General features: G+C 46.5%; 1 protein-coding gene and 1 long non-coding RNA gene across 4 annotated transcripts; one reads left to right on the forward strand and one right to left on the reverse strand.

The window, feature by feature from the left end:
* Nucleotides 1–12,866: 12,866 nt before the first annotated feature.
* On the reverse strand, nucleotides 12,867–33,179 carry LOC119948068. Its single transcript, XR_005456621.1, has 3 exons — nucleotides 33,055–33,179; nucleotides 14,337–14,528; nucleotides 12,867–13,401 (listed from the first exon to the last, which is right to left on the reverse strand). It is a non-coding gene; the product is annotated as an uncharacterized LOC119948068 (long non-coding RNA).
* Nucleotides 33,180–33,484: 305 nt separating this feature from the next.
* Nucleotides 33,485–93,114, forward strand: PTAR1 (protein prenyltransferase alpha subunit repeat containing 1). 3 transcript variants are annotated; one of them, XM_038769476.1, is made up of 7 exons: nucleotides 33,485–33,583; nucleotides 42,920–43,089; nucleotides 68,588–68,654; nucleotides 70,623–70,727; nucleotides 74,867–75,080; nucleotides 81,937–82,244; nucleotides 85,921–93,114. In XM_038769476.1, the coding sequence occupies exons 1-7, from the start codon at nucleotides 33,498–33,500 to the stop codon at nucleotides 86,261–86,263; spliced, it is 1,293 nt and encodes a 430-aa protein (XP_038625404.1). In that variant the 5' UTR covers nucleotides 33,485–33,497; the 3' UTR covers nucleotides 86,264–93,114. The 3 variants fall into 3 exon arrangements, with proteins under 3 accessions (XP_038625404.1, XP_038625405.1, XP_038625406.1); XM_038769477.1 differs by lacking the exon at nucleotides 33,485–33,583 and adding an exon at nucleotides 59,300–59,408 and having other exon boundaries at nucleotides 43,022–43,089; XM_038769478.1 differs by lacking the exons at nucleotides 33,485–33,583; nucleotides 42,920–43,089 and adding an exon at nucleotides 60,264–60,522.
* The last annotated feature ends 15,220 nt before the right edge of the window (nucleotides 93,115–108,334 follow it).

Genomic DNA, 108,334 nt, shown 5'->3' on the forward strand with positions numbered 1-108,334 from the left:
CCCCTTCTAGACTGTGAGCCCACTGTTGGGTAGGGACTGTCTCTATATGTTGCCGACTTGGACTTCCCAAGCGCTTAAGTCCAGTGCTCTGCCCACAGTAAGCGCTCAATAAATACGATTGATGATGATGATGACGATGACTGTCTCTATATGTTGCCAACTTGGACTTCCCAAGCGCTTAGTCCAGTGCTCTGCCCACAGTAAGCGCTCAATAAATACGATTGATGATGATGATGATGATGACTGTCTCTATACGTTCCAACTTGGACTTCCCAAGCGCTTAGTCCAGTGCTCTGCCCACAGTAAGCGCTCAATAAATACGATTGATTGATTGATTACCACGCTGATCCAAGCCCTTATCCTATCCCGCAACTGCATCTGCCTCCTCGCTGACCTCCCTGTCTCTCCCCACTCTAATCTATACATCACTCCGCTGCCTGGGTCGTTTTTCTAAAGAAAACATTCAGTCTACGACTCCTCAAGAACCTCCAACGGCTGCCCAGCCACCTCGACGTCGAATGGAAACTCCTTTAAGGCACTCAATCAGCTCGCCCCATCCTCCCTCACCTCACTAGTCTTCTACTACAGCCCAGCCCACACGATCTGCTCCAGAGGAGCCACTGTGCCCCGATCTCATCCGTCTCCCGGCGGACCGCTTTCCCACATCCTCCCCGTGGCCTGGAACTCCTCTCTCCCCACCCCTTCAAAGCATTGTTAAGGTCACATCTCCTCCTCCTCATCATCAATCGTATTTATTGAGCGCTTACTATGTGCAGAGCACTGTACTAAGCGCTTGGGAAGTCCAAATTGGCAACATATAGGGACAGTCCCTACCCAACAGTGGGCTCACAGTCTAAAAGGGGGAGACAGAGAACAAAACCAAACATACTAACAAAATAAAATAGAATAGATATGTACAAGTAAAATAAATGGAGTAATAAATATGTACAATCATCATCATCATCATCATCAATCGTATTTATCGAGTGCTTACTGTGTGCAGAGCAGTAAGCGCTCAATAAATACATATATACAGGTGCTGTGGGGAAGGGAAGGAGGTAAGATTAAGGGAAGGAGGTTAGATTAAGTTGGCAAAATATAGAGACAGTCCCTACCCAACAGTGGGCTCACAGTCTAGAAGGGGGAGATAGAGAACAAAACCAAACATACTAACAAAATAAAATAAATAGATATGTACAAGTAAAATAAATAAATAGAGTAATAAATATGTACAAACATATATACATATATACAGGTGCTGTGGGGAAGGGAAGGAGGTAAGATGGGGGGGATGGAGAGGGGGACGAGGGGGAGAGGAAGGAAGGGGCTCAGTCTGGGAAGGCCTCCTGGAGGAGGTGAGCTCTCAGCAGGGCCTCGAAGGTGGCGGAGAGCCTTGAAGCCCGGGATCCCGGCCCTCCGGTTTGTGGAAGATCTTATTAAAGTTTAACGTTCTTTAAAGTCCACAAACAGTGACCCAACTCCTTCAGTGAGGTCATTCCATCATCATCATCCTCATCAATCGTATTTATTGAGTGCTTACTATGTGCTGAGCACTGTACTAAGCGCTTGGGAAGTCCAAATTGGCAACGTATAGAGACAGTCCCCACCCAACAGTGGGCTCACAGTCTAAAAGGGGGAGACAGAGAACAAAACCAAACATACTAACAAAATAAAATAGAATAGATATGTACAAGTAAGATAAATAGAGTAATAAATATGTACAAACATATATACAGGTGCTGTGGGGAAGGGAAGGAGGTAAGATGGGGGGGATGGAGAGGGGGGCGAGGGGGAGAGGTCCCTCCTCTGAAAGAGGGCAGCTCTGCCTCAATATGATACATTCGACCACTGAGAAACTCCTAGTCAGAGAAGCTAATGTACTGGCAGAATTGTTCAAAGATGGTCTACTCTGTTTTCATGGGTGCAGCCCCGATTAAGCCCTTCTTCCCTGACTCTCTCTCCCTTCTGGGTGGTCTATGCATTTGGATCCCACCTTTGGACATTTGCTATCTTCCCCATACCCAACCCCACAACATTTGCTTAGTTTGATTAATATCTGTCTCCCCCTCTAGACTATAGGCTCGTTATGGGCAGGGAAGGCGATTCGCTATTTGCCCCATGCCCAACCCCACCACATTTATATACATATCTTTATTTATATCTATTTATTTATTTATTTTACTTGTACATATCTATTCTATTTATTTTATTTTGTTAGTATGTTTGGTTTGGTTCTCCGTCTCCCCCTTTTAGACTGTGAGCCCACTGTTGGGTAGGGACTGTCTCTATATGTTGCCAATTTGGACTTCCCAAGCGCTTAGTACAGTGCTCTGCACATAGTAAGCGCTCAATAAATACGATTGATGATGATGATGATGATGATGATTTATATACATATCTTTATTTATATCTATTTATTTATTTATTTTACTTGTACATATCTATTCTATTTATTTTATTTTGTTAGTATGTTTGGTTTGGTTCTCCGTCTCCCCCTTTTAGACTGTGAGCCCACTGTTGGGTAGGGACTGTCTCTATATGTTGCCAATTTGGACTTCCCAAGCGCTTAGTACAGTGCTCTGCACATAGTAAGCGCTCAATAAATACGATTGATGATGATGATGATGATGATTTATATACATATCTTTATTTATATCTATTTATTTATTTATTTTACTTGTACATATCTATTCTATTTTATTTTGTTAGTATGTTTGGTTTGGTTCTCTGTCTCCCCCTTTTAGACTGTGAGCCCACTGTTGGGTAGGGACTGTCTCTATATGTTGCCAATTTGTACTTCCCAAGCGCTTAGTACAGTGCTCTGCACATAGTAAGCGCTCAATAAATATGATTGATGATGATGATGATCTTGAAATTAAATATTATGAGCAACAGTTTTATTAATATCTGCCTCCCCTCTAGACTGTAAGCTCATTATGGGCAGGGAATGTGTCCACTAATTCTGTTAAGCACTTAGTGTAGTGCTCTGCACCAAGTAACTGCTTGGTGAATACAGTGATTAATTGCCTGAAGATGTTACATTTGGAAAAGAAAAAATACCGCTGGGCTTTCCACCAAGAGATGGTAGTCTTAATCCTCATGCAAGGAAAGTGTTTAGCTAATGATCACAAATTAAATACATTTTGAAAAAACGAAGAAAGGCAAAATGATTGACCACGTCCTTTAATGCTCATTGATTTTAAGATCCTTTCAGGTATGAAAACAAGTCACTTTTAAGCACCTTGGCATTGGATTCCGGGTAGGGGAGTGCAGAATAATTTAGAGGAGGTAGAGAGGGTAGATAAGTACCTATATTGATTTGCCAAGAGATAATCTTCCATGCCCCACCAGCAGCGTCCCAAGCGCTTAGTACAGTGCTCTGCGCACAGTAAGCACCTAATAAATATGATTGAATGAATGAATGAATAAAATGGAGATTAAGACTGTGAGCCCCCCATGGGACAACCTGATCGCCTTGTAACCTCCCCAGCGCTTAGAACAGTGCTTTGCACATAGTAAGCGCTTAATAAATGCTATCATTATTATTATTATTGCAACATACTCTCCTCCCTTACATAATCATTCATTCAATCGTATTTATTGAGCGCTTACAGTGTGCAGAGCACCGTACTGAGCGCTTGGGAAGTACAAGTTGGCAACATATCCCTTCAAAGCCCTACTGAGAGCTCACCTCCTACAGGAGGCCTTCCCAGACTGAGCCCCCTTTTCCCTCTCCTCCTCCCCCTCCCTACGGCACTTGTATATATTTGTACAGATTTATAACTCTATTTTATTTGTATGTATTTACTAGTCTATTTGTTAATGATGTGCATATAGCCTTAATTCTATTTGTTCTGACGATTTTGACACCTGTCTACATGTTTTGTTGTCTGTCTCCCCCTTCTAGACTGTGAGCCCGTTGTTGGGCAGGGACCGTCTTTATATGTTGCCGACTTCCCAAGCGCTCAGTACAGAGTTCTGCACACAGTAAGCGCGCAATACGACTGATTGAATGAATGACTCTCCCAACTGCTTAGTACAGGGCTCTGCGTATAGTAAGCGCTCAATAAATACCAGCCATCGATCGATCGATTGATTAGGAAGGGCAGGGCTGGCAAGGCTGTTCCAGGGGCCCCAAGGCAGTGCAGGCGTGGGGCCTCGGGCTAATGGGACTCCGCAGCAAAAATAAAAATGTGAACTGCACTTGTAGAGGGAGGTTAATCGGCTGCCACGGAGCGTGGCCTAGTGGAAAAGCACAGGCCCGGGAGTCAGATGACCTGGATTCTAATCCCAGTTCTGCTCATTGCTTGCTGTGTGACCTTGGACAAGTCACTTCACCTCCCTGGGCCTCAGTTTCCTTAACTGAAAATGGGGATACCAGTTCTCCCCGCTACTGAACCCTGTGCAGGGCCGGGACCGTGTCCGACCTAATTGACGTGTACCTTCCCCACCTCTTTTGAACGTTAAACACTTAACGAACACCGTTAAAAACAAACAAAACGGTAGCCAGGTACAGTTTCTGGAGGGAGGAATTTTCTCATTTCCCACAGCTTTGATTACCAGCAACCAACAGCCCAGCTTCACTCCTGCCGGGGAAAATGGGCTTCTGCTCCGTGTTTATCTGGCGGGTGACAGTGCGGCTGGCCGGATGAACAGGAGAGGGAAATGAAAGACGAAAGAGAATAAAATACGATTCCATCTCCGGGAAAATGGGTGATAATATCCCACGTTCACGGAGAAATTTGAAAGGATGGTCAACAGCAGTTGACGCCACTCAGATTTTCTCCAAGTGACAGCCAGGTGTAGCAAGCACGTGGCTTTGCGTGAAATGTTTGTAGTTTCTGCACAGCACTTCCAGTTACCTGCATGTGTCATACAGTTGATTTCTGGGCAGTTTCAGGCCTAACTTTTATTACTGCGACTTTTGACGGAGTGGGAAGACCTTGGGGCTGGGAGTCAGGAGAGCTAGGTTCTAATCCCAGCCCTGCCACTGGCCCGCTGTGTAACCTTGGGCCTCAGTGTCCTCAGCAGACCTGGTCTGCACGCGGTAAGCACTCAATACGTGCGACAATGAATGAATGGTCAGTTGTTATTCCAGGTCCTGTAACACCACCTGACGTTTCCCGAGGGTCCCCGGCGTCGTGGCAGCCTCGCGATGTCCAGAATCAATCAATCAATCAATCAATCAATCGTATTTATTGAGCGCTTACTATGTGCAGAGCACTGTACTAAGCGCTTGGGAAGTACAAATTGGCAACACATAGAGACAGTCCCTACCCAACAGTGGGCTCACAGTCTAAAAGCCTTGTAACCTTGTAACCTTGTAACCTCCCCAGCAGCGCTTAGAACAATGCCTTGCACATAGTAAGCGCTTAATAAAGGCTCTTATCATTATTATTATTATTAAAGCCAACCTATTCACTCTACTTCCATCTCACCACTGACCTCTCACCCACGTCCCGCCTCTGGCCCGGAACGCCCTCCCTCCTCAAATCCAACTCTCCCTCATCTGTAAACTCCGACTCAGTTCCCTTATCTGTCAAATGGGGATGAAGACTGCGAGCCCCCCGTGGGACAACCCGCTCACCTTGTCACCTCCCCAGCGCCTAGAACAGTGCCTTGCACATAGTAAGCGCTCAACAAACGCCAGTATCATCATCATCAACTCTCCCCACCTTCAAATCCTGATTAAAGGCACGTTTCCTCAAAGAGGCCTTCCCTGACTAAGCCCTCTTTTCATTTTCTTCCGCTCCCTTCTGCAAGTCACCCTGACTTGCTCCTTTTTAATCGCCTCCCCTCCCAACCCCGCGGCACTTGGGTGCAAATCCCTCATTTATTTATTTTTATGCAAGTCTGTCTCCCCTTCTAGACCATCCGTCCGCTCCTTCTGGGCAGGGAGTGTGTCCACTGTAATAATGATGATGGTATTTGTTAAGCGCTTACCATGTGCAAAGCACCGTTCTAGGCCTTCTAGGCACCGTTCTAGGCACTGTGGGAGACGGGCTGGCCGGCTCGGCATCCAGAAGCTCCACTTGCCCACCCTGGCAGGTGGGTGGGCTGTGTGTGGCAACCGCGGTTACCCCTTCCAGGAGGTTGCAGAGCTACGAAGCCGTGCCTGGGTGAGACAGCACACTGAGTCCCCGCCGCGGGCTTTTTGATATAATTCTTCGTCCTTATTGCATCTTACGCCTTCCTTTCCCACTGGTCCGTCGTCCGCATCCGTTTCCCCTTCGTCCCTCCTTCCCGGAAGGGACACTCCACCTTCCTTGGATGGGAGCCCCAAAGAAACCTAGCTTAGTGGATACAGCATGGGCCTGGGGACTTGGGCCATAATCCCGGCTCTGCCATACTCCTCCTGTGTGATCTTGGGGAAGTCAGTTAACTTCTCTGTTAACTGACGACGAGGAGGAGCAGCCCCCTCAGCCCCTTCCCCTAATAATCACCTGAATAATAGCATTTGTCAAGCCCTTACTCCCTGCTAAGCACTGGGGGAGGTACAAGCTAATCGGGTGGTCCCACGTGGGGCTCACAGCCTCCCCATTTTCCAGATGGGGGGGGACTGAGGCCCACCGACTCGCCCCGAGTCCCCCGTCTGACAAGGAGTGGTGGCGGGATTAGAACCCAGCACCCCTGACTCCCAAGCCCGGTTTCTTTCCACCGCTTCCCTATTGTCAGAGGGCGGGGGAGCCCCCTCCTGCGCCTTCCCAGCCCTTTTCCCTCGCTGATAATCACCCTAGTGATGGCATGTTGCCAACTTGTACTTCCCAAGCGCTTAGTACAGTGCTCTGCGCACAGTAAGTGCTCAATAAATACGATTGATTGATTCTCTGGGCCTCAGTTTCCTCATCGATCAAATGGGGATTAAATCTCTGTTCGCCCCCACGTGGGACGGGGACTGTGCCAACCCGATTAACTTGCACTTACTCCAGAATTTAGTACGACACTTGGCGGGTAATGAGCGCTTAACAAATGCCATTATTATTAGGAGTCGTGCTTAGCCTCAGGTAACAGTCTATTATTTCCCAGAATCCTCTGCTTGGTGCCTTCCTTTATATTGACTTTTTTTTAAAAAAATCTCTCAATGTTGGACTTAAACGGCAAAAATCCTCCACTAAGGGGTTAGAGCCCAAAAGTAGCCACGACGCATCGTTCATTAGTAGCTGGCTCCTTAGAATGAATGTAAAATGATGGTCTGTCTTCCTCTTTTCCTGCCTTGCTCCTGTCTGTAACCCTTCTCTGACTCATTTGAGTAGTTAAGCAAGTGGGAGTCAGAGGAGGTTAAACAGCTTAACTGCTGCTCTTCTAATTGAATGATGATGAAACTCCATCCAGGTGTGTGAATGCCGCTGAAAGATCATCTCTGCCAGGCTGCACCCATGAAAACAGAGTAGACCATCTTTGAACAATTCGGCCAGTACATTAGCTTCTCTGACTAGGAGTTTCTCAGTGGTCGAATGTGTCATATTGAGGCAGAGCTGCCCTCTTTCAGAGGAGGGACCTCTCCCCCTCATCCCCCTCTCCATCCCCCCCATCTTAGCTCCTTCCCTTCCCCACAGCACCTGTATATATGTTTGTACATATTTATTACTCTATCTTACTCGTACATATCTATTCTATTTTATTTTGTTAGTATGTTTGGTTTTGTTCTCTGTCTCCCCCTTTTAGACTGTGAGCCCACTGTTGGGTAGGGACTCTCTCTATACGTTGCCAATTTGGACTTCCCAAGCGCTTAGTACAGTGCTCTGCACATAGTAAGCGCTCAATAAATACGATTGATGATGATGATGATGATGATGGAATGACCTCACTGAAGGAGTTGGGTCACTGTTTGTGGACTTTAAAGAACGTTAAGCTTTAATAAGATCTTCCACAAACCGGAGGGCCGGGATCCCGGGCTTCAAGGCTCTCCGCCACCTTCAAGGCCCCGCTGAGAGCTCACCTCCTCCAGGAGGCCTTCCCAGACTGAGCCCCTTCCTTCCTCTCCCCCTCATCCCCCTCTCCATCCCCCCCATCTTACCTCCTTCCCTTCCCCACAGCACCTGTATATATGTATATGTTTGTACATATTTATTACTCTATTTTACTTGTGCATATCTATTCTATTTTTTTTATTTTGTTAGTATGTTTGGTTTTGTTCTCTGTCTCCCCCTTTTAGACTGTGAGCCCACTGTTGGGTAGGGACTGTCTCTATATGTTGCCAATTTGGACTTCCCAAGCGCTTAGTACAGTGCTCTGCACATAGTAAGCGCTCAATAAATACGATTGATGAGGATGATGATGCTGGTCAGACCTTATTTGCTCTCTTCACCCACTATCCCCCCTCTGACGGTCTGCGTTCCTCCCAAGCCAACCTTCCAGCTGGGTCTCGCTCACACTGTTCCCCTGACTTGGAACTTCCTCCCTCCCCGCGTCGGACAGAACGCACCTCTCCCAACTTTCAAAACCCTCCTCAAGTCCCATTTGGCCCTCCGTGCCTCCCCCGATTAATTTCCCGATGGGCCCCGGGAGTCAGAAGGTCGCCGGTTCTAATCCCGGCTCCACCGCTCGGCTGCTGTACGGCCTCAGGCGAGTCGCTTTGCTTCTCTGTGCCTCATCTGTAAAATGGGGATTAAGACTGTGAGCCCCATGAGGGGCAGGGGCTGTGTCCAATTTGCTTGTATGCACCCCAGCCCTTAGTACAGTGCTTGGCACATCGTAAGCGCTTAACAAATACCACAATTATTATTATTATGTCATCCCCTCACTCAACTCTAACACTTATGAGCTTATTTACACCCTCCTTAGGACTCACGTATAGGTGATACGTCCCCTCGATTGATTTATTCTGGCCACTCTACTTGTAAGTTGTTTTTACGCTTACCTTCCCGATTAGAGCGTAAACTCCCTGTGGGCAAGGAGCGTGTAACTTCATTATTCGGCACGTTCCAAGCGGCTAGTCCAGTGCACCGCCCCAAATGGGTACTCAATAAACGTTCCTACTACTACTGGGCGTTCAAAAAGGGGTGCAGGGACTGAAGCTACACAGCTACAAGGGGTAGCTCAGATCATTAGTATAACTTCCTTCCCCAGCTCTATCGCTTTTGACCTCCTCCCCTGTACCCACAGCACTTCCATGCATATCCTTATACCCTCGTTCTACTAGCTGTACTTTATTTTATTGTCTGTCTCCCCACGTAGACTCCAAGTTCTCTGTGGGCAGGGATCTTTTCTATCAACTCCCCTGTATCGTACTTTCCCAAGTGCTTAGCACAGTGCTCCGCGCACAGGAAGCACTCACTGAAAGCCACTGATGGCTCGATTAATTCCTCAACCTCCTCCTCATCCTATTTCTTGAACTGTTTGCCGTGAGAGAACTGTTTATTCTGTACCTTGATCGGGGCTCAATACAGTGCTTGGCCCAGAGTAAGCGCTTAATAAATGCTATAATAGTCATTCCTCTTTTCGGAGGTACAAAGGAAAGATGCTTTTATTATTTTCTTCAAGACGTGAAAATCCGGCAATTTGGGGCTTGTAGGGGGGTGATGGGGATGGGGAGATGGTGTGACCGTGGAGGGTCAGAGAAGAAAAAGAATGAGGCGTGCTATTCAAATTCACGGCTCAACGTGTCCCTTTCATTGATCACAACAGTAGCAGTGTCAAACACTTACTAACAATAATAATAATAATGGTATTTGTTAAGCACTTACTATGTGCCAGGCACTGTTCTACGCACTGGGGTAGATACGAGGTAATCAGGTTGTCCCACGTGGGGCTCACGGTCTTAATCCCCATTTTACAGATGAGGTAACTGAGGCACTGGGGTAGATACAAGGTAATCAGGTTGTCCCACGTGGGGCTCGCAGTCTCAATCCCCATTTTACGGATGAGGTAACTGAGGCACAGAGAAGTTACGTGACTTGCCCAAAGTCACACAGCTGATACGTGGCGGAGCCGGGATTAGAACCCACGACCTCTGCCTCCCAAGCCCGGGCTCTTGCCACTAAGCCACGCTGCTTCTCTACAGTGCTCTGCACACGTTTAGCGCTCAATAAATACCACTGATTAATCGCTAAGGCCCAGCAGGCACTATAGAGAGAACCCAAGCTCAAAGGGGAGAATCGGGACAAAGAAGGAGCAGATCGAATTCTACGACTCTAATCAGGGTGTACACCTTTCTATTTTTGTATTTGGACAGAGCCGGAATGTAAAACTTACTTAAGTATAGCATTTTATTATATAAGCTAACCGCTAACTCACAATTATGAACAGTACTTCAGCGCTTAGAACGGTGCTTTGCACATAGTAAGCGCTTAGTAAGTGCCATTATTATTATTAATTATGGAAGACAAATAATTTATCATGAACATAACAGTGTATGTGTCAACCCCTTTATCAATAAATACGATTGATGATGATGATCAAAGGGAAATAGTACATAGATTGTTTCTTTAACACTGAAATAGGGGACCCTCCCCACCAAATCGGAAGTAACCAAGTATATATATGCACCTATCAATCGACCAATAATATTTATTGAGTGCCTCTTCTGGGCAGAGAAAATCTTCACTACAAACAAATCAGTGTAGTAGTAGCAATAATAGAAGCTTATTGAGCACCCCCGAGGTGGGGTTCACTCTACTAGACACTTGGAATACACAGAACAATGAAGTTACATGTTCCCTACCTACAAGGAACTTACAATCTACAGGGGGAGACAAATATAAAAATAATGTACAGCTACTGGAAAGAGGGTAGAAGGATATGTGCCTTCATATCATATCATTCATATCATATATTCATTCATTCAATCGTACTTATTCATTCATTCTTATTTATTGAGCGCTTACTGTGTGCAGAGCACTGTACTAAGCGCTTGGGAAGTACAAGTCGAAAATATATAGAGACGGTCCCTACCCAACAACGGGCTCACAGTCTAGAAGGAGGAGACAGACAACAAAACATGTAGACAGGTGTCAAAATCGTCAGAAGAAATAAAATTACAGCTAGTTCCAAGGCTCTAAACTAATATTCATTCAAGCGAATTTACTGAGCACTTACTGTGTGCAGAGCACTGTACTAAGCGCTTGCAAAGTACATAAGATGCATGATGTACAACATAAGAACGGGGAGAGGTGCAAAACGGTTATAACTTGTAAGTTATGATCAAAAGCAGCACTGACTAAAGTTTGCCAAACGATTCCCTTTTTGACTTTTCAGTTTCATATAAATGTTTTCCATCTTTGATTAAAGCACCAGCCCACTAGAACAACACAACACAGTCAGTGTAGGCCAGCAATTTATTGTTTCTCTGAAAAACGAACAAAATCAGATCGATCAGAGCGCTTACTGTATGTAGAGCACTGTACTAGGCGCTTGGGAAGTACAAGTTGGCAACATATAGAGACGGTCCCTACTCAGCAACGGACTCACAGTCTAGAAGGGGGAGACAGACAACAAAACAAAACATGTGGTCAGGTGTCATCAGAATAAATAAAGGTAAAGCTAGATGCACATCATTGCCAAAATGTGGGCAGGGAATGTGTCCGATGTTATATGGTACTCTCCCAAGCGCTTAGCACAGTGCTTTGCCCATGGTGAGCGCTCAATATGATTGAATAACTGCTGCGGGTACGGAGGAGGACATCAAAAGCGACAGAGTTGGGGAAGGATGTTATATTAATGATCTGAGCCGCTGCCACCCCAAGCCACCCTCTGTAGCCTGTAGTTAGGTAGCTTCGGTCCCTGCACCCCTTTCAGAGCTCCCCAGTAGTAGCAGCAACATTTACTGAGTACCCACTTGATGGGTGGATTTACCGAAAAATCATCATAATGATAACTGTGGTATTCGTTGAAGCGCTTACTAGGTGCCAGGCACCGTTCTACGTGCCGGGGTGGAGACGAGCAAATCGGGTTGGATGCAGTCCCTGTCCCACGTGGGGCTCAGTCTTCATCCCCGTTTTACAGATGAAGAAACTGAGGCCCAGAGAAGTGAGGTGACTTGCTCAAGGTCACCCAGCACCCATCTCCATCCCCCCCATCTTACCTCCTTCCCTTCCCCACAGCACATGTATATATGTATGTACATATTTATTACTCTATTTATTTTACTTGTACATATCTATTCTATTTATTTTATTAGTATGTTTGGTTTTGTTCTCTGTCTCCCCCTTTTAGACTGTGAGCCCACTGTTGGGTAGGGACTGTCTCTACATGTTGCCAATTTGTACTTCCCAAGCGCTTAGTACAGTGCTCTGCACATAGTAAGCGCTCAATAAATATGATTGATGATGATGATGATGAGTGGCGGAGCCGGGATTAGAAACCCGGGTCCTTAGGACGCCCAGGCACAAAGCCACGCTGCTTCTCACTGTAAGCGCTTCACAAATACCACTGTTATTTCTCTGATTATTATAGACTTACTTATTCTATCTCTTGACTCATTTATATTTACTTTTGTTTTCACCCTTCGCATCTTCGCTTCTCCTTTTGTTCCCATTGTATGTATGCACTCTTGATCTGCCTGTACCCACATTAGACAGCAAATTCCTCGAAGGCAGAGACCCGTAAATCAGTGGTGTTTATTGAACACTTCCTGTGTGCAGAGTGCTGTACTAAGCGCTTAGTCTTCCATATTTATTACTCTATTTATTTATTTATTTATTTATTTATTTTACTTGTACATTTCTATCCTACTTATTTTATTTTGTTGGTATGTTTGGTTCTGTTCTCTGTCTCCCCCTTTTAGACTGTGAGCCCACTGTTGGGTAGGGACTGTCTCTATGTGATGCCAATTTGTACTTCCCAAGCGCTTAGTACAGTGCTCTGCACATAGTAAGTGCTCAATAAATACGATTGAATGATTGATTGATTGATTGATTCCCCTTTTTTTGGTTGCTCCTAAGGGCCTAGTACAGTGTTCTGCACGCTATAGGTACTCAGTAAACGCTGATATTGATGGTGGGGGAAAGTTTAATTTTAAAATCCAATTTCTACAATAGAAAGTCTGGGAACACTGAACTCCATCTGTGTTTAGAATAGGAAAAAGTCATTATTAATCTGGAGTATGGCACGTTTTCGCATATTCCCCTAAAATCACTTCAGTATCAAAAACAAGAGCCCTTTCTTTGTTGCCTTCCTTGGCCAGCAACCACACAACGATTATGGGGTATACTTTTAACAAAAGAGCGGTCACTCCCTTTAAGTAAAAACTGGTGGAAAAATCGAAGGAAAACTGGTTTTACTAGACAGACTTACATCAGTTGATTCCGTTGACCGTGCACGGTCTGTTGGTTTAAAGGCATATTATAATCGGTGGCAACCAAAAAGCATCTTGCCCTGCTCGGTGGGTAGATAGATGGAGTCAAATCTGAGTTACAAACAAAATGTACGTGTTGCTGGAACTGCTCCAGATCAAAAGTGGATCTTGATGGAAATAAAAACATACGTAAATACAAAATGTATGGACCAATGTAGACTAAAATGCAACTGCGTCGTTTTATTTAAAATTTTGGTAATGAAATGACTATAGATTAGTAAATGTAGGCAAAAATCTGGGTATGCACCGTGCAATTCAGTTAGCAACGATTGGGGTTGTTTCTGTCATTACAATTCTAAAAATTGGCTGAGCATCAGCTGAAGAACATGAAAAGACAATAAGAAAACCTGAACAGGACTTTTTTTTTTCCCCTGTGTACAAAACCCAATAAACTATCTGGCACAGCGTCTTCATTTTTTGAAAGGAAGGAGAGGAAGGTAAACATTTTGCCAAATCACCCCAAACCCGGCATCTACAGTTCTTCGTCACGCTACCTCCGGTGTGGAAAGTATGTGGCATTTTCCAGCAACTATCTGCAATTCCTCTGCCCATTTTGGTATGAGGTTTGCTTCTCTTTTCCAGCATTTCCGTTTCTCTTTTAACCATTTGGTACCTTCCCTCGCTGAAACCATTTCCAGTAGCCCGCTGGTGTTCATTCATTCATCCAATCGTATTTACTGAGCGCTTACTGTGTGCAGAGCACCGTACTAAGCGCTTGGGAAGTACAAGTTGGCAACATAGGGAGACGGTCCCGACCCAACAGTGGGCTCACAGTCTAGAAGGGGCAGACTGAGGTACACCTTACACTCTCTACAATACTAAGAAACCATGATAGTAAAATGTCTCTGTGATATTTCCCTCGGCGGTGGCTTTCGAAATCAAACTGTCCTAAATTTGCCCCCAATTCAAAAAGCCTGCAAGCGCAAGGGGAAAACGAGGAGATCCCAAATGAATGCAAGAAGGTAGACGCTTCACTCCTTGACTGAAAAAAGAAACGTGCTACGGTCCTGCTGGCACAATATCCTAAAGCTGAACATCTTACCGGAATCAAAGACCTGGCTTCTTGAGAGAACTCCCGTTTCTTCTCTAATTCGGCATAAATAAAATGCAATGAGGAAGCTGCGCTGAACGGCTATTTCAAGCTCCGGTTCTCGTTCCACCCAGCTTCCCTTTGCTCCGTGAAGTCTACCGGATGGACTGGTACTTGACGTTCAGGTAGGAAATGACACCGTCACTGAAAACGAATTACGACTAGATGAATACCGTGTGGAAAGGATTAGTCATTTTAATACCAGTTGAGCACAAAAATGTCCAACTAGCATTTTATCTGGAAAATAACCCGTTCTATAGAAAAAACCAGGAAAGCGGTTTTCCACCAAAGTTGATCCTAGAGTCGTAGTCGTGTCCGTGTAGTCCTGCATCCTAATTATGGTCCAAATGGTGACTTTCAGCTGTGTTCGCTCACGACTGAGCCGTGTGATTATGTTGCCAATTTGTACTTCCCAAGCGCTTAGTACAGTGCTCTGCACACAGTAAGCGCTCAATAAATACGATTGATGATGATGGTGTGATCGCCCAGCCAAGATTCACCATTCCGACAATGGGTTATCGCCCAGAATAGTTGACGCGCTGCCCACGTAGTCCGGCAGTCATTCAATTCATTCAATCGTATTTATCGAGCGCTTACTGTGTGCAGAGCACTGCGCGCTAAGCGCTTATCCATCAGTGGTATTTACCGAGCACTTACTGTGCACAGAGCACCGCACTAAGCGCTTGGGAGAGTACAACAGAGTGGGTAGACATGTTCCCTGCCCACGGGGAGCTTAGGGTCTACAGGGGGAGACGGACATTAATATAAAGAAATAAATGGATATGGCCGGAAGTGCTGGGGGGTGGGGTAAATATCAAGTACAGAAGCAGCGTGGCTCAGTGGAAAGAGCACAGGCTTTGGAGTCAGAGGTCATGGGTTCGAATCCTGACTTCACCACATGTCTGCTGTGTGATCTTGGGCAAGTCACTTAACTTCTCTGGGCCTCAGTTACCTCATCTGTAAAATGGGGACTAAGACTGTGAGCCCCACGTGGGACAACCTGATCACCCTGTATCCTCCCCAGAGCTTAGAACAGTGCTTTGCACACAGTAAGCGCTTAACAAATGCCAATTATTATTATTAAGTACTTAGAGGGGACGGAGCCAAGCGCATAAGCGATGCAGACGGGAGAGGGAGTAGGGAAAATGAGGACTTGGTCGGGGAAGGTGTGGATTTTAAGCAGGCTTTGAAGGTGGGGAGAGTGGTGATCCGTCCTATAAGAAGGGGCAGGGGGTGAGACGGAGAGACTGAGGTACAATAAGTTGGTGTTGGAGGAATGAAGCGCTAGACTGTAAGCTCGTTGTGGGCAGGGAACGTGTCTACCAACTCTGTTGTCCGGTACTCTCCAAAGCGCTTAGTCCAGTGCTCTGCGCACAGTTAGCACTCGGTAAATATGACTGACCGATCACTTGATCGACTGAAGAGTGCACGATGGCTCCTAGTAGGGAATCAGATAGAAGGGGGAAGAGCTGATGGAGGGCTTTGCAGCCGACGGTAAGGAGTTTCCGTTTGACGTGGAAGTGGTTCACCAGAGGTTCTTGACGAGTGGGGAGGCCTGGACTGGATACCTTTTTTTCAGAAAAATGACGCAGGCAGCAGAGAGAAGTACGGACTGGAGTGGGAAGAGGCAGAAGGCAGGGCGGTTAGTGGGGAGGCTGATGCAGTCATTTCAAAACCCAAAACGGGAACTTTGCTTTTCCCGCGAATGGAAATTTAGACAACAGCATCTGAATACCTGAAAATAACAGCTACGAACAGGCAAAAGTAGCAGCAGCGGCCCGTAGCATTTTGTTAGGGAATATTAATTCACGCACCGCAAGCCTGCATGGACAGAGCACTGCCGTGTCAAGGGAAATGGTTGTGTGCTTGTGTAAAGCATCAGAACGGGTGAGTATTTCTCGCAGAGTGAGCTCTCCCTAACATAGGGCTTTGCAAAAACGTAATGCCAAGGTTAGATGAGAATTGGGTGATTCACTGTTTCCTTTTATCATTTTAAAATACATCTCCTCCAGGAGGCCTTCCCAGACTGAGCCCCTTCCTTCCTCTCCCCCCATCCCCCTCTCCATCCCCCCATCTTACCTCCTTCCCTTCCCCACAGCACCTGTATATATGTATATATGTTTGTACATATTTATTACTCTATTTTACTTGTACATATCTATTCTATTTATTTTATTTTGTATGTTTGGTTTTGTTCCCTGTCTCCCCCTTTTAGACTGTGAGCCCACTGTTGGGTAGGGACTGTCTCTATATGTTGCCAATTTGTACTTCCCAAGCGCTTAGTACAGTGCTCTGCACATAGTAAGCGCTCAATACGATTGATGATGATGATGATCTCTATTCTTTTGGTCTTTTTTTTGAATCTTGGGACTGCATTAATACATTTTACGTTATTTCCCTTGGGAAACTTATATTCCATTTAGCCCTTTCTGGCTTAACCCTCTGTTTTCACGGAACCAATAGAGAGCGTTAACTGGGCTGTAGCAGCACTGAGGCATGCACCCAGAAGGCACTCAATAAATACTATTCAAAGAAATTTACAACACCCTACACTTCACAAGAAGGCCACGGTAAACCACTTCCGTATCTTGACCGAGAAAACTCTCTGGATCCACTAGCGGAACGACCGCGGATGGAGGTGGGCCGTTCTGGGAGAGATGTGTCCGAGCAGTCGCTACGGGTCGGAGGCGACTCGGCAGCAGACGATAAGACACTTCACAAAATGGAGCTCCCTCTTTTCTTCACCAAAGCTCTACTAGAAACCCACCTCCCGCATGAAGTCTTCCGAGGTTAACGCCCCTTTACCTGAAGCCCCCTCCAGCTGCCGCAACACCTCTTTATAGCGCTGTAAATTGTGGCATATAGTTTTGTTTCTACTTTAATGTCTGCCTGCCCCTCTAGACTGTAAGCTCCTTGTGGGCCGGGAACACGTCTACCGACTCGGTTATACTGCACTCTCCCAAGTGCTCAGTGCAGGGCTCGCTACACAGTGAGGGCTCAATAAATATGATGGATTGTTGTTTGTACTTAGAGATTTCGGGCACTGGCATTTTAATATAATAAATAATAATAACGGGATGGTCCCGTTTTTATCTTTTGACCCACCTCACTTATTAAATTGTAAATTCCCTGAAGGCAAGGCTTATGTTTTCTACGTTCTCTGAGGCATTCATTAAATATTGCTGCTCCTGACTCCGATAATGATGACAAACTCTGAGTCTTAACTGGACTATCAGCCCAGTATGGTAACTAAACAATCAGGCTCCTGCATTTTTTGTGAAATTCACTAAATGTTAACTTCTGTGGCAACGCAGATTATAAACACAGAATTGGTTCTGTGGACACTAGAATTGATCGATGAAATTCTGCCCTGGGTGCTTATTGCAGCCAATATTTTATCCTCCGTGAGCCTAGTGAGAGAAGATTTTCAATTTACCATCAAAATTGATAGGGACCTATTTATCTTCTCAAAAATCCCTATACGAGCACACACACAAGCACGTTGATTCCAATTCTACCCCCTGCCCCTATAGGGTGAAAATCCACGCCATTCATTCTCCCATTTTTGCAGATCCCCCCGACTCACGGTGTACCACACACAGCGTGGCTCAGTGGAAAGAGCCCGGGCTCTGGAGTCAGAGGTCACGGGTTCGAATCCCGACTCCACCACGTCTGCTGTGTGACCTTGGGCAAGTCACTTAACTTCTCTGCGCCTGAGTTCCCTCATCTGTAAAATGGGGATTAAGACTGTGAGCCCCACGTGGGACAACTTGATCACCTTGTATCCCCCCCAGCGCTTAGAACAGTGCTCTGCACATAGTAAGCGCTTAATAAATGCCATCATTATTATTATTATTATTGTTATGTCCGACACCGTGTACACGCGGCACAACTCTCTCTTCCCAAACGGCACCGCACTGCTTCCTGACAGATGCACAGTTTTGGAAGAACATTTCATATTTCTGCCATCACATTCTATCCAAAATGTGTAGTGAAAACAAGTGTTCTGGCAGAACTGGGTGTACTAAAGTACGGGGAGACTGAAAAAAGAGGGAAAAAAAGATGTACGCCCCTGCCCCTCGGGCCTAGCAAGTACAAGATTGTTATGCTATCAGTAAACCAATCAATAGCATTTATTGAGCGCTTACTGTCGGCAGAGCATGTGCTAAGCGCTTGGGAGAGTGCAACAGAGTCGGCCGACACGTTCCCTGTCCACGAAGAGGGGAAGACGGACATTAACAGACACAAGACAGACGTATAGCTGAATAAATTACAGATCTATACGTTAAGTGCAGCGGGGCTGAAGGTGGGATGAATATCTAGGCCTTAAAGGGTACAGATCCAAGCGCACGAGGGGAAATGAGGGCTCAGGCAGGGAAGGCCTCTTGGAGGAGCAGTGATTTTATTAATAAATATGATCTCTGATGATAATGTTTGTACATATTTATTACTCTATTTATTTATTTCTTTTACTTGTACATATCTATTCTATTTATTTCATTTTGTTAGTATGTTGGGTAGGGACTGTCTCTATATGTTGCCAACTTGTACTTCCCAAGCGCTTAGTACAGTGCTCTGCACACAGTAAGCGCTCAATAAATACGATTGACTGATTGATTGATTAAGGCTTTGAAGGTGGGGAGGGTGGTAGCCTGTCAGATGCGAAAGCGGGAGGGAGTTCCAGGCCAGAGAGAGCACGGGAGCAAGCGGTTGCGGGGGGAGACAGAGGAGCAAGCTCGCGTTGGAGAAGCGAGCTGTGCGGGCTGGGCTGTAGTGGGAAATCAGCTAGGTGAGGTGGAAGGGGGGAAGCCATCGAGCGCTTTAATGCGGACAGCAAGGCATTTCTGCTTGATTCTAGACTGTGAGCCCGCTGTTGGGTAGGGACCATCTCTATATGTTGCCAAATTGTACTTCCCAAGCGCTTAGTACAGTGCTCTGCACGCAGTAAGCGCTCAATAAATAACGATTGACTGATTGATTGATGAGGAGGTGGCTGAGCAACCGCTGGATGTTCCTGAGGGAAGGGGTGGGCTGAAGGTTATTTTAGAAAAAAAAATGATCTGGCAGTAGTGTGAAGCACGGCCTGGAGTGGAGAGGGACAGGAGGCGGGCGGGTCAGCGATAAGTCACTTAACTTCTCCGGGCCTCAGTTACCTCATCTGTAAAATGGGGATTAAGACTGTAAGCCCCCCGTGGGACAACCGGATCACCTTGTAACCTCCCCAGGGCTTAGAACAGTGCTTTGCACATGCCATTATTATTATTATTATTATTATAAGTTATTATTATTATTATTGTTGGGTAGGGACTGTCTCTATGTGTTGCCAATTTGTACTTCCCAAGCGCTTAGTACAGTGCTCTGCCCATAGTAAGCGCTCAATAAATACGATTGATTGATTGATTGATAAGTGCTTGGATCAGGATGGTAGATTTGGATGGAGAGGAAGGGGTGGGTGTTAGGTACAAACAGGGAGCCCGTTGTTGGGGAGGGACCGTCAATATATGTTGCCGACTTGTACTTCCCAAGCCTTGGTACGGTGCTCTGCACACAGTAAGCGCTCAATAAATATGATTGATTGAATGAACGAACGGATAATGCTGAGCACGTGGGCTGAATGAGGAAGATGAGTCGAGGACAATGCCGAGAATACAGACTTTAGGGACGGGGAGGACAGTGGTGTTCTCTACAGGGTGAGGGCAGGGTTTGGGTGCAAATATGAGTTCTGTTTTGATGTGTTAATTATGAGGTACAAGTGGGTGATCTGAGTAGAGAAGGGAAACAGCAGGGTCTAGTGGCAAGAGCGCGGGCTTGGGAGCCAGGGGCCGTGGGTTCTAATGCCGGCTCCGCCACTTGTCTGCTGTGTGACCTTGGGCAAGCCGCTTCACTTTTCGGGGCCTCAGTTACCTCATCTGTAAAATGGGGACTGAGATGGTGAGCCCCATGTGGGACAGGGACTGTGTCCAACCTGATCGCCTTGTACGCACCCCAGCACTTAGAACGGGGCTTGGCACATAGTAAGCGCTTAACAAGTACCATCATCATCATCATTATTATTATTATTATTATTATTATTATTATTATTATTATCAGAGATGTCCTGTAAAGCAAGAGGAAATGCGAGATTGCAGGGGAGAGAGATCAGGGCTGGTAAAAGGTAGATCTGATAATCATCCGCACTTAGATGCAAGTTGAAGCCGTGGGAGCAAATGCGTTTTCCAAGGGAGTGGGTATAGGGGGAGAAAGGAAGGGGACCCAGACTGAGCTTTGAGGACCTCCCGCTGTCACAGGGCGGGAAGCAGAGCTTAGAACGGTGCTTTGCACGTAGTAAGCGCTTAATAAATGCCATTATTATTATTATTATTATAAGCAGAGGAACCTGCGAAGGAGATTGAGAAGGAACGGCCGGACAGACAGGAGAAGCGGGATTGGACGGTGTCAGTAAAGCCTAGGTTAGATGATGTTTTTAGGAGTAGGGGGTGGTCCACAGGGTGGAAGGCAGCTGAGAGGTCGGGGACGATTAGGATGGAGTAGAGGCTGTCGGATTTGTCAAGAAGGAGGTCACTGGAGTGAAAGGGGTGGATACCAGATTGGAGGCGGTCAAGGAGAGAATCGGAGGAGAGGAAGTGGAAGCAGCGGGTGTAGACTACTCGCTCGAGGAGTTTGGACAGGAATGGCAGGAGGGAGATGGGAGTGATAACGGGATGCAGCTGTGGGGGTCAGGGAGGGTTCTTTTAGGATATGGCGGCCATAGGCATGTTCGAGTTGAAAGCAGTGGGGGTGGGATGACTGGAAAGTGGCGGTCAGAGAGGGAATAAGGAAGGGGGTAAGTGTTTTGAAAAAATTCCAAAGGGTGGGATCAGGAGTGCAGGTGGAGGGGGAGGCTCCGCCCTTTGGTTGGGAACCACTATAAAGGTGCGGAACCTTGTCTGGGGCACGTGCTTGGAAGCGCTTCCAGGCACAAATTCCCTTTCCACACATCCCCGTACAAAAGGTCAGTGGCATCCATCCCAGTTTGGGGGGGAGAAACCTGAACGACAAAGACAGTCGGTGGTCTGCACAAGCCTACAAGAGACATCAGTTTAGACTGTGAGCCCACCGTTGGGTAGGGACTGTCTCTGTATGTTGCCAACTTGTACTTCCCAAGCGCTTAGTACAGTGCTCTGCACACAGTAAGCGCTCAATAAATACGATTGATTGATTGAGCATGCTACTAAGCATTTCTCACTTTTAGAACTCAGGCGACAGCAGGGTTCGCGTGGGGAAAGTGCGCCTTTTAAACTGAGCTTTCCCACCCAAAACACCTATTTTTGACCATCCATTCACCGGGGGCAAAACAAATTTGACACCACATCGATAGTCGTGCCGAGAAGGATAATGGTTTAATACCTGCTTCCAGATTTGCCCCCTAACCCACGATCATCAGAATGGACACCTCTTGGCAAAGAGCGCTTTGGGCTTTTCCACTTTCCAGCTCCATTTCTGTCCGTGGCCACCCTTGGGTACCTCAGGACAGGATCACCACCACCCAGGTAGACAACTATGCCCAGATTCGCTTTTAAGTGAGGGTTAAGAAGCCCGTCACCCAAGTCCCCACCGCTACCGACCCTGTGCTCGAAGTAAACTGCAAGGCAAACTCCATTTACAAACAATAATAATAACAACGATGGCATTTTTAAGCACTTACTATGTGCCGAGCACTGTTCTAAGCGCTGGGGTAGATTCAAGGTCATCAGGTTGTCCCCCGTGGGGGGATAATCCCCATTTTCCAGGTGCAGAAACTGAGGCACAGAGAAGTTGTGACCCATGAGATGTAAAGGTACCATTTTGAATAATTCAAAGAGGTTCTGATTGCCCCATACATCTATCGACTTCCTTTGCATCCTTTCGATCGTAATTACTGAACGCTGTGGGCAAAGTACTGTACTAAGCGCTCGCAAGAGTACGACATTACAGTGCATTTTCAAGCAGCTCAATATATTTTAATTGTGGTGTTGGTTAAGTGCTATGACCCAAGCACCGTTCTAAGCATTGGAGTAGATACAAAATAATAATAATAATAATAATGATGGCATTTATTAAGCGCTTACTATGTGCAAAGCACTGTTCTAAGCGCTGGGGGGATACAAGGTGATCAGGTTGTCCCAGGTGGGGCTCACAGTCTTCATCCCCATTTTACAGATGAGGTAACTGAGGCCCCGAGAAGTCAAGTGACTTGCCCAAAGTCACACAGCTGACAAGTGGCGGAGCCGGGATTTGAACCCATGACCTCTGACTCCAAAGCCCGGGCTCTTTCCACTGAGCCACACTGCTTCTGTGATCCCACACGGGGCTCACAGCCTAAGCAGAAGGGAGAATGGGTGCTGAATCTCCATTTTACAAAGGAGGAAACTGAGGCACAGAGCAGTGAAGTGACTTGCCCGAGGTCACACCACAGACAAGTCGGCGGAGCTCAAATTAGATAGAACCCAGGTCCTCTGACTCTTAGGCCCCAACTCTTTCCACTAAGCCCCACTGCTCAGCGCTTATGTTCCGATCTTTAAATTACATATTATAAATTACTTATTGTCTTGCTCCCCGCAGGGAATGCACCTGCTAATTCTGTTTTATTGTACTCTCCCAAGTGCTTAGTACAGTGCTCTGCACATAGTAAGTGCTCAATAAATACCAGTGATTGATCGATTATTGACTATTGCCCACCAGCACACTACTGACCTCACAAAGCCTGGCGAGTGCACAGTTGCGTTGTGTAATTGCACTGCTTTTCACGCGGGTGCAAATAAGGTCTGAGAGGGTGCAAAGTGGTTTTGCTAGACGGGAAAGACGTCTTGCGGCTTCTTTGGGGAAATTGTATTCCTGCATTCCCTAAATTCACTAATACCCAAACACTGTAAACTAAGAAAACAGACTGGAAAATGTTTCAATATCTGTCCGTACCTTTTCAAAATATTTATTACCCTTTAGGGAAAAAAAAATTCCATTTAGCGTAAAAAAGCCCACATTTTTATTTCAGGATTGATCACATTTCGTTAGCACACTGCTCTCTCTGTACGCAGTAAGTACTCGATAAATACTACCGATTGATTGTGCTACGCTACCCTCCCTAGCATTGTTGAATGCTTATGGGTTGTGATGCTAGATTGAGAAATATGAATAATATTTGCTTTCATTTCAAATTTGTGCCCAGATCTGGGGAAACAGGATGGGAGCAGATGGCTCTGCTTGGGCCAAACGGGAAACGGGCACACGGAGGCTCCATCATCATCATCATCATCAATCTTATTTATTGAGCGCTTACTGTGTGCAGAGCACTGTGCTAAGCGCTTGGGAAGTACAAGTTGGCAACATATAGAGACGGTCCCTACCCAACAGTGGGCTCACAGTCTAAAAGGGGGAGACAGAGAACAAAACCAAACATACTAACAAAATAAAATAAATAGAATAGATATGTACAAGTAAAATAGAGTAATAAATATGTACAAGCATATACACAGGCCCTCAACTGACGGAAACCCAGATGGGAACCGCCGCGGCAAATCCTCCCTTCGCTGTTCTGAGAACAAGGCGAAGAACGTCTGCGCTAAGACCTGAGATTGAGCTTTCTTTTGGGCAAAAGGATGTTTGTTTCGCCCGTTAGTCCCACCTGGTACGCCAGGTTGTAAAAAGGTCAGAAATCAGACTGTGAATAGGGATGTGCAATTCCATCCATCTGTGGGAAAAGTTTCCCAACGTTCATTTGGTTGCCCGGAGAGGTGGCCTGAGAGCGGTTACCCATCTCTCCAGGCCAGCGTTTGCAATTAATGATCTGTGGTGACCACCTGTCAGATCAGTGCTGTTTCCACTGTGTAACCAGACTCCCAGCTACAAAAGATAATGAAATTCTTCCGCCAAGAATAACTTGGAAAACGCAGTGGTATTTTTTAATTAGCCAGTTCGGGGAGTAGTTATTTTCTGTTGCTTGTGAGCGCAAGCGTAAAACATGATTTTCGCCTCTTGGTAGCCAGTGACGTAGAAGACTCGGCCAAAGGTCCTGCTGCCGCGGATACTGGTGAGTTCCCAGGACCCTCTGGCTCAATTAATCTGGAGTTGTTGTGCCCCAATTTGCGGTTTTCACAAGAGTCACACCTATATTGCAAAATAATATCACGAAAAGCCTAAAAATTCTAAGTGTATTCACATTTTGTTTCTGAGATGGGTACATCAGATTCATGTTTTGTTTCCAAGTCGGGTACGTCAGATTCACATTCCGTTTCCTAGCAGGGTACGTCAGATACAAATTTACTCACAGGCCCAGCCAAAATTTTGCTACTTCTGCATGTGAAAAAACATTGAGTTTCTCGGGGGCACATCCGTTTCCCGATCTGTCCCCTTCTGTCTATCCTCGACTGAGCCCATTATCTTTCCAGACTCTCCTTCTCTGAGGGGGACCATGGCGTGGGTCTGTCGGGTCTTCTGGGTGACAGAGTTACTAATGAGGAGGAGGAAGGAAGCGAAGAGGATGACACGGGGAAGCGTTCAAATATTTTAAAAGTTCATTAAAACCAATCACGTCTACAGATGCAGAGGTGAAACTAGCATCAGAGCACTTCTCTGATCCTCTTCCTCCGCCCCAACGTCCGATCAATCAATCAATCGTATTTACTGAGCGCTTACTGTGGGCAGAGCACTGTACTAAGCGCTTGGGAGAGTACGACAGAGTCAGTAGACACATTCCCTGCCGGCAATGGGTTCGCGGTGTGAAACCAATCGCCGGAAAGACTCTTCGATCTTCGCATTCTGTTTCTGTAAAAGTACACTCCCTTAACTCCACTCTCTCCATCAACCTCAACTCCTTTGCCCCTCATCCCTTCGCTGCTCTCGCAGCTCCAATCCACCGCCGTGGACCACCGCCTCAACCTGCATCTTTCGCTCCAGTGCCCGGGCAGCTGAAGGCAATCAATCAATCAATCGTATTTATTGAGCGCTTACTGTGTGCAGAGCACTGGACTAAGCGCTTGGGAAGTACAAATTGGCAACATATAGAGACAGTCCCTACCCAACAGTGGGCTCACAGTCTAAAAGGCAGTTGGCAGGAATCCAGGCTACCAATTCACATTCTCGTGCTCTAACTCGGCTCTGGCTTCTGCTCCGCAACTCTTCCAGTCCTCCCTCATTGACTCACACACCCAGAGCCCCCACCAGATCTTCGAAAACGGCAACTCCTTTCCGAAGTCCCAAATCTCCCCGTCACCTTCCTCCCGAATCTTGGTTCCTCACCACCTACTGTGTCCGTTGGCTCCTCCTCCGCCTTTCATCCTGTTACCGTGGGCATCCCCCAAGCTTCTCGCTTTCCACTCCCTCTCCCAGGGAGCTCATCCGCTCAAACGGCTTCGGAGAGGGGCAGTGTCAGGCTTGTTAGTTGGTTTCTACCCGAGCGCTTGACACGTAGTACGCGGTTAACAGAAACCGCAATTATTACTACTGTCACTACCTCTTTAGCCCTGACCTCTCCTCTGACCTACAATCCCGCATCCCCTCTTGCCTCCAGGACACCTTGGGTGTCTTGCCGGCACCTCAAACTCAGCACGTCTAAAAAGGAACCCCTCCTCATGCCCCTAAAAACCACTTCTTCCCCTAACGTTTTAATCTCAAGTTGACAACACGCCATCGTCCTCATCCAGGAAGCCTGGAACCATGGTGTCACCCTCGACTCTTTGCTGTCACTCAACTCTCCCGTTTGGTCTACTGCCAGATCCTGCCAGTGCTTCCTGGATGACATCTCCTGGATCTACTTCTTCCTCTTCAATCAATCAATCAATGGCATTTAGTGAGTGCTTACTGTGTACAGAGCACTGCATTAAGTGCTTGGGAGAGTACACTACAACAGAATTGGTAGAAGTGATCCCTCCACTCGGACTGCTACCATCCTGGCATTAGCTCTGGTTTAAAAAAAAAAGAAAGAAAGAAAAAAACCATATCCCTCCTAAAATTCCATCTCCTCCAAGTGTTCTCCAATTGATTTCCCAGCACCCCGAGACACAGTCATCCCCTCAACCAACTCTAGCACTTAGGAACTTATTTAGTCCCTCCTTGGCCCTCATACACATAATGTGTACTCAGTTATTTATTTTGATCGCTCTAGTGGTAAATACTTGTATGCTTGTCAAGCACAGGTCAGAGGACCTGAGATCTAATCCTGGCTCTACCTGGCACTGCTGTGTAACCTTGGGCAAGCCACTTCACTTCTCTGGGCCGCAGTTACCTCATCCGTAAAAAGGAGGATTCGGACTGCGAGCCCCATGGGGGACACGGACCGTGTCCAACTTGATTAGCTTGGATCTACCCCAGCACATAGTACCACGCCTTGCACATAGTAAGCACTTAACAAATGCCTTAAAAAAAAAAGATCGATTCTGGGTGTAGTTCACGCAGGCGACACCCGAAGCATATGGGAGAGGAACTTCCTTCACTGCAAGGTCACTATCAGTAGTTTTCATTGAACAAGAACTTCCATTTCTATACGGCCACCCTAAAATACGGGCTGCCAATTTGCTGCCTGCATTCAGACTCCAGAAGACAGTAAGTATTTAAGGGGGTACGTTACGACTGGCATCATAGCGTCCTAATGCTTACCGAGCCATGAATCAGTTCGATCACTTGCCAGGGTTTTGTGACTTCTGAAGAATTCCCACAAAAACCGCAAGGAACATCTAAAGCCTCCAAAGAGAAATAAGCCCATAAATAATCAAAGAAGTACACTCCTTGAACTGTACTTTCAACTGGACCCTAATTTCCTTTTTGTCATTACAATATTTTTTTTCTAAAGCAATCGACAGATGAGTGCCGCCTTCCCATAATGGGCAAGTTCCAGTGCTACATCTACTCCTGCTGTATCCCAACACCTTACAACTTAGAGAATATATACCTCGTCTGCTACATGACCTTGGGCAAGTTGCTTGACTTCTCTGTGCCTCAGTTACCCCATCTGTACAATGGGGATTAAATCCTACTCCCTCCTACTTAGACCGTGAGCCCCGTGTGGGACAGGGACTTGTCCAACCCGATTCGTTTGGAACTCCGAACTGCTTAAGACAGTGCTTGGCACACAGTAAGTGCTTAACAGGTACTATATTAATAATCGTTATTATTACTATCATTGTAACCCTGTGATTGGAAAGGAAGCAAATGGAAGTTAGTACTAGCAAAAAGAGACCTTGGGCAAGTCGCTCAACTTCTCTGTGCCTCAGTTCCCTCATCTGTAAAATGGGAATTAAGACTGTGTCCAACCTGATGATCTTGTACCTATCCCAGCACTTAGTACAGTGCCTGGCATCTAGTAAGCGTGAAACAAATACCATTTTAAAAAGAGAGAGAGAACTGACGAAGATAGGAAAGACAAGAATCGGAGCCCCAGGCCGCTAAAAGTGTATAAGAAAACGGGAAGGGAAGCAGCGTGGCTTAGTGGCAAGAGCATGGGCTTGGGAGTCGGAGGTTGTGGGTTCCAATCCCGGTTCCGCCACTTGTAAGCTGTGTGACTTTGGGCTAGTCACTTCCCTTCTCTGGGCCTCAGATCCCTCATCTGGAAAATGAACCCCACGTGGGACAAGCTGATGACCCTGTATCGACCCCAGCGCTTAGAACGGTGCTTGGCACATAGTAAGCGCTTGACAAATACCATCGTCATCGTAAGAAAAACCGCGGAAAAAAATTCTAACTCAGGGGAAGTAAAACCGATGTTTTAAACCGTAGAAGGAATCCGATTCTGTACGTGCCGGGAGAGGCCGAACTTGGAAGTAGAACCCTGCAAAGAAGAACTGAAAACAAAAGAGCAAGCTTAAATGGAAGAGAAATAAATGCCTCTTCCTCCACCCCCTGCAGAGAAATTATGGAAAACGTTCTCGGAAGAATGGGTCTGATTTTGTACATGCCGGGAGAGGCCGAACTTGGACGTAGAACTCCACAGAGCGGAAGTGATAAACGAAAGAGTAAGCTTAAACGGAAGAGACGTAAATGCCTCTTTCTGCACCCCCGGCAGAGAAATTAAGGAAAAAGCTCTCGGTACGACAGGGAAAACACTTCACTAAGGCTCTTACGTGCTCGGGGACCCTTTTCCCCCTGAACCTGCCAAAGATCAAACTTTCCGTGCAGAAGGGGCCCAGGGGTGGAGGGAATTTATCGGAGCCCTGGTCCCCCTACGCCCGACCTTCGGTGGGGGGGGCGTGGGCGGAAACACTAGAGGAGTTTGACCTACAGGGAAGAAAATAAAGGAAAACGAGTGTTTTGTTTCTCAACCTGTCCTGCCTCTCCGCTGAGAACTTGTCGTTTCGCTGGGCTCATTCTCGTTTTAGGAAAGAGAACTAAAAAGAGAAAGGGTGGGGAGGCCAGCAGCAGGGAACGCACCTCCCAGCTCTGTTGTCTTGCCCTCTTCCGAGCGCTTAGTACAGTGCTCCTCACACAGTAAGTGCTCAATAAATACCGCCGATTGGGGAGGAGCCAGGGGAACATGAAGAGAAGGAGGAGAGGGAAGGGGAGGAAGGAGCAAGTCACTTTACTTCTCTGCGCCTCAGTTACCTCATCTGTAAAATGGGGATGAAGACTGTGAGCCCCACGTGGGACAACCTGATTACTTTGTATCTACCCCAGTGCTAAGAACAGTGCTTAGCACATGGCAAGTGCTTAGCAAATACCATTATTATTCTTCTGGACTGTGAGCCGGGTGAGGGCAGGGATTGTCTCTCCTTGTTGCTGAATTGTACTTTCCAAGCGCTTAGTACAGTGCTCTGCACACAGTGAGCACTCAATAAATACGATGGAATGAATGAATGAATGTCCCCCCCCGCCTTACCTCCTTCCCTTCCCCACAGCACCTGTATATATGTATATGTTTGTACGTATTTATTACTCTATTTATTTATTTTACTTGTACGTTTCTATTCTATTTATTTTGTTAATATGTTTTGTTTTGTTCTCCGTCTCCCCCTTCTAGACTGTGAGCCCACTGTTGGGTAGGGACCGTCTCTATACGTTGCCAACTTGCACTTCCCAAGCGCTTAGTACAGTGCTCTGCACACAGTAAGCGCTCAATACGATTGATTGATTGATTGACTGCGAGTGCAGAATAATAACGATCATGGTATTTGTTATGCGTTTACTATGCACCAAGCACTGTACTAAGCACTGGGGTGGATATAAGCAGATCGGGTTGGACACGGTCCCTGTCCCACGTGGGAGCTCACGGTCTCAATCCCCATTTACAGATGAGGGGACTGAGGCCCAGAGAATTGGTGACTTACCCAAGGTCACACGGCAGACAGGTGGCGGAGCCGGGATTAGAACTCATGACCTTCAGACTCCCAGGGCCCGGGCTCTATCTGCAGACCCCGAGGAGCGCACGCCCCCTCAGCCCTTATGTCCATAGCCCCAATTTATGTACATCGTCTGTCCCTCTAAACTTTAAGCTCCTTGTGGGCAGGGAAAGCGTCTACCGACCCTGTTCTATCGTGGGTTCTAATTCTGGCTCTGCCGCTTGTCTGCTGGGTGACCTTGGGCGAGTCACTTCGCTTCTCCTCCCCCCTCTGGCCTGTGAGCCCATTTTGGGCAGGGCCAGTCTCTACCTGTTGCCGATCTGTACGTTCCCAAGCGCTTAGCCCAGTGCTGTGCACACAGTAAGCGCCCAGTAAACACGATCGAATGAATGAATGTGCCTCAGTTCCGTCATCTGTAGTGCTTGGCACGTAGTAAGCGCTTAATAAAATGCCATCATCATTATTATTATTATTATTTGGGCTCACAGTCTAGAAGGGCAGTCAGTTGTGTGACCGTGGGCAAGTCACTTCACTTTTCTGGGCCTCAGTTCCCGCATCTGGAAAATGGGGATTGAGGCCGTGAGCCCCCCGTGGGATCGGCTTTTAATAATGATGATGGCATTTATTAAGCGCTTACTATGTGCCAAGCACTGTTAGGAGGCCTTCCCAGACTGAGCCCCTTCCTTCCTCTCCCCCTTGTCCCCCTCTCCATCCCCCCATCTTACCTCCTTCCCTTCCCCACAGCACCTGTATATATGTATATATGTTTGTACATATTTATTACTCTATTTATTTTACTTGTACATATCTATTCTATTTATTTTATTTTGTTAGTACGTTTGGTTTTGTTCTCTGTCTCCCCCTTTTAGACTGTGAGTCCGCTGTTGGGTAGGGACTGTCTCTATGTGTTGCCAACTTGTACTTCCCAAGCGCTTAGTACAGTGCTCTGCACACAGTAAGCGCTCAATAAATACGATTGATTGACTGATTCAAATCCCGGCTCCACCACTTGTCAATCAATCAATCAGTTGTATTTATTGAGCACTTACTGTGTGCAGAGCACTGTACTAAGCGCTTGGGAAGTCCAAGTTGGCAACATATAGAGACGGTCCCAACCCAACAGTGGGCTCACAGTCTAGAAGGGCAGTCAGTTGTGTGACTGTGGGCAAGTCACTTCACTTTTCTGGGCCTCAATTCCCTCATCTGGAAAATGGGGATTGAGACCGTGAGCCCCCCATGGGATCGCCTTGTAATAATAATGATGGCATTTATTACTCAATCAATCAATCGTATTTATTGAGCACTTACTGTGTGCAGAGCACTGTACTAAGCGCTTGGGAAGTACAGGTTGGCAACATATAGAGACAGTCTCTACCCAACAGTGGGCTCACGGTCTAAAAGGGGGAGACAGAGAACAAAACCAAACACACTAACAAAATAAAATAGAATAGATATGTACAAGTAAAATAGAGTAATAAATATGTACAAACATCATCATCATCATCAATCGTATTTATTGAGCGCTTACTGTGTGCAGAGCAGTAAGCGCTCAATAAATACATATATACAGGTGCTGTGGGGAAGGGAAGGAGGTAAGATTAAGCGCTTACTACGTGCCAAGCACTGTTCTAAGGGCTTAGAGCAGTGCTTGGCACGTAGTAAGCGCTTAATACATGCCATCATCATCATTATGGCTCAGTGGAAAGAGCACGGGCTTTGGAGTCAGAGGTCATGGGTTCGAATCCCGACTCCACCACATGTCTGCTGTGTGACCTTAGGCAAGTCACTTAACTTCTCTGAGCCTCAGTCACCTCATCTGTAAAATGGGGATTAAGACTGTGAACCCCACATGGGACAACCTGATCACTTTGCATCCCCCCACTCCAGCTCTTAGAACAGTGCTTTGCACACAGTAAGTGCTTAACAAATGCCAACATTATTATTATTATGGAGTCGGAGATCATGGGTTCAAATCCCGGCCCTGCCAACTGCCAGCTGTGTGACTGTGGGCAAGTCACTTCCCTTCTCGGTGCCTCAGTCACCTCACCTGTGAAATGGGGGTTAAAACCGCGAGTCCCCTGTGGGACAACCTGCTCACCTTGTAACCTCCCCCAGCGCTTAGAACAGTGCTTTACACATAGTAAGCGCTTAACAAATGCCAACATTATTATTATTATGGAGTCGGAGATCATGGGTTCAAATCCCAGCCCTGCCAACTGCCAGCTGTGTGACTGTGGGCAAGTCACTTCACTTCTCGGTGCCTCAGTCACCTCACCTGTGAAATGGGGGTTAAAACCGCGAGCCCCCTGTGGGACAACCTGCTCACCTTGTAACCTCCCCCAGCGCTCAGAACAGTGCTTGGCACATAGTAAGCGCTTAACAAATGCCAACATTATTATTATTATGGAGTCGGAGATCATGGGTTCAAATCCCGGCCCTGCCAACTGCCAGCTGTGTGACTGTGGGCAAGTCACTTCACTTCTCGGTGCCTCAGTCACCTCACCTGTGAAATGGGGGTTAAAACCGCGAGCCCCCTGTGGGACAACCTGCTCACCCTGTACCCTCCCCCAACGCTTAGAACAGTGCTTGGCACGTAGTAAGCGCTTAACAAATGCCAACATTATCATTATTATGGAGTCGGAGATCATGGGTTCAAATCCCGGCCCTGCCAACTGCCAGCTGTGTGACCGTGGGCAAGTCACTTCCCTTCTCGGTGCCTCAGTCACCTCACCTGTGAAATGGGGATTAAAACCGCGAGCCCCCTGTGGGACAACCTGCTCACCTTGTAACCTCCCCCAGCGCTCAGAACAGTGCTTGGCACATAGTAAGCGCTTAACAAATGCCAACATTATTATTATTATGGAGTCGGAGATCATGGGTTCAAATCCCGGCCCTGCCAACTGCCAGCTGTGTGACCGTGGGCAAGTCACTTCCCTTCTCGGTGCCTCAGTCACCTCACCTGTGAAATGGGGGTTAAAACCGTGCGCCCCCTGTGGGACAACCTGCTCACCTTGTAACCTCCCCCAGCGCTCAAAACAGTGCTTGGCACATAGTAAGCGCTTAACAAATGCCAACATTATTATTATTATGGAGTCGGAGATCATGGGTTCAAATCCCGGCCCTGCCAACTGCCAGCTGTGTGACCGTGGGCAAGTCACTTCCCTTCTCGGTGCCTCAGTCACCTCACCTGTGAAATGGGGGTTAAAACCGCGAGCCCCCTGGGGGCCAACTTGATCACCTTGTAACCTCCCCCAGCGCTTAGAACAGTGCTTGGCACATAGTAAGCGCTTAACAAATGCCATCATCATCCTCATCATCATCCTCACAAGGCTCTGCACCCAACCGGCGTTAATACCGAGCCTCACGCTGAGGTGCCGAGGTGGACATACCTTCACTCGGCTCATTCGAGACCCTCGAAAGGGGCCAACTTGGCCGTCCCAAGCGCTTAGCACAGTGCTCTGCACCCAGTAAGCGCTCAATAAATACGACTGATCGGACGGACAGAGCGCCTCAGCCTAGGGGGCGCGCGCGGGGAGGGGGGAGGGGTCGCTCTGAGGTAAAGAAGAGGCGGCGGGATGACCCGGAAGTACTTAGTCCAGTGGGGGGGGGGGGGAAGGGGCGCGCGCGCATACGACTGATTGATTGGACAAAGCGCCTCAGCCTGAGGGGGGCGCGCGCGCATGCGCGCGCGCGATGGCTCTGAAGTGAGGAAGGGCTGACCCGGAAGTACTTAGTCCAGTCGGGAGGCGCGGCGGAGAAGACCCTCAGGCGGGCGGGCGCGCGCGCGCGGGGGCGCGCACCCTCACTCCCTCTCGTCCCCGCCGCTAAAAAAATGGCAGACTGCTCGGAAGAGGTGGCCGTGCTGGTGCAGCGGGTGGTGAAGGACATCAACAACGCTTTTAAGAGGAATCCGCTCATGTGAGTGACGCGCGCGCGCGCGCGCACGCGCGGCGGCATTAGGGCGCGCGCCCCCGACCCCCCCCGCCCCCCGGAGAGGCCCCTCTCGTCACCCCCCCCCAACTTACCTCCTTCCCTTCCCCACAGCACCTGTATATATGCTTGGACATATTACTCTATTTATTGATTTATTTTACTTGTACATATCTGTTTATTTTATAAACAGATATAAACAGAGCTATTATGTTTATATTTATCATCAGATATAAACATATCTATTTATTTTATTTTGTGAGTCTGGTTTTGTTGCCTGTCTCCCCCTTTTAATAATAATAATAATAATAATAATGGTTGTCTGTCTCCCCCTTTTAATAATAATGATACTTCCCAAGCGCTTAGTACAGTGCTCTGCACATAGTAAGCGCTCAATAAATACGATTGATTGATTGATTGATTGATAATGATGATGGTGGTGGTGGTGGTGGTGGTTAAGCGCTTACTCTGGGCTGTTCCAAGCACTGGGGAGGTTACAAGGCGATCCAGTTGCCCCACGGCGGGGCTTACGGTTTTAATCCCTATTTTACAGATGAGGTGACTGAGGCCCAGAGAAGTGGCTTGCCCAAAGTCCCACAGCTGGCGGTTGGGCGGAGCCGGGATTTGAACCCACGACCCCTGACTCCCAAGCCCGGGCTCTTTCCGCTGAGCCGCGTTGGGGAGGGACTGTCTCTAGGTGTTGCCGACTTGGACTTCCCAAGCGCTTAGTACAGTGCTCTGCACACAGTAAGCGCTCAGTAAATACGATTGACTGATTCCCAAGCCCGTTGTACAGTGCTCTGCACACAGTAAGCGCTCAATAAATACGGCTGATTGAGTCCCAAGCACGTAGTACAGTGCTCTGCACACAGTAAGCACTCAATAAATAAGATTGACTGATTCCCAAGCGCGTAGTACAGTGCTCCGCACACCGTAAGCACTCAATAAATACGATTGAGTCCCAAGCGCATAGTACAGTGCTCTGCACACAGTAAGCGCTCAGTAAATACGATTGATTCCCAAGCATGTATTACAGTGCACTGCACACCGTAAGCGCTCAGTAAATACGATTGATTGATTCCCAAGCGCGTAGTACAGTGCTCGGCACACAGTAAGCGCTCAGTAAATACGATTGACTGATTCCCAAGCGCGTAGTACAGTGCTCTGCACACAGTAAGCGCTCAATAAATACGATTGACTGATTCCCAAGCGCATAGTACAGTGCACTGCACACCGTAAGCGCTCAATAAATACGATTGATTGAGTCCCAAGCGCATAGTACAGTGCTCTGCACACAGTAAGCGGTCAATAAATACGATTGACTGATTCCCAAGCGCGTAGTACAGTGCACTGCACACTGTAAGCGCTCAATAAATACGATTGATTGATTCCCAAGCGCGTAGTACAGTGCTCTGCACACAGTAAGTGCTCAATAAATACAATTGACTGATTCCCAAGCGCGTAGTACAGTGCTCTGCACACAGTAAGCGCTCAGTAAATACGATTGACTGATTCCCAAGCGCGTAGTACAGTGCTCTGCACACAGTAAGCGCTCAATAAATACGATTGATTGATTCCCAAGCGCGTAGTACAGTGCTCTGCACCCAGTAAGCGCTCAATAAATATGATTGATTGATTCCCAAGCGCCTAGTACAGTGCTCTGCACCCAGTAAGTGCTCAGTAAATACGATTGATTGAGATATGGAAAGTCACCCAGGGACGGACAGAGAAAAGCCCAGCCAGAGCGAGCAACTCAGAGCTAAAAATCAATCAATCTAATCGTATTTACTGTGTGCAGGGCAATCAATCAATCGTATTTATTGAGCGCTTACTGTGTGCAGAGCACTGTACTAAGCGCTTGGGAAGTACAAGTTAAAAGGCGCGAGGCCTTCTGAGAAAGGTGCCCAGGGACAAAGCGAGAGAGAAACCCAGAGATAAAGGCGGAGTGCAAGGAGGAAGAGGTCACTAGCGCTCAGTGGAAAGAGCAGCGGCTTGGGAGTCAGAGGTCATGGGTTCGAATCCTGGCTCCGCCCCTTGTCAGCTGTGTGACTTTGGGCAAGTCACTTCACTTCTCTGGGCCCCAGTTCCCTCATCTGGAAAATGGGGATTAAGACTGTGAGCCCCCGTGGGACAATCTTGGTCACCTTGTATTCCCCCCCCCCCCCCACCAGCGCTTAGAACAGTGCTTTGCACATAGTAAGCGCTTAATAAACGCCGTTCTTATTATTGTCAGGCCCCCGGAGAGCAAGAGCCAGCGGGCTCGAGGTCCTTGAAAGGTTTCTTGCCCCGCACACAAAGCCGAAGCTCCTTCCAGGCTCCCCGGAGATCCCCGTGAGCGAAATCCATGTTGAGAGAGCTTCGATCGAAACCGAGGACTTTGACCTCCCCGAGCTTTGTTCTATTTTCCTTTCATTCCTCCTCCCTGCGAATTTAAGATGGGGACTCTATATGGAGAGATCTAAATACAAAACAACCCCCCCCCCCACCACCACACACACGACATATATCCATCTTTTGTCCTCTACAAAGATCCCCATGCTACTCCATGACCATATTCATGTAATAATAATAATAATAATGATGGCATTTATTAAGCGCTTACTATGTGCAAAGCACTGTTCTAAGCGCTGGAGATCTGTAGGCGCCGACTCGCTCCAGAAGTTCTGGAGGTCCGCAATAGGCTATTTTAACCGTGGGGAAACGTCGTCTTGAGGGCCAGAGAAACTCTTAGATTTAAAAGGAGCGACGTCTTTTAGCAGAGGTCAGTTGAGGCTTCCACGGTTGCGTGTCATGCAGGGCCGGAGGGAAAAAAAAATATGTCGCGAGTAGCAAGAAACTGTAGTGGGTGGTAGGACTTGCCCCCAGAAAGAATTGCTGGGTTTTGAGTCGCAGAAAACACACTGAGCTGGGGCCTTTTAAAGTAGATAATGAGCCTCAGATAGCAAGTAGGCCTCTTTAATCACTTTTATCTCCAAGCCAGGCCCCTACTTAGGGTACGTAGGGCCTGCAGTATCCTTGGCACCTTTCTTCTGACTACAGTGTGCCCTTGAAGGAAACTGTGGGAATCCATTTTTCCTTTATTTACCCAGCCACAGAAAAGGCAGAACGGTACTACAGTACCGTATTCCTGAGTAGTAACCCGGAAAAAACTGCACCAACCCCACCTCTAGAGAAAGAAATAGTAACAAGTGTTACCCAAACGGAGTTAATCCTATTTCCGAAACAGCCGACAACAGTAGGCTTTTCTTACCCTTCAGGTTTACTTAGGAGATTCAGCCCACAAATCCTCATCTTAACTGTTGTACTTTGGCTCAGAGGGGGTGCTTACCCGAACTAGGGTAACCTCCAACTCCTCCCTAGAAAATGTCGTACATACACAGTCTATTTTGACCGTGAGTCCCATGTGGACTGAGACTGTGTATGATCTGATTATGCTGTGTCTAACCCGGTGCTTATTACAGTGTTTGACACGTAAGCACGTAGCTGGTACTCTTATTATTATCATCTGTCAGTCATTCTTCCAGTTTCTTGTTTCATATTTTTTTTTAAAAAAGCACATTCTCTCCCATTTCTGCCCCATCTTTCCCCCACCTGCTAAACCATCTTTTGATCCCTCAATTTGAAAACATGCAGAAAGATCCCTGGGATGTTACCATGGTGACTTATGGGTAGAACATTTTAGTGTCTTTTTGGAACATCTCCCTCTAAGTTCTCTTTTAAAGTTGGAAACTTCCGTGGAATTGGGCAGCCAGGCCCTTCATATACATGTCAGACCACCACTCTTCCCACCCTCAAGCCCTTATTAACAATAATTGTAAGAAGGAGAAGTTGGGGTATTTCTTAAGCACTTACTATGTACCAACCGTTGTACTAAACTCTGGGGTAGATACATGCTAAGGTCCCACATGGGCCTCGCAGTCTAAGTAAGAGGGAGAACCCCCATTTTGCAAATGAGGAAACTGAGGCATAGAGAAGTGAAGTGACTTGCCCTAGGCCACCCAGCAGGTACCTGGCGGAGCCGGGATTAGAACCCGGGTCCTGCAACTCCTAAGCCCGCGTTCTAGCCGCTGGCCATGCCGCTTCTCACCTTATTCAGATCCCATCTCCTCTGTGACCTTCCCCAACTGAGCTCTCAGTTCCCCTACTCCCTCTCCCTTCTGTGCCGCCTATGCCCTTGGAGCTGACCCCTCGAAGCACTCGCTATTCATCCCACCCTCGGCCCCATGGCGCTTTATGTCCGTATCTGTAATTTATTTATATAAATGTCTGCCTCCCCCTCTAGACCGTAAACTCCTTGTGGGCAGGGAACGTGGCTACCAACCATTGTTTTCTCCCAAGCACTTCGTACAGTGCTCTGCACACAGTAAGTGCTCAGTAGATGCCACTGATTGGAGAATTTTTTTTTTCAATTTATCAGCTGCATTATCACTTCCCTTGAAACTGTGGTAGAAAGTAAAGAAAACTTTTGGCTGGCTATGTTGTTGTTTCCTCCCCAGTTGCTCTGCAGTCCCTACGAGAGACAGAGTAACAAGATTTATCTCTGTCAAAAAAACCGAAGAAACCGAGGAGTCGGACACTTCGTCATTTACAAAAGTTAATGAACCAAGTCTATGGAGCTAGGGAAAAAAATCTACTTTTGAGACTCATTCATTGGACTGTTTTACTAAACAACAAATCCCCTTCCTGAAGCTTTTATCTGAGTATAAAAGTGGGTTTTGCCTTAAAAGCCATGATCTTCTGAGTAGCAGTGTGGCTCAGTGGAAGGAGCCCGGGCTTTGGAATCTGTCGTCATGGGTTCAGATCCCGGCTCCACCAACTGTCAGCCGTGTGCCTTTGGGCAAGTCACTTAACTTCACTGTACCTCAGTCACCTCATCTGTAAAATGGGGATTAAGACTGTGAGCCCCTCCGTGGGACAATCTGTAACCTCCCCAGCACTTAGAATAGTGCTTTGCACATAGTAAGCGCTTAATAAGTGCCCTTATTATTACAGTTATAATTGCCATGACCTCTTTTCTGTGTTTTTCTGTACTTATGACTGGCTAAAATTCACAAAACACAGAGACCAACTTAGATTTGATTTATAATAAGGTCACCCCTTTTTCACCAGTACCCGTGGTCTGGAAGCGGACCTGACTGTTGTATATACTTGGTGCATCTGTCCTGGGCATTTCTGGGCTTGCCGTCGCAGATATACGGGGATCGTTTCCTTATCTGCTGTTCTAAAGTTTTCTAACCAAACAGAAAGACCTTGCACTGGGCCCCAAATTCTAGCCACTGGGAGTTTAAATTGGGGAGGGAGGGAGTATACTTCCACCTCCCAGTTCTCCCTGGTGAGAGTCAGAAGATCAGCTCCCGTCGACCGACTGCAGCCATTACTACAGTGAATGGGCAGAAGTAGCTGGGGCGAGGTCTGTAGCTGGAAGGAAATGGACAATCTGTGCAAGCTACAGAGCATACAAGCAACGTGGCCTAATGGAAAGGGCAAATAATAATAATAATAATAATAATAATGGCATTATTAAGCGCTTACTATGTGCAAAGCTATGTGCATCACATCCACCTCAGTGCTTGCTACTCAGGAAGTGTGAAACGAGTGCCACAATCATTAGCTGTCACGTGCTCCGTGGGAGCTAGACTTTTAAGTTGGTCGGTAGCTTCATTGTGTCTTTAGGATTGTTTAAAGGCGACTTTCCGGCCAGAATCTCAGAGCTGGAAAGGTAAGTGTCCTTCCTGCCCCTTCGTAACCCTTCACGCTGGTGTTGGTGTTAAGCTGGGTGACCTGGCTAAATTCCAGGTGGTCAAATGGCATACTATGGAAGTAATGTGGTTTTTTCTTTGTGTGTGTGTGTGTGTGTTTGTGTGTGTGTGCGTGCGCACACCAACATCTTCATCTCACCTCCTAGGCTAAGATGCTTGGAAGAGCTGCACTTCAAGACCTGAGGGATTGGGCACAGGACAGGAAGACTTGAAGGTCTAATCTCTCTCTTGGCAGCCCGCTGGCTACGTGCTAATCAAGTGCTTATCACAGTAGCATAAGCGCTTACCTGGCACCCGTTACCCTAGAGCCAGTCGACCTGCCGTGATGCCGCGGGGTGCTGCCTGCCCTCTCATCCCTCAGTTCCTTCATCCGTTGAGCAGGGGTGGTGATGCTTGCCTCACAGCACCTGTGTAAGAATTCACTATTGTCTGCAGAATGCCTCCGGTTCCGCTGGTTAAAGAAGGGGACTCTGGCGGCGTTAACGTGGCGCTCGTTGAAGTAGCGACTGGCGTTTGCTGCAGGAAGGCTTCCGACTGGGAGCCTGAAGGGATTCTTCTCTTATGAAGTCGAGATACGAAAGGCATTTTGCCTTCTGTAGAGGTCGTTCTTTGAGAACCGTAGGGTTGAATCAATGAGAATCGATCTGCTGGTAAAGTGAGATTTGAAATGGAGTGAATGAGTAGTCATTTACAGCACTGCATCTCTGGACAGTTTTGGTCTAGTCTAGGTGTGGGTAAATGTATGTAGACACACATTCTGTCCTTCCTACTCAAAGAAGACCCCACTGATGGTGAAATTCACCTGTGGGTGTGTGTGGAACCCCAAGTCTTGACAACACCGTGTGTACCCAAAGGCCGTCTCACTGTGCTGCCACGCTTGCTGTTTGCAGCATTTGGCGCAGTCTTGGCCTCGGCCTCCTTGTCTCGTGATCCTTACGAAGCCCCTGCTCCTTTCTCGGTGGCTGGTCGGCCCGGGGCGGTCGACTCGGTGTTCATCTGGGATAGAACGTTGTCTGAGGTTTTGTTTTTCCGTATCCTTAAAGTTTAGAAATACGATCTACTCGGGTCTTGTCTCTCCTTAGGCCAGAGACTGAGCGGGACTATCCTAAATGAAACGTGAGCAAAATAGTGAAGAGACGGGAGCTAGGAGCTTGGACGAAAGCCCCCGGTTGTTGTTGGCTGTGACGTTATTTTTATTATTGCTGTTAAGGGCTTAGACTGTGCTAAGGGTTGGAAGAAATGCAAGGTAATCGATTAAAGCCGGGTTTCTGTCCCACGAGGGTCTCACGATCAAAGCGGGGGAATCCAGATCCACAGAACACTCAGAGTACGTTACCAACAGCGATAAGGACAAATTCAAGGCTAAACAATCCGAATGACCGACGACGTCTTTTTTTCCAGTGGCATAGTTGCGTGCGGCCATTATTAGATATGAGCCTGAACTGTCCTGGAATGACACTGAATTTTCTGTATACCGTAGCATACAAATGTCCTAAAGCTGTACGCCGGAAAATCCATGATGTCCTTGGGCAGATTGGATTTTAGGTAGCGACATGCTGAATTCCAGGTTACCCTCCGTTGTGGATAAAGACTGAAAATAAACAAGAATCACGAACACTTAGAAAGGAAAATCATCGTCTGTAGATAAGAATGGGCTTAACCCGCCCATTTCTGGAACAGTTTCCAGAACCAAAAAGGTAAAGTAATTATACTCTCAAGGACACCTTGAACTTTGGAGGCATTTCAGGTGTTTTTCCGAAATGCACATTTGTGTGTCATCGGCTCAAAATCATTTTGATAGCAGGACTTATCGATTGATCCTATGATCACAGAGAAGCAGCGTGGCCTAGTGGAAGGAGCAGGGGCCTGGGAGTGTGAGGACCTGGGTTCTAATCCCGGCTCTGTCACTTGTCTGCTGTGTGAGGTCAGGCAAGTCACTTCGCTTCTCTGGGCCTCAGTTACCTCATCTGTAAAACGGGGATTAAATCCTCCTCTGTCCTACTAAGACTGGCCCCGTGTGGAGCAGGAACTGTGTTTAATAACTTGTGTCTACCCCAGCGCTTATTACAGTGCGGTGCATAAGAAGCATTTTTAAAAATAGCATAATTTAACAGTGGTTCTCGCTGTCAAATTCCCATTTTGCCAATCAGGACTGGCCCGAGGGAAAATCGGGACCCCTGCCAACTCTGTTTTCGGTGCCCCCTTGATAGAGATAGCGAGAGGGCATACTGTGTGCACGTGTACTTCTGTGCAATTGTCACGGTGCTAGTTTGCTAGGGAATAAGGGTGCTTTGTTGAGGAAGAATCCACTTGAAAAATATCAAACCTTTGGTTTTTTTTTTTTGCCTGAAAGATGACAATACCAGCAGTAAAAAAAAGGAGTGTACGTTTTTGACTCCGTTTATGGTTTTTAGTGCAGGACCTAACTGCCCACCTTACATTATCACCTTTGTCGTTGCAATCCATGTATTTATTGTTTACTGTGCACGGGGAACTGCACTAAGCGTTTGGGAGTGTAAAATACAACAGAGGTGGTAGACACGGTCCCGGCCCACAAGGAGCTTACAGTCTAGAAGAGGAGACCAACATGACAATACATTTCAGGTAGGGGAAACGGCAGGGTAGAAAGAGATGTCAGAACTGGGGGGGTGAGTATCAATCGTTAAGGAGTACACATCCAAGTGCGTAATCTTGTCATTGGGAAGGGAAGGTGCCTCTCTCACATCCAATCTGACAGAATCCTTCCTGGAAGCAATACATGTTACCCAAGAGTTTGTGGTAGCTTTTACAGTTATCGAGTACGTTTTTCAGCATAACCATCATTGCACAAACCTGTATTTGGCAGTAGCTATTAATCTGCCGGGGCGCTTTGGAGCAAAATTGAATGTCGCAAAATACCGGTTCTGAAACCCGAAAGCTGTTGGTTTATTCATGTTCACGAAATACAAGTTTTTTTTGTCCTGGCAAAGTGCTGTACGGTCTTGTACAATTATCAGGCAGCGTCGTCTAGTTGAAACAGAACAGGTCTGGGAGTTAAGACCTGGATTCTAGTCCCAGTGCCTGCTCTGTGTCCCCGTAGTCCAGTAATTTAAATTCCCGGTGCCTTTAGTGTCCTCCGTTGCCATAAGAAAAATGAAAAAGTGCTCTAGCAATTCAAGGTGTTGTTATTGTTGTGGTATCCAAGGATTTATTGATATTTGTCCACTAATGAAGCAGTAAAGAGGTGTTTTACTCTTCTCACTTATTGAGTGAAGTCTTTTACCGTCTCAGTAAAATGTAGCCGCCTCCCTCCACCCTACTGCATTTGTACAAAGCACTCTATCCCGGCCACGAGCAGCGAGTGTAATTCATCAAGGCATGTCTAAATGGCCTGTCCGTTTCCATTTTCCATTTTAACTAGTGGGCTTGGATGGAGAGAAATTACTAGGGGAAACTAATGTTAATTATGGTGGAGTTTTCTTTTAAGTGAGAAAAATGCAGATGCATGGAGTGTTCTATTGTGATTCGGGGACTGCAGATGGGTCCAAACTTACCATTACTTTTCTTCTGTGTTTTGTGTCTTAAGAGATGAAATAGGTCTAATACCCTGTCCAGAAGCTAGGTACAACCGGAGTCCGATAATCCTGGTTGAAAATAAACTTGGTGTGGAGAGCTGGTGTGTCAAGTTTCTTTTGCCATACGTCCACAACAAACTCCTCCTGTATAAACAAAGGAAACAGTGGCTGAACAAAGATGGTAAGTTCCTTGTCTGAACTGGACACTCTTTGTTTAATCCCAGTGAACTGGAATCACTCCTGGGCAGGGTGGATTTGCTTTAACTTTCAGGAAGACTTAATTCCACAAAAAGTGCGTTCTTACCACAACGATCAAAGGGATGAACTGTGCAAATGCATCCCTGGAAAAACAAGTCCATACTAAACATCATGGTCATGCTTAATGGGGCTTTTTACTTCGATTCTGAGCCCCATGTGGGACAGGGACTGTGCCCAACCTGATTATCTTGTATCTACCCTAGTACTTAGTACAACGCTTGGCACATAAGCATGTAAACAAATGCTGTAGTTATTATTATTATTATTATTATTATTGTTAATAATAACCAGATCCCATTGGGTGGAGTTGGTTATCTTTATTTCTTCCAGCCCAAAGTGGAGCCCTCGGGAACAGTGTAAAATTGAGTCTGTAGAACACGTCTACAAGAGCTGTTGGGATTTGCTTTATCAAAAAATTTCTGCCAAGTTGCATGAATACACTGTTTTCAGTATGTAATTAGAAATTATGATCCTCGTCCCGTTATAGCTTTGACCTTTAACGTTTTATCGAGTCTTATTTTAAGACACCGTAAACAAAGATCTTTTCAAAGCATTACTGAATAAAAATGTTGACTTATTTTTTAACGCAACTTCTTATCCGTTGCGACCGAGCTTCCAGATGACATCCCATGGCTGCCCAGCGAGGTAGCAAGCAAGCTGGTGATGATCTCAGTAGGTGTATTATTGGCTGAATGCCTCCTACAATTACTGTCCCTCTAAGGGATTGGGAAGCAATCTTCTCTTCGTGGGGGGGGCATGACATCCTGATTTCCTTCCACTCCTTTCAACCCCACCTTCCTCGCCTTTGTTTCGCTGTTTCTGATTATCTAGGCTGCTGGGGAAAACAATTTGCCCTGGAGGTTTAGCATAGACTGTCTTGGGTTTTTCCTTTACCAGTTTTTCTTCTCCACGGATTTCTAAACAGGGTTCAGGGTCCCCCCTCCCCGTGCCCCTTAAAGCATTGTGAAAATGTTTACCAGGAAAATAGAGGATCTAGTACCATGCAGTTTTAATGATGATCTGGTCTGGGATGGGGCACCTGCCCAACAAAGCCATAACTGATATGCTGAAGAACGGAAATCTTTGACCGAACAAATAAAAGGCCTCCTTTCTCAGTCCAGGAAGGTCATTTTCCCTCTGCTGAAAGAAGCTAGAAGTCGATTAAAATATAGCAGCCTATCCCGCAACTGTTGCGGACCGCCAGCTTTTTCCCTTGGGACTCCCATTCCCAATCACCCATTTCTGGAAAGTTTTCTCCTGCTCCCTTCAAGAATTCAATTTAGCCAGGTCTCTTCCTCCCGCTCCTCCTCAGATTCGTCGCGGGCAGGGAACTTGTCTGCCAACTCCGTTCTATTGTACTCTCCCAAATGCTTAGTCCAGTGCTCCGCACACGGTAAGCGCTCAATAAATACCAGTGACTGATATTTCGTGAGCGTCTCTCTGTGTGGAGCCGTGTGCCAGGGACTTGGGAGCACTTGATAAACCAACCAAAGATCCAGTCCCTGCCCTTGAGACGATTACGGTCTAATGAGAGAGACAGGCAGATGTACCGACTGTGTCCATATGCAATGAGAGCAGCCGGAAAAACATAGGTAAAGGTAGCAGTACAGGTATTTATTGAGTGCAGTTCACTCTGTTTAAGCAAGATGCCAAAAATGAATAAACCAGTGCGTCCATGAGTGTTAAGGATAGCAGTCAGGACTGGTGAAATGGGGATGAGTTGGGAGGGCCTCCTGGAGGAGGTGGCCCTTTAGAAGCAGCATGGCGTACCGGATGGAGCACGGGGCTGGGAGCCAGAAGGTCGTGGGTTCTAATCCCAGCTCTGCCCCTTGTCTGCTGTGTGACTTTGGGCAAATCATTTCACTTCTCTGTGCCTCAGTTACCTCATCTGTAAAATGAGGGGTATGACTGTGAGCCCCATGCGGGGCAGGAACTGTGTCCTACTCAATTTGCTTGTATCCACCCAAGTGCTTAGTACAGTGCATGGCACCTAGTAAGTGCTTAACAAATGCCACAAGTATCATTATTACTATTATTATTAGAAGGATTTTGAATGTGGAAAGAGATATGGTTGGGCAGATTTGAGGGGGAAGGGAGTTACCAGGCACGAGGAAGGGCATGTGCAGTAAGCAGAAGATCATCAATCCTATTTATTGAGTGCTTACTGTGTGCAGAGCACTGTACTAAGAAGATGGGAGAGCAAGGATGTCAGCTTGAGGGGAGTGCAAGCTGGAGAAGCGGCATGGCCTAGTGGAAAGAGCATGGGTCTGGGACTCAGAGGCTTTGGATTCTAATCCTCGCTCTGCCACTTGTCTGCTGGGTGAACTTGGGCAAGTCACTTCTCTGTGCCTCAGTTTTCTCATCTGTAAAATGGGGGTTAAGACTGTGAGCCCCGTGTGGGACAGGGATTGTGTCCAACCTGATTATCTTGTATCTAACCAGTGCTTAGTAAACACTTATCAATACTATTAAAAAAAAAAATAGAAGAAGAGTGGATAGGTAAGAGGGAGAAGGTGGTCAAGAGCTTATTTTAAGTAAAGAGAAAAGGATAGCCAGTGAAGGAGCCTGACCTTTTTTTTTTTTTGGAAATTGAACCAGGAAGCTTTAAGAACTGCTTCACTCCCCTCCTCTGAGTGTAGGAGAGGCTAAAGAGGGGAGAGGTTAGAAAGGCCGGGAGATAATAAGTCCTTGGACCAGGGTGGTGGCCATAAGGATGGAGAGGCCTGTGACAGAAGACAGTCCTTCATGCCCAGCTTGGCTCTCGTGCCCCTTGGGGCTAACAATAGCCAGGAGTACATTGGACCATATGTGTACTGGAACATATGTGTCTCTAAAATGGTCACTTGTGAATTGCCACCTAGCTCCGTGTTGAGCTTACACAGGCTGCACAGAGATGGTCGTGTTTCAGTTGTAGGGCTGTAGAAGCCCTCGACGGTGTGACTCTGGAAAAACTAACATGAGCAGCAAAGCTAGATGAGCGCAGACAACAGGCAGCTGCGGTGCCCATCTGGCATCGCCGTATGTGAGGGAACACGTGAATGTGTGAGCGAGGCGGTACTGTGCCGGTGAGGTGGTCTGTGTGGTGGTGAGCCAGAGGTCCCAAGGAAACTGTTCAAAAGGGTGATTCAGAGGAGAACGTTTATGAAAGGCCCAGAAGAAAGGGGCAAGGGGGGGCGAAAAGGGGAAGGGAGACTAATTTTAGAGCCAACCTACCTCACTATCCTACGGGAGCTCTGCAAGGATGGCAGGAAGGCAGAGGGAAACCGACTGGGAAAGAGGAGGGGGAGAGAACAGGGTTTAATCTAGGCCAGATGAGGTACAGGTATTTCTGCTAATGAAACAGTGTAAATGAAAACCCAATAGAATAGCCTGGCACAGTTCTGGATGGCAGGAAGGCAGAGGGAAACCGATTGGGAAAGAGGAGGGGGAGAGAACAGGGTTTAATCTAGGCCAGATGAGGCACAGGTATTTCTGCTAATGAAACAGTGTAAATGAAAACCCAATAGAACAGCCTGGCATAGTTCTGGATTTCACAGCTTCAGATCTTTCAGTGGAAAACATTCTTACAGGATGATTCCAGTGACCACCTGACGTTTTCAGGGCTGCTACTGACGCCAGTGAGGTAGAGAAAAAGTTGGAGGAATGAAAACCACCATCCTGGGGTTGACTGGCTAATAAATTCAGGGTCTCTGACTGGGGTGGGTTTTGGCTAACGTGAGGAAGCACCGAAGTGGTTGGCCGGAGAGATGCGAAAAGTAGCGGGCTTCGGTATAATTCTCTAGCAGTGACTGGGAGGGAAAGCTCGATACGTGTCATTTTTGTTGTGTCTAAGCTGTACTAACCCCGTCTAGGTATTCGATTCACCTGCCTTATCAGCAGTATTAAGTGCTTACTCTGGGCAGAGCCCCATATTGGATGCTTGTGCTAATCCCCTCAAAGTAAACTCTTAAACTGCAGATGTCAGTGCTGAAGATTACCCCTGAATGTAACCATCGGGGGACAGTCGAAATTTCCATTTACGTGACGTTTCTGGTTACAGCTTTTATGATGCCACCTGCCCGACGGGCACGCCAAGCTTCCGTACTTGATTTTGCTTTGGGAGAGCCTGTTTTACGGATAAATCTGCCCCTGTAAAAACCCAATATTAATTGCCCTCTTTCACTTTGTGGGGCTGTTCTGGACCCAAGATAGGGGAATAGAATGAGGGGATCATTTTATTGGCTTTCAGACCCATACGGCAGTGAAGGCGACTTGCTTTGCTGCTGAATTTTCTGGAAGCGTTTTTGAAACGAAACAATTAACGGACAGGTTCGTTGTGGGCAGGGGACGTGTCTACCAACTCTGTTGTTCTCTCCCAAGTGCTTGGTACAGTGCTCTGCACATAGTAAGGGCTCACTGATTGATGGCGGGAGCTGGGATTAGAACTCATGACCTCTGACTCCAAAGCCCATTCTCTTTCCATTAATCCAGGCCCAGCTCTGCCGCCGACGGGCTGTGTGACCTCTAATGCCAACTTTCTCACTGTAACTCCATCTTGTCTGTCTCTCTGCCGACCTCTCGCCCACGTCCTGCCTCTGGCCCGCCCTCCTCATATCCTCCAAGCATTTACTCTCCCCAGCTTCAAAGCCTTGTTGAAGGCACCTCCTCCAAGAAGCCTTCCCTGACTAAACCCTCCTTTCCTCTTATCCCCCTCCCTTCTGCATTACCTTGACTTGTTCCCTTTATTCATCCCCACCTCCCACAGCTCCACAGCACTTATGTTCATATCTGTAATTTATTTATATGAATGTCTGTCTCTCCCTCTAGACTGTAAGCTCGTTGAGGGTGTCCGTTTATTGTTATATTGCAGTCTCCCAAGCGTTTAGTATAACGCTCTGCACACAGTAAGCGCTCAATAAATACAGTTGACTGGCTGTTTTGTTGTCTGTCTCCCCATTCTGGAGTGTGAGCCCGTTTTGGGGTAGGGACCGTCTTTTTACGTTGCCAACTTGTACTTCCCAAGCGCTTAGTACAGTGCTCTGCACACAGTAAGCGCTCAGTAAATACGATTGAATGAATGAATGAATGATGGATGGCTGTGTTTCCCCGGGTGATGAGCAGGCACTGGATGCACAACTTTTCAAGGTTTTGCTGCGCAAAGGACCTCAAGTCCTTTTTGTGTTTGTTTTCTCTGCCTTAATTTCAAAATTCTTCATTTCAGTTGTGGTGTTGATCCCTGGGGGGAAAAAATTACTTTTCTGGGTGTTGTTCAAAATCCTTTCCCAGTCACAACTGTCAAGCTTGAAAACCGTTACGATATGATTTATACCTTCAGGTGTCCAGTGGTATTTATCGAGTGCTTCCTGTGCAGGGCACTGTACTAAGTGCTCGGGAGAGTTCAATAAAATAGACTTGGTAGGCATGTTTTCTGCCCTCAAGGAGCCTACAGTTCTGCGTGGCGTGTCTGCTGTCCACTTTTCAAAGAAAGCCGACGGAATCCCTCCCACTCTTGAATTGAGACTGTGAGCCCCGTGTGGGACAGGGGCTGGGTCCAATTCGATTTGCTTGTATCCACCCCAGCGCTTAGTACAGTGCCTGGCCCACAGTAAGCGTTTAACAAATACCACAGTTATTACTTTTTCCTGGCATCCTGAATGGCTCCTTTCCTTCCCAAACTTGAGCTCTTACCCCAGGGAGCATTATTTTTAGGTTTTCCTTTCATTTCCCCCGGGAGCAGTATTTTGAAGTTTTCCTTTCATTTCCCCCACAGAACGTTATTTTGGAGTTTTCCTTTCATTTCTGCCAGGGTGACTGGCCCCATTCTGCAGCTTTACTAGCTGGACAGTACCTAGAGTGCTGCTTTTACCCTTCTGCTGCCCCCATTCATTCACTGTCATATTTATTGAGCGCTTACTGTGTGCAGAGCACTGTACTAAGCCGTACCCCACTCGAGCCGGATCATTTCTTAGTTTGCCTGCCGTGAGGGGCAATCTGCTAGAGCTTGGTGTTGTCCGAGAGAGAGCGGTTTGGTTTTGCCAGCGAGCAGGTGCTTCTTCATTCTCTGGAGGATACTGTTCTTGTTGCAGAAGATATTCTATGTTGGGCATATTCTCATTTCAGTGAACTCTTGATTATCTTTGTCCAGGGGGAAGGAGGGTAGCACCTAGAAGTGGTATGTCAAGATAATCCCCAAACCCTCATTGTGGCAAAATTAATTTATCTTAATCTTACCTCCTTCCCTTCCCCACAGCACCTGTATATATGTATATATGGTTGTACATATTTATTACTCTATTTATTTATTTATTTATTTATTTATTTTACTTGTACATTTCTATCCTATTTATTTTATTTTGTTGGTATGTTTGGTTCTGTTCTCTGTCTCCCCCTTTTAGACTGTGAGCCCACTGTTGGGTAGGGACTGTCTCTATGTGTTGCCAATTTGTACTTCCCAAGCGCTTAGTACAGTGCTCTGCACATAGTAAGCGCTCAATAAATACGATTGATTGATTGATTAATTTGAGGTCTTGCCATTTCTCTCTGCCCATATGGGACCTTTGGCAGCCAGCAGAAGAGAAACGGTGGTAGTAGGAACCCTAGGTAACTCGGAAACTAAATCTTCAGCCCTCGAATAAATAACTAAGCGTTGCCTCATCTGGGCTTCCTACTGTCCAGCGTCCGGCAGCGTTTGAAAAAACCCTGCCATCATCATCATCATCATCATCATCAATCGTATTTATTGAGCGCTTACTGTGTGCAGAGCACTGTACTAAGCGCTTGGGAAGTACAAGTTGGTAACATATAGAGACAGTCCCTACCCAGCAGTGGGCTCACAGTCTAAAAGGGGGAGACAGAGAACAAAACCAAACATACTAACAAAATAAAATAAATAGAACAGATATGTACAAGTAAAATAAATAAACAGAGTAATAAATATGTACAGACATATATACAGGACATGACAGTTAAACGTCCCTCCTTGCGGGGAGGAATTCTGAAGAGGCAGAAGTCACTTTCTAACTGAACGTAAATGAAATCTCTAGGGATCAAGCAAGAAGTAGCTTCTCTGCCTCCCATCCTCTAACTGTGGGGGTCCCTCAAGGTTCAGTTCTGGGTCCCTTTCTATTCCTCATCTGCACCCGCTCCCTCAGAGAACTCACTCGCTCCCATGGCTTCAACGTCCACCTCTATGCAGATGACTCCCAAGTCTCCATCTCCAGCCCTGATCTCGCTCCTTCTCTTCAGTCTTGGATTTCCTCCTGCCTTCAGGACCGCTCTACTTAGATGTCCCGCCAGCATCTCTAACTTACCGTGTCCAGAACAGAACTCCTCATCTTCCCGCCGATACCCCGTCCTCCCCCTGCCTCGCCCATCGCTGGAGACGGCATCACCATCCACCCTGTCTCACGAACCTGCAATCCTGGCGTTATCCTTGAATCATCCCTCTCGTTCAGTAGGTCCCCAAATCCTGCCGGTTCTACCTTCATGGCATCTCTAGAATCTGCCCTTTCCACTCATCGTCATCATCATCATCAACAATGGAATTCATTGAGCATTGACTGTGTGCAGAGCATTGTACTGAGCACTACGGAATGTACAATGCAACCAAGTTAGTAGCCTTGTTCCCTGCCCACAGTGAGCTTACGGCCTAGAGGGGGAAGACAGGCATTAATATAAACAAATCATTTATAGCAGAACTCCATTCAAACTGCCTCCGCGTTGATCCAGGCACTTTTCTTATCCCGCCTCGATTACTGCATCAGCCTCCTTGCTGACCTTCCCATCTCTCCCCACTCCAGTCCGTATTTCAATCTGTTGCCCCGATCATTTTCTTCTAAAACACCGTGCAGTCCCACGTATCCCTACTCCTCCAAAGCTGAAGTGGTCGTCCGTCCGTCCATCTCTGTGTTAAACTCCTTAAAGTGCTCTTTAAGGCATTGCCAGCTCTCTCCCTCTGACCTTGCTGATCTAGTAAAACTCAACCCGCCCACTCCACTCGTCTAACCTACCTACTACCACCTACCTACTACCACCTACCTACTCTCTGGGCCTCAGCCTGGTCTATCCTGCTGCCAGCCCCCTGCCAACATCTTCCCTGACGCCTGGAACTCCCTTCCCCTGCGACTCCGACAGGTCCCCACTCTCCCCACCTTCTAAACCCTTCTGGAAGCACATCTCCAACAGTCCTTCCCTGACTAAGCTCTCATTTCCGGTAATAATGATAATGTTAAATGCTTGCTAGGTACTTCGCACTGTTCTGAGCACGAAGGTAGATAAAAGTTCATCAGGCCGGACACAGTCCCTGTCCCACATGGGGCTCGTAGTCGAAGGAGCGGGGAGCCCAGGAATTGAATCCCCATTTGAAGGACGAGGAAACGGAGGCACAGAGAAGTTAAGTGACTTGGCCAAGGTCACACAGCAGACAAGTAGTGGAGTCCAGGATTAGAACCCAGGCCCTCTGACTCACGGGCTCCTGCTCTTTTCCACTAGGCCACACTGCTTCCCTTACACTCCTCCCGTTTGTGTCACCCGTGCACTTGGGTCCGTGCCCCCAAGAACCCGATATTCACCCCACCCTCAGCTCTTACGTTCATATCCCTCCCCCCCCCTTCATATATGAGAGACAATCTCCTCACCGGCAAAGCCTTATTCTTTACATCTTCTCCAAGAGGCCTTCCCCGACTAAGCCCTCGTCTTCTCTTCTCCCACTCCCTTCTGAATTGCCCTTGCACTTAGATTTCAAGCTTTATTCACCCCACCCTCAGCCCCACAGCACTTCTGTACTTATCTGTAATTTATTTCTATTAATGTCTGTCTCCCCCCCCCCAGACTGTAAGCTTCTTGTGGGCGTGGGAAATGTCTACCAACTTTGTTATATTGTACTCTCCCAAGTGCTTGGTATAGTGCTCTGCATATAGTGCTCAGTAAATATGCGCGATGGATGGATATCCTCATACTCTGCCATTTCCCCTATCTGGAATTTATTTTAATGTCTGTCTCCTGTTGCAGACTATAAGCTCCTTGAGGGCAGGGAACGTGTCTACGAGCTCTGTTGTGTTATACTTTCCCACTTGCTTAATACAGTAATTTGCACACAGTAAGCCCTCAATAAATACGATTGATTGATCATCATCATCAATCGTATTTATTGAGCGCTTACTGTGTGCAGAGCACTGTACTAAGCACTTGGGAAGTACAAATTGGCAACATACAGTGACAGTCCCTACCCAACAGTGGGCTCACAGTCTAAAAGGGGGAGACAGAGAACAAAACCAAACATACTAACAAAATAAAATAAAGAAATAGAATTGATAGATTGATGTCATTTTATTGTGTAGCAGAAGACCTGCCTTACAGTCAATATTGGGCTGGGTGGTTTTGTTTCATTTTAGTCGATGAATGCTATTTAATGAGTGCTTACTCTGGGCAGAGCACTGCACTAAGTGCTTGGGATAGTATAATGGGTATGTAGACGTGATCCCAGCCCACAAGGAGCTTATGGCCGGGGGGGCGGGTGGAGTGTGGGGGAGACCCTAAAATAAATTACAGATGGATATGTACATAAGTGCTGTGGGGATGGGGTGAAAATCAAAATGCTTAAGGGTTACAGACCCAAGTGCGTAGACATTGCAGAAGGAATCTCCATCTCCAATCCCTGTTCTTTCTTTCTCCCTCCCTCCCTCCAGGCTCGTATCTCCTCCTGCCTTCAGGACATCTCCATCTGGATGTCTGCCCACCATCTAAAACTCAACAAGTCCAAGACCGAGCACCTTTTCTTCCCTCCCAAACCCTGTCCTCTCCCTGACTTACCCGTCACTGTGGACGGCACTACCATCCTTCCAGTCTCACAAGCCCGCAGCCTTGGTGTCATCCTTGACTCCCCTCCGCTCTCTCATTCACCCCACACATCATCAATGACGTGTATATATTCTTCTATTTAATTTTGATGGTATTGACAACCTGTCTACTTGTTCTGCTTTGCTGTCCGTCTCCCCCTTCTAGACCATGAGCCCGTTGCTGGATAGGGACTGCCTCTATATGTTGCCGACTTGTACTTTCCAAGCGCTTAGTACAGTGCTCTGCACACAGTAAGCGCTCAATAAATACGACTGAATGAATGAATGAAGGGCAGATCAGAAAAGTGATGCCAAATTGAAGTTTTAGGAAGGCCTCTTGGAGGAGATATGATTTGAGGAAAGCTTTGAAGATCAGGGAGTAGTGGTCTGCCATACGTGCTGGGGGCGGTGGGGGAGAGTGGAGTTTCAGGCCAGAGGGAGGACACAAGCAAGGGGACATCATTGAGATGGAGGTACAGTGCTTTGCACATAGTAAGCGCTTAACAAATACCAACATTATTATTATTATTATTATTATTATTATTGTTATTATTATTATTACAGTGAGTAGGTTGGCTTTAGGGGAGTGAAATGTGCGGGCTGGGCTGTAGTAAGAGATCAGTGAGGTAAGATTTGGAGGGGAGAGTTGATTGAGTGCCTCTGAATTAGTCCAGAACCAATGGCACAGAGACAGAACGTTCACCAAGCGGACATGGTCACTCTTTCTTTCTGCCAGATTTCCATGGAAAAACTTGAGAAGATACGTTTTGGAGGGGAATCGAGTGGCCTAATCCATCATTGACTCTTTAAAAGAGATGATGCATCCCGAGTTTGTTTGTTTATTTATTTATTTATTTATTTATTTATTCATTCATTCATTTATTTAATATTTATTTATTTTACTTGTACATATCTATTCTATTTATTTTATTTTGTTAGTATGTTTCGTTTTGTTCTCTGTCTCCCCCTTTTAGACTGTGAGCCCACTGCTGGGTAGGGACTGTCTCTATATGTTGCCAACTTGGACTTCCCAAGCGCTTAGTACAGTGCTCTGCACACAGAAAGCGCTCAATAAATACGATTGATGATGATGATGATGAGTTGGTATAGTTGGCCGGTAGGTTATCGGGGTCTTGGTAGGCTCAGACGTCATTTCATTCATTCATTAGAGAAGCAGTGTAGCTCAGTGGAAAAGAGCCCGGGCTTTGGAGTCAGAGGTCGTGGGTTCAAATCCCGGCTCCGCCACTTGTCAGCTGTGTGACTTTGGGCAAGTCACTTCACTTCTCTGGGCCTCAGTGACCTCACCTGTAAAATGGGGATTAAGACTGTGAGCCCCCCGTGGGACAACCTGATCACCTTATAACCTCCCCAGCGCTTAGAACAGTGCTTTGCACATAGTAAGCGCTTAATAAATGCCATCATTATTATTATTCATTCGCTCATTCAGCTGTATTTATTGAGCGCTTAATATGCGCTAAGCACTTGGGAGAATACGCTCTAACAATAAACGGACACATTCGCTACCCACAGCGATTTTGTCTCTCTAGACTTGGACCGTAATCCAGAGAGGGACATATTAGGGTCCCATTTGTGGCTGCATTGGGGCGGGGGTGACCCTGATGACCACAATAATTAGCTGGTGGCAGGGAGGTGAAGAACTCGAGGAGAGTTTCGTCTCACAGCCAACTTACCTCTCCCAAGGTCTACTTGGAACCCCCCCAAATTCTGGTCCCCCATTGGGAAACTGATCTCAGGCTTGGAGGGGTGGGGGAGAGCAACTAGTTCAGTCTTCCTGCTTCACTTGAAATCTTCTTGAGGGGCAATGCTTCCATTTACGGGGCCGTGGTGATCGCTGCCTCGGGCCATATAGTGCATTTTCAAACCCAGTATAGGTGAGCAGGTGAAGAAGATAAAAGTGGGTGAAAGCTAGCTGTACATGCCCCTACTTACAGAGGGATAATTTAGTCAGGAAATTTTCGAGCTGGAAGAAACTGCAAGAGGTCATCTTTACCAGCTCCCCGCTTCCAGGCAGCCTGAACCGAAAATATCTTTGGCAGATGGTTGCCAGTCCTGTTCTTGAGATTCTTCAGCAGAAACTCCTGACCAGTGGTTTTAAGGCACTCAGTTCACTCTCTTTCCCAATACACTTCAGCTCGCATGTCTCGCCTCTCTCTCAATCAGTCATTTATTAAGCACTCACTGTGTGCAGAACATTGTGCTAAGCACTTGGGAGAGTACACCGTAACACAGTTGGCAGACATCCCCTGCTTACAGTGAGCTTACAGTCTAGATGGGGAGACAGATATTCATGTGAATAAGTAAATTATGGGTATGGACATGAGTGCTGTGCGGCTGAATAAAGGATGCAAATCCAAGTGGGAAAAGAGGAAATGAGCACTTAATCGGGAGAGGAAATGTGCTTTTAATAAGGCTTTGAAGATGTGGAGAGCGATATTCTCAAGCCAACCCACTCACTTGCAAATGTCTTCTCTCCCGCCTGCCTCCTCTCTCCCTCTTTACATCTGACAGACCACTGCGCTCCTCATCAAGGCCCTTCTGAAATCGTAACTCCTCTAGACCTCCCCACGTACCACCTCAGGTCTTCTGCGCCAGCGAAGTACTTATGCACTCATTCATTCAATCATATTTATTGAGCGCTTACTGAGTGCAGAGCACTGCACCAAGTGCTTGGGAAGTACAAGTCGCCAACATATAGAGATGGTCCCTAACCAACAACGGGCTCACAGTTTGGAAAGGGGGAGACAGACAGCAAAACAAAACAAGTAGACAGGTGTCAATACCATCAGAATAAATAGAATTATAGCTATATACACATCATTCATAGAGTAATAAATACGTACAAATATACACAAGTGCTGTGGGGAGGGGAAGGGAGTAGGGTAGAGGGAGGAAGGGGGCGATGAGGGGAGGAGGAGAGGAAAAAGGGGGGGCTCAGTCTGGGAAGGCCTCCTGGAGGAGGTGGGCTCTCAGTAGGGCTTTGAAGGGAGGAAGAGAGCTAGCTTGGCGGATGTGCGGAGGGAGGGCGTTCCAGGCCAGGGGGAGGATGTGGGCCAGGGGTCGGCGGCGGGACAGGCGAGAACGAGGCACAGTGAGGAGGTTAGCGGCAGAGGAGCGGAGGGTGCGGGCTGGGCTGGAGAAGGTGAGAAGCGAGGTGAGATAGGAAGGGGCGAGGCGATGGAGAGCTTTGAAGCCGAGAGTGAGGAGTTTTTGCTTGATTCGAAGGTCGATAGGCAACCATTAGAGATTTTTGAGGAGGGGAGTGACATGCCCCGAGCGTTTTTGTAGCAAGATAAGCCAGGCAGCAGAGTGAAATATAGACTGAAATGGGGAGAGACAGGAGGATGGGAGATCAGGAAGGAGGCTGATGCAGTAATCCAGTCAGGGTAGGACGAGAGATTGAACCAGCAAGGTAGCGGTTTGGATGGAGAGGAAAGGGCCGATCTTGGCGATGTTGCGGAGGTGAGACCGGCAGGTTTTGGTGACGGGCTGGATGTGTGGGGTGAATGAGGGAGCGGAGTCGGGGATGACACCAAGGTTGTGGGCTTGAGAGACGGGAAGGATGGTAGTGCCGTCCACAGTGAAGGGAAAGTCAGGGAGAGGACAGGGTTTGGGAGGGAAGATAAGCAGCTTAGTCTTGGACATGTTGAGTTTTAGATGGCGGGCAGACATCCAGATGATGTCCTGAAGGCAGATGTACAATTCACATCCAGGTATAGCGCTCTCGGACGTATCGATTTACTCTCCCTGTACTAAAGCGCTCAGCTACATCAGTCAATCAGTGGTATTTATTGAGCGCTATGTTCAGAGCACTGTATCAATCAATCAATCAATCGTATTTATTGAGCGCTTACTGTGTGCAGAGCACTGTACTAAGCGCTTGGGAAGTACAAATTGGCAACATATAGAGACGGTCCCTACCCAACAGTGGGCTCACAGTCTAGAAGCACTGTACTAAGTGCTTGAGTGAGTCCAATACAGTGGAATCAGCAGACATGTTCCCTGCCCATAACAAGTTTATGGTCTCTGTCCACATTTCCTTCCCTTCTAGGTGTAAGTTATTTTAGTGCCTGTCTCCTCCGCTAGATTTGTAGGCTCTTTGAAGGCAGGGATCAGGGGTTTCAACTGTATTGTACTGGACCCTCTCGAACTCTTAGTACAGATGCTCAGGAAGTACTAGTCTAGAATTTTAGGAGTCCAGCTCCGGATTTAACATTGCTTACTATCATATAATTCTCTTATGTGACACTGTCCCCAAAGCACGACTATATCTTTTTTCTTTTTTTGACATTCGCACACATTCTCTGGAGCTGAGTTACTTAATTTCTCTTCCCTTTTTCTCTTCCTAAATGTGCTACTACTGCTAGACCGGGAACGTCTTCGCCACCTCCTATGTGTCCTAGACCCTCTTCCCCTTTCTCTCAGCCTCTGCTGACCCTTTCTCCTCCGACCCCCACCCCACGGTGAGTGTGGGTGTGTGTCTCGCTGAATCTCTGTCCCGCCTCATCTTAATCCAGGATCAATTTAGGTTCAGTGTGTTAACGGTAGGTCAGCATGATTCAGGCCAGTGATTAACAGGCTTTGGGGATGCTAATGAGGCGTGGGGTGGGAAATGCAGCAAATCATTGAATAGTTTATAAATGACTGAACGGAAGCTAGATTTAACAGTAAATACAGTCAGGGCTCCAGTGGTACACAAATGTTCCTCTTCCAATAATTGCTCTTGAAAATCTGTTAGTGGATGACTTTTTTTTTCAGGGGCTAAATATCCAATTTGCGGATTATCCGGGCTTTGACTCGCTGCTGCCTGGCTTTCTGCCAATTTACCATTGATTAGCCTCCACACTAGACGTGGGGGAAAGGAAAAGACAAGGGGATGGAAACGCAAATCATTCAGTTCAGTCACTCAGATCATACCTGTAGTCACGTGGGTGAAATGTTTGATGGGAAGGAGGTCGAAGCTACTGGCTAAAATGAGGTTTGGGGATCTTGTCCCTCTTAACCCCAGACGTACATATCTATTCTATTTATTTTATTTTGTTAGTATGTTTGGTTTTGTTCTCTGTCTCCCCCTTTTAGACTGTGAGCCCACTGTTGGGTAGGGACTGTCTCTATATGTTGCCAATTTGTACTTCCCAAGCGCTTAGTACAGTGCTCTGCACATAGTAAGCGCTCAATAAATACGATTGATGGTGATGATTAACCCTGAAAGGTCATTTCAACAATTCAAGTATTTTCCTTCTCCATGACTGGTTAGCTTGCTTAAAAATTCGCAGTAATTCAGTACGGGATGCCACGGGACTCAGTCACTATGGGCTCTGCCCACAACTACAAAGGCGACTTGGGAGCGGTTTATGCAGAGCGATGTCCAGGCAGGGCTGCGTCAGGAGGAGAGGAGGAAGATCATCACTGGGATGGAGCAGCTGCTTCAACCTAAAGTGGCACCAGGCGCCAAATGTTGGACTGAGTTTCTCTGCATAAACTTGTAGGGTAAAGGTTCGTCATTCCCTCAGTGGCATTTGAATGTGCAATCGTACTAGGTGCTTGGGAGAGTACGACAAAGGGCACGGTCCCTGGCCTCATGGAGACTGTGGTCTGATGGGGTACAGGCACAAATCGTGCCCATACGAGGGAAGCAGGAGGAGAAGTACGTAGAGTAACGGCAAGCCACGCTGGACAATTAAATATGTGAATAGATGGTGTACGAAGCGTCTCCAAGGGACTGAGGTTTCAGAACAGCGAATGCGCGTGAAGGAATTGATTGTAGCGCTAGTGGTTGCGCAGCGGCACCCGCACTCTCTCATCCCCGCCTGTCGGGTTCCCACTGGGGCACGGAAGGTGACGAGCGAGTAGGCCGGTCGAACGCATTTTGACGCGCACGCAGAGGTTTACGTGCTGGAGCCGAACGCCGATGCCGTGTTCCACTGCTCCAACCCGGCGGTTGGTTGCCTTGGGAACCACTGCAGCCTTTGCCTTTCCCATTAACCACCGGCTGGGCCTGCCCACTTAGCAGAATGCTCTCGTAGGCCTGGATGGCAGGGCCCCAGCAGGCAGGCCTTCTCTCCCTCGAGCCAGGTCTGGAATCCAGTTCTCCTAATTTCCAGAGCTGGGCTCCTTCCACTTGACTAATAGAAGGCAGCGTGGCTTATAAGTGGAGTAGAGGCATGCCCCAGGTTCCAGGCACCCCCACAGTCCACACTACCCGGGGATGCTGGCCGTTACGGCCCGCTACCTATCTCGCCCCAGGTTACAGCCGCCCTGCCATCCATATAGCCGTTATTGTTTGATATTTTACCCCAGGTTACAACCACCCCACGATCCATACAACCCGGGGATACAGCCGTTATTGTTCGATGTCTTACCCTACACAAAAGCCCGACCGTCCTGACGTTCCGGCTGAGCGTGATGGGTAAGTAAATCCCTCCCCGCCTCCTCCCCATCCGGGGGGGGGGGGGAAATTGCACAATCTGCAGTGACCGGATCTTGGAGGAAGTTCTGTCCACAGCTGGTGTCCCGTTCTAGGGGCAGGGAAGAGGACCCTAAGCAGATTTCCAAGGAAGCCTCGGGGGAGGCAACTTGGTTTGGAAAAGGAGCGTGCAGAAGTCAATGAGTTAAACTGCATCTCATCAAGGGGAACCGTTGTCCGACGGCAACCTCCTCAAACTTGACCGATCCAGCGCGTCGACGCGAGACGGTCAAACGCGCGAAGAACTGTCGTGGTCTCCACCCACGGCGAAGATTTTGTGCTTAAGAAGCCTCGCGTGAATTCTCAAGAAAACGGATGAATTTATAAAAATCAGCGAAGACCCTGATGCAGAACGGAGTTGAGAGGTTCAGAAGAACTTAACCTACAAGAAGGTACTTGGTGAAGAAAAAAGAAGGTGGCTGATGTTTACCCCAACTTGGACAAGTTCTTCACCAAAGTTGAAAACCACTACAACAGTCAACAGAACGTGCTCTCCTACGTCTTCAGCGTCCTGCAAAGATTCATTACCATATTACAGCTCCTCATTTAATGTTGTGATGTCATGCTAAGTAGTGATTAGTAATTATGGTATTTGTTAAATGCTTACTGGGCGCCAAAAACTGTACTGCGCACTGGAGTGGATACAAGAGAATCGGGTTGGACACAGCCCCTGCCCCATATGGGGCTCACACTCTAAGCAAGATGGAGTGGGATTTAATCCCCATTTTACAGATGAGGAAACCGAGGCCCAGAGAAGTTAAGTGACTTGCCCGAGGTCACCCAGCAGGCTCCCAGGCCCATGCTCTTTCCACTAGGCCCCGCTGCTTCTGAAAGACTGATCTGAAGATTAAACGGTGGTGCAGTGGTGTTCGATGTAGGGTGCACAGAAGAATTCCATATTTTTCCCAGAAGTTCTGGAACAGATCTCAAATCCGGCCTCGTTGGATCATGGGCTCTGCCTGCACGTAAATGCGTACATATTTGTCAAGTGCCAAGGATGGTTGTTAGGCTGACATGACCCGGCTAGTGGAAATTAGTTGGGAAATGTCCCCTCAAGGTAAGTTTTTCTAGAAGGCTCTGAAGCTCCGGAAGGCTCTGTACCAGAGGGCCTAGATGCCCGCTCCTCTCCTGTTTCCTCAGCCTCTTGAACCACCCCACTGATCCCGGCCTCAGACACACCGCACAACCCGCTCCCTTAGCCTCTTCTACTGCCCCTGCCTGCACGAATATTAGAATATTGGCAGTTGTGCACGCCCCCTCTGTCCTCAAGGATCCATTCTGCTCCCTTCATCCCTGTTATCCTTTCTCGCCAACCACCACCAGCATCGTGCTCCTTGAATTCGCTCCTAACTCACTTCCACCCCTTGCCCCACTCCCTTCTCCAGTCTCCCCGGACCCCCTCGTGGGCAGACTCCCCTTTCTCCTCGACCCATTCCCGTTCCATTCAACTCCTCCTCCTTGCCCTCTGCGTGCTTTGGCTCACACCAGATGATACTGTATTCCCTGCCTCTCTCTCCCATGGGATCACGTCCCTCCTGCCATTCCCCCGGCTCCCGGGAAGAGAGGGAGGGGTTGACCTACTTCTAGGGCCCCAATGCTGCCTTTCCCCCACCTCCCTCCCTCCCTCGCCTTCTCCTTTGAAGCTCCTGCCCTTTCCCCTACCACCCGTTGTGACCCTGCCCCTGCTTTTCCGAGTGACTGTCGCCTCTCCCTCAAAATCTACTTCTCCACTGATCCTTGGGGACTTCAACTTTCTTGTGGATTATCCCGATGACATCCCAGCCGTCTGCTTCCTGGTCCTTTTCAGTTCTGCCGACCTCCTGCTCCGCCGCACCTTACCCATTCGCCAGCTTGGAGACGACCTGGATCTGGGCACCAGTCGTCCCATTTCTACCTCTCCACTCTGAAATCAGGGCCGGAAGTAAGCCAGAATGGCCTGGAAGTCTTGCTCCAATATAAGGGGCGAGTCTCAGAACGGCCTTTGCCCTTCTAAAAAGTTGTCGAGCGGTGATGGTCCTTTTGGCACCCTGCGACTGGCCCAGTTTAGCCGGCACGATCCCTCAACTGCCGCCTCTCTGACCCTCGGCCTGAGCTCGGCTTCCAGGGTGAGGGAGGTGACTGGGGGGGTCCACTTGCACCCTCTCCCCCCATGCCACCACTGGGGTGGACGGGTGATGTTCCCGGGAGAAGGGAAACATCTGGTCTGAGCAGGAGGGGTCTGACGCGAACTGCAGACCCATCTTGCCCGCTGGGCTGTGGATAGAGCTGCTGTGGAGGTGGGGAAGGGGAGAAGGATAATGGTTTCCTTGTTGGGGGTGTCTGCCCCCCGTCTGTTGGGTAGAAGTCCAGAAGGGGGGGGCTGGGGCATCCAGTCAATGCTCCAGCCCACGACGTCATCACGTCACACAGTGTGACATCGCAGTTGTTCCAGAACTTTTTGGAACACATAACCTCCTAACAATTTGTTTTTATGGTGTTCGTTAAGGTCGTACTATATGCCAGGCAGTGTTCTAAGCACTGGGGTAAAGGCGAGCTAATCAGGGTGGACACGCTCCATGTCCCACAGGGGCTCACAGTCTTTACAGATGAGGTAACTGAGGGGCAGAGACGTCAAGGGACTTGCCCCGAGTCACACGGCAGACGCGTGGCAGAGCCGGGATTAGAACCCAGCTCCTTCCGACTCCCAGGCCCGTCCTCTATCTATCAGTTGTATTTAGCGAGAGCTTACTCGGTGCCGAGCACTGTACTAAGCACTTAGAGAGAGTACAGTACAAGAGAATTAGCAGACATGTTCTCTCCTGATCTTTAGATCCCCCTACTTCTATCTCAAGGCATCAAGCCCCACCTGGGCTCCCAACCACCTCTCCCCTCTCGATGCACAAATCCACACTGCTCTGTCCACCAAATTCAAGTCCCTCACCTACCTCATCCTTTCACTGATCACGACTCTCTCCTTCTCCAGCCCAGCCCGCACCCTCCGCTCCTCCGCCGCTAATCTCCTCACCGTACCTCGTTCTCGCCTGTCCCGCCATCGACCCCCGGCCCACGTCATCCCCCGGGCCTGGAATGCCCTCCCTTTGCCCAACTGCCAAGCTAGCTCTCTCCCTCCCTTCAAGACCCTGCTGAGAGCTCACCTCCTCCAGGAGGCCTTCCCAGACTGAGCCCCTTCCTTCCTCTCCCCCTTGTCCCCCTCTCCATCCCCCCCATCTTACCTCCTTCCCTTCCCCACAGCACCTGTATATGTGCATATATGTTTGTACATATTTATTACTCTATTTATTCTACCTGTACATATCTATTCTATTTATTTTATTTTGTTAGTATGTTTGGTTTTATTCTCTGTCTCCCCCTTTTAGACTGTGAGCCCACTGTTGGGTAGGGACTGTCTCTATATGTTGCCAATTTGTACTTCCCAAGCGCTTAGTACAGTGCTCTGCACATAGTAAGCGCTCAATAAATACGATTGATGATGATGATGATGACTCCCACCCCCCCACCCCCAGTACACTTCCTCCACTCCTGCGCTCGCTCACCCTGCCCAGCACAGTTAGTGGAGATCCAGGCCACTTCTAATTCACCCCTTGCTTGCTATAATTCTGGGTTTTGCTTCTGCTCAGCAACTATCTTCCTCCCTCAGGACTGCCATACCCATTGCCCCATCCGTTATTCCAGGCCCTCAACTCCCTTCTGATGCCCCTAGTCCCCCTCCTCCCCATTCTCTCGCCCTCAGTAACTGGGCCAGCTACACATTAACAATTTTGAAAACATCAGGGGCAAGTTTCCCCTGATCTTCCCAACTTCCTCCGGCGTCCACTCCTCCTTTCCAGCCGTCTCTCCAGAGATGGTCGGCCTCCTTTCAAAATCTCCCCCGCCCTGCTTCCTGGGCCTCTGATCCCTTTCCCACTCTTCTTCCCTCTCTGACTGCCCCGCTTCAAGCCCTCACTTTCTGATGCCTCCTTTGCCTTCAACCGGGCTCGTTTCCCCCACTGCACCCTCCAGCTATTGTCCCATTTACCTGCTCCCATTCCTGTCCGAACACCTCAAATGAGTTGTACGGTGGGTTTACAGACTCCTTGCTTTCCAGAGTCACCAGTGACCTCCTTACCAGACGTAATGGGCTCTATTCTAGTCTCTATCCTCTATTCCAAAATGCCAATTCTCTGAGCCCGTTGTTGGGCAGGGACCGGCTCTACATGTTGTCAACTTGTACTTCCCAAGAGCGTAGTACAGTGCTCTGCACACAGTAAGCGCTCAACAAATACAAATGAATGAATGAATCTTGCCAACTACCCCAATGCTTAGCACGGTGCGTGGCATGCAGTAAGCGCTGAATAAATGCGAACATCATTATTAATCCTAACCCTTCTTTGACGCTGTGGGCCGCTCCCTTCTGAAAATGCTAGCTAATCTTGGTTTTGCCAAAACCGTCCTCTCCTGGTTCTCCTCCTTCCTGTCTGGTGGACTCCTTCCCGGTTTCCTCCCCTTGCCTTTCTTCTGCCTCACCCCCTAACCGTGGATGTCCTCCAAGCCTCTGGTCTGGCTCCCCTTTTTTCCCTTTTCACTACCATGAGACTTCAGGGAAGAGGATGGAGTAACAGGCTGAGCCTCCAGCCTTGATCCATTTAACACTGGAATGGAGAGGCCTACTGCCTGGGAAGGGGGCGGTGGGGAGAAAGAGAGCCTACCCCATGTCATCTGGGGCTCCCATATGTGAAGAGGGAGAACATTTCAGGCCAGAGGCCCGTTGTGGGCGAGAGGTCGGCGGCGAGATAGAGATACAGTGAGTAGGCTGGCATTAGAGGAGCAAAGTGTGTGGGCTGGGTTGGAAGTAGGAGAGTAGTGCGGAGAAGTAGGAGGGGCAAGGTGATTGATTGCTCCGTAATATTTCCCCCATCTGTCCCTTCCTCACCATCGAAAAGGCCACCACCCTGTGTCACATTGCGGCTGGCCTTCAGTCTTCTCTCTGCCTCCAGCCTGTTCCCTCTCTAGCCTAAACTTCACTCTGTTGCTCAAGGTATCTTTCCCCAAATATCATTCTGCACACATCACTCCTCAAAAATCTTCCCTAATTGCCCATTCCATGTCACAGCACACAGAAACACCTGACCATTGGCTTTAACACATTCCATCAGTTTTCTCCCTTCCCCACTCTCGTGTGCCGCTACACCCCAACTCTCATTCTCCATTCCTCCCAAACTCACCTCACTGTGCCTCATTCTCGAATATCCCACCTCCAACCCTTGGCTAACACTTCCTGCTGTCCGGAAACCCCCTTCCTCTTCCAATCTGCCAGATCTTAACTCTCCCCGCCTTCAAAGTACTTCAGACATCTCACATTCTCCAAAAAGCATTGCCCAGTGATTTTCCTTCTATTCAGGTTACGTCCCCGCAACTAGCACCTCAGCACTTTTGCGCTCACAGCCTCCCACTTTCGGACACATCAATTTATGGACTTTGTCATTTAAGCGGTTCTTCTTCCCTGTAAATTACGGTGTGCTTGTCAATCTCCATTTGATTGTAAGATCCTTTTAGGCAGGGATCATGTCTCTGATATCAACTGGACTCTTGCTACCTCTTAGTATGGTGCTCCACACATAGTAGGTGCTCTATAAATATAATTTGATTGACTGGATGTGGTCTGGTAAGTGTGAAAGAAAGAGGAGTTCCAGGTGGGGAGTGTAGGGATGTGGATGCAAAAAAAAAAAAAAGGCTAGTAGTCGGTTCTGTTTACTGCTGGTTGTGAATGTGGGCGAAAATGCAGCGAAGAGGATGATAGAGTCGACAGACAGGCCTATCCACATAATGCACACAAAGGTTTTTCCCTGGTTTGGGGAATTAACAGCGACTGGTGGTGTTTTCACTTTTGTCTCTCCTCTTGAATTTTTGCTCATAGCGAGATGCTCCTTTCTTGATTGCAGTAGTCCAAGCTGGTCTTTCTATGAGGGTTCTACCAGCTTTCAGCTGTGCTGCCACGTTGCTTGAGGCTGCATTTTACTGTCTCCTTAAATCAGTAGTATTTGTTGAGTGTTTACTGTGTGCAGTTTACTAAACGCTTGGGAGAGCACAGTACAACGGAGTTGGGAGACACATTCCCTGCCCACCAGGAGCTTACACTCTAGAGGGGGGAGGAAGACCTTAAAATGAATTACGGATGTGGGTGGGGCTGAGGGTGGGGTGAATATCGAGTGTTTAAAGGGTACCGATCCAAGCGCATAGGTGAAGCAGAGGGGAGAGCGAGTTGGGGAAATGAGGGCTCAGTCAGGGAAGGTGTCATGGAGGAGATGGGATTTTAGAAGGGGCGTGGAGGTGGGGAGAGTGGTGGTCTGTCATATGAAGGGGGAGGGAGTTCCAGGCCGGAGGACGAGGGGCCGGCAGTGAGACAGGCGAGCTCGAGGTCCAGCGAGTAGCTTGACGTTGGAGGAGGGAAGCGTGCAAGCTGGGTTGTAGTCGGAAATCCGCGAGGTGAGATGGGGGTGAGTTGACTGAGTGCTTTAAAGCCGACGGTAAAGAGTTTCTGTTTGATGCGGACGTGGATGGGCAATCAGTGGCGGCTCTTGAGGAGTGGGGAAACGTGGGCCGAATGGTTTTGTTAGAAAAATGATCCGGGCGGCAGAGTGAAGTAAAGACTGGAGTGGGGAGAGACAGGGAGGTCAACGAGGAGGCTGATGCCGTAGCCAAAGTGGACTACAAGTGCTTGGAGCAGTGGGAGACATTTCTGCTGCCACCCTTGCTTTCGGTTGTCTAACTTTTAGTTCACCCTTACCGCAGTTTGGGGGCTTTCTACCATTATTTATTCTCCTCACCCGCCCCACTGTGTGGAGGAGGATTTGGCTTCAGTGTGAGTAGACTGACTTCCCCGCCTCCGGACCGCAAATTTCTTGTGGGCAGGGATCGTGTCCACCAACTCTGTTGTGTAGTGTGCTCGCCCACGAGTTTAGTGCACAGTAAGTGCTCAGTGAGTACCATTGATTGGTTGGGATCCTATCTTGCTACTTGATGTTGAGAACGGCCTATGAATGGCGCTGATGGAACTGCTCAAGGAGCTGGATTGTGGCCTTTTTCGTGGGGTCCTGGTCTTGCAGCAGTATAGCTGCGAAGATCTTCCATTTCTTCTGAAGCCTAATGCCATATTTCAAATGCACGAGGTGGAGAGGAATAGGATTTAATATGAGTAATCTTGGCCACCGGGTTAACTGGCTTGAAATGATAAAGCAGCTTCTCGGTCAGGGCTACTGCTCGCTACATGGGTGCCATCTGGCAGTGATTTCTGCGCGGCGGCCGCAGGGCTTCCTTCCATCTATCAGATTTCATCATAGTTTGTGGAATGAGGGCTGGAGATGCAAGTGCCTCATCGGGAATTGCCTGGCAGCTGATAATGGACATTTTCTAAAAGAAAAACAAGGAGCCGGTGTCTCCTTCCTCTAAAGATGTGACAAGGAAAATGATGATAGGAATCTGGTGCTGCTTCAGATCAACACCTCTCTCAATCAGGCTGCACTTCCATTTTCAAAACGCATTCATGTGATGTGTAAATACATATTTCAGCAGTTGCCATTTGTCATGATTGCTTATTTTCTGTCGTGCATGAAAAAAAGGGGATGAGATGTTCACTTCCACACAGAACTTCCGAATTCAGGAGCTATATGTATCATACTCCTCTTTCTCAGACAGGTGATGTGAGTCTTGTAGGGAAGACTATTCTATAATTTCCCTCCATTGCTGTCTGGAAGTTCCTAAATTTGAACTTGTTTGGGGACTTTAAGGGAGAAATGTAAGTATTTTAGAACTTTAGAAATTAAATTGAGAGATAAATACCCGCCAGTTCTTATTGTGAAGTTAGCCTGTTTGTGAAATTGACATCACTGCTGACTTTCATGACCTTTGCCTCTTTCTTTTGGTCCTCCAAAGAGTTTCAATCCTCAGTCCTCTGCAGTATGCTACAAGTATGATTTGGGAAAGGGGTGTTGGTAAATGTATATGGTAACTCCCTAGTTCCCTCTAAGGAGGGGGAACGAAGGGGCTCATGGCATCAAACGCACAGGGTAGTTTACATACATGACGGAGAACTAGGTGGTCACTCAACCACCCGAGTCATGTGGCAACTGTTAACTGAAAAGCTAGGGATAATGATTCAGGGGAAGTTTGAAAGCACACTCACCTCATCGTGATTAAACTGACCCTTCCAAGATGACACGTGCGGCATAATCACTGTACCCAGTGGGGAGCTACACAGAAAATGACTTTTCTTTTCATCTCTGTCAATGCTAATGAGCAAAGGAAGACTGCAGAGGTAGGGAGTGAGAAGGGATATATTAAAATTATTCCTGATTTCATCACCCACCTACACCATAATCTAGTTTATTCAGTCATTAAAATCTGTCTCGTGTGTTTGGGGAAAGGGGTGGGGGAGAGAAAAGGGAGCCAGGTATTTATTGTTGTTTCTATTTATTACTTATTACTGAATTAGTTCTAGAATCTCCAACTCTAGTGGGCCAGCATATGAACCATGCATTTAGATGACTGTCCTATGTGTAATTAGTTTTGCTCTTCTTTTAGCCACAGTAGCATTTATTTGTTACCTGAAAGCAAGTGACGATGTGTCGATGGAAAGATACCTATGTTGTAAATGAATAACTGTAAAAATGTTTAATCTTCAATTTTCACCTCACGGTTTACAATCAAGTGATCATCTGTCGTAGTTGGGCACTTTGGGGTTAAACTTGTTGGGGTTTGGGTTGAGTATCAATTACAGGAGAATTATATAAAAACCAATATTATGTCTCGACCAAAGCCACAGTTCAGTACTACTGAAATTACAGACTTAAAATACTGGATTTGCTATTGTAGTAATAGGGAGAAGGATCAATTTTCACTACCTCATCAAGGCAGCAGATAGCGATTTTATTCTTTTTTTAAAGACCTACTTGTGGAGGAAGAGAGAATATTCTCGATACCCTTTTAAACTAGCATCCTGAAGACTGGCACTTCGCTGTTAACTCAGGTAAGTGAACTGTTGTGTGAATGTCGTGTTAAGAAGAGGGATTTGGGGAGAGAACTGGGAAATGAAACAGTGTTAAGGTGTGGTCCTGTCCATCTTGAACGTAACTTTTTTTATCTTTTAGAATTGATAGATGTAACATGTACGCTGCTGCTTCTAAACCCAGACTTTACCACTGCGTGGAATGTAAGGTATGTCACACTTAGCAGACGATGACATAAAGTCCTTGGCCGGATTTCTGAAGTCAGCAAGCCATAAGCTTTTTGTTTTTGCATGTAATTTGATAAGCCAGCAGTAGCTCTTCCGATAAAATGTGCCTTTTCCCGTCTGTCCATAGCAGTTCCTTCTTTAGATATTGCCACATGTTGCTTGTTACTAATTAGCTTAGCAGTATTTGCCTATGCATTTGCAAATTTTGCTTTTTCTACACCTTTCCCGGTTAATTCATCGGTTGCTGAAATAAAACAAATTTGTCTGTAGGGATGAGTGGCACGTAGAGCATTTCACAATTTATATCTTGCTTCAGCTTTATAAAACTGTAACCTCCTTTATGACAACTAACTCCTAGGACTCAGGTGGTGTGTGGGAGGCGGGGGGGATCAATCTTAAAAGCCAGAATGGGGGAGAAAGTTTAAAGGGGGTTGGGTGGGGGAAGGAAGTTACCTGATTGTCAGGAGGAGTCACCTGGGACGTAATGAAGTAGAAGTCAGCTACCTTATTGAAGAACCTCTCTGTTTTTTGTTTTGTTGGGGGTTTTTTATAGTCTTTGTCAAGCACTTACTATGTGTCAGGCACTGTACTAAGCGCTGGGGTACATATAATCAGGTTGGACACAATCTAGGTCACACATGGGGCTCACAGTTTTAACCCCCCCCCCCCTTTACAAGTGAAATAACTGAGGCACAAGGAAGTAACACAGCAAATGACACAGGTCTTCCAACTCCCGAGCTCTTTCCGTTAGGACATGCTGCTTCTCACAGTGATTCTAAATACATCAGCGTGGCTACATTATTCATTTAGAATTGACTGATTGCCCACACGATTCTGGGTTATTTTGGCAAAAAATATGCTCGGGAGCCAACCCCTCCACTTAAGATGCTGTTTCTGTGAGAAGATCGATTCTGACATAGCGACACACTTTTCGGGAACCACTGCTGTTGTACAGTAGTATGTTTGGGAAGCAGGTGGATTAGTGGAAAGAATATGGATCTCGGAGCCAGAGGACCTGGGTTCTAATTCCAGCTTGGCCACTGGCTTGCTGTGTGACTCTGGGCAAGTCCCTTAACTTCTTTGTGCCTCGGTTTCCTCATCTTTAAAATGGGGATCACATGCCTCTTTTCCCTCCTACTTAGACTGCGAGCCTCAGGGGGGACAGGAACTGTGTTTGACCTGATGAATTTGTCTATGCCCCAGTGCACGGTGCTTAACAAATCCTATTACTGCTGCCATCATCATCATTATTTTCAAGGACAGTTATTTTCTGTAACTGAAAGTATCCAACAGGGTTCTACGCCCCGGTATCTTCGGAGGCAAAGTCTCTGTGATTGTGTCGGTTGCCAGAGTTTAGAGATGGATTGCTTAGTTTTTTTCCCCACCTCAAATTCAGAATTGTTAACAATCCTTTGCCTTTACTGACACAACTATCTTTTTAAGGGTGCTACGGTACTTGTTTAAATTCCTCCCGTATTAATGAGATGAGTATTTGTGCTGGCATCTGCTTTATCTTTGCCCTTTCCCCTGCTCCTCCTATTTATAAATGATTTATGACTACTTGCCTCCCCTCTTTAGAGTGTAAATTCCCTGAGGTTGGGGACTAGTTCTGTTTCTAGTCTATTCTTAAGTGCTTAGTATAGAACTCCACATACAGCAGTCCCTCGATAAATACCGCTGAATTGGCCGCTGATGTGGTCTTTTGATTAGGTAGCTAAAGCAGATGAGCATGGCTTCTAAAAGTAGATCTAAATTCTAGAGCTTTCGTTTTGAATCTAGGAATCCATTTTTCGTAGAACACAAAAATGTGCTGTTGAGCATTGCAGCATTTGGGGAGTGGTTTACTGCTAAATCTTGTTTAATTCGCTTTCATATGAGCTTGCTTCCCAGAGTGTTGATTGTTTTAGGGAAAAGACCAAAATAACGGTTCTTTTGTTTCTCTTCTCCAGGAAAGAGTTGATTCTGTCTGGTACTTTAAACCCAATTAAAGACTTGTACCTGGGGAAGTTGGCATTAACTAAGTTTCCTAAGAGCCCAGAAACATGGATTCACAGGTTGGTCCAATTTAAGATCAAAATATGCTTAGGGAATGGGTGGGAAGGGAAATATTTAGACAACCATTGTACAGCTTTACGGCTTGGCTTAATAAAAGGTATTTGTTTTTTTTCTGGTAAGGATGATTTGAATAACAGGTATATGAGCCTTCTTCTTTGAGCATTTACTAAAAGTGTGAAGGAATCAGCCTGGGTTCCTTGTGGAAGTTGAAAAGGAAGAATTTTGGTTTTGCTTTTTGCAAATATATGATTTTGGGTTTCTGGATACTGCATCTTGCAAGGACTCTGCCGGTAAACAAAAGGAACACAAGAGAAAATAAAAGCTTTCAACAGTGACTCTTTGGGTCCCTTCTGACCTTTTTTTTTTTTTTAACTGAATTTTTACCAGCTAAAGTCTCCTTAGCTGAACAGTAAAGTAATATCAAAGGAACGGTTCTTTACCAGAGCTCACAGTCAAATTATCAAAGGGCATTTTACTTACTAGTGGTTATTATAGGTTACATTTTAAAGAAACTAAATTCTGTAAATAAGATGCATATTTAACTGGAGAACATAATTTCTGCCAGCCATTAAAACCAGTGTTGTTTAGTGATGTGTAGTTTTATGTTTTCTCCGGCTCGTCCATGTAATCGTGTGGAATTAAAAGTGTATAAAAATGAAGTAAATTGTATTAAATGAGCATGCAAATCTAGCACTTAGTATAGTCGGCAATGATTTGGGGGCTATAAGGCCATTTTAAATAAATTTTAGTAGGCTGTTGACTGCACAAATAAAACTGATATGGTATTTCCTAAATCTAGACCGTTGTGCCATTTCCACATAAGCGTACAGCATTTCTCGTAATAATAATTGTGCTACTTAAGAGCTGATCATGTGGCAAGTACGGTAGTAAACACTGGAGTAGATTCAAGGCATTTAGGTTGGACACAGTCTCTGTCCCACATGGGGCTCACAGGTAGTGAATCCCCATTGAACAGATGAGGAAACTGAGGCACTTAGCTATGAAGTGACGGTCCCAGAGCAGGCAAGTGGCAGAGCTGATATTCAAACCCAGTTCCTCTGAAATTCCAGTCTGTACCCTTTCAAGCAGGCCACGCTGTTTCTCGTGCGAATAGACATGATATTGATTGTCCTCATTTGCAGTGATGGTATTAGGAAGATTTTAAATTTTGCTGGGCATAGTGATGTGCGATTGACTGAAAGAACAAATTGGTGGGCTGAATGTTGATCTTGGGCCCTCTTCTGCTGCCCCCCGACCCTTCTCTCTCCACTCTCTCCCCCGAGGCTACAAATGCAATCAATCAATCAATCAATCGCATTTATTGAGCGCTTACTGTGTGCAGAGCACTGTACTAAGCGCTTGGGAAGTACAAGTTGGCAATAGTAGTAGTAACATTTACTGAGTGCCCACTTGGTGTGATCTACTGTACTGGGTGCTTAAGGTCTATAGAAGAAACAAAGTGGCACGTCCCCTGCTCACAAGGAGCTCCCATTCTCATGGGGGAGACAGACAAAAATCTTTACAACTAGTGGTCACAATCAATTGAGTGGAAATATATATTCGCATGAGGGTGGAAAGAAGTTCATTCAAGTGCTCTACTTCAAAATCATGATAATACCCAGCTTCTTAAACCTCAGAAAACACAACTCTTTCCTTTCTGACCCCGACATGACAAGGAAATTCTAAGCACTTGCTTTACGCATTGTTGATTTCCAGTTTCCATTTAAGCAGCTTTCTCTTCATTCTTTTCCTCACCACTGACTAGTTCATCCTCACTAGTTCATTCAGTCGTATTTACTGAGCGCTTACTGCGTGCAGAGCACTGTACTGAGAGCTTGGAAAGTACAATTCGGCAACAAATAGAGACCATCCCTGCCCAACAACGGGCTCACAGTCTAGAAACGGATAAGAACGCCGTAACGGAAAAGGAAACTTTTGTTTTTCACGTAGTACCAACAGTAGTTGCTGTATTGCAAGAAAAAGGATTACTTTCTAGTTCTTCGCTGTATCAAAAAAAAGGTCAATATGACTATCACCAGAAGGACCTGGTGGTATAGAGAAGCAGCGTGGCTCAGTGGAAAGAGCCCGGGCTTTGGAGTCAGGGGTCATGGGTTCGAATCCCGGCTCTGCCAATTGTCAGCTGTGTGACTTTGGGCAAGTCACTTAACTTCTCTGGGCCTCAGTTCCCTCATCATCTGTAAAATGGGGATTAAGACTGTGAGCCCCCCGTGGGACAACCTGATCTCCTTGTAATCTCCCCAGCGCTTAGTACAGTGCTTTGCACATAGTAAGCGCTTAATAAATCCCATTATTATTATTATTATTATACTACACAGTCAAAAGCTGCTCGAAAACCAACTTGGGCTATCTAAGGGTTTTATTTTTTTTAAGCTTCGGTGACTTAAGTTTTTAAAAAAATTTTACGCAGCAAAAGAGGTACGAACTAAGAGATGTGGTAGGATTTCAAGAGAAAAATGGAGCCTAGCTAGTATCGCCAAACACTGGGGTCCCAAGAATAGGCTTCTTTTCAATAATCTCTCTCTTCACCTAGAGCTGATCACTGATTTGTTTCTGCAGTGAGAGGCCACTGATGATCTAGCCGATTGCATTCATTCATTCAATCGTATTTATTGAGCGCTTACTGTGTGCAGAGCACTGTACTAAGCGCTTGGGAAGTACAAGTTGGCAACATATGGAGACGGTCCCTACCCAACAGTGGGCTCACAGTCTAGAAGACTGCGGCCTGCAAACAGGCAAAAGTGTTAGGACCGTGGCTCTGGGAACCATTTGGAGCCCGTCCTTCCCCCAGCCCCGCTTCCCCCACCAAGTGACATAACTTACAGTGGGAAAAGTTGAGGGTGCAGGACAGCACAAAAGGTTGAAGATGGGAGATGCCCGGGATGTTGAAGGAGTGAAGGCAAGAGAAAAGTACGTGGGAGTTCAGGTTGGGGGGGAGTGAGTCATGGAGCTAGGGAGGGAGGTGAGTTCTTGGGGACCAATTTCAGGTGAGCGGCAGGGGTCCATGAGGAAACTGTTGGAGGAGAGCCCCCGCAGGGAAACAGCGTGGTCCAGTGGAAAGAGCCCACACCTGGGAGGCAGAGGTCCTGGGTTCTAATTCCGGCTCGGCCGCTTGTCTGCTGAGCGGCGACCTTGGGCAAGTCAATTCACCGCGCTGGCCCTCAGTTACCTCATCTGCAAAATGAGGATTAAGACTGTGAGCCCCATGCGGGACATGGACTGCGTCCAGTCTGATGAGCGGGTATCCACCCCAGGGCTTAGTACAGTGCTTGGCACAAAGCAAGCGCTTCACAAATACTGTGAAGACTGTGAGCCCAATGTTGGGTAGGGACTGTCTCTGTATGTTGCCAATTTGTACTTCCCAAGCGCTCTGCACATAGTAAGCGCTCAATAAATACGGCTGATTGATGAAATACCATAAATGATAATAATAATGATCACGAAAGCCAACAAAGTACTGGGTGACGGCAGGGCCCCCAGGATACTCTCTGTAATACAGTAATGAACCTTGGATTAATGATTTCCTGCTCGATCACTGCCACTGACCTACTTCTCTCTCTAAACTCACTGCGGCTTGTGGATTTCAGACAGAAGGGGGCAAGATCCTGAGTCCAGACTACATCAGCTGCGCCATTTTATCACATAACCTTAAATGTAGGACTTGTGCCCTGTGCAGTCTGGCTTTATGGTGTACTAACATTTCAAAATTCTAAAAATTAACATTTTGAATGTATGAAGTGTGTGAAAATGATTTCAGTGAAAGCAAACCTGGAGATTTCTAATTTTGCTAAGTTGAAGCCTCTGTATCGAATCAATCAACCTTTGTGAGAAATAGATACTGATTTGCTTATGTAATAGTCTGTGGTTGACTTTCTGTTTCCGATCAGCTTAAAATTCCTCTTCCCAGCCTAGTCTAGGTTTCTCCAACCCCTTGCTATATTCAATTCACTTTTGCCATGCTCTTAATATTTCGTATCAGTAGGCAAATTAACTGTTTTGTACCGTTTGCAAGTGTCAAAATGGAAGCCAAATCAGCAACCAAAATGATTTTTCCTTCCTCCCCTCCCCTCTCTCTCTCTCTCTCTTTTACCAACTTAAATCTGCTTTGCCATTCAACTAGGCGATGGGTGCTGCAACAACTATTTCAGGAAAACTCCTTGTCCACATTGGTGACAAAGGGACATGTGGAGACAGTTCCCGTGGAAAGGATGCAACGGGTCGTGCAGGAAGAGATGGAGGTCTGCGGCGAAGCTGCCGGGCGATATCCAAGTAACTATAACGCCTGGTCCCACCGTATCTGGGTTTTGCAACACTTGGGAAAACTGCATATCAAGGTAATGTATGGGCAGAATATCGGGGCTTTGACATTTTTATAATCCCTGCTGGACTTGAGAGCGCCTTAAGGGATTTTCGGTGTCTCGGCAAATGCCGAGAGGGCTTATGCAGTTGAGGCTTTGGGGGGATGGGACAGGTATTGTTCTTTTTACCCCATCTTGGACGCGTTCCTCACCGGGATAGCTTCTATCTGTTAGCAGTTTGCGGTAATGGCTGAGTTGGTAGAGGAGAAAGGACGTTGGGATGGGTGAAAAGGTGCGTTCTTGCCATTAAGGGTCACAGCTCACGCAACTACCCAGCTGCACAAACGGTAACAATCATCCCTTCTCCTATGGGCTGATCTCTGGATCTGCCCTGGGTGGAGCTTTCAACCTCACCTGTGCTTCCAAAGGTATTTACTGAGCGCTTACTGTGTGCAGTGCACTGTACTGAGCGTTTGGGCGAGTACAGTACAGTAGAGTTTAGTAGGCACGATCCCTGACAACAAAGAACACAGCCCAGTGGGGTCGACAGACATGAAAATAAGTTATCGATAGGAGAGAAGTGGAGAGAAGTGAGCAGGCTGGGTTGGAGCAGGAGATCAGTGAGGTGAGGTAATAATAATAATAATGATGGCATTAATTAAGCACTTACTATGTGCAAAGCACTGTTCTAAGCGCCGGGGAGGTTACAAGGTGATCAGGTTGTCCCACGGGGGGCTCACAGTCTTAATCCCTATTTTACAGATGAGGTAACTGAGGCACAGAGAAGTTGACTTGCCCAAAGTCACACAGCTGACAGTTGGCAGAGGCGGGATTTGAACCCATGACCTCTGACTCCAAAGCCCGTGCTCTTTCCACTGAGCCGCGGAGGGGGTGAGCGGACTGGGTGCCTTAAAGCCATTGTTGAGGGAAAGCAGGCTTTCCCTTGACATCATCCTCTAGACTGTAAGCTCCTTGTGGGCCAGGGCCACATCTACCAACTCTGCTGTATTGTACTCTCCCAAACGCTTAGTACAGAGCTCCACACACAGTAAGCATTCAATAAATTTGATTGATTGATCATAGCTAATTCAGAAATAGATGCCTCGTTACCCTTTTCATAAGACCCAAGAATCCCCTTTTCAGGAGCTTCCTGGGCATCATGATTCACTCCCCTAATGGGAAAAAAAAAATCAAAATAAACTGGTTATAGATTTCCGTTTGAGATGAATGAGATTCCCTGAACAATTCGTATGCCGTAACTTGGAGGTCTTTATTTGGCTGAGCTCCGAAATTAAGGTACGGCAAACCTCAAAGTCAAGTTGTTGAGGCCTGACATAACTTGAAGTGAAAGGGGGATGATTTAAACTTTTTTTTTTTACTCTTTTTTAATCGATCAACTGCTAGGTGGTTCAGTTCTTCTGTTGTGCAGGCAGGCTGGACCTAACTGCATTCTTTCACCACTGCTACCACCTCCACTGCCCGAGCTGTGTGTGTTTTTCCTTAGTAAGGGTGCAGAATTGGCTGTCACATGCCATTTTTCATGTTCTGATGGCAAGGAGATCACTTGGTGTCAGACTTTCCCTACTTTAAGATGCCACCTTGAACGCAAGTAAGAGCAACCTAAGGTATAATAATAATTAAAACAAAACCAAACAAAAAAAATCAGCCGGTCCAGCAACCTCTTCTCCTCTAACTTCCCCAAACCAAAGCTGGAGATGAAGAAGGGAAATGGCACGAGCAGCCTGGTTCCTCTTCTGGAAACTCTTTTGTCTGCCAGTGTGTGTGTGTGTGTGTGTGTGTGTCTGATCTCGGGATAATTAATTGGAACTCAACTGTTCTTCCTCTAATTGGCAGTGGCCGTTTCTGAAAGGCAGGCATTCTCTTCCCCACGGCTTATGAGTGGAGGGTAATTGGGGGCGGGGGGCGTGCAGGTGTTGAAATGATCTGTTTTGTGTGATTTTGCAAATATTTTGATTGGCAGTGGAAGATCACATCCATGGTGGCAGGAGCACAGGTGCTTCAATTTAAGGTTTTTGGGACTCCAGAGATCCAAAGTGCATGTATGTTAGGCACGAGGGAGTACGGTAGAAAGGACTTGCGGTGTTTTGTTTATTAATGGCTATTTCATTCATTCATTCTATTTCTAGTACACCTAGTATCTCCAGGAGATTTTTAGGGCGACAGAGGGAGGCAGGATTTCTAAGCAAATGTTGTCCATCATAATAAATGAAAGAACCTTATTCTCCTTATTGGGATTTAGTTTGGATTCGGTATAAGTGTTTACTCTTTGCTAAACACTGGGGTAGATTCAAGTTAACAATTCCCTCCGTGGTAAATCGAGTAACTTTCTGACGACACGTTCTCTCAGTGTGCTTTGTGCCCACTGTCAGCTAGGGAGATATTCTATTTCAGAAGGGGAGGAAAGGAGTTTTTGAAGCAACGATTACTGTAGTGTACTAACAATGAAAGAATGGTTTTGCCCTGTGGTTCAGGGCAGGTACCGGAGTAAGAACGGAGTTAAAGGCTACAGAAACATTCCCTGAATTCTTCTGAAACCAGGTGTGCTGTTCTTACGGTTTGCTCTTTCACGATTTTGAAAAATAGTAGAAAAACTTTTCTCAAACTTATGTGTTGTCATACGTCACATAGTCCTGAATCAAAATTTCCCATTCTTATTTTTTTTTTCTATGGTAGTACATGCCAAAAATTTAGCAATTAGGTGTCCCTCCAAAAATTGGGGGTTGCCCAAGCAAAGTCCTGGTTCTATACCAAGCTCTTCAGCTACTTTTTATTTAAAAATGTAACCCAGGCAATGGGGTAGATGTGCATTCACATGCATGCAAAGACAGATGAACAGATGGGCATATGCAGTGTTCAGTTGTCCGTACATAGCAAAATTCCCTCAAAATATGCAACTCTTCCCAGTTTCCCTTGATTAGATGCAATTTGAATAGATTGGGTCGGGTAGACACTCGAACAGTCTAGAGGTACTTTTTGCTAATCCATCTCTATTCGGAAGAGCACACAACCTCTCTCATTCCATCTGAAGTAGTCCTGATTTTCTCCCCTTGTTCTCTAGGGTCACTGCCTTAGAGTTCCATCACTAGTGTGAGATTTCTAATGCATACCTTTCAGTTCCAATTTACAGCTTTTGGGTTTGTTTGTTTTTTCCCTTTTTCAGCGTCCACTTAAAAGTCTCTGTTCTGTCCCGAAGCACTTTTTTTCCTTCCAGTTCAGATCTTTCTGGGATGTTATGGGGGGGTTTTTTGGTTGTTTTCGCTGGATTTTTTTGTTGTAAAAACTCCTCACCCTCGGCTTCAAGGCTCTCCATCACCTCGCCCCCTCCTACCTCACCTCCCTTCTCTCCTTCTCCAGCCCAGCCCGCACCCTCCGCTCCTCTGCCTCTAAACTCCTCACTGTGCCTCATTCTCACCTGTCCCGCCGTCGACCCCCCGCCCATGTCCTCCCCCTGGCCCGGAATACCTTCCCTCCGCACATCCGCCAAGCTAGCTCTCTTCCTCCCTTCAAAGCCCTACTGAGAGCTCACCTCCTCCAGGAGGCCTTCCCAGACTGAGCCCCCTCCTTCCTCTCCCCCTCCCCCCCCGCCTTCTCCTTCCCCTCCCTACAGCACCTGTATCACCTGTATATATGTTTGTACGTATTTATTACTCTATTTGTACATATTTATTCTATTTATCTTATTTTGTTAATATGTTTTGTTTTGTTGTCTGTCTCCCCCTTCTAGACTGTGAGCCTGCTGTTGGGTAGGGACTGTCTCTATATGTTGCCAACCTGTACTTCCCAAGCGCTTAGTACAGTGCTCTGCACACATAAGCGCTCAATAAATATGATTGAGTGAATGAATGAATGAATGAATGAGAAGACAATAGAAGGCTGGGTAGGATGTCTCCTTGAACAGACCCACGCTCCAATTTACTGCATCATTTTCCCCCATCGATTACGTCCTCTCCTGTGTTTTTCTTATCAATCAATCAATCAATCTTAGTTATCATGCCATCTAACCTGAAGGGAAAGATTGCAGTCCTTGAATACGGCAGAGCAGCTTGACAGCTGTCTGCTCTTGGACTCTCCTGATCTCTAGGAGAAGGGTATTGCTGTTTGAGGTGAACTTGTTCTTTTGTCACTTTCCGGGGAGAACAGGTCGGGGTTTTCATATTTCACGTAGAACAGGCAACCTCAAAGCTATAAATTCAAAAAATTTCACTGTTATACAGCAGATTCCAAAAATTAGAACGTGTGTGGGTCTCCACACTCTCAGTTTTTGTTCCTCCACTTTTCCCCCATCCCAGAATGGCTGAAAAAAAAAAGGGGGGGGTTCTCTAGTTTGTGTTCCCTTGGCTATTAGCAGTCCAGTTGAAACTTTGTGAGGAGCTATAGCAATCCGGATCTTTTCTACTTTACTCCTCCTTTTGCTTTACACACTTTTGGGGTAAGGGCTGTGGGTGAGAAGTGATGGGTGGATGATAAGGAATGGTGAAAATAAGCACTGTTTAACAAAAATCCAATTTTACCCTGAAAAATGGCCTGAGAAGATATTGCAGTCTGTGTATTGCAAGGCAGCTCTTGTTACTGTTATTATTCTGTATGCTGGGCTGAGGCACACACAAGCCTGCTTCCGCTCTATCATTTGCTTAGAGCTCTGATAACTCCTCTACCGTGTGAAGATATGACGGGCAGGTAGCCAGCTAACCAAATATTTGAGGGGGTGTGTGTGTGTGTAGTGCGGGCAGGGTGGTGATTTTAAATTAACACCGGCCCTCAAAACCCAAGACCTGGGGAAAAAAAAACAATTGTTGGCCAGTAAGAATTTTTCTTAAAGTGAAAAATGACCTAGAGCATTGGTACTATAATTCTTTAAGCTATACCGTTGTTCACTGAGATCAGCTGCATCACCTTGAATGATAATCGTAGTATTTAAGTGCTTACTATGGGCCAAGCACTGTATTAAGCGCTGGAGTAGATAAAAACAAGATTATCAGGTCGGACACAGTCCCGATCCCGTGCTGTTTCTTTCTACGTTTAATTAGCGTGGGAAGGTCTGCTGGAATCTGTGGACCAAAAAAGCATTAAAAAAATTTGAACCTGCCTGCATAGCTAGCGTGTGCACGTGCGCAGGGTGTTTTGAAAACATCACTGACCTTCCATTTTTAAATGACTCCCTAACTAGGTTTCTTTCTAAATAATGCACAAAGCTCTATTTCTATCATCTAGTACGCCGGTATTGACAGCAGCTTTTTTTTCTCCCCCCAGTTTGATTTCTTCAGGGAAGGAAAAAAGGAGGAAAAAAAAAGTAATCATTTCTATAGTCAGTCAATCAGTCAGTCAACTGTATTTATTGAGTGCTCACCATGTGCAGAGCCCTGTACTAGTGCTTGGGAGAGTACAATATAATAGACACATTCCCGGGCCACAACAAGCTTACAGGGGGAGACAGGCATTAATATAAATAAAATTACAGATATGTACATAAGTTCTCTAGGAACATTATGGACTGGCCACCCACTTGGACCAAATATGATCGATGCCCATTTAAGCATAACCATCTTTGGTGTCTATGAGCTTTTCTTCCCTGTGCACACATTCTCCAGTGAATGTGTAAAATATGCTTCTTGAAGAAGGCTATATGGTAGCGTTTTTAAAAAATGTGCATTTAAGGCTGAAGAATCATTTAAAAAGACACTTAAATTGGGTCTGTGGGTCTTTCATCTACCCTGCTTATTTTCGAGGGTGGAAGAGCCCATTAAATTACCATTTTTTTCTACCTGGACAAATCCAGCAGGGAAGTCTAAGGACTCATCATGCTATCAAGGTTATCATGTCTTCCAGGTGTCCTGCTGTTTAATGCTCAGGAAAAGCAATGATTTCAAATTTGGCTTTCTTCACGAATGATTTCATCCAGGTGCCCCTTTGGCTCAAACACTCATGTCAGGTTGAGAGTGGAGCCCAGACCATAGCATTTCCCCTAGAGAAAAACGAGTTGGACCTCTTCAGAAAGCTGATCTGGCTGAAATCTGATGTGTTTAATAGAAACAGGCACCATCAAAAAAATCCCAAGTATTTCAGTTTCATAAAAAGGCAACAGTGGTCTTCTGCAACTTTTTGTTTCTACCCTCCTTTCCTTTAGGGGTCTTTTTTCATGTTTGTTGAAACCCCAAGAGTTTTAATGTGACTTGTGCCCCTTGATTTCCAATTTTATATCTCTCTGTGTCCTCTTAATTGCCTGAGAGGTAAATATAGAGCAAGGCAAGATTCTTCATTTATGTAAGAGTTGTGGCTTCTGCTCATTAGGGAAGGCACTCTCATTTCTTTCATTCATTCATTCATTCATTCAGTCGTATTTATTGAGCGCTTACTGTGTATACAGCACTGTACTAAGCGCTTGGGAAGTACAAGTTGGCAACATATAGAGACGTTCCCTATCCAACAGCGGGCTCACAGTCTAGAAGGGGGAGATTTCTGGTACGCTTCTTAAGTTTGCGTAGTTTGTGTCCCAGCAGCCCCGTTTCCTTACTGATGTTTAAGTGCGTGTATTTTTCCCCCACCCAAGTGTTACTCATTAATGAAAATCCTGGCAAATCTTGGCCATTTAACTACTGCCTTTCTTTTATGGATGCTTTTCTGGGTGGTTTCTGGGAAGAGTGTTTATTTAGAGGGCCCCTGAAGTCTAGGTGTTTGGGATTTTTTTGTTTCTGTTTTTTTGCTGGTTTTTTTAACCCACCTTCTCTTTATGCCGTGGTGTTAGAGATGATAGGACTGCAAAAGAACTAGAGGGCTGTCTGAGGCACAGTGGGGAAAGGGAAAATTGATGCTCCTTTTCTTAATAGGCTTATTGTTTTCACCACATGCATCTTTTCTTTAAAATTTCTTTTAGACCCTTCTCGATGAACTAAGTTCCACTAAACACTGGGCATCCATGCATGTTTCAGACCACAGTGGATTTCACTACCGCCAGTTCTTATTAAAGTCCTTGATTAGCCAAACTCTGACTGACAGTACTGTGTTGGTGCAAAACACTTTGGTTGGGGAGCAAAGCCCGATTCTTCCAAAGGACGAAGCATCGGCAACGACTTTGGTGGAGGAGCAGGGGGTAGATCTTCTTCGCCTTCTGGAGGAGGAAGTTGAACTCAGCACTGATCTCATTGATACCTACCCTGGGCATGAAACACTATGGTGCCATAGGTAAGAGACGTCTATTTTCTGCAGAAACTGTGCATAATTTCCCAGCAAGCTGCCTGGAAAGAGAAATCTGCCTTCACAAGCACAAAAGGATGATTTGTCTGGTTTCCAAATTAAATCTCTTCTTGGGGAAAGAGCACCCGGACTGGGCTGCTGGATTTTGCTGACGTGAGTTCTATTTGTCTTGCCTGAGGAGAATGTCAAAGAAGTTGAAGTCATAATGAGAATTGCGGTATTTAAGCGCTTACTGTGTGTCAAGCACATAATGTATACTGAGCGCTGGCAGAGGTACAAGACGATCAGGTCGGACACAGTCCCTGTCCCACATGGGGCTCATAGTCTAAGGGGTCTGGAGAGACAGGTATCTAATCTCCATTCTGCAGATGAGGAAAGTGAGGCACAGAGAAGTTAAGTGACTTGGCTGAGGTCACACAGCAAGCAAATGGTAGAGCAGGAATTGGAACCCAGGTCCTCTGACTTCCAGGCCTGCGCTTTTTTCCATTTGCACTCGGGAATTCCCTCTCCTCCTTGCAAGTGATTTAGGATCCTTAAATGAGCTCACTGAACAGAGACAATATGTGGCCAACTACATCATCATTCAGACTTTGTTGGGGTCTGCAGATGAAATTGCTGGGGTGAGTTTATTCGTATTCGTTTAACGGTAAAGACAAAATATTGATTTACGATTTCAGAAGGCAGTGAAATTTGTTGGTAATCTGCAAACTGAATTCAATATAGGTCTGGCCTAAAAATGCATTGAATACTGAGAAATGTGTCAACACTTGTTGAGTCAACTCTCCAGGAAGCCCATATTCCAACGTGGATTTTTCTTTTGTGGCTGGAAACATCTCTGCTACTACGAACGTTAGTTACAGTCGTACCTAATTTTAGATGTGAGACCAAATGCTAGACTTCTGCTCTAAGTTTACTGGAAGGTAGTGCCAGTTAGAAACCTCAAGATAAGAAATATTCGTTTGCAGTTTTAACCCTCCTCTGGGTCGTTGGGATGGAGGGTTTGTTTTGGGGATATTTTGTGACTTATCCCCTGCATGATGTAGTTGAAAAAACCCATAGGAAAATGTGCTGCTCTCCTGGCACCTTCATAAAGATAACTCCGTTTCTTAAACCGGGGCACTTTTGATGCCGCCCTTTTAACTAAAGACATCCTATCCTCCCAACTTTTAGACTGTGAGCCCACTGTTGGGTAGGGACTGTCTCTATATGCTGTCAACTTGTACTTCCCAAGCGCTTAGTACAGTGCTCTGCACACAGTAGGCGCTCAATAAATACGATTGATGATGATGATGGAGGCTGTTAGTGTTTCTAGTCAGCGTGCCATGCAATTGGCCAATGAGATGCCACTTTTATGCAGCCTGTATTTGGGCATCATAGACGAATTAATCATCGTCACCACGATCATTAACGGTTTGCTTCTTAAACACCTACAGAGTGCAGAGGAACGTACAACCAAAATAAGACACACGACCCCTGCTCTTCAGGAGCTTACAGTCTACTAGAGAGGGCAGAGAGACCCAAATGATTCTGATGAGCCTGAGGAAGAACAAGGGATACAGCAGAAAGTAGTACCAGTATGAGAGGGATGAGTAATTAAAATATGCAAAGGTACATCCGAGGAATGAAATCTCTTAGTGCTGTGGAAGAGGTTCACTATTTCATTAGATTTACCAAAGGGACACCTAGCTCTCCTCTCTGTTCCCAGAATTACTACTTCAGGTGAGGGGAGAAGGGGGAGGCCTCAGGGCCTACAATATAGTGCTGGAGTTAAGGGTTGGGTTCTTGTCCTTGTTACACTGCTGATTTGTCACTTGCCCATTTTACAGGCCTGGAAATGGAGGGTGGAAAAGGAGGGGAAATGACTGAAAATAACTTCATGGTAGAGCTTTGAACTCCCCACACGGAAGTTGATGTGTACGTTTAAGACGGTGGTACTGCTATCACCACATGGGCAGAACTTAAGACAGTAGAGAAGGAAACTGTTGTGCTAACTTGCTTCAGAACCAAGAACAGCAACCTAGGTAACCCTGCTGGGAGTACGCTTTATTCTGACAAATGCTATTAGGCGGAAAAGTCAGGGAAAGGCTTCAGGGTTCATTGGGTTTCCAAAGTCCGATACCATGACTGTACCAGTTGCACGAGGAAGTCCAGGTTGAAGCCGTGACTTAAGTCAAAGGAGATACAGTCAATCAATCAATCAATCGTATTTATTGAGCGCTATGTGCAGAGCACTGTACTAAGCGCTTGGGGAGTACAAGTCAGCAACACATAGAGACAGTCCCTACCCAACAGCGGGCTCACAGTCTAATCCTCATGCTCTTAAAACCCCAGGCCCCTGCTGGGTAGGATCCAGGATATATCTAATTAGGGAGGGATCATCATCATTGTTTATGGCGGGGGAAGTAATCTGAAAATATCCTCCCAGTTGTCATGCCGTTCCCTGAGCGGCAGGTAGAAACAAGCGTCAGGTAGATCCCGTCATTAGTTGTCGTGATTATTAAGAAGCATTTTTTGTATACTCATTAGGTAGACGATATTGAATTACAGTCATAACGGTGAACTAAAAGCAACACGACTCCACGCGTATGCACTGGTCCCTCAGGCACAGCTGCCGAGTCCTTTTGGATTAATATTCCAGAATCCACGGGTTTCTAATCAAAACCAACAAATAGCATACCTGTCAACAGGAGGATATGCTACAAGCGTTATTTGTTGCAAGCCGACATTGAAGGGCTGCAATGCATTAGACTGAGGTGGCACAGATGAGGTTTTTTGACTGTAAACTTGAATTTTTACGCCTAACTTCTGGTTGACCAAGGAGATTATCCATTTGACAGCTGCTGCCCAGGGTTGCTGGCATCCAATGATATCTTCTTCCTCATAATAGCGATAATGATGATATTAAGTGCCTACTATGTACCAAATGCCAGTCTGTGCACAATAATTAGACCAGACAGAGTCCCTGTTCCGCGTGGGACTCACGATCTAAGAGGTAATCTCATTTTACAATTGGGCTGCCAGTTCCCTGGGAATTTACCTGAAGCTCCCAGAACAGTGGTGGTGCGTGGCGGAAAAGCCTGAAATGCAGTCTGGCAGTTGGATATGCCGACTCGTGATTTGTGGAGGGAAACTCTAAGGGGAAACTAGTGGTGCGAAGCTTCAGGAGTACGACTTTTTTTCCTGTGTGATTCTTTCCCACTAATGTTAGATTGGTGCCGGAGATCAGCTCCGCTCCAGGCAGGTTCAGGTCGCAAGAGAAATACTTCCCCTTGAAAACGCACTTGGCCCTGTCTAGATTTGGCTAATATTGCTCGGGGGCAGCTGATGCCTCTTCACCTCCGTTCACCTTCCTTCCTATGCCCTCTCCCCTCCCGCCAGCCCTTTCCAGAGCAACCCGTTGGATTTGTTGTCTGGGGAAGGGGGATTTACTTGATGCCATTATCCTCGGCAGCATATACTGAATGCCTCCTGGGTACCGGGCACTGTTCCAGGCCCTTGGGAACAAAGGAAAAAAAAGAAGAGCACAGCCTCGCCTTCAAGATGTTATGATTTAGCTTGTTTCTTTCAGTGTTGCCCGAAGTTTGACTTTCACTGTCATCTTACTTTTCTCTCCCCTTCCATGACCTTTTCTCTTCCCTCCCTTTCGCCGACTCCTTTTGCCAAGACGGCACGTGTTCTACATACGGCACCACTTTCACGGTAAGCTCTCACAAAGCGCTGCCCGGCTGTCTCCTGTGGACCACAGCGATGGGACTCTGAATGATTCACACCTCAGCCCATCAGATAGCCATATGACTCAGGCCATGGACGTGGACGGACTGAATGACTCAAGCAAGCAAGGCTACTCGCAAGAAACCAAGCGCCTGAAGCGGACCCCAGCTCCGGACTGTCTTGGCCTAGATGTGGAGCGTAGGTTCGTTGAGCACGTTTTGTCTACCTGCAGAAATGTGGAGCAAGCCAGGTTTGCTAATGCCTACAAGAAATGGCTGGTTACATTAAGTAAGTAAAAGAGATGGCAAAAGCTGCAGGGGTTCCCTCTTAGTGCAATATTCTTTCCCCACCCCCCACCTTTCTTATAGCTGCATGTTCTTGTTGTTAATGCTGGCTTTTTATCCATTTCTCAGCCTTCTTCGTGGTCCTTGCTAAAATTTGTAGCAAGAGTCTTTCATATTATTTATTTGGTTTAAAACTGGCATTTCTTTGGGGCAGAAACAAATATTGTACTTTTTATCATACAGTGAGTCTTAAATCTCTTTTTTTAATGCATACCTTTTGTATTTTCACTTTGGCAGCTTTTTATACGTCCTTCTGTTCGCTAGCCGACGTTTGAGGAGTGTGGTTATGGTGGACTACGAATAACGGAGTTTCAAAGCTTAAACACAAGATCATTTAGCTTGTCTGACCTAAACCGACCTGATCCTGTAGTTGATCTAGAAAATAAATGAGGGGAATAGGTGAAAATATAGCCTATCTTATCTCTAATGTATTTGACTTTCATGATGAAGCAAGCCAAAGCCAGTAGAGGTAGGAAGGCTTAAAAGTAGAAAACTCTTCTGAAGGTGACCCATCTTCAAAAGGCTTGTTTTTAAAGTCCTGATTTTTTTTAAGGGTCTGTGTTAGTGCAGTACTGGATTTTAGTATTCGTTAGAGTGTGAGACATCGCTTTTACTTACAATTCAGTGTGTTCCAAAACTCACAGAGGCCTTCCTTCTTGTGGGGCACGCTCAAAGAGAGTGCCCAAAGAACCATAATCTTAATTTAATGGCTTTTTAGATATAGTATGTCCTGTATGTTTCTGAGAATGTACTGTGTACACTATGGGATTCTAGTGAAGTGGATCGAAAAAAAAAATACTGGATAAAGTAATGGCCAAATGTTTTAGATTAACGGGAGTGTTCGGGAAATTACTCCTTTTTAAGGGTTTTTAATAATACTCTTGTGGAAGTTGTCAGAGGTTCTTTGATGCAGTGGTATTTATTGAGCTTTTACTACGTGCAGAGCACTGTACTAAGCACTTGGGAGAATACAACAGTCGGCAGAGATCTTCCCTGCCCCCAAGGAGCTTACAGTCTAGAGGGGGAGCCAGACAGTAATATAAATAAAGCCAAAGTATTCACCTTTCACCTACAATGCCCTATCTTTCTGTTGACAAGGGCCCTGTACCTAAATTTAAGTGTGCTGTCCTGCATAGTTTCCTAACGACCCAGTGTCTACTAGTGAAACCATCTGAGTTCTATTTCCTATGCGTTTTCACTCTTTTTATCTCCTTTCTTGTCCTTACTACTTGTCTGTCTCCCTTCCCTGTCTCTGGTTACTTCTGCCTCCCGCCTTGCTCCCAAGGAACAGTACCAATGTCCGTGCCCTTGTAGCGTCCCGTAATTTCTTTCTCCACACAGATGGGCCCAGGCCACACAGGTGACAGCATTTGGAGCTCCTGAAACTAATACCTCAGGGAATGGAGCCTGAAAAGATAAAAGCATCTGTCTGAGATTCTCCACTCGATTTCATCGAAATAAACTCTGGAGAACTCATGGGCCCATCCCATTGACACGGGCAGATGGTACCTCCTGAACTTGGCGTCCCCCATACTTACTCCAAGTTGGATTTTTAAATAGCCTGAGTAATGGGAGCTTGTTATATTTCCCTTGAGAGACTGTCAGGAAAGACTTTCAGAAGTAAACTATGAAACATTCACTCTGACCGTTTTCATTTCTTTCTGAGTGATTCTGCTCCACCTTTGGAATTTACACTTATCAGTGGGTCCTAGCCTATTATCTCCTCACCAACCCTAATTTGATGGTTTCTCGGTCAGTCAGTATGGTAATTACTGAGCACCTACTCTGTGCAGAGCACTGTACTGGGTGCTTGGGAGAGTACAATAGAATGAGTAGCTGTCAAGGGGCTTATAGTCTAGTGATTTACAGACAGGTTAGTTTCCTCTCAGTTTTCCAGGTTTGAAAATATACTTATCTTTTGGCAAAGCTCTATAAACACACTTTTCTGCTGGCAGTGAAATGTAAACATCAAGGTTTGTGAGCATTAAATCCACTGGAAAAAAAATAAAAATTAAAACAAGCCAAAATTTACACCTCCAGAGAGCATCTGTGTTTGGTGAACTCAGCCAATATTTATTGAGCTCTGTCAACTGATAACTCGACAATAGTCAAAGATCAGAAGGACTCTGACAAATTGCTTAATTCATATGGAAAGTATCTGAACCGCTTTCTCCGATCTTTAATTTTCAAATGTCCATTTTGACCGATCTAGGATAGGTTGAGGCCAGATCATTCGGGGGCTTGAAATTATCTTAATTTGTAGAGAATTTTAATGATTTAGGGCAAATGTGGGACTTCCTATGGAAGAGGCTAGAATAGACAAATACAGAACTCTTGCTGAGAGGCTGTACATAAGGAGTTTGAAGTCCCCTCGTCAGTATTTATAAAAGGGAACTCCTTCTTTTACTGGAGTAAATTCAGGCAGTTCTTGATCATGTTTCAGGATCAGGTAAGGTGATCTGAGCTGGCAAGATTTCATTTTAAGCAGAGGTGAAAAACGGACAGGGATTTTAGGGGGGGCGGTCGCGATGACTAGTAGGGGACAGGCTTGCCCAGAGCTAGTCTGCCAGAAAGCTGCCATTGGGGATATTTTCAAAATTCTCGAGTCTTGTCGGAGACCCGGGATGAGCAGATCTGGGTGTCTCGCTCAGGTGTTAAGGGGATGACCCCCATCACTTCTGTGGAGGGTGGCCACTGATGGCCCTTGTGGATTTCAGACGGGGGCACGTGATGTCACGTGCGTTACGCTGGGGACGCAGTCTTACGTTGTGACATCCTACCCTCTGAAATCTCTCTGAGACCACCTGGTGTTGGAGCATTCCTCGGGAAGAAATCCCTGAACTTCCCTTCCCCTTCAGTCTCAGCTTGCTCCAGAGCCTTTGCATTCCTTTCCTAGGTCCGTGTGAACACGGGTGTTTTTCCCCTAGGAGCTGAGGCAGAGGGAGGCTGGCTGTTTAAAAGAAAAACATCAGACATGAAAGGGCCTGGTGCCATATCTGTACCAGACGGGGGACAGACCAGCTGAAAACTAGAGTGTTTCCGTTCAAAACCTGAATATCGGCTGCCCGAGGTTCAGGTGATGATCTTTTTTAAAAAAATTTTAAAGGCAATGTGTTTGGTGAACTCAGCCAATATTTATTGAGCTCTGTCAACTGATAACTCGACAATAGTCACAGATCAAAAGAACTCTGACAAATTGCTTAAATTATATGGAAAGTATCTGAATGTGGCAATGTGGCTGCCTTCTTTGAAAGAGGGGTTATTTTCCAAGTGGACCTCCAACCATATTGGCTTACTTTCACAACTGGGACAATCGCCACAGAAACACAGAGGAAAAAACAATAAAGAGATATATCCCAACCCACACTGAGCTGTTAGCTTTGTTTATGCACTCCAGCTGGAAAGCGATCGTTTAGCCATTATTTAACTTCAAGTCACCAGCTATTAAGGGTCTGTTGAGGGTGTCTGAGGGCATTATAGCGACTGTTTAATATATCAGAGGTCAGATTTTAATATTTTAGCTTCTTGCGGCAGTTTTTTGGCAAATCTGTGCTGGGGAGATGGTTCCTCTACTTTTTTAAAAAAAAGTGCAACTAAAATAAATCATGATCTTTGGGATGCTTCTAATCCTACTGCAAAGCAGTCTGAAGAATTTAGGATTTGGTGTCTATTCATTTTGCTTTTCACTGCATCATGTGATTGCTACACAGATGTTTAACTGTTTTGGTACGTCTGTGCAAACTTGAAATCCCAGTTCTCATTGTTTACTGCAGACTTGTGGGATGCGATCTTAGCCTCGAAACGGAAGTGACCGTTAAAAAAGAATTAAAGAACAACGCTTTAGATTTTTAAAGTATAGATTTGAGTGTATACACGCTTATTCCAGTATGTATCAACTTCTATGACAACAGCATTTTAATCTTAATGTGATCTAATTTGTTACAGAGCATATGAGGTACCTCCAAGATTTGCCGAACGTATACTTTGTATAATTTAATATCTGGGACACTGTGTTAAAGTCTTGTGCCAGTTCTCACAACTTGCTGACTCGGATCTCTTTGGTTATGACTGCTTGTAACCTAGTGTATATGTTGCTATTGTCATTATTAATGTATTGTTCAGGGAATCTAGTAATTACTAATTACTCTCTTGCAGAGTGTACAGGAGCAGCTCAATAGGATGAGTAAGAGACTCTAGGTACTCTGGGGCTGAGAATTCCACTGCTTGACCACAAACTTGTTCTGTGATTATGGGTAAGCCACTTAAACCTTCCTAGGCCTCAGTTTCCTTCCCTTCCAAACAAGGAAACTGGGGGACATTTACCAGCAAAAGCGCTGTATGAATGTTTAAACAGGGTACGCCCCGCTCTGCGTTACACCGGGGGTTACGATCGTGCAGAACCACGAGCTCAGAAAAACATGCGTCAGATTACTCACCCTATGTGCATTGCCCGGTGCGTGCATATAGTCGTTTTTTTCGGACACCGCGTCACACTGTTTCTGGACAGGTGCGTGTTGTCGAAAAACTGTTCCCTAATTCTGCGGTTGCCTTCTAGCCAAAATGCGTAGTGAAAGCCCGTGTTTTAGTGGAACTGAGTGTACTTAAAATGTAAGCTTTAGGCTTAAATAATTTTTATGCCGATAGAATTTTGGGTTGTGTAACACTATTGGGGTTGTGTAACACTATTATTATGAATTAGATCGCATCCGTCATCTTTCAATTGAAGTATTGTACAACGTGTAGTCTCATCACACTCCTGTGCAGAGGTATTATAAGACGCGATGCGCGTCTTCCCCCCCGCCCCTTTTTTAAAAAAAAAAACAAAATACTGAGGAGAAAATCGAGGCACGTAAACATCGTGGCCAACCCGGAGTTATACAGATGACCGGGGAGGGAAAAATAAAATCAGGGCTTGGGGAAAACAGTCCCTTTTTACCCACTGCGTAACTTGTATTTGCCATCTTATTTGGAGTGCCTTTAATTCTTAATTGGAGGGTTTTTCTTCTTTTCACAAAAAGCAGGGTCAGAGAAATTACCCCTCTAGACTGTAAGCTCACTGCGGTCAGAGAACTTGTCTACCAACTCGGTTGTGTAGTACTCTCCCAAGCGCTTAGTACAGTTCTCTGTACACAGTAAGCGCCCAATAAATACCACTGATTGATGGATTGCCTACTGCCCTCTCGAGATGGGGGGTGAAGAGCGCTGACAACTTTGTCAGATATCATTGATGATAACTTGCCTCTTAGATGGCATAACCCAACTTTAGAAAAATTCTTTCGATTGATGTCTCCAGAGAACAAATTTGTAGGCATTGGCTTTTTATCTTCACTAACTCAGGCCTATAATAGGCATGATCTCAGAAGGTATTGTATGGTTCTTTGTTCCTTCATGATATCTTTTATCTTGTAATGGGATGTTGTCATCGACAGATTATATTTTGGTTCATATTCCTGTGTTTTGATTACATTTTTAAGGCACTTCCTCAAGAAAAATGGACTGTTGCTTCTTTTTCATCAAAATCCGGGAGACAGATTTAGGAGACAAGTGGGTCGCCCAAGATTCAAGTGAGGTTTGTTTCATAAAACTTAATTTAACTCCTTCATGAAACAAACCAACCGTGCCCTTGGTTAACGGCTTCCTTTTGTTTGTTCAGTATTTTATTCCCCCGCGAACCTCAGTCTAAACCCAGCCATATGAAAGAAATGAACACTTTAGTTACTTGGCCATTTAATTCGTTTAAAAGACTACTGAGGGGGACAGTTGAAAATATGAATATTAACAGATGAGCCAGAGTACTTTGCAGCTGCATAGTAGTTTTCGGTCAAATGATCCCAGGTGCTTTAGAGCGAAGAGTTTAAGGCATTTCCCTGAGAGCCCGCCATCCGTGAGGCAACTGGCTGACAGCCGCGGGGAGTCCAGTTGTGGGACTGGGATGATAATCCAAAATTAAAAAAGCACACCTCTTTCCTTAAAGAGGGGAAGGAGAAGGGGGTATCCTGAGCTTCCACAAACATTTGTAGTCGTCAGTTTAGGCTTTCAATAGAATACCCTGCCGTTTCCTTTATTGAGTGTGTGATTACCTCTCAGGGTATAGGAGACATCTTAAATTGAGGATGCGTTTTTATAGTCTGTGGCAAAAAAAAAAAAAAATGAACTAAATGCTGAATATTTAATAACTAGCTTTTAAAATTTTTAGTCTAGGAAGTATTCGATAGAAGTCACTAGCTAGCACAGTAGCTGGTTGCTGCTTTGGGACTGCCTCATGACCTCTAAGTTTTTGCTTTATACCTTGTAACCCATAGTGTGAACAAACTTTAAACTGAATCATGTGTGGAAACGATTTGTGTCTTTGAATTGCGTACGTTTTTTTTTTTTAGGATATAAACATCTGGAGACGTGTAGCTACTTTATCGCGGTTGACATTTAACTCAGATTGTTAAAATTTGGTTTGATGCGTCAGCACTGGAGGCGCATACGCTGACAGGTATTGTGCGTCTTCAGACACATGGCAGACTTGATAACATTTAGGTACAGCCTGTCTGATAATCGGTCTAAAGAATGGGATTTTTAATTAAAAACTGGATGGTTCAAATCGTCTGTCCGTTTTAGGGTGCCTGCCCTCCAAATGTGATGGAGAAGAATTTTACAGCTGGAACTCTATTACGGTAAACCCAGTTATCTTGGAAGAATTTTACCACATCAAGTTGTATGGCATTTTGATGAAATGTGGGCTATTCTGTTACATGTATTGCACATTCTATGAATAGAAGGCTAAATGAAAATAAAATTGGCGTTTTGATTTATTTTGTGGTTTGAAAAGATCTTATGTTGCTGCAGGATCCCAAGGTAGTTTTCTTCAGAATTGAGACCCCAAGGAAGATAGTCATTTGATCCACTTTTAACCCACTTCTGCCCGAATAGTACAGTGCTCTGCACACAGTAAGCGCTCAATAAATACGATTGATTGAATGAAAAAGAACATTGTGTTGCTATTCTTCTTTGCTCTGGCTAATGGTCGTAAACGGACTGAGGAGCCACAAGGCCCTCTCTAGTCTTTCTCAAATACCAGTATGGAGTTCGGCTTAATATGGGGGAGCACTATGCGATTCACTGGCCATAATGTCTCCTTAACAATTATGTAGATAATGAAAGAGGCTTATCGTTTAATGAATCGAGGATTTGATTTCAGTTTTTTCATAGAACTCTAAAAGGAGTTTGGGGTTTTTTCCATTCAGCTTGTCAGACGCATTTGTAAGCATTAAACAGTTACGGAAGCAGCGTGGCTTAGTGGAAAGAGCCCGGGCTTGCGAGTCAGATGTCGCGGGTTCTAATCCCAGCACCGCCACTTGTCTGCTGGGTGACCTTGGGCACTTCTCTGGGCCTCAGTTACCTCTTCTGTAAAATGGGGTTAAATCCTACTCCCTCCTACCTAGCCTGTAAGCCCCACGTGGGATAGGGACCGAGTCCAACCTTACTGTATCTACCCCAGTGTTTAGGACAGTTCTCGGCACATAGCGCTTAACGAGTACCGCTAAAAAAATTCCCATCCTTAAATTCCATTATTCCACGTTTGATAGTTCTTTTTCTAATTTAAAAAAAAAGGCTGAATACAGCGTGAGTAAAACGACCCAAGAAAATGACAGTGGGTCATAAGTATTGAAGAGAAATGCTCTCACCGTTTCACTGAAGAGTAAATTTGAAGGCCAATTTATGCTGTAATGTTGACTTGCATTGTTTGAAGCCCGCTGACTTGTAGCAGATTACAAATCTTCATTTCAGTAGTGTGTAATCAAAATTTTCTCCACTCTTGTCTCCTCTGATCCTCTCCCGTGTCAAACCTCCAATGCACAGTCTTAGTTTAACTCAAGAAATTTTTGGGTAACCACAGTAGCTGTTAATGACCAGTTTATATTCTGGCATCAGATTTTATTTCGGTCAGGCGCCAAACATTTCTACTTAAGTTTCCATTGTTCCCTTACGTACTCGTTAAGACAGTGTGAAATTACAATAAATACTTTTCTATGTGTGTATTTGCGAGGACAAAACGACACCTCTAACCGTAGTCTAGATAGTGGCACATGGCATTATAACTGTTTTCCAAGCGGTTAGTGATTAAACAGTAAAAGCCACGCAAAATAAGCAGCATTATCCATCTTGAGCAATAAATTGTGTAGCATAACTATACAGGGCAATCAATTACTGTCCTAATGAATAAAATGTTCAAGAAGCATGGTTTCTAAACAGTAAAACCATGACCGGTGTTTTGTTTAAGTCTGTGCTATTCTAGAAAAATGTACTCAGGTCGTTTTTAGCCAGCTGACTCTTTATCCTTTTGGGGTTCTAAAAATAAAGCTAGGACCTCAAGCTTAACGAAGCGTAACAACTGCCAAAAATCAGTTCATTTCAGAAAGAAAGCTACATAGGATGGATTGCTTCGGAGCCATTCCTGAAGGAATTAATTCAAAATCAGTAAATAGCTCTTGAACACAGGGTAGTGGATCTCCTGCTGTTTGGACCCCTTTTAGTTGAGGGTTACTTCCCAGAAGTGGTCGACTCAGCTACTAGCTAGACACGTAAAGAAGTTTGCTATTAGCGGTCACGTAGCAGGCGGGAACGTTTTTAGAATGTGGGCAAATAGAATAAGAAATCCCATTTTTAAGATTGTTTTAAAATTTGGATTTTTTTTATTTACGGAGATTAGTCTTTAATGGATCCATTACTTGCGATCTGGAGGCCAGATGTGATCCAGGGCATTAAAGGTGACTTTGATTAACCTTCGATAATGAGGCTATTCATTTCCTTCATTCTACCGCACTGAACATTTTTTCGATACACTAAAAAGTTACTTTTTCCTAAGAAAACTTCACAGGGTTTGGGTTTTTTTTCAATCATGTGATCCGTTTCAAGAACTACAATAATGCAGAATTTCATTCAATCGTACTTATTGAGCGCTTTCTGTGTGCAGGGCACCGTACTAAGAATTTGTAAATGTGTTATCTCACACATACAAAGCACACATCATATAATGATCAAAATGGGTTTTGTACAGCATAATAAACCGCGAAGGTGTGCTACGTAGTTACCCCGAATCTCGAAAAACACAAATTTACGTCCCGTTAATAGCGCCGGTTGGGTGTATCCAGGGTCCAGGTGTTTCAGGATATTTTAAGGAACGGGAGAGTGTGTTGGCAATATGAAATTGTGGTATGTTGAAAATAGATAAATCCAAGGGAGCTGACAGTCTAATAATAGGAATTAACACATTTCATGCCATTCTCCAGCAAAAATTCATAATTCCAATCAGTTCAATTGTGTGAAATGGTATTTTTAAAGAAGTGAAAATTCAATACCATATGAAGGGTCATGATACTCTGATGCCTGTTTAGGAAACTAGAAAAACACCCTAGCATTGTTTAATTGTGTACATTAATTCCATCTTGTTTTCTCATGTAATATTGTATATTAGTTATATATCTTATGTACTTTCTGTGGTGTTCTGCAAATACGAAACTATGTATTTAAAACAGAGCCCTAGAATTCTAATCATCTTTATGCAGCCATCTTCCAGTACTTAAAGATACAGTTTAAATGGTAGTGAGTGGCAGAAAAGTAGAGTGAGCTATCCCCATATTTATCATGTTAGTTTTACATGTTCTCGTGACAGAATATGCTAAGCACAGTTCTAAGTTATTGTTTTTTCTGTAAAAAATGGAATATAGTGTACAAGGTTTTTTTTTTGTTTGCTAAATGTTGGCAGTTTTTAAATAAACTTTTCAGCTCCTAAAATGTGTGATTTAGTTTTGCGAGCATTTTTTAAAAAATTCCACAATCTCTCTTGTCCAATTGAATTGCTACTGGTGGGGGAAAAAATGTTTTCTTGGTGAAAGTAGTAATTTGATTAAGTACAAGATAGGAAAGATAAAAATGTCAGGGTTCCGAAGATTGGCCCCTGATAGCCCCGTGCCTCCCACGTGCCCGCCATAATAATGATGGCATTTATTAAGCGCCTACTATGTGCAAAGCACTGTTCTAAGCGCTGGGGAGGTTACAAGGTGATTGGGTTGTCCCATGGGGGGCTCACAGTCTTAATCCCCATTTTACAGATGAGGGAACTGAGGCCCGGGGAAGTTAAGTGACTTGCCCGAAGTCACACAGCCGACAATTGGCGGAGCCGGGATTTGAACCCATGACCTCTGACTCCAAAGCCCGTGCTCTTTCCACTGAGCCACGCTGCTTCCCTGTGCTTGCCACGTGATGACAGCGTGCCGACCGTGTGACTGCCGCGTGATCACGGCATGCCGGCCACCGAACCGCCACACGACAGCCGAACGCCGCTCACGCCATCGTGGCATGCCGAGTGACCGCCACGTGATAGCCCCGGGCCTCCTATGTGGCCGGCTAAGGCCGAGGACGTGACTTTCACGTGACAGCCCCTTCCCACATGATCACCGCATGATATCTATCCCCAGGCCGCTCCAACCCAGCGGAAGAGGCCAGGCCTGTCCTGCCCATGTGCCACCCCCCTACCCCTGTATCAAATACCACGTGTCAGCCAGGTGATATAATTCACTCAATTGCATTCACTGAGCACTTACTGTGTGCAAAGTGCTTGGGAAAGTAAAATACAACGATGGACACGTTCCCTGCCCACACTGAGTTTGCAGTCTAGAGGGGGAGACATTAATGTACGTACATAAATACATAAAGTTACAGCTATAGACGCGCGCTGTGGGAATGGGAGGGAGGTGTGTATGCATAGTTATCCACTCCCTACCCGCAAATTCATTCATTCATTCAACTGTACTGATTGAGTGCTTACTGTGTGCAAAGCACTGTACTAAGCTCTTGGAAAGTACAATTCGGCAACAGAGACGATCCCTACCCAACAACGAGCTCACGGGATATTCTATTTGTTGTACTTATTAGAGTCCAGGCCCCTTCCTCTAAATTCTTAATTGTGCTCTCCGAACATACTATGAACTTTTCACCCATTAATTGAATCAAACCTACCTTGAGCCCGAAAGCACCTGCTTTAGAAGCAAATTCCTGTCCCCTTCTTTCCAGCCTGGGGCTTGTGGCTCAGGTCGAGGTACGTTCACTCCCCCGCCGCAGTCCCATTTCCTTGTTTCGTGGGCAACCGGCTGATCGGCCCTGTTCTCCAAGTGGCCCATTTGGCTGTGGGACTGCGAGCCGAAGGAGGGGACAGGTCGCCAATCAATCAATCAATCAATCGTATTTATTGAGCGCTTACTGTGTGAGGAGCACTGTACTAAGTGCTTGGGAAGTACAAGTTGGCAACATATAGAGACAGTCCCTACCCAACAGTGGGCTCACAGTCTAAAAGAGAAAGAGGTTTGCGCTGTTTCAGTCCAGAGCCCCGCACAGAGCAGGGAAGGCCCGGGACTATGTAGTGGAAAGAGACACCCCCCAACACACACGCACACCCCTCACCGTGCACTGGGGGAGGGGACACCGGCCCCCCTCGATCCCCCATCCGTGCCCTGGGGACTGCACCAGGAAAGGTTCACCCCATGGGACCCCGACCAAATAATAATAATAACGACGGTATTTGTTAAGCGCTTACACTGTTCTAAATGCTAGGGTAGATACAAGGTAATCAGGTTGTCCCATTTGGGGCTCGCAGTCTGAATCCCCATTTTCCAGATGAGGGTGGGGACTGAGGCCCAGTGAACTGACTTGCCCAAGGTCACGCAGCAGACAAGTGGCAGAGGCGGGATTAGAACCCGTGACCTCTGCCTCCCAAATCCGGGCTCACGCTGCTGGTGGGTTGAGTGACACGGAGGAGTCAAGGATAACACCAAGGAGCTTGTGAGATGGGATGGCTGGTGGGGAAAGGCAGGGGGAGAATAAGGTGAGGGTGGGAAGATAGGGAGTTCGGCGGGACATCCAAGTGGAGATGTCTTGAAGGCAGGAGGAAATGTGAGACTGCAGGCAGGGAACGAGATCAGGGCTGGAGATGGAGATTTGGGAATCATCGGCATAGAGGTGGTAGCTGAAGCCGTGGGAGTGAATGAGTGCTCCAAGGGAGTGGACGGAGGTGGAGACTAGAAAGGGACCCAAAACTGAACCTTCAGGGGCTCCCACAGTTGGGTGGGTGGGGTGGAGAGGCAGAGGAGGAGCCCATGAAGGAGACTGAGAATGAACGGCTAAGATAATCAATCAATCAATCGTATTTATTGAGCGCTTACTATGTGCAGAGCACTGTACTAAGCGCTTGGGAAGTACAAGTTGGCAACATATAGAGACAGTCCCTACCCAACAGTGGGCTCACAGTCTAAAGGAGAAGCAGGGAGGGCAGAGTCAGGGAAGCCAGGGTTGGATAAGGTTTCCAGGAGAAGGGGGTGGACCACAGTGTCCAAGACAGCTGATAGATTGAGGAGGATCAGGAGGCTGTAGAGGCCATCAGATTTGGCAAGGAGTAGATCACTGGGGACCTTGGAGAGGGCGGCTTCTGTGGCGTGAAGGGGACGGAAGCCAGATAGGAGGGGGTCCAGGGGAGAATTAGAAGAGAGGAAGTGAAGACAGCGGGTGTAGACAACTCAAGGAGATTGGAGAGGAATGGTAGGAGGAAGACGGGGCCGCAACCGGAGGGAGTCAAGGGAGGGGTTTTTTAGGCTAGGGAAAACGTGGGTACGTTTGACCGACCCCCGGCCCACGTCATCCCCCGGGCCTGGAATGCCCTCCCTCTGCCCATCCGCCAAGCTAGCTCTAGTCTCCCAAGCGCCTAGTAAAGAGTTTTGCACACAACAGGCGCTCAAGCAATATGATTATTACTCTACTTATTTATTTACTTATTTTATTTGTACATATTTATTCTAATTATTTTATTTTGTTAACATGTTTTGTTCTCTGTCTCCCCCTTCTAGACTGTGAGCCCACTGTTGGGTAGGGACCGTCTCTATATGTTGCGAACTTGTACTTCCCAAGCGCTTAGTACAGTGCTCTGCACACAGTAAGCGCTCAATAAATACGATTGAATTGAATTGAATTGAATTCAAGGCCCTACTGAGAGCTCACCTCCTCCAGGAGGCCTTCCCACACTGAGCCCCTTCCTTCCTCTCCCCCTCGTCCCCCTCTCCATCCCCCTCATCTTACCTCCTTCCCTTCCCCACAGCACCTATATATGTATATATGTTTGTACATATTTATTACTCCATTTATTTTACTTGTACATATCTATTCTATTTATTTTATTTTGTTAGTATGTTTGGCTTTGTTCTCTGTCTCCCCCTTTTAGACTGTGAGCCCACTGTAGGGCAGGGACTGTCTCTATATGTTGCCAACTTGGACTTCCCAAGCGCTTAGTACAGTGCTCTGCACACAGTAAGCGCTCGATAAATACGATTGATTGACTGATTGATTGAAAGCAGAGGGGAAGAAGCCATTAGAGAGCGAATGGTTGAAGGTGGCTGTTAGGGGGAGAGAGTTTTGATAAGGTGCGAAGGAATGGGGTCAGATGCACAAGTGGAGGGAGATCTGAGCTACTGCAAGAAAGGATGGGACAGTTGGGGAGGGACTGGGGAGGGGAAGGGACGATTTTAGGGAAATACGATTGAATGAATAAATATTGGCAATTTTCTAAATTAAGAAGGTGGCCAGGTCACTGGGGGCAAGAGAAGGGGGAGATGGGGGGACAGGGGGCCTGAGGAGGGAGGCAGATGTCCGCAAGGGTGACGGGCATGAGTGTCAGGGAGGGTGGAAAAATAGTTTTAATCAATCAATCAATCAATCGTATTTATTGAGCGCTTACTGTGTGCAGAGCTCTGTACTAAGCGCTTGGGAAGTACAAGTTGGCAACATCATAATAATAATAATTTAATAATAATAATGGTATTAAGCGTTTACTATGTGCAAAGCCTGTTCTAAGCGCTGGGGAGGTTACGAGGAGATGAGGTTGTCCCACGGAGGGGGGCTCACAGCCTTAATCCCCATTTTCCAGATGAGGTAACTGAGACACAGAGAAGTTAAGTAATAATAATAATAATAATGTCGGTATTAAGCGCTTACTATGTGCCAAGCACTGTTCTAAGCGCTGGGGTAGATACAAGGTAATCAGGTTGTCCCACGAGGGGCTCACAGTCTTCACCCCCATTCTCCAGGTGAGGGAACTGAGGCCCAGAGACGTGAAGTGACTTGCCCAAAGTCACACAGTTGACAACTGGCGGGGCTGGGATTTGAACCCAAGACCTCTGACTCCAAAGCCCGTGCTCTTTCCACTGGGCCACGTTGCCGGGCAGAGTTAAAGCATTCAAGGATTAACCTGAAGTTTCTAGACTGTGAGCCCGCTGTTGGGTAGGGACCACCTCTATATGTTGCCAACATGTACTTCCCAAGCGCTTAGTACAGTGCTCTGCAGACAGTAAGCGCTCAATAAATACGATTGAATGAATGAAGTAGCCAAAATCGGCCTGATATTTAGACCGATGACAACAAGGTGTGAACAGTCTCCCATCAACAACTAACCACCTGCCCGCACTGGTCGCCCATTCACACCTCGCTGGTCGCTGATCACAGCTTCAAAACTTGTGGATTTCCCACAGCAGCTGGGGGAGACTGAGTCACCTCCAATTAGAGGAGCACAGGCCTGAGAGTCAGAAGTACCTGGGTTCGAATCCCAGCTCCGCCACTTGTCTGCTGGGTGACCCCGGGCAAGTCACCTCACTTCTCTGGGCCTCAGTCACCCCATCTGGAAAATGGGGATTAAGACTGTGAGCCCCGTGTGGGACATGGACAGTGTCCACCACCACTGCCCCAGCGCTCAGTACAGTGCCTGGCACGTGGTAAGCGCTTCACAAATACCATTAAAAACAAAACCAAAAAAAATCCTTAGTTATTGCAATTCTCTACCGGCACTTCTCAGATTCATTAGATAGATGCCAAGCAACCCATTTTATTTTGTACTGTACAGACCAGGCCTTTGTACTAAATAATAATAATAATCATAATAATGGCATTTATTAAGCGCTTACAATGTGCCAAGCACTGTTCTAAGCGCTGGGGAGGTTATAAGGTGATCAGGTTGTCCCACGGGGGGCTCACATTAATCCCCATTTTACAGATGAGGGAACCGAGGCCCAGAGAAGCCAAGTGACTTGCCCAAAGTCACACAGCTGACAACTGGCGGAGCCGGGATTTGAACCCATGACCTCTGACTCCAAAGCCCGGGCTCTTTCCACTGAGCCACGCTGCCTGGTGGAAACAGGATAATAATGATAACAGTGATGGTATTTGTTAAGCATTTACTATGTGCCAAGCACTGTTCTAAGCACCAGGTAGCAGCACTTTGAATAGTGAGACAAATCATTTGTCAATCGTATTTATTGAGCGCTTACTGTGTGCAGAGCACTGTACTAAGCGCTTGGGAAGTACAAGTTGGCAACATATAGAGACGGTCCCTACCCAACAGTGGGCTCACAGTCTAAAAGGGGGAGAGTACAGTTTTGCAAGGGCAACTCTCTCATCCAGTATAACACGAATCTTATGGGTCTCACAAGAGTCTACTCTCCATGACGGGTCGGAGAAATTTTGCAGCATCGGACTGAAGTGAAATCCCTAAACGCTTGGATGTTTGTGTCTCTTTTCCAGCACTAATGTGCACTATTTGCCCCCTCTTGTACCTCTGCATTTTAAAAATTCTCATTTCGTGCACACGTCGAAACTAAATAACTCCCATCTCTACCACTTCCTAGACCAAAACTGCCTTGTCTTGATAAAGGGAAGAACAGTCTGTCTGGTATTTGCTGAGATCTCTGTAAATGTTATCTATTTCTACACGGACATCACTAACTTTCTGGTTAAATGGTATTTAAACTCAGGATGAATCAAATTTCCAAAATGCCAAATCTCAGGCATCTTAAAAATAACAATCCATCGGCTACATTGTTCAACGGGAAAGATATGTGATATATTTGTGCTAGAGATTGCTTGCAATGTAGTCTTTTCTTACCAGAAATAACAGTAACTGTTGCTAATTTTTCTGGTAGGAACAGAGCTGATTTGGCATATATTGTAGCAGTGAATGGATTTGACAAAGGAGGCCTTGCAGAGAATGTGTATTTCAATCAATCAATCAATCAATCGTATTTAATGAGCACTTACTGTGTGCAGAGCACTGTACTAGGCGCTTGGGAAGTACACGTTGGCAACATATAGAGACAGTCCCTACCCAACAGTGGGCTCACAGTCTAAAAGGGCTCACAGTCTAAAGTCACAGTATTTATAACTAACAGCAGACCCCTTAAGGGTTTTTGAGGAGAACAAAAGCAAGCCACAATTTTCTTAATTGATTTAGGTACCTAATTCATTTGTTCATTCAGCCAATTCAATTTTTCTAGTTTCTTCTTGTTTCGATTGGCCAGATCAATTCAATTTTTCTAGTTTCTTCTTGTTTCGATTGGCCAGATTTCAGGTATGAGCTTGAGCCCGGGCTTGGGAGTCGGAGGTCATGGGTTCAAATCCCGGTCCCACCAATTGTCAGCTGTGTGACCTTGGGCAAGTCACTTCACTTCTCTGGGCCTAAATGACCTCATCTGTAAAATGGGGATTGAGACTGGGAGCCCCACGATCTCCCCCTTGTCCCCCTCTCCATCCTCCCCATCTTATCTCCTTCCCTTCCCCACAGCACCTGTATATATGTTTGTACATATTTATTACTCTATTTATTTATTTATTTATTTTATTTGTGCATATCTATTCTATTTTATTTTGTTAGTATGTTTGGTTTTGTTCTCTGTCTCCCCCTTCTAGACTGTGAGCCCACAGTTAGGTAGGGCCTGTCTCTATATGTTGCCAACTTGTACTTCCCAAGCGCTTAGTACAGTGCTCTGCACACAGTAAGCGCTCAATAAATATGATTGATTGATTGATTGACAATTTTTTTATATGTTTCCTCCCGTTCCCACCGTTTGCATATGGTTTATGTCTGCACGTCTCTTCCATCCGATTGACTGAGAGGCAGCGTGTCTTACTAGACAGAACTTGGGCCTGGGAGTCTGAAGGACCTGGGTTCTAATCTCGGCTCCTCCACTTGGCTGCTGTGTGACCTTGGGCAAGTCACTTCCCTTCTCTGGGCCTAAATGACCTCATCTGTAAAACGGGGATTGAGACTGGGAGCCCCACATGGAGCGGGGACTGCATCCAGCTCGATCTCCCCCTCGTCCCCCTCTCCAGCCTCCCCATCTTACCTCCTTCCCTTCCCCACAGCACCTGTATATATGTATATATGTTTGTACATATTTATTACTCTATTTATTACTCTATTCATTTTATTTTATTTATTTATTTTATTTGTGCATATCTATTCTATTTTATTTTGTTAGTATGTTTGGTTTTGTTCTCTGTCTCCCCCTTCTAGACTGTGAGCCCACTGTTGGGTAGGGACTGTCTCTATATGTTGCCAACTTGGACTTCCCAAGCGCCTAGTACAGGTGCTCTGCACACAATAAGCGCTCAATAAATATGATTGATTGATTGATTGATTTGCTTGTATCTACCTCAGAGCTTAGGTAGCTTCCCACCCAAGCCCTGTCCCCCCACTGTCCTCCCCGTCACTGTAAACAATACCACTAGCCTCCCCATCTCACAAGCCTGGGTGGTGCCCTCGACTCATCACTCCCATTCAACCCGCGTAGTCACAACCTGTCACCAAATCCTGTCACGACGTTGCTATAATCGACCCTTTCCTCTCCATCCGACCGCTGCGACACGGATCCCATCCCGCCTTGACTCCTTCATCCGCCTCCTCGCTGGCCTTCCCGTCTCTCCCCACTCCGGTCCACACTTCGCTCCGCTTCACGGAGAATTTTTCTAAAAAATCCTGTCACGACGTTGCTATACTCGACCCTTTCCTCTCCATCCGACCGCTGTGACACGGATCCCATCCCGCCTTGACTCCTTCATCCGCCTCCTCGCTGGCCTCCCGTCTCTCCCCACTCCAGTCCACACTTCCCTCCGCTTCATGGAGAATCTTTCTAAAAAATCCTGTCACGACGTTGCTATCCTCGACCCTTTCCTCTCCATCCGACCGCTGCGACACGGATCCCATCCCGCCTTGACTCCTTCATCCGCCTCCTCGCTGGCCTCCCGTCTCTCCCCACTCCAGTCCACACTTCCCTCCGCTTCATGGAGAACTTTTCTAAGAAAACGTTAAGTCTATGCCTTTGCACTCTTCAGGAACCTCCAAATGGTTGCCCCTCCACCTCCGCATCAAACAGAAACTCCTCACCGTCGGCTTTAAAGCAGTCGATCAGCTCGCTCCCTCCCACCTTCCCTCACCAGGGCCCAACTCACACAGTCGCTCCTCTAACGCCATTCTGCTCACGGTGCCCCCATCTCATCTTGCACGCCGCCGACCCTAATCCACATATATGTATATATGTTTGCACATATTTGTTACTCTATTTATTTATTTTACTTGTACATATCTAGTCTATTTTATTTCGTTAGTACGTTTGGTTTTGTTCTCTGTCTCCCCCTTTTAGACTGTGAGCCTAAAAGGGTAGGGCCTGTCTCTATATGTTGCCAACTTGGACTTCCCACGCGCTTAGTACAGTGCTCTGCACACATTAAGCGCTCAATAAATACGATTGATGATGATGATCCACATGCTCCCTTGGGCCCGGAACTCCCTCCCTCTGCATATCATCATCATCAATCGTATTTATTGAGTGCTTACTATGTGCAGAGCAGTCAATCAATCAATCAATCGTATTTATTGAGCGCTTACTATGTGCAGAGCACTGTACTAAGCGCTTGGGAAGTACAAACTGGCAACACATAGAGACAGTCCCTACCCAACAGTGGGCTCAGTCTAAAAGAGCACAAATAGCTCAGTCTAAAAGAGCACAAAGAGCAACATATAGAGACAGTTCCTACCCAACAGTGGGATATACGCCAGACCAGCGCTCTTTCCACCTTCAAATATTAATAATGGTATTTGTTAAGCACTTACTATGTGCCAGGCGCTGTCTTCCCCAGCTCTCTCTCCCTTCTGCGTTGCTTTTGGCAGACATAAGTGTGGTGGCCAATGCGCGTGGGGGGCAGATGAATCCTCTTGGTGGTGGCCCCGGGCAGCCATATTATTTCTCCTAGCGATCAATCCTTTCCACAGAGATTGTTGGCTCCCGCCCATCCCTCGTCTTTCCCCATCCAGGATGGGGCGGTACCACTAAATCCATCACCGCATTTATCGAGCACTCACTGTGCGAAGAGCACTGTACTAAGTGCTCAAGAAGGTCTATTCCTCAGGCTTCTTCGCTTGCAACCATCTTGTGAGGTGGCTTTTCCAGAGTCTTCTTTGCCACACCCAGCTTGGCTAGAAGGCGGGCGGCTGTCACGTGACGGTGACGTCACCGGCGCGCGCGCGCGCGCGGCAGCGTGGCTGTCACGTGACCGGCCCGCCGCCATAGGGGGCGGTCACGGGGCTAGCGCAAGGCCATCACGTGACCGGCATGAGCGGGGGCGCTCAGCGCGCCTTGATCACGTGCTCACCCCCCCCCGCCCCCGGCTATAGCGTGGTGGTCACGCGCTCTGCCCGCCGCGATCACGTGCTAGAAATGCCACGACCGCGTGGCACTCACCCGGCCGGCACAGGGCTGTCACGTGCTCTGCATGCCGGGGCTGGCGCAAGAGCGATCACGTGCACGGCCAGGCCCTGCCACGTGGTGATCACGTGCTCGGCAGGCGGTTGTCGTGCGGTGATCGCGTGCTCGCCTCGTGACCGCCACGCGGCGATCACGTGATCGTCACGCGGCGATCACGTGGTCAACAGACCCCCCCCCACTCGGCGTTCACGTGATCAGCACGTGGCGGTCGCGCGCGCTCGTCGCCCCCCCCACCACGTGACAATCACGTGACAGGCCGTCGGGAGCGCAGTGAGAGGCACGAGGGTGTCACGTGATCGGCGAGTAGCGCTCACGCGGCTGTCACGTGCCGGCCACGTGCCCGGAACGCTGTCCTCACGTGCTCCTAACACGGCTGCCACGTGATGGTCATTTGCTCGCCCCGTGCCGTGATCCCGTGGGGGCCATTGCATGGTGGTAACGTGTTCCGCTGGTCGCGGACATGTCGGTGGCATGAGGCCGGCTCGCTGCTATCACGCAAGTGGCATCATAATAATAATAATGTTGGCATTTGTTAAGCGCTTACTATGTGCAAAGCACTGTTCAAAGCGCTGGGAGAACACAAGGAGATGAGGTTGTCCCATGTGGGGCTCACAGTCTTAATCCCCATTTTACAGATGAGGGAACTGAGGCACACAGAAGTGAAGTGACTTGCCCAAGGTCATACAGCAGATTTGTGGGGGAGGCGGGATTCGAACCCATGACCTCTGACTCCCAAGCCCGCACTCTTTTATGGCCCCATCACGTTTGCGGCCAAGGGTTGTCTTGCTGCGATCAATCATCAATCAATCAATCGTATTTATTGAGCGCTTCCTGTGGGCAGAGCACTGTACTAAGCGCTTGGGAAGTCCAAGTTGGCCACATATAGAGACAGTCCCTACCCAACAGTGGGCTCACGGTCTAGAAGGGGGAGCACGTGAGGGGCACGGCCACGTCGGGCCGCCCCGTCCCAACCGTCCCTGTGGCGGGTCCGTCCCTTTGGGCAGCGGAGGGAAGTTGGGCCCTGCCAGTGGACCCTGGGGACAGAGACACCTTATCCTTATTTAATAATAATAATAATAATGGCATTTATTAAGCGCTTACTATGTGCAAAGCACTGTTCTAAACGCTGAGAGGTTACAAGGTGATCAGGTTGTCCCACGTGGGGCTCACAGTCTCAATCCCCATTTTACAGATGAGGTAACTGAGGCCCAGAAAAGTTAAGTGACTTGCCCAAAGTCACACAGCTGACAATTGGCGGAGCCGGGGTTTGAACCCATGACCTCTGGCTCCAAAGCCCGTGCTCTTCTCCACTGAGCCACGCTGCTTCTCCATGCTGCTTATTTCATTTCATTAGTATGTTTGGTTTTGTTCTCTGTCTCCCCCTTTTAGACTGTGAGCCCACTGTTGGGTAGGGACTGTCTCTATATGTTGCCAACTTGGACTTCCCAAGCGCTTAGTACAGTGCTCTGCACACAGTAAGCGCTCAATAAATACGATTGATGATGATGATGATCCGCCCAGCAATGGGCAGTTCGGGGCTTTGACCGAGAGAACCCACATCCTTCCGCCCCCCCGGACTGTGCTGTATCCATTAAAAAAAGTTGCTTTTCTAGTATGGACTGAGTACTTGAGCACTGTATTTGGATAAAGGTGGACCAACAAGAAACCGCTAGATGCTTTTGGAAATACCGACACCTAAAAACTGAATGCAATACATATGGTGTTTAAAAGAACTAAGCAATCATGAGGTTGAAAGAAATGTACTGTTCAGTTAAACAAGACTGATGAAAACCTCCAGAGTCGTCAGGTGACATTAAACCCACTTCCAGGTGGTGCAATGCATGAAGATGGGAATAAAGTATCGGAAAACCTCCCCAAGTTGAGTAGGCTGAAAAAAGGGCAGTCATTCCAGGAATCAATCAATCAATCAATCAATCATATTTATTGAGCGCTTACTGTGTGCAGAGCACTGTACTAAGCACTTGGGAAGTACATGAAGATGGGAATAAAGTATCGGAAAACCTCCCCAAGTTGAGTAGGCTGAAAAAATGGCAGTCATTCCAGTAATCAATCAATCAATCGTATTTATTGAGCGCTTACTGTGTGCAGAGCTCTGTACTAAGCGCTTGGGAAGTACAAGCTGGCAACATATAGAGACAGTCCCTACCCAACAGTGGGCTCACAGTCTAGAAGGGGGGGACAGAAAACGAAACGAAACATACTAACAAAATAAAATAAATAGAATAGATAGGTACAAGTAAAATAAATAAATGAATAGAGTAATAAATATGTACAAACATATATACATATATACATATATATATATATATACATATATAGGTGACAGGTGACATTAAACCCAGTTCCAGGTGGTGCAATGCATGAAGATGGGAATAAAGTA

This window comes from Tachyglossus aculeatus, chromosome X4 (genome assembly GCF_015852505.1).
Source record: "Tachyglossus aculeatus isolate mTacAcu1 chromosome X4, mTacAcu1.pri, whole genome shotgun sequence".
Classification (NCBI taxonomy): Eukaryota; Metazoa; Chordata; class Mammalia; order Monotremata; family Tachyglossidae; genus Tachyglossus; species Tachyglossus aculeatus.

Bases quoted from the DNA above. Each gene is read 5' to 3' on its own strand.
- PTAR1 (XM_038769476.1), top strand. From the start codon at position 33,498: ATGGCAGACTGCTCGGAAGAGGTGGCCGTGCTGGTGCAGCGGGTGGTG. The intron at 68,655-70,622 runs GTATGTCACACT...TCTCTTCTCCAG, and splicing joins ACCACTGCGTGGAATGTAAG to GAAAGAGTTGATTCTGTCTG. The intron at 75,081-81,936 runs GTAATGTATGGG...AATTTCTTTTAG, and splicing joins TGGGAAAACTGCATATCAAG to ACCCTTCTCGATGAACTAAG.